Source organism: Neomonachus schauinslandi, chromosome 5, assembly GCF_002201575.2.
Source record: "Neomonachus schauinslandi chromosome 5, ASM220157v2, whole genome shotgun sequence".
Taxonomy (NCBI): Eukaryota; Metazoa; Chordata; class Mammalia; order Carnivora; family Phocidae; genus Neomonachus; species Neomonachus schauinslandi.
The window spans coordinates 121,712,843-121,857,021 of record NC_058407.1 but is presented as its reverse complement, the minus strand read 5'-3'; the positions used below and the strand labels follow the sequence as shown (position 1 = coordinate 121,857,021).

Here is a 144,179-nt window from a genome sequence, read left to right as displayed (position 1 = left end):
GAAGACTCTACCTTTCAGGTTGGCAAAAATTGTTTTAAATTCTCAAAAATAAATTCTAGCAAAGTGGTGGGCATGTGAGGTACTCTTAGATGCTTTTAGTCAGAAGTTTAATTAATAAAACCTACTTGGAAATAGATTTAGCAATATTCATTAGAATTTTTAAAATATATACCTTTGGACTAACAATTCCACTTCTTAAAACAGTTTCTGCAGTGATAAAAATGGCAGTATCTACAGATGTAGGTAAGCAGATGTCTACTGCGGAGTTGTTTAATGGGGGGGAAAAAACCACAAACCTCTCAGTGATCACTAGGGCATAACTGAATCCTTACAACTCATCTACGCCACTGATATGAAAAGCTATTTTTAATGACATGCACACACACATATTAAAAAATTTCCCCATAGGGCGCCTGGGTGGCTCAGTTGGTTAAGCGACTGCCTTCGGCTCAGGTCATGATCCTGGAGCCCCGGGATCGAGTCCCGCATCGGGCTCCCTGCTCGGCGGGGAGTCTGCTTCTCCCTCTGGCCCTCCCCCGTCTCATGCTCTCTCTCTCTATCTCATTCTCTCTCTCAAATAAATAAATAAAATATTTAAAAAAAAAATTTCCCCATATACACTTTAACTAATAATATAAATTTTAGAATAATATGCAGAGTATGATCCCAATTTGGGGAAGAAATCTTTTTAAACCTGCATATGTGTCTACGTGTTTGTATGAGTGAAGGAAAATGAAGAAGAGGAGAGAAAACAATTGTTAACAGTAGTCTCATTAGGAGGATAAGACTGAAGGTGAAGAAAGAGGGACTTTTCCTCTAGATATTTCTGTTTAAATCAATTGTTACAGTGAGTTTTATTACTCTTATAATTCAAATGACTAAAATTATGATAAGAATGTTAACCTTCTAAATTTTTAAAAATATTTCTTTTATTTGATCTAAGTAGAGTCCCTTCTAAAATTCTACCTATGGAAATAACATATTGTGGGTGAAGAATGCGCAGAAGAGAGCTGGAAGGAAATATGCCCCAATGTCAATGGTGGTCCTCCGAGTGATAAGACTATGGGCATTTTTTGCCATCTTATTTTCATATTTTTATTGTTTCTTTATATTTTATAAGCAGCATGTATTTATTTTGACATGCAGGAAAAAAATAACGTGATTAACAGGAAAACAAAAAGTTTTGTTTCTCTTTTTTTCTCCAACGATAAATAAAAGAATCCTATAGTTCAAAATCATTTATTTTTCTGATTTCTAGTTTTTAAAGACTGTCACTGGCAAATTGCCTTCAAGAATGTGGTTGTTTTCCAATTTTATTTGCCCCTGAGAACTAAGAGGGAAAAACTTTTTACATGTTTTTTTCAATTTCTTCCTAGTTATACAAGATCTAAGCAGGTAACATGAAGAAAGTCACTAAACCAAAAGTCACAGGAAGCAATAGGTGTGTGGGTTCCTTGATTAGACGATCAATGAAGTATTCAGCAGCCCAACTCAAATCCACAGTCAGGCAGACCTAGGTTTGACTCCTGACTGCTTATAAGCTATGTGATCTTGGGCAAGTTATTTACCTTCTCCAAGCCTCATGGTCTTATATTTTAAAGTGGGAATAAAACTAATTCCTAACATTTCTTGATTTTGTCATAGTTGCAAGAATTAAAAATTGCCCCAGCACAGTGTCTCAATGAAGTTTCATAAAATAATTATATTCTTATATGCTGTACCTTCTAACAACACACAAGGAGTGCCAAGGGGCCTTGTAGACTCTCTGAGGTCTGGTTAATTGCTCCCCAGTGCACCCAGCAAAGTGCTTTGCTCATAGTGGGAGCTCTACAAATATGCGTTGATTGGATGATGATGGTCTCATCTAGTGAGCGATGAAGCACAGACTCAAACCCAGGCAGCCTCTGAGCCCAGAATCTATGTTTTCCATGACTCAGCATGTGACCTGACCTGGAGATACGGTCTCTCTGGGTCTGAGATGAAGCCAGGTATCCCTATTTACAGCAAGACCACAAGGTCTCCCAGTGACACACCCAGGTGAGGACTACTGGACTCCAGCGGTGACACAAAGAGGTGAAATCATCTGCCCAAGTTTGCAAACATCTGGCTAGTAAGGGAGGTGGGGCTGGAACAAATCCGAGTCAGCTGCCGGCCACAGCAAGCAGGTGCTTGACCCTGCCCCCCCGCATTTGGCTCAGGCCCTCTGATTTCTGCTGCTGAATTATTACAGCAGAAAGATGGCCCTGCAGTGGGAAATAGTGAAATAGGCCATGCAATGGGATTGGAAGGCTTCCTGAGAATGGTCTTCTTAGCTTTCGGCAGTGGAAGGAAATCCATTCTGGCACCTTGCCCAGCTGGGCGTGGACGAGCCCCTGTACCTGTTGGGCAGGCCCCGCAGTAGAAGGAGCCTGGTGTGTTGAAGCACTGCGCGAGTGTTGAGCACGGTGAGTGCTGGAGGCTGCACTCATCTATGTCCAGCACACAGGCCGGGCCGTTCAGCGGGGACGTCCACCCCGCGTCGCAGATGCAGCTGTACCTGGGCTGGCAGAACAACAAGAGTGTGATTCAAGGCAATCAAGAAAATGAGCAAGAAAAGCCTTTGAAAATCTCACCAAGCCCCCAACTGTTGATCCTCTAGCGTTTGTTTCCATAAGGCCAATTGAGTGGCTTCTCTTCTTCCCATATGATTAAGCATTTAGACCAGACCACACAAAAAGAGAAACATCTTTATTTTGGAGTAAGGCAAACCTATAATTTGTCCCAAAGATGCCAGGGAAAGAGCAACCACAATCAAGAACTGTAAGTCAATATAATTAAAGTCAATGCACTCAGCCTGCTGTGTTTTTAGAGGGAAAAACACCCATAGAGGCACAGACCTTGGAAAATCCATTCTGTTTGTTTCCTTTTTGAAAGTCTCTCCTTCCCCTCCCACCCACTCTCTCCTCCCACCATCACTGGAAGGGAACCATTTTCCATCACAAGGGTAGAAAAAAAAAAAAAAGAACTAAAAATAAAGACCCGAGGGCGCCTGGGTGGTTCAGTTGGTTGGGCGACTGCCTTCGGCTCAGGTCATGATCCTGGAGTCCCGGGATCGAGTCCCGCATCGGGCTCCCTGCTCGGCAGGGAGTCTGCTTCTCCCTCTGACCCTCTTCCCTCTCATGCTCTCTCTATCTCATTCTCTCTCTCTCAAATAAATAAATAAAATCTTAAAAAATAAAAATAAAAATAAATAAAAATAAAAAAAAATAAATAAATAAAAATAATAATAAATAAATAAATAAATAAAAATAAAGACCCGAAGGTCTCATACAAGGCCAAGTGGGCCGGGTCTGGGTGATCTTGAAGGTCAGGAGTCAAGGTTGTCAGGATCCAGAGCACAGGGGCCACTCAGGGAGGTGGCTCAGAGTCTGCAGGGCCAGAAACAATCCAGACTCCCTAGAAGGGCATGTTGCCAGCAAGAGTGGGCCTTTGGTGTTTCCATGTCTCGTCACTGTTCCAACTCATGAGGCCACGAGAAGGTCATGTCTCAGAGACAGGTGGACGAAGGAATAATAAAAATGGTAGTAATTTCTATAATGATATCACCTCTGGGTCCAGTTTTCTGTTTTTTTATGGACAACTCTCATCTTTTTCCTCACCTGCACCCCACTTCAGAGCAGGAAGTGACTTCCTCTCTGTAGCGCTGCCAAAGCCGTGCTCATATGCAGATGTGCCACATTCCGTGGGGGACTCACCTGGTCAGCCTGCACGCGGACTAGATCCTCGCAGATGCCGTGGACACAGAGCTCCTTGGAGCCCCCTTCGCAGTCGTCGTATCTGGATGCACACTGGGGGCCATGTGTCTCAGGTGAGCAGAGACAACTGTGGGTTACACAAGAGCACAACATCAGGACAAGTGCCTGTTTCTCAGCATCAATTAAGAAAATAATAATTCCAACTGTAAGTCATTGACATTCACGTGGAATCCTAAACCAGAAAACCAGATTTACTGGCCGGAGTCTTGAAAGAAAATCACTCAAGCGGTAGATTGAGTACGCATGTTATCTCTCAAATACAGTCTGAGAGGGGCACAATGTACTATCTGGGCACAACTACCACCATAAATTCTTCTCGTATCAGGTCATCAAACAGCACTTTCAAAGGTCAGACATCCATAAACTAAGGGGGATGGAGTTCATTCAGGATGGAAAAGGGAGAGATCAAGTCCATTCATTGTCCCTCCAACTGGACCCACCAGTAAGCACAGGTGACCTTGACAGAGCTGATACATTCCCAAATGTTCTCTGGAATTGTATAACCCCACAGGCATGGTATAGCCACATCTCAGGGAATACAGTAATTATTATCATATTACAAAGGGCACTACTTCTATCCATAAGAGATGCAGTTAACATAGTAACATTTCTTTCATAGCCATATTTTAACTCACAAATGCAATTTTACGTAATACCCAAGTTCGCGGGCGGTGGGTGTTCTGTTATGAGAAAATTTCAGCTCGATAATAATCAGATGAGCAAAGTTGTTTTAAACTATTGCAATCCTTAAAGTTGCTGCATTAGCTTTCTATCTGTGCTCAGCTTCAGAGGGAATGTGGAAGATGTGAGAATGGCAAGCTGGGGCAGGGAAGCAGGTGAAGGGGTCACAGAGCTTAAGCTTCTTTATTTTCACATGTTTGAGCACTTCTGCTGGAGTGGAGAGCCAGGCCCAGAGGTCACCATTTGCCTGCCCTTGAGCAGCGCTGGCCCTCACAGAAGCCGCTGACCATGGGGGTCAAGGGTCAGAGACAAGGAACAGGGAGGACCTGCTTGACCAGGAACTACTTTCTGAGTGTTATGGAAAGGGGCCATTCTATAAGGTGAAGAAGCTCTTTTAACAATCCTTGTTGATGAGGCACAAGGAGCTCAGCTGATGTTGGAAGAGGAATACAAATGTGTGATTGATGTGTGGGGGAGGAGAGTCTAGAGAGCAAGAGCCACGCTCTGGGCACAGAACAGGGTGTACCCACAGAAGGCCCCAGAAACATCTGTTGGGGGGGGCACCTTTCTGTGGGTTCTAAGGAAGAAGAGATCACTGAGCGTGGCCAGAGATGGAGAGGAAGACTACTGTGAGTATCATTCAGGCACTTACACGTAGAACGGCCAGACTTGGCAAATAAAGACACAGGATACCCAATTACGCTGGAATTTCAGATAAACGAATACTTTTTTTGGTATAATTATGTCCCAGTGCAATTTTTAACACCAATATATATTGTGTAAAATCTGCTCGTTAATAAATTACATATATGATCATTCCAAGGTTGCCTTTCTCATTAAGACAAGGTCATAGACTAATAGCAATAGATGATTAAACTTTAAAAAATTTAATTATTCATTCTCTACCCATAACTATTTAACTTCTCATCTCTCTCTTTCCATACTCTCCCTCTCATATCCTCGTCCCTTTCCTCTTTACTCTCCCATCCTTACACAGAATACTCTTTTAGGATATTTCATTAGACTCTTGATTATAGAACTTTACACTATTTCACATACATACTTGAGCATTGGACCCAGGTGGCTTCCATGCTAGAAGTATATTTTACCACCACTTCCACCCATCAAAAAGAATTTTTTCGAATCTTTAAACCAACTTCCCTAGGTTTCTGAGCTTATCCTGTATAAGAGGTCTGAGTATTCTTGACCCTACGGGACAAGACTGCCTGGGTTTAAATCCTGATACTACCTAGTAACTGTTCACCTTAGACAATGTAATAACTCCCTCTGCCCCTGTTTCTTGTAACACACTAGTGCCAATCCATGAACACTAGTTTCACCTTGGGGGGTCTCAAGACATTTTCCCATAGGAAGCGCTCAGGAAATTGTGTTTATCTTATCACTAAGTGCTTTGCTATAGGAAAATGACTTAAGATTTGAGAGGAGATTCTGGTTCGTGGACCTGCAGTTAAATCCCCTCTCTTCTCTCCTCCTTCTTACTTGGAGATGAGTGAATTTTCATCCTACACTTTTCTCTAAAGAACTACAAAGTATACTTCTTTCATTTAAATGTAGCTTCATGTGAGGAACAGAGGGAGGAGGGCAGCCAAGTATACCACTAGCTTCCTTGCTATGATCCTCAAAGACAAGTATTAATCCCATTTTACTGGCTAGGTTCACATTGCCCAAGGCCACAGGATTAGGAATTGGCAGAAGATGAATTAAAACCTAGGTCTGTGTTACTCTTGCACCCATGCTCTTCTACGTCACACCCCCATATTCTGAAAGGTAGTTAGTTGAAGACTTTTCTTTTCTTTTCTTTTCTTTTAAATTTATTTAAGTAATCTCTACACCCAACGAGGGGCTCAAGGTCACCACCCCAAGATGAAGAGCCACATGCTCTTCCGACTGAGCCAACCAGGTGCCCCGAAGACTTTTCATTTTTATGTGTCTTTTTAACCTAACAGTGTTTGCATGCAAAATATATTCTTAAGGTATCTGGATATGTCCTTTAAAGAAAAAGAGTGATAAATTATATACGTCCCAGCAGAAGTCACCATTGTAAGGACTTTCTATTGCTGGTTTGGTTCTGGCAGAACAAAACTGGGCTTTTCAGTGTTCAAGAACACTGCAAGTGCATTTGGCAATTGAAAAGAGGTCAAATACACTTTCATAGTCATAGTTTAACTTATATATTAGAGTCCATGTTTCAATATTAACATAACTGATTAACTGAAATAGGTAACAAGCTTAATTCCTAACTACCACTGACCTAAAACCAGATTATCTTCATCGTTCAACCTCTGCATGTTTTAAAAACCCACCAGTGATGACAGTGGAAAGAAATAAAATAAAATATGCGAACCGTCATTGTGCTCTTGGAGAAAAAAAAAACAAACTCAACTTTTTTTTCTAGAAAGCCTTCTAGATCTGAGCCCAAATTATATGATATACACCATCCATACATGGCAAATTTGCATCCCAAGGTCTGTCTTAATCCAAAGTAAGGAGGAGAACAATATGCATCAATTCTTCAGAATAAAGAGTCATTAACAGCATCAGAGTGGCAAAATATTATCTGCTGGCTGTGTGAAGCAGTTAGGGGCAAGACCTCCAGCCACAGGAATCAGTGGAAATAGACAATGGTCTCCTTGCTCTAGTTTCATTACTCGAAAAAAAGTTTTTACCAGAAAGTTTCCTATGAAACAGGGCTTCCAATTAATTAGTATCTGCACAGTGCTTTATCTTTCAGAGGTCTTTATAATTAGGAATTATTAATCCCCTTAAATAAAGACTCCTTTGTCTTCCCAAGTAAACGGGTTCCAAGAGTTAAAGGCTGAACGAGGCCCCAAACCCAGAGCAAACCCTTTGTTGTGATCACATTTCTCCAGGTCCAAATTATTCAACAGTGGCTCATTTTCCTTTAGCAAATGTCCGTAGAAGTTTCCCGAAGAGGTTTTGAGCTTCAGGGAAGCTACTGATTAACGGGCATTTAATCTCACATAATTAATAGAACACAAGAAAGTATCTAAATGTTCTCTGTTTCATTACACAGATTCCACAAAGCAAGCATTTAGTCTTATGGTCATGCACCTTTTTCTATTTTCTGTTCTTCCTCCCAAAAGTCTCCATCAAATGAATTAGAGTGTTTAGTTCATAGCTATCAATTGGAATTCATGGGGCTTCATAAACTATCCTCATATCAAGAGAAAAAAAAAAAACTGACTTAAATGTTCATTCTTAACTGTCCTCCAGCATATCTATGAAGGACACAGACTAGAAACCAAAACCATTTCCAGAGTCACCACAATGAGTCGTTGGGTTGTTTGGTTTTTTTTGGGGGGGGGGGTTGTTTTTTGTTTGTTTGTTTGTTTGTTTATAGGAAGGTACAAAAGAGAATGCAAAATTGCTCATATAAAGTTGAATCTGTCATTTAGGCAGCTCCCAATAAATAAAAATGGTTCTCTCTTCCTCTTTCTCTCTCGTGATTATACCTGGAAAAAAGAACTCTAATCTCTGACATGCAGCAAATAGTTACATTAATTTTTTTTCTTTTCCATTTTGCAGGAGTAAAAGTAATGTGCTGGGGGGAGACAAAAATCAATTTTGCCTGGATCTTTGGGTCCTATCCCACCTGCTGCACATCTTTGTTAGTGGCCTGCAAGACCCCAGAGGACAGTGATGATAAAAGAAGACCAGGAGTGAGATCTAATCTCCAGGACATTCCTGGATATCAGGAAGGCAGGAAAGTGTTTGCACTAGGAGTCATTTTCCTCCAGTATCTCTGAGCAGCAATTCTTATTAATAAGTGCCTATGAACAGAGATCAGGAGATAATGCTTTCAGGGGAATGAAAGATTAGACCTGCATTTTGGATCTAGCCCAAGCTTGAATGCTCATAAAAGCAGGCAGGGATCAGGGAGTTCATTAAAATGAGAAACCAAGTCCTGAAAGCAGAAGTCTCTTCAATAACATAATACTTAAGTCAGAGGTGATTGATTTGGGTTTCGCACAATGATGAAGCTCATGAAAATATCTATCAGAAGTTTGAATGAATTCACTTTGTGACTTGGAATGAGCAAAAATTTTTAAGATCAGATCAAAAGAACAAAAGGATCAATTATACGAAAAAGAGAAGGATTGTGATTGCTTTTTGAGAAAACAGTGTTAACAGATGACAAGGAAATGACAAAATTATTGCTAGAAAGAATAGAATGGATATTGTTACAAGGGAATGGGAGAACAAGATAGCAGAGACATTAGTAAGAAAGCAAATAATTGTTCTTTACTCCAGTGAGATTATACCGCTGTGTATTGAAAAAATTTGTTCATGTTATAACAGAATAAACTTTTTTACCTTTTAATAATCACAGAATATAGAAGACCAACCAAAAAATGGGGAAAGATAATGTCTTTTAGACATTATCTAAAGTCTAGAGTGTTTTTTTTAGTGATTTTAAGGAACTATACAAAAGTAGGTTTGATGTTGATCTGCCATAAATTTCTAGATTTGATTTTTTTTTAAGATTTATTTATTTAAGAGAGAGAGCACAAGTGGATGACGGGGCAAAGGGAGAGAGAGAAGCTCAAGCAGACTCCATGCTGAGCATGGAGCCTGACAAGGAGCTCAATCTCACAACCCTGAGATCATGACCTGAGTCTAAACCAAGAGTCAGAGGCTTAACAGACTGTGCCACCCAAGTGCCCCAGACTTGATTATTTTAAAAGCTGATGTGTCAGCCACTGTAGCTTTAATAACCAATACTCTTATAGTCTGATGGCAACATGGAGGTGTTGGGATGCCTAACTCAACTTAGCAAGGAAAAGGAAGTTTTCTTGGAGAGGGTGATGGCTGAGCTGAGCAGGAGGATGCTGTAGACAAGCCACTTGACAGAGTAAGTTGGAAGAGAAGATAGGAGCTGTGTGATGATTGTGGTAAGGGGCCTCATGGCTAATTGAGGAAAGGCAGTGAGAGTTAACTATGTGGAGAAAACCTCAGTTTAGTCTCTCATCTTGTTATGGTTAACATTTTCCATAGCACTTGAATGAAGACATCCTTACTAAAGCCATCAGCTCACTTCTCTAATGAATGGGTGTGGCATGGGCTCCTGGGTATGGTGGGGCAGCCCTCCTCTGCTTAAGGCTCTTCAACAGCAGCCCCTTCAGTGCTCTGACTCTCACTAACCCATGCTGCCCGTACTCTCTATGGAAGCCACCGGGGCCTTCTGGTTCCTCAGGGACTCCAGAGAAAGACTTTCTTCATGGGGTAAGAGTTGAGGACGCACAAGCTTTTCTTCATCTAAATAAATAGCTACACGTCATTAAATAAGAGCTATATATTGCTCCAGGGAGTACCTATTGCTGTTAATACTGGTAATTAATCATGGATGCTCTTAACTATGCGATGTTTTAGTCCTTCAAAAATATATTTAATGAAAGAAAGAAAGAAGGAAAGAAGAAAGAAAGAAAGAAAGAAAGAAAGAAAGAAAGAAAGAAAGAAAGAAAGAAAAGAAACAAAAGAAAAGAAGGAAAGGAAAGAAAGGAGAAAAAGGAAAGGAAAGAGAAAAGAAAAGAGAAACATTACCTGTAACTCCCTGCTGTATTTTCACATGTGGCTCCATTCTGACATCCCAAGGGTGTTCCTGAGTAAATCGCACATTCATTCACATCAACTGAGCACAGAGGACCCTGCATTCATGTAAAGAACAAAGTCAGGTGCTATGAGTCACAGAAGCATCTGGGGCCAATATTCCTATGATATGTTCAAGGATTTATATGTGCCCAATAAAGAAGTCTTCAGTTAAGCGAGATAAAATCACACTAATACTAATATCCAGTTATCCTTCCTCTTGAACTCAGATTTGGCCTAAGGGAGCCAAAGAGCTCTTGGTAAAATCACACCAATCACACAAGAAGAATCCTTATACTAACTAATCCTCATGTTACTATGAGGCTATGCCTGGGAATAGTCACTTAATTTTTTTTAATGCACATGTTCAGGAACATTTTCACCATTAATAGAAAAGGGCAAGAAAATTTACATGGCTACATCAAGATTCATTTATTACTTTTAGTGCTGAACAATTTAAATTGATGCTAGCCTCAATATCATGCCCTTCCACGTAGTTATGCAGTCAAGTGGGTTGACTCCTTAAGATGGCTCAGTGGGTTATGCAGTCATGCTCGCCATTGTTTGGATTTTGGCGTACATGCTGTAATTCGTCCTGATTTGGGAGACCACAGAATCCTAGAAACTTTGGATGGAGAATTAAATATATCCGAATGATTCCAAAGAAACCACTGATGCTGATTAACTGTCATTTTTAACCAAAGACCAAGTGACTTACCTTCCACTGGGAGGGACAGATACAATAAAAGGAATCATGGAGATTGAGGCAGGTTCCCCCATTTTGGCAGGGATTGCTGCTGCAAACCCTTCTGTCAACTGTCTGAAACAAAGACAGGGCAGTCAGCAAGACCATAGTACTTTCAGCAGGCAGCAAAGAAAGGCATGTTTCAGGGCAGGGGCTTGTGTGAAACTACATTTTACTCCTAGTCAAGGGAGGGTCCTCCTCCAGACTTTAAATCAATTACTGAAAGTTCTTCTTCAAATCAACTCTCTCATGGAAAAAACAAAATGTTTTACATGGTCAGTCCTATGCATTTTCCTTCACCATGGGATGAGGCACAAGGGGAGAGGATACTCTATTCTTTGGAAAAGCATTGTTCACCTGAGAAATAGATGCTGGTGGACAAGAGTAAAGATTTCAGGTTGGGAATAATAATGGGCATTCCTATTGTACTAAGAAAACAAAATGGGAATTCCGGTTCTTTTGTTGCTATTCTTCTCTTCGGTACTTCCAGATAAGCATTTGAAATCTGATCATCTTTTGCTGCTACCCCTCCTCCTGTGGGTTAAGATGACTGAACTATTTTCACTCCAAGTAAGTCCCTTTGTTTGAGATGTGGGCTTAAATACACCCTCTACTCCTGCGCTCACATGACTACTTTCAGACCAGAGTCACGAACAGACCTGCCTTTGTCTACATAACCTGGGGAATCTTACCATATGTCAGCTACTAGTTCCAATCTCATAAGCTTTGTAATGCCTTTGGGGGCAGAAAACTTTAGAGAGGAGGAGTGGTTATGCAAGAAAAGCTATTTTACTAACTTCATCTATTCATAGTCTAATTCTCTGTTTTAAAAATTAAAATAGGGCTAAAAAATAAAATTTTTAAAAATTAAAATTAAAATAGGGGCAAATTATTCATGACATTCTTTTTTTTTTTTAATCCAGTGACTCACAGAGAAAGTCATGTCTGTTCCCTTCATTTTACAGATGAAACAGAGCCAGAGGGTAGCCAACTAATTGACTAAGCACCGTTTATTGCCAAACCCATCTCTCTCCTCCTTTGTCAAAAGGAAGGTGACCACGCATGTGGGGGTCTCTTTCTGGACTCTGTTTTCTTCCATGATCCCATCTATCTTTGTGCCCTGTACCACAAATAGGCCTGTTCATCAGAGGACACAATTATGGAAATTAACCACAAACTCATTAGAAGTTCTCTGGCACACAAAAGCAACGTTGTCTGGCACTTTAAAACTTGAAAGCCTATGGAGGCCCAGCAGGAAATGGAATCAGTAAGCAATTAGGAGGAAGATATTGGGGAATGATGGTGGCTATAGTACCAGAGAGCACTTGCCCTATTGGAATGCATAAAAGGTACTTACATCCAAAAATCATGAAAAAATTCTTCGTAGGGTATGGGGGGAGGGAGAGTCTGGGGTCATCTGACTATGGCCTCCAGGTTTTGACCTTTGGTAGCAGTAATGAAACACTCTAGGAGACTGGAGGCTATAGTACTGTGCCTTGCTCCAGAGGTATGATTCCTTGCTCGTTTTCATTCATTCAACTACTCCCTAAAAAAGATAAAGGCTGAGGAGCAATTTATTATCAAAGTCAGGAAAAGGCATATATACCTGAATTTGCTCACCAAGTTTATAACACCAAAATGGAGGGCCACACTTGAAGCATAATCACAACAGATCCAGAATATGAGGACAGGGATTTTTAGCCTGGAATCTCCTAACTTTTATTCAAAAATTTTAAAAGGGGGCATTCTGTGCATTTCTCTGGGTAAAAGGTTATAGCTTCCATGAAAACCTTAAAAACATCAGCCAACTTCAAAACAGATGAGAAGTCTAAAATTACAAGGACAAGTTTATAAGCATGTACTTATAAAGTTATGGAAGGTTTACTCTAAGAAACTTCTCAAATTTAATTACCAGTAAATGTACTTTTCAGGAATTTTGAAATATTTTGTGGGACACATGGGTGGCTCAGTCAGTTAAGTGTCTGCCTTTAGCTCAGGTCATGATCCCAGGAAAGCGAGATCATGACCTGAGCCAAAATCAAGTCAGCTCTACCGACTGAGCCACCCAGGTGCCCTGATGCATGGCCTTTCAGTACTCAGTCCTAGATGCTGGAATCAGCAAGTTGGGGGGTCACTAGCTGACAGGTTTAGCTCACATGCTTCACAAGCCCAATGACCTGGGGCTGGTTACTTTATCTGAGACTCAGGTTCCTCATCTGTATCTTGGGAAGCATGAACTGTGCTGAGAATTAAATTAAAGGAAAAAGCGAAGTCCTTGATATGGATTATCCATCTACCTTAAGATAAGAATGCCAGCCCCATCAATAATTCTAGTGTATTTTCAGTGAAAGATGTCAGACAAGTAGTAGTTATGGGACCTACCTGCTGTAAGCTTTGAAATTTTCTCTCCATATCCACAAGCTAAGTAGTAGGGAAGAGAAAGCATCAGTTAGCATTCACATGTGATACTGCCCCTTGGCATATTTTCCTAACACCCTCTGCTGGGGACTCACTTTGTCTGTTGATTCCTTTTTTTATTGCTTTTTCTCTCCTCATTCCTCTTCCCTTCAGGCTTCCCTTCCTTCCTACTGCTTTCCATCATATAGATTTTTTTTTTAAAGGCATTGATAAGTTGACTCATTGCTTCTCTGCACACAGCAACTCTGGAATTTTCATAAATGACAGTGGTTCACCCACTTCACCAATAAGAAGATTCTATCAGAACGTGGGCAAGACCTACTTATGCAACAAGCTCTTGTCACAGCATTACAACCTTCAGCCCATCACTACCTCTGCATCCCCTATTAGACTTATATCATCTAACTGAAAAATCCATAATTACAATGCTAAATTTCTAAAGAGGATGAAAAGCTACTATGTCTTCTGAGAGACATTACTTACAAAGTTGAATTAAGAAAACCCATTTGTGCTAAAGATGCGGATGTCAGACTTACCTTAGAATTAAGCTGATGGATTTGACTGGAAATATTTTGAGGCAGACCGACTGCACTCCTTTTTAAATCTATAATATCATCTTTGTTTCTCTGGATCTAATTTCAAAAAGGAAAAGGAGGAGGAGAAGGCTAGTTAAAAAGTCATGTGTCTGTTACAGATACAAAATTTTTTAAAGTCGAGTCCTGTTCTTTTTTAAACACCAAAATCTTGCCCATTATTGTAAAAATCAACACAATGCCATGTATAATAAACATCGGACTAAAATAGCCATGGAATAATTCTCTTCACCCTTTTCAGTAACAACACATCAAGCTGCTTTCCATTTGCATTTTTTCTCATAATGGTTGGGAGTGCTCGTTGAGAGGCCTGGCCTGGAGACAGACGGCTTGGGGTTTAGATCCTGGCTCAGCCATTTCCTGGGGGTCCTTGGGCGAGCCGTTGCACTGCTGCACGTTTCCTTTACCTCCCTTACAAACAGGGTGATAATGAAGCCAAGCTCACAGGACAGTTGTGGGGGTTCGATGGGATAACACACAGCGAGTGTGGAGCACACTGGATAGCCCCTAGGAAGCTCTAAATAATGCTAGCTTCTAACATTACGACTGATACATCAGTGTTATATGGTAACTAAAGGACACTGAAAACACTCAGGAAGGCAGGAGAATAATTGACCAATCCTGTTCTCTGGCACAAGTAAACTGGTCACATTTAACCTTTCTCTGGCCCCTCTCCTTCCTTGCTCCTCTCGTGAAGGAGTCCCAGTATGACCCTGGGGCCCCTCTCTGGATTAGATGGATTAGAGGACATAAGCCCCCACCATGAGCCACTTCCCACTAGGATTCCTCCTTCTGCCCATCATTAACCCTAGGGCGTTGTTCTTTATAGGACTTCCCTCACCTCCAGTTAGGTTCCCCAGGCTAAAGATTTAAGGTACGGATTCATATAGACCTCTTGAATTAAATGACTCTAAATGGAGATACAAAATTACTTTGATATATTTCCATTGTATTACCTGATGTAAACATTCGCCAAGGTCTTCCTCATTTAATTTGATTTTTCCCAGGGATCCAGTTCTGAATTCAATGTTCTGAGCAGTCCCAGCAAGAAACACTAAATTTCCCCTTTCTGCAGCCATCCTAGGCCTATATAAGTCAAACCAGAGGATGCATCAATGATGAGCACATGTAATTTTTTTAAAAGATTTTGTTTATTTATTTGACAGAGACAGAGATAGCGAGAGCAGGAACACAAGCAGCGGGAGAGGGAGCCCGATGTGGTACTCGATCCCAGGACCCTGGGATCACGACCTGAGCCGAAGGCAGATGCTTAACGACTGAGCCACCCAGGCGCCCGAGCACATGTAATTTTTAAACAACAACGTTTCTCACTGAATATCTGTAGACTGCTTACACCTTTGCTCTGTGGTCAACCCAACCAAATTCTCCCTGCTCATCCGCCCTTTCTTCCCTGCAGATTTCTTAGAGATGGCTCCTAGTAATTGCAAACTTGCTTTATTTGCAAAATGGTCAGTGAATAATTTAAGTAGAAGATAATCCCCTACATCAATCTAAATGTTTTTCCCCATTTGTCTTCAACATCATTGTTTTCTTGCAGAAGAATCACACCTTTGTTTCTCTGGCTATTTGTGGAAACTAATGACCACCTGCCCTCGACCCTCAACAGCAATAATCCATGTGTCTACTTACTGTTGGAGCTCAGTACTTCTCTTTTGTCTCTGCAGCTCAAGTTCTCCAGTTCCACCATTTGATTCAGCAAATGTCAACAAAATAACCAAACTCCAAAGAAAAGATGAGGACATGTTCCTCAACAACCCTCCTCCGTTGTCAGGAAGAAGGAAGCCCTCCAGCCGAGTGTGGGATTTGAGAGAAAGCAAATCAGGCAGATGTACTTTGGCCTGTGAAATATCCTGCAACTCTTCAGTTCTCTCTTCTTTGCCCTTGACGGCTACGTTATTTTTCCTTCCCAAGGGGTGTAAATGATCTTAGATCTTCAACTTGTGAGAGGTCAAAATCTACCTTTAAGTGATGCACAACTTAATCATTACCTCTCTGACCTTTGAAATAATAACAGACTGCTTTGGAAACATCCACTAAAGCAATCCTTGCTTAAGAAGTAACCACCTTTCAGCAAATGATATTAGAAAAACTGGATACTCACATGCAAAAAAAAAAAAAAAAAAAAGAATCTGGACCTTACTTTACACCACATACAAAAAGTTAACTCAAAATGAACCAAATATCTAAAAACGGGAGCTAACACTCTTCAGAAGAAAACAAAGGAGGAAAGGCTTGTGACAGTGCACTTGGAAATGATTTTTTGGATATGACACCAAAAGCATAGGCAACAATAACAAAATAATGGATACATTGGACCATTTGAAAATGAAAAACCTTTTGTATACCAAAAAACACCATCAACACAGTGAAAGACAACTCACAGAACGGGAAAAATATTCACTAATCATATATATGATAAGAGGTTAATATCCAGAATACATAAAGAACTCCCATAACTCACCAACAATAAAAAAGAGCCCCTTTCTGACGTGGGCAAAGAAAATAGGCATTTTTCCAAATAACATGTACAAATTGCCAAAAAACACATGAAAAGATGCTCACCTTCACTATTCATTAGGGAAACATAAATCAAAACCACAATAAGATATCACTTCACACCCATTAGGATGGCTACTATCAAAACAAACAAAACCCAGAAAATAACAGGTGTTGGTGAGGATGTGGAGAAACTGGAGCCCTTGTGTACTCTTGGTGAGAAAGTAAAATGGTGCAGCCATTACAAAACAGTATGGCAGTTCCTTAAAAAATTAAACAGAATTACCATGGGATCCAGCAATTGCACATCTGGGTATATACCCAAAAGACCTGAAAAAAAGAGACTCAAATAGGTATTTGTACAACCATGTTCACAGCAGCATTATTCACAATTGCCAAAATATGGAAGCAATCCCAATGTCCATTGACAGATATGAATGGATAAAAAAATATGTTACATGCATACAGTGGAACATTATTCAGCCTTAACATGGAAATTCTGGCACCTGCTACAACATGCATAAACCTTGAAGACATTATGCTGAGTGAAATAAGTCATACACAAAAGGCCAAATACTGTATGCTTCCACTTATATGAAGAACCTAAAGTAGTCAAACTCACAGAGACAGAATGTAGCATTGGTTTCCTGGGCTGGGGAAGGGAGGATAGGGAGTTCTTGTTTAATGAACAAGAGGTTCACTTTGGAAAGATGAAAAAAGTTCCAGAGATGGATGGTGGTGATGGTTACACAACAACAAGAATGTAATCCCACTGACCATTAAAAATGTTTAAAATGAGAGACACCTGCATGGCTCATTAGGTTAAGTGTCAAACTCTTGGTTTCAGCTCAGGTCATGAGCCCCGCATTGGGCTCCACGCTCAGCGTGGAGTTGGCTTAGAATCTCTCTCTCTCTCTCCCTCTGCCCCTCCCCCTGGTCTATAAATAAATAAATAAATAAATAAATAAATACTTTTAAAAAATGACTGAAATTATAAATTTTACGTTAGGTATAGTTAAAAATTTAAAAAAATTGAAACCAGAGTTAGAAAGATGGGATGGGAACTAGTTGCTATGGGAAACCCTTTGAAGAAATAAAAGGATGCTTTGCATGTAGACTCATTGTTTTCAAAGATTTAGAAAACATAGGCTATGAAGAATTTGGAAGTGCCATCAAAAATTTTAGATAGTATCTACATAAAATTACCCCCTTAAATAAAGCAGTACAGTTTGATATGGAGAAATATAACACCATTTTACACATGTTCTATTCAAAAATAGCAACAAAAATAGCTGGCAAGTTGCTGTTTACTTGAGGTGATACTGAGGTTAAGTAATGAGGTTTTTTTGTTATGTTGTTGTCTGTTTTAAGAAAAGGGTATAATGCAATAAATGGTATCTCCAGATGAATATATTTCTTTAAAGTTACAGTTGTCCAAGTTTTGTTTAAAAGCTTAACAACCTGGGGTGGGGATGGGAGAAAAGCTTGACATTGTGAAATATTTGTCAACTTAGAACTGGACAAAATAGGATGGGGTAGAATCTTCCAACACAAAGGACAATTATATCCCTCTGAGCTATGACCATAACTATGTTCATTATTATATTTTCTTAAAGTATATGCACATACTCAGCAAATCTTTTTGTGCAACAGAAAAGGTCTCCAGCGTGATCTCAATAAGAACTTCCTGTTTTATAGGATTTTCCTGTTTTACTAATGTGCTTATTATTAAACAAAGTAGAGATAATTTCTTTGCTCCTAATCTAGGCATACAATTCTTTTTTTTTTAAATGTTTTATTTATTTATTCATGAGAGTCAGAGAGAGAGAGGCAGAGGCAGAGGCAGAGGGAGAAGCAGGCTCCCCGCCTAGCAGGGAGCCCGATGCGGGACTCGATCCCAGGACCCCGGGATCATGACCTGAGCCGAAGGCAGACGCTTAACCATCTGAGCCACCCAGGCGCCCCTAGGCATACAATTCTTAATTGTCCCTCACATTAGAAAAAAAACAAGAAAGAAATATCCTTTCAAGGTCTAACTGACTTTTGGTGAGTTGGGGAATTTTACCTCCAGCTCACCTACTCAACTCTAGCTGAGATCAATAGACAAGTCAGACCGTGTGCTTATGATGACTTGGTGGAAGCAATATAAAAATCAATTGCTGTTTCCATGGCATTATCATGAATTCTGTTTACCTGCCTTATTTGGAATTTCTTCAGCAAAGAGAAATTTAAAAAGTCTTAGAATCCATGACCTTCAGACTTTGAAGGTGAATAATCACCCATCTTCCCTCCCCCAAGGTAAACTTTCTACTGACCTGAAACCCTGTCTTTCATTGACTAGCAAATCTCCCATTTCCTCCCTAATCCAGAATGCATTCCACAAATATCCTGCATGTGCCCTTTACATATGAGCCCTTTACGCTGCAAAATGGCAGGAATACAAATGAAATACAGTGTAGATTTTTCCCTTCGAAGTCATGTCTAGGGGACACCACATGGTTGAAGCGTTATGAACATGGAGTCTGAAGCTCATGCATCCGGGTTCAAACTCCAGCTCCATCACTTCCTAACCCTGTGGCCCTATTTCTTCATCAGCAGAAAGATAATAACAGCACTGAAGCTGTATACAATGTTTAGCACATTTGGTCTCTGGCACATAAGTGCCCACTAAATAGAAACTCTTATTACTGTGTGAATAAATATCATAATACCTCTCCTTCCTCTCCCACCACTTGGGTTTGGGTTCCTTAAAACAAGAAATGATAAAAGAATTCACAGTTCATTTTAAAATCTTGGGTACAAGGAAAATCAGTGGAGTCTCATCTCTTCTCTTTTGGAAGAGGATTCCAGAACATAGACATGTACTGGGGACTTTGAGTGAGCTATATGCAATTAGGGTGGTATCCCTCTCTCCAGATCTGTGTGTCAGTGAGCAGCTAATCAACAACTCATGACTTCTGCTCCCAGTCCTGCCTCATGGTCTCACTTCTCTACCTCTCCCCACGGCTCCACAGCAACGCTCAGAGAAGTCTCAGCTCCCTTTTCTCCTGCCTTTGCCCCTTACGAAACCACCAGACTACAGTTGTAAGAACCAGAACTGTCTTCTCCTTTCTTCCTCCTTTAACTTCTCCAAGATGTCTTTGTAAAACCTCTGCTCCTTCTGTGCCATATCCACTTCACCTCCTTTTTCTATTCTGAATCCTGAGTCCTCACCCTTCTTAATAATTACCAGCACAATGCACAAATGAAAATCCTGTGGCCATCAAAAATGTACATGGGAGGAAATTCCGATAAACCAGAATTTCACATGAGGAAAACTGCTGGTTAAGAAGGGATCACTATAGTCAAAACACTGATAAGGACAAAAGAGAAGAAAATAAAGAAAAAAAGGAAAACACTGATAAGGAATAGAATTAACTCTGCCTCAGAGGAGCAATGCAGGCTTCCCTGGAGAACAGCTGCATCCTACAGAATGAAGACTTCTCCAGGAAAAGTAGAGGGATTGGGAATTCCAGAGAAAATGGCGCACATGTAGCTTTCCAGTTAGAAAAGAAGTCAACATGGCCCAACCAGTGCGCGTTTGTGGGAGATGAAATTCCTAAAATAGACAAGTCAGATCCAGAAGGATCTTGAAATGTGATTGTAATGAGCTTAGGTTTTATTTTAAATAATAGAAAATTATGAGAGTATTGTAGGCAGGAGATTAACATGGTCATGTTTGTGTCTGACAAGCATTCCTGCAGAGCCCAAGCTCAGACCCAGAGTTGGTGAGGAGGCTGGACTACAGTGAAAGGGATGTGAACTGGGACGCCCCTCCCCCTCCCCGTGAAGGCAGTGGCAGAGAGAGCAGGAAACAGGAAATGGTGAGAAATATTCAGGAAACGGGATCTACCAAAGTATTTGGGCAGCTAAGGGGGGATGGGTTGATGTTCAGGTTCCTTGTTTGAGAAACTGGAAGGATAGAAGTGCTGATAATTGAATAAGAGAGAATAATCAGGGGAATGAGGTTTTGGGGAAAAAACCCTGAGTTCAGATTTGGCTCCAGAGATCTGAGGGACACTGGCCACTCACTGCAGCCTCACGGCCTCACTCTCAAGTGGTCTGATCATCAATGATGGGTGTAGGGAAGGTCTGAGATGGCCCAAACTACAGACTTGCTGCTTACTCAAAGTGTGGTCCACAGACCCAGCACAGTGTCACCCAGGAGCTTGTCAGAAATGTAAGAATCGCAGGTTCATTCTCGGACTCACTGAATCTGAATCTGAATCTGCATTTTACAAAGACCCTCCTTCCCTGCCCCAGGTTGGGAGAGCATCTTCACTCAGGAAGAGAGGCATATGGTTGCCATGGGCTGCATCCCTATTTCCATTTCTCTATTTTTCTGAGATTGATCTAATTTTTCACAGCTTTCTTTTCTGTTTTCTACTTCTTTATCTTCTTTGGTTCTACCTTATGAAAAGTTCTTTGTATTTATCTTTTAGATTTTTTATTTAAAAAACTTTTCTATTTTTAAGTTCCAAAACCCTTTCTTGTTCTCATTTCATGGTTGTAACATCCCCTGTTATTAAAAAAATATTAGAATTGCTTTTTGAAGCTTTCTTCTGTTTACTGCATGGTCTCTGGTTTCTCTAAGCTCTTTTTCTCCTATTTGCTTTTTGGTTCTTTCTATTCCGTGTTGGTGGCTTTCCTCAAATACCTATTGATCCTTAGGTGTTCACTTACATTTAAGAAGAAAACATTAAAGACTGGATGACAAGCTCTGTGTGCATGGATGGTTATGAACATAGTAAGTTTTTTTTTTTTTAAAGATTTATTTATTTATTTGAGAGAGCGAGAATGAGAGAGAGAGAGAGTACATGAGAGGGGGGAGGGTTAGAGGGAGAAGCAGGCTCCTCGCTGAGCGGGGAGCCTGATGCGGGACTCGATCCAGGGACTCCAGGATCATGACCTGAGCCGAAGGCAGTCGCTTAACCAACTGAGCCACCCAGGCGCCCAGAACATAGTAAGTTTTATCATGGGGTTACAGAATGGCAACCTGGCAGTTTCACTGGGGAACCCCAAATGTTCATTTTGGAAGGTATTTCTCCCCTGCGGACATTCACTTTCTTCAGAGAATAGGCCTCTAGTTTTCGACCTGGATGAGAAAAATTTGCTGGAAATTTTATTGCTAAGTATATAGACTTTATTTAGGCCCTAGTTTTCCATCTTGCCAACAAATTCTTGGAGAGTGCCTCAATACTACGTTAGTATAAATCTGATAACTGTTACTTTATATACTGAGGCTCATTTCTCATTCCCACTAGCTTCCTCCAAATTCCACTGTTTTATAGTCTTAATAAACATTTATTGCAGATATTATGACATCCTTAACATTGAGGAAAATTCAAAAGAAGTAAAGACCATGACCTTCTGTGGTTTGCAATAAAGTTACATGTACTTCTAGAGAGCTGTAATAGCACAACATTATAAAGATGGATATGACAACATGGGACCAATATGCTGTCAGGAAAATAGCATGTACCAAACTGAAAAAGAGGTCCTCAACCCAGTCTGGGTAGACTTTAGACACAGTGGCTCTGTAAGTCCAGGAGGGTCATTCTGGAGAAAGGTGGTTGGGCCAAGTTGGGGGTGCTGATTTGAGGGCCTTAAGTGGCAGGTTGAAGAATTTTGATTGGACCTGCTCTTATATCTTGAGTGAAATAAATCTGGTGGGGTATTTCTGGTAGGCCAGCTGAACTTACCTGGTGAAGGGACTGGATCAGTGTGGGAGTGAGGAGAGGGTGGAAAAGCAGAGGTGTTTTGGAAGAAGAATGTCAAGATTCTCACACCCTGTATCTAGCTCCCATCTCTTTTTTATAGCTCCCCCAATCTGGCTTTGGTGCTTTCCCTGGTCCCTTTTAATTTTCATATCAGTTTAAAAGAGAACACTCTAGAATTAATCTGCATTTTTAGCTGTTAATGGAAACATTGGTGAATATGATGATCTCTTATAACCTTTATGACACTGAGCTCATTCTCTTTTTCAGGGACATAACATTGCTTAAAAGGTACATTTACATATGCTAGTTTTGTGATTTCCTACAAAATTTCAAGGCAATACAATATTGTTCCAATTGTCTGTTCAATTTTCATGAAGGATTACATAAAATAATTATGGAAATTGGTGTAAGTTTAAAACCATTCATTTGCTCATTTTACGGGAAATGCATTACCTCCTAGGAAATTAGCACATCCACTACTGTGATGAACTGATCTCTGTGAATGCAGTGTGGTCTTGACTCAGGGAACATAATCCAGGCATTTGTTCTCCATGCTCATTACGACAATGATTGCAATTATCCTTGAGCAGAATGGAAAAGAATTATGAGTTAATCATTACCATTTGAATAATTGAGGTTTGGCAGAGATTTTCCTGAGAAGGTAGATTTGTACATTATTGAGAGTTTGGAGGACTTTTCTGGGATTTTTTTTTTCAGATTTTTTAAGTATGATAATCCCTACATAAACAGAGAGAATATAATCAGAAAATTCATATTCAGAGGAAGGACTGTAATACAGGACTAGGGTTTCAGATAAGGAGCACCGGGTTGCTAAGGGCACATGTAGACACACATATACTCATCTACATGTTAAGCTCTTGTCACAGATTCTAGAAAACATAAAATATGGACTGGGGGCTCTTGTGTCATTGTGGGACAGGGACTGGTCCAGGATAGGGCACATACCAGAGGAAACATAAATTGCTAGGCTCCGAAATTAATGGCTTCGCAAGCCAGTGAGGAAACACAGCACAGTTTTCTCTACCTCCAAAAGCTCTTGATACCAGGATTTCAGCACTTCCACTGGATTCATCTGAGCTTAATTTCTATGAAGTTGTGAGGCAGTGAAGTTGAGGTTATCTTTGGGGAGTGCCATGGGTAAACCCTCCTGACATTCCTTTGCAAGGTAACCTAAAAAGAACAAAATAAGTTTTTGACCCGGTGACTCCTGGAATTCCCTGAACAAGGCAATGAAGTGCAAGATTCAGACACGGTGATTCATACCACAGTCAAAGGAAAACACCAGAATGCACTAACACTGAATGTGAGGGGCTGAGAAGTGTACGTGGCAAACAATAGCAACTTGTAGTAGATCCCATCTTTTGAAAAGGGAGAAATGCATTTCTGTAACAATATTTTGTGTATGATAGAGGAAGAGAGCAAGTGAGGTGAGCCTGTCCCCACTGAGCAGGGGAGGGGGGGGGGGCGGCGGGGAAGAGTTTAGGGATATTTGGCACACTACAGAACTCTGCCTCTTGTATTTTTAATTGGGAAACTACAGACAGGAGCAGCACACAGAAGCATCTTTATCTGGCAATGGGAGGCTTTGCTTCATTGATGTGATTTATGATGGGAGGAGTGTTCTCACAAGGCTGATGCCTTACAAAGCACCATCATTCCCAGGGGATTCATTAATTGAAGTGCCACACAGATCTGTGGGAAGATAGAAGGTGTTGTCATCAGGGCAGGAAGAAGGATGAGATGACCTCACCTCTCGGTCTTTTTCAGTGCCCTTATTCCAAGATCTGTAAAAACCGAAGCCTTTGTCCCTTTGTATTTTTTTTATATAGGAGCTTGGGCTATATTATTACAGAAGTCCTGCTAAATCAAGCTTTGTCAAAAACTCCTAGACTATATTTATAGGAGGCATAAACAATCCCTTACGCGTTACACACAATTCTGGTATTAAATACTTTTCCTATAAAACTTAATGTGTTTTTCTTCTTTAAGTTGACCGATAGAATTATGCCAACAATTCCCCAAGTCGTCAAAGACCATAATGATTCTGCTACAAAACTCAGCATGCTCATATTCAAGTCAGATTAACTGGACAATTATTTATTAAGTACCCACCATTTGTCAGCCTCTGAGAGAGGTGCTGAGCAGACAGAACTGGGTAAGATGCAGCCTCTGTCTTGAGGGGAAAATGGGGAGGAGACTGTATTACATGCCATGAGAATGCAAAGGAAGCAGTGACTTCGAAGATTGTTTAAAATGATCAGGCTCCATGGTAGAGACTTAGAATAGAATATTAGTTTTGAATGAAAGAATGTTTTAATGATAAAAGAAATGTAACTATACTATATTCAATTTGCAGAGTGTAAGCAAGAACACTTAGAATTCAATTATTCTAATGTAACCCTTATCTATTATTTTATTCCAATCTACTTACAGATGAATAATTTCAGTTATAATCATAGGATATACATGTATAAAATTATGTCTCCTCCTCTCTTTTTTCACATGAACCTAATTCAATGTCACCACCTAGTCTCCTTGACAATAACTGTATTGTTATATACAATAAAGTTTATATACTCATATATTATTCATATACCAAATTTATATTTTTAATACCATAAATTTCACCCTACTTACGTGTACAATTAAATGCTTTTTAGTATTTTCAGAGTTTACCACCATCACCACTAATCCCAGAACATTCCCATCACCTCAAAAAGAAATTCTGTACCTCTCAATTCCCCTCTTTCCCCTTCCTCTGGAAATCACTAATCAACCTTGCCTATTCTGGACATTTCAGATAAAATGAAATTATGTAATATGTGCTCTTTTGGGTCTGGCTTCTCTCTTAGCATCGTTTCCAAGGTCCATCCATGTTTTAGCATGTGTCAGGACTTCATTCCTTTTTATGGCTGAATCCAGTGTACAGATATATACACTTTGTTTCCTTGTTCGTCAGTTGGTAAACATAATAGTCCTTTCCACTTTTCGGCCATTATGAATAATGCTGCTGTGAACATTCATGTACAAGTCTGTGTGTGGATATATGTTTTCAATTCTCTTGGGCACACACCTAAGAGTAGAATTGCTGGGTCATATGGTAACTCAAGTTTTTGAGGAACTGCCAAACTGTTTTTCAAAGGGGCTGCATCATTGCATAGCATTTTGATTGGTTTCCTAATCACTTATTTCACTATTGTCTCACTGAAGGACATTTAATATGCTTCCAGTTTTTCTATGTTTCATATTTTCATTTCTATAACCTTTTGTCCTTTTGAATTATATCATCATGGTATATTTCCCTTGTGGTTCTTGTTTGTACCATCATGTTTACTTTTTTTTTTTTAAGATTTTATTTATTTGTTTGACAGAGAGACACAGAGCGAGAGAGGGAACACAAGCAGGGGGAATAGGCTCAGGTTTTCCGCTGAGCGGGGACCCCAAAGCAGGGCTCAATCCCAGGACCCTGGGATCATGACCTGAGCCGAAGGCAGACGCTTAATGACTGAGTCACTCAGGCGCCCGCATCATGTTTACTTTCAACCCACCTGCATTATTTAATTTGAAGTTTCTTGTAAATAGCATGTAATTAAATAATGCTTTTCATCCACTCTGCCAATATCTGTATTTTAATTAGTGTATTTTCATCAATTATATTTAAGATAATTATTGATGTGGTAGAGCTTGTGTGTGTACCATTTAGTCGTTTGTTTTCTGCTTGTTTCCTCCACTCCTCAGTCTTGTTCCCCTTTTCTTGCCTTCCAACTTGATTTATTTATAGAGTTTTGAGTGCATTTCTTTGTATAGTTTTTGCAGTGGTTGCTCTGGGTATTACGATATACATTTATGACTTATCACAGTCTCCTGGTATCAGCATTTTACCACTTCACAGGAAACGAAGTCTCACTTCCATTTAGGTCCCTTTACCTTCCCTACTTTTAAATATCATTGTCTTGAGCATCAGATGAAATTACAATTTTGGTCTCAATCATCAAATGGGATTCATGAAAGTCATGAGGACCCTATTTATTGTATGCATCCCTAATTCTATTCTTTCCATTGTTCTTCCTTTCTGATGCTCCAAGATGCCTTTTATTATTTCATTTCTGTTTGAGGAACTTCCATTAGGCATTCTTTTGGGGTAGGTTTGCTAGCAACACATACTTTCAGTTTTGCTTCATTTGAAAATACCACTATTTCTCCTTCAGTCCTGCAGGATAGTTTGGAGGAGTACAGAATTTGCAATTAACAGTTCTTTTCTTTCAGCACTTGAAAATGTTGTGCCATCTCTTTCTGGCCCCCGTGGTTTCTGATGAAAATCTGCTGTCATTCAAATTGTGCTCCCCTCTAAGATTGTGTCATTTTCTCTGGCTGCTTTTGATGTCTTTTTCTTTGTTTTTAGTTTTCATATTTAATTATGATGTATCTTTTGGATTTCTTTAAGTTTATCCTATTTGTGGTTCACTCAGCTTTTTGAACCTGCATGATTGTATCTTTTGCTAAATGTGAGATGTTTCCATCCGTTATTTCTTTGCATATTCTCCCGGCTCTATTCTATTTTTCTCCTTTACTTCTGGGACTTCAAATACATGAATATTGGCACTCTTGTTATTGTCCCACAGATCACTGACGTTCATTTTCCCCCCAATCTTTCTTCTGTTATTGAGATCGCATAAACTCTATTGGTTTATTTTCAAGTTACTGATTTAATCTTCTGTCATTTCCACTGTACCATTCATTAAGTTTATTTTGGTTATTGTATTTTTCAGTTAATTACCATTATTTCTTTTTCTAAAAATTGGGATATAATGCACACACCACAGTGATTTTTTTGTTAACTTTTTAAAACTCTTTGTTACCTATTTCTTTGCTGAGGCTTTCTATTTTTTGTTCCAATAGAATTTGTAATTATTTGCAGAGGCATTTTTACGATGGCTGCTTTAAAATCCTTGTCAGATAATTCCAATCTCTGGTTCATTTTGGTGGCATCATCAGTTGACTATCTTTTCTCATTCAAGTTGTGGTTTTCTTGGTTCTCGGTATGACAAGTAATTTTAGATTGTATCCTGGATGTTAGGAGGCTCTGGGTCTTATTTTAATCTTTTATTTTAGCAAGTAGTCATTCTATGTTTAGCATGCAGACCCTGGCCTGCTTTTTGGTTTGTGATTCCAGTGGCAGTTTAATTTTCAGAGTCTTTTGGTCTGGTTGGTTTACCTGGTACTGCTGGGGTTGCATATGGTCATTGGTGGTGCTGCTTTAGGGGGACCTGGTTTTCCCCTGGCACCTATAGATTGGGATAAGGAGCCTCCTGTCCATGGTGAAGAAGAAGCTTCCTGGATCAGGCCTTTTGTAGTAGGATCCCCTTGCCTCTGCTCTCTGGCTGTCCAATGTTCTGAGCAAGTGAGAGGAGTCTCAGGCCTTGCAGAAGAGTGCTTCCCCTGGACACTTGTCAATGGGGAGCCCTGTATATTGCCCTTGCTGGTGGTATCAGACTCATCCTGTGTGGGTCAGTAGGACTCTAGTTCCATCTGGAATAGGAATGAGCCATGCTGGGCTCCCTTATCTTGTGAGGTTTGGAGTCAGGAAACACCAAACATGGGTCACCTTCTTCTGTTGGGTGGGAGCTTTTAAGACATTCTGCAACCATGTTTCCCTTCATGGTTAATCCCAAGACTAGGTGGTTTGTTTTTCTCTTCCCACCTTTCACAGTCCTCTTTTTGATGTCTTTTGCATTATCTTATAATCATACTTATCCAGAATGGATAATTGTACTTAGAAGGAGCAAAGAGAAATGAGCCTGCCCTCTTGTCCAGGCAAGAAGTCAGAATGCAATATTTTTAAAAATTTCTATCTGCACAACTTCCTTAGCCAAAAGATCAAGCCCTATCCTAGAATTGTTTTTTAAATCATGAGTTCTAAACTTGAGTAAATTTGGCTATTCGAAAGTGGCAGTAACATAAATAGTCCTCAGGAGAGTGACTTAAAGATACTGTTTAAATTCCACAGTATATTTATGGCCTTTAGGCAGCTTCTATATTGATCCAGGATGGAGACTACAGTCACTCATCTAACAAGTATTTACTAAGGGCTCATTATGGACCAGGTACTGTTTTAGTTCCTGGAAAGGTAGCAGTGAAAAAAAAAAAAAATTAAATATCCCTGCCCTCTTGGAAGTTTACATTCTCCAAAATATGGGATGTTTTTCACTTAAAATGAATTCAAATCAACTATCAAGCTCATTGTCTAATCATCCATAGCATTAGCTTTTCAAACAGCAAACTCAACTTAAATCTACTACACAAAGACTATCACATTCCATTAGGTATCTTCAATCATTTCTGTGTGTGAGAGACGTTTAATTGTACTTGTGTAAGGAAATAGCTAAGTGAGTAGAATAAAAACTATCTGAGTAAAAATGATACTCATGCTAGATTAAATTCAGAAGGCTGAAATTTGTTCAATGTCCTTATGTTCAGCCAAGCATACAAATCTGGTTGGAAATGGACATGTATGTCTTGAGGTTTCAAAGTGACATTTTCTGTTTTCCTAACATGAATCATTGCTCAGGGAAGGCTTTCTAGGGAAGGCCATTTTATTAACAGAAGCTTATAAATGGAAATAGAGTGAGAAAGAAGGTGACAATGATCTTGGGTGATGGGGTTTAAACTTGGGAGACTGGGAGAGAAGCAGTATCGTGAAGAGAAATATTGAAGTTAATCGTGAGTGGAACTGATTTTTTAAAAGTAAGTTTTTAAGATTGTATTTATTTATTTATTTGAGAGAGAGAGAGCAGGGGGAGAAGCAGAGGGAGAGGGACAAGCAGACTTCATGCTGAGCGTGGAGCCTGACACGGGGCTCAATTCTACAACCCTGAGATCATGACCTGAGCCAAAACCAAGAGTCTGATGCTTAACTGATGGAGCCACCCAGGTGCCCCAAGAGGGACTGATTTTTAAATGGAGGATGATTTACTTGTTTTCAAATATGCTAAGTTTGATGTGACAGGAAGATACTCAAGTTAAAGATGTCCCAGCATAAACCTTCTAGAATAGGGTTTAGGAAAAATATTGGATCTGGAATTATCTGGGTATCCCAGGCAAACGAAGTTGTAGGAAAGGGTGAGACCTTAGAAAAATGGCTTGGAGAGTAAAGGGTAAAGAGAACTGAGGACTGAATCTTCAGTAATGGAGGAGCTCCACCCCAGACCTCCGCTCTCCACTCTCTCTCTTTAGATTCTTCAGGTGATCTCATCTGATTATAGAGCCAACTTGGCTAAATAAACATGTTCCCTACTTACACTCTTATAATTTAAACCTGCACTGATATGAATAGACATAAAGGTGCAAACAAAATATAGAGCAAATGCTTGAAGTAAACAATGGAACTGTGGTATGTACAAGCAAAGAAATGAGAACATTCCAGAGCTATGATGAAGAGTTCTACAGGAAAATTAACTTCCTATCTTCTAGTTCAGGAAAACTTCTATCTAGATTCCTATTTATAGGAAAAATAAGTTTTTGAAAGCTTTAGGAATCAGGTAGAGTGTACTTGAGGGAGAGCTGTAAGTGTTGGATGTAGCTGAAAATAAGACTCAGAAACCAAATTTGAGTATTTCAGAACCAGAAGCCAAAAAAGTTCTCTGCACATGTTCATATTTATTGAACAAATAAATTTTAAAAGGAATAAACTCACAAGTCAAGACAAAAATAGTGAAATAGTTTGAGTCATGGTTGCAAAAGATTTTAAAGAGCATGAGTATCTTAGTGTAAAATATTCTTAGAAGTCCTAAAGAGAGAAACAGACATAGAGGCTAGGAAAATAGATTTTTAAAAAAAAAAAAAAACAAGTTTTAAAATTTTAGTAGCTAAGTAAGGGAATGACAAGAGAGGAAAAACAGTGCTGAAAGGTTGGCCGATACAAATTAAAGTTGAGGAACACGTCTAGGATTCTTACTGCCTTTAGTAAAATGTACAAAGGGGCATTCCTAAATGAAGTATTATAGGCATATCAAGATATCTTGGTATGATGAATGGGGGAAGAAGTGGCTGGATTGGATGTGGATCAAAAAAATAAATGAATGTCAGGAAATTGATAGGATAGTTGTATGCAGCACACTTTGACATTAGAAGTTGAAAGGAAGAGTTCTAGTACAGGGAGGTTCAAAGGCTGTGTTGAAAAATTACATAATGAGTTCAACTACAGGCTATGAGAAAACTGCTGAGACCATATGACCTTTACTCAAGTTCAAAGTCCAAAGCTATTTGTAAACCAGTTTATAACTTGTGACCTAAAATAGTCATAGTTCCAAGCTGTGGACCAAATAATAAAAAGTTAGCCTTCTTTTCAATAACATAACCACCTGAGGAAAACATGCTTTAACTACTTTGTCTAAATGGGCTTAAAGTTAGATCCTTATTATGTTATCTTGGCTTATTTGGGAACCTCTTGATTCTAAATTCTGATTTTATTTTTTTTAAGATTTTATTTATTCATTTCAGAGAGAGAGAGAGCATGAGCAGGGGGAGAAGCAGAGGGAGAGACAGAAGCAGACTCCCCACCGAGCAGGGAGCCAGACCTGGGGCTCAATCCCAAAACCCAGAGATCATGACCTGAGCCGAAGGCAGATGCATAACTATCTGAGCCCCCCAGGTGCCCCTAAATTCTCATTTTAAACTATAAAATTACCTCCCTTCCCCCCCAAAAAGGCACCTAGAGCCACTTTAGTTTGGATGCATCCGTCAGTATGTGCTTGAGTTTGGGCCGACACGGCAGTTGCTTCTTCATTCTGCACTGCTGTCACTGGAATTAACCAGTTTTATGTGTCCTTAGCTTCATTTCTCCATCCTCAGAAGCCTCCAGTTTAATAACTTCTGACCCGAACCATACTGAGATTGAACCAGAGGACAGACTGGGATTCTTGTTAAGGAATCCTACCCCCAACCCACAATTTTTTAAAAAGTGTTGCATAGTCCTGACTTTCACAATTTCCACTCCTGGTTTTGTCCCTTAAGGCTCTAATCTTGAGAAGGGGAGCAAGTGGGCTGGTAGTCAGAGGTATTTTCTCACTTTTCACGGGCACCGCCCCTGGTGTGGGTCTGATTGAAGAGCCAAAATTAAACATGCAGGGTGATCTGAAGGTCAGCTGATCCCTTAGTTACAGGGTGATTCATGCCCTCCCTCTGGTCACTCGGCTCTCCTGTGTCGTAAGACTGTTGAGCTCCAGATCTTTCTCGTATGATGACTATCCATCCCCTTCTCAAAAAATTTTCCAATATGATTCATCTTGTTTGTATTCATTCATCTGGTTATCTCTTGTTTGTTATTTTTGGATCCAAAAAAAGTTACCAAAAGTATGAGGCAGGGTAATAACTTAAAATTATTTGGCAAGCAATTTGAAAGAGCACCAAAAAGAATGATATAAAAAGGAGGATAAAAGATCAGTTTACTGTTAGAAATGGCAAAGATTTCATTGCATACAGTTCTTTTTAGAAGAGGCTCTAGTTTCCAAAATACTGCATAAATTAACAGTAAGTCCAAACATCAGAAAATAGGATTTTTAGAACAAATGTTAGGCATATTTATTACCAATAACATAGAATAGGCATTCAATAAAATAACATTTTTAAGATTAATTTTCCATGTACATATAAACTAAATAAATCACACTGTTAAATATGTCTTCATTAAGGTGTGAGTTTTATGCTTGCTCCTTTTTTATTTTCAAGGGCAAGAATCATTATGCCCATGAATATATTACAATAATTAAAAAAAAAATTCAAAAAGCAATATTCTGCCTTCTAGTTAGGAAGAAAACACTCTACAGAGCTTTCCTAGGTTTGTAGTTGGTGCACTGGACTCAACATTTATTTTGTGCAACATTGCTCAATGGGGCACAGGACACTATAATTATAGCTTAATCATAGTAAAACTCTGAACCTTTTTATTAGTAAGATTCTTTCAGCAGTGAAGAGAACCTAGTGAAAGTATGCCAAAGTAATTTCAGATTGTTGTATACTAAAATTTATGAGACTTGTAATAATGTTTGTCTTTAAACATCATACACAAAATGTAGATGTGATAACTGATATATATGCATTGGCCTACAGCTTCCCTATATCCATATTTATCTATGAGTTTTTCTGAAAAAACGGTGGTGGGGAATAATTATGTTTTTTGTTAAATTGTGGTAAAATGTATATAACATAAAACTTGTCATTTTAAGGACTGCTAAGTATACAGTTCAGTGGCATTAAGTATTTACACTGCTGTGCAACCATCACCACCATCTATCCCCACAACTTTTTCAACACCCCAAAGAGAAACTCATTAAACCCATTAAACACGAACTCCCATTACCCAGGTGCCCTAAGCCCTGGTAACGCCTAGTCTACTTTCTGCCTCTATGAACTTGATGCTTTCACATACCCCATATAAGTGGAATTATAGAAAATTTGTCCTCTTGTGTCTGGCTTATTTTACTGTTCATAATATCCTCAAGGGTCATCCATGTTGTTGCATGTGTCAATTTCTTTCTGTTCATGGTTGAATAATATTCCACTGGATGTATACACCACATTTTGTTTATCCATTCATCCACTGATGGACACTTCCATCGTTTCCACTTTTTGGCTATTGTGAATAATGCTGCTATGAACATTACTGTACAAATATCTGTTCAAGTCCTTACTTTCAATCCTTTTGGGTAAATACCCAGAAGTGGAATTGCTGGATCATATGGTAATTGTATGTTTAATTTTTCTTAAGGAATAATCATCTATTTTCTGCAGTGGCTGCACCATTTTATATTTCCACCAGCAGTGCACAGGGTTTCAATTTCTCCACATCAAAATGATTCTTTTAAGAATAAAAATATCATTTTTATTTTGTGATACAATTTCTGGTCTTATTTCTTCTCAATTTTCTTCTTTTTGTCACTTGCTTTTATAACTGAAATCAAAATCACAGGATTTATGATACAAGAGTCTGATTAGAAACCCTAATTCCAAGAACTCTACTGAGAGAGAAAGTGAAAGTTTAAAAAGCTAATTCACAGGACAGTCATACGAATTGGGGTCAGAGGGCAGAGATTCCTCCCTAAAATCTGAATGTCATGCTACATCCTTAGAAGGTGATGGAAAATTTAAGTTACAAGAAGTGGAGAAGGAAGACAAAAGCAAGCTCTGATGATAGCAAACTAAAGGAAAGTTATTTACAAATGAAGAAAGGACAGTGAAGTTTCGTGGTTCAGATGGAGATAGAATTAAAGATAATCAGATAATGTGTACCTACATCTTCTGTAGCTTCCAATGGAGAGGTAATCAAGAATTTAGGATTATTTTTCTGACATTTTCTTCAGACTGTTGTATAATGCTGAATGATGACAATTTGTTTTAAAATATTATATGCATTTGTTTAGATGCAATTAAGAAATGTTTAAAGGATTGGAATTAAGTAAAACATTCAATGTTTGCAACAGGCCAGAATTAGAGTCATCATTTTAGAATGAGGAATTAATCATCCACCAAAAAAATGATAGGATTCATAAAGCAATTTGTTTAATTAACATACAAAAACATAATATCTCAGGTTCACTATACTATGCCTGTCATGACACTTCACAAGATACTCATGTAGACAAACTCCAATGTTCCTAAATTTGTATTACTATATTTTATAAAGCAGAAATTATTATTATGCTTTAGGAGAATATATTTTCATATGAAATTGCTAAATATACATGTAAAATATTCTCTTTTTAATATTATGGTATCAACAAATTTAGGAAAAAAACTGGCATTTTTATGATAAATCCAAATTTCTTTTTAAAGAGATAAAGGTAGTTGAGTTGAATTTCATCAAAATCAATTCAAAATAGAATTTCAGAATTACCATCTGGATATGAAGAAATAATGTGACCATCTTTCAGAGTCATTTTTAAATTATTCATATAGGATTTTGATTAGTTTAGCTACTATATGCACATTGAGACTATTTCCAAGTAGACGATAACGCTGTTTCACAGTTATCTTCTCAGGAAATCCTAGAAAAGAGAGAAAATAATTTACAATACAATCATTTAAAATATTAACTTCCAGAGATAAAAGGATGATGTAACCTTTAGTAAGAATAGAGTGGTCATTCACATTAATAAGTCCCTAAGATTTCCATGAAATTCAATTAACAAATGAGAATATGAAGCCAAAAATACAAGATTACATTGCCTACACAATGTGATATTATCATATCACATAACATATTATGTTCAGCGTACACATAAGTGTACCCATAACAACCATGAAACTCATTGAAATCTGTATTTTAAAGCACTTTAGGAAAAGTAGTGGCTACCATTATTTCACAGTTGTTTTCCTTTACTTAATAACAGCTTTATGGAGATAAAGTTCACCCTTTTAAAATGTACAATTCAGTGGTTTTTAGAAGAGTCAGAGTTTTGCATTCATCCCCACTATTTAATTCCAGAACATTTTTATTACCTCAAAAAGAAAGCTGGCCCACATCTAACATCATACTCAAAAATAAAAAGCTAAAAATTTTCCTCTAAGATCAGGAACAAGACAAGGATGCCCACTCTTGCCACTTTTATTCAACATAGTATTGGAAGTCTTACCCAGAGCAATTAGGCAAAGAAAGAGATCACAGGAATCCAAAGTGGAAAGGAAAAAGGAAAACTGTCACAATTTGCTGATGACATGATATTATACATATATAAACCCCCAAAGACTCCACCAAAAAAAACCTGTCAGAACTAATAAATGAATTCAGTGAAGTTTCAGGATACAAAATTAATATATAAAGATCTGTTGTGTTTCTAGACACTGACAACAAACTATCAGAAAGAGAAATTAAGAAAACAATCCCATTTACAACTCCATCAAAAAGAATAAAATACCTAGGAATAAATTTAATCAAGGAGGTAAAAGATCTGTACACTAAAAATTGTAAGGCACTGATAAAAGAAATGAAAGACACAAATGGAAAGACAGTCCGTGCTCATGGGTTGGAAGAATTATTAGTAAAATGTCCACAGTCTACATATTCAAGGCAATACCTATCAACATTCCAATGGCATTTTTGACAGAAGTGTAATACACAATCCTAGAATTCATACGGAATCACAAAGGACCCTAAATAGCCAAAGCAATCTTGTGAAAGAACAAAGCTGGAAGCTCTGCTCTGATACACAAAAATTAACTCAAAATGGATTAAAGACTAGAATGTAAGACCTGAAGCCATCAACCCCTAAAAGAAAACACAGGCAGAGGGATGCTCAGTGGCTCCCTCTGAGCTCAGTTGTTAAGCGTCTGCCTTCGGCTCAGGTCATGATCCCAGGGTCCTGGGATCAAGCCCCGCGTTGGGCTCCCTGCTCAGCGGGAAGCCTGCTTCTCCCTCTCCCACTCCCCCTGCTTGTGTTCCCTCTCTCGCTGTGTCTCTATCAAATAAATAAATAAAATCCTTAAAAAAAAAAAAAGAAAGAAAACACAGGTAGTAAAGTAAGCTCCTTGACATCAGTCTTGGCGAGAATTTTTTGGATCTGACTCCAAAAGCAAAGGCAAAAAAAACTAAAAATAAACAAGTGGGGCTACATCAAACTAAAAAGCTTTTGCATAACAAAGCAAAGAAAATCATCAACAAAATGAAAATGCAATCTACTGAATGGGAGAAAATATTTACAAATCATATATCTAATTAGGAGTTAATATGCAAAATATATTGAGGGAATATACACTGGTGCAGCCACTATGGCAAACAGTATGGTTTCCCAACAAATTAAAAATAGAACTACCATATGATCCAGTAATTTCACTTCTGGGTATTTATGAGGTAAAAATGAAAACACTAATTTGAAAAGATATATGCACCCCATGTTCACTGCAGCATTATTTACAATAGCCAAGATATGAAAACAATCTACACACACACACACACACACACACACACTGGAATACTATTCAGTCATAAAGAAGAATGAAATCTTGCCATCTGCAACAATACAGATGGACCTTGAGGCATTATACTATGTGAAGTAAGTCAGAGAAAAAAGGACAAATCTCACTTATATGTGGAATCTAAGAAGCAAAGCAACATGATGTACCAATACCCCCTCCTCTTTATAACTAAACAGTATTCTATTGCATGGATATACCACATTTTATTTATCTATTTATCTGCTGATAGACATTGGGTTGTTTCTACTTTTTGATTATGAATGACGCTGTTATAAGCATTACATATACATTTTTGTGTGGACATTTTCAGCTCTCTTGGATATATTCCTGGGGGTGAAAATGCTGATTCATACAGTAACTCCACATCTAACATTTGAGGAACTGCAAAACTGTTCTCCAAAGTAGCTGCACCATTTTATACTCGACCAGCAATGTATAAGGGACCTGATTTCTCCACATCTTTGTCAACATTGTTATTGTTTGTCTTTTTGTGAAGTGGTAGCTTCTTGTGGTTTTGATTTACATTTCCCTAATAACTAATGGTGAAGACACCTTTTCATGTGCTTACTGGCCATTTGTCTATCTTCTTTGGGAAATATCTATTCAAATCTTTTGCCCATTTTTAATTGAACTATTTTTCTTTTTATTGTTGAGTTGTGAGAATTCTTTATATATTTTGGATATAAGTTTCTCACAGTTGTTTTTTATTTTCCAAAGCACAAATGTGCTTTCTCATATTGGACTTCCATTTGCTATATTGTTTTTCAAAACAAAATGGCCCACAGATACAAAATTTGCTAGGACAAAGCCTTGCAAGTAGCAACATAAAAGACTGTCCATGAAGTATATACTATAATGTTAGTTACAATTTTCATATTCAGTATCCTTTGACATAGCAATTAAATAAAGGAAAATTTATATAATAAAATGAAGGAAATAATTAAAAAGTATTAAGAAAAGCAAATTACATATTTTGTGAGGAACAGAAGGAAGAATTGATTATGATAAAGTTGCTTCATCAACACTTGACATTATACTTACTGCAATAAAATTAGTGATTACATAATAAAATTATATTTGCAATTGAGCAAGATCATAAAATTGCTATTATAAAGATAATATGTCTTAGGTAAGCACATTAGTCATCTAAAAAATTATTTCATTCAGATTAGAAAGAGATACAAATAGATCACAGACTTTTACAATATTCCAGGGATGACCTTTTGTAATATTACGATTATATCACAGGGTAAGAAAGGTTTGAAAGCAAACAAGTCAGATTTGTAAAAATTATACATATGTGTGGGTGCTTGTGTATTTTATATACAGATATAACTTTTTTAAATTAAAAGGTGACTTTTTAAAAACTTAGGTACATTAAAAATAATAATAATCTTCAAAAACAAAGAAACATAGCATTAACAAGGTCAAGATAGCAGCTTTCATTCTGTAAGTGTAGCTTAGTGGCCTCTTCCAAAGCTTGCTATCTCACAAATGCATGCCACTAGCCACAAAAAGAACCAGCACAAAACATATGAAAGGATCGATGCAAATCCAACATTGACAGTGGACAAGCAGCTCAAACATTCCAGATTCAGAGTCAATAATGCACATATGAAGGACAGTTCTGTCACAGTGCTGCTCAGTGGTGACATCAGTCAAGCCTGATTATACAAATATATCACATATTTTAAAAGAAGGCTAAGCAATTAAAAAGCCTTTCTTGTACATATTATACATATATTTTCAGAGAGCTGTGAAAAATCCTAATTTACCTATGTAAAATTTTTAAATGATGAAAAAAACTACTTATGAAGTAAAGGCTATAAAAGCAAATAAATGTTCATCATTTAAAAATAAAAGCTGGGGCACCTGGGTGGCTTAGTCAGTTAAGTGTCTGCCTTTGGCTCAGGTCATTATCTCAGGGTCCTGGGATTGACCCCTGCATCAGGATCTCTGCTCTGCGAGGAGTCTGCTTCTCCCTCTGCCTCTGCCCCTCCCCTCTATTCATGCTCACTCTCTCTCTCTCTCTCTCCCTATCGTTCTCACTCTCTCTCAAATAAACAAATCTTTCAAAAAATAAAAATAAAAGCTGACATTTAAATTTTATATTGTGTGACAGATAGCGTGTAAACATTTTATATATGTTAACTCACTTAACAGTCACAACGACCCTATGAAGTTGGTGTTGTGATTACCCCCATTCTATAGAGGTGTAAACTAAAGCAGAGGGGTTAAGGTGCTGCTAGGATTCAAACTCACTCAGTCTGACTCTGGGGTCCATGCTAAGTGTCAGTATTTCTGCAGTGACTACCACTACTTAAAGAAATACACACTCAAAATGTAGGAATTAGTTATTAGATAGTAAATCTCTTCTCTAGTGCTATGGAAAGTACCTTTGATTGTTCACCCTAAAAGAGGAAAAAAAATAGTAATAGCCTGGGAATTAAATTCCTGAGTCCAATTCTCAGCTTTTTATTTGTTTTATGATGTTCCCACTCATTTTGTGACATAGACTAAGACAAGGGAAGTTTGTGTTTTTCTTAAATAACACTCGCCAGGATATTTGTGACTGAATGAGATCACCAAGAAAAAGGCAGAGAGTTACAAAATAAACCTGGTTGCTGTGACTACACTCAGAGAACCAAATACCAAGAGGACAGTCAAATTATACAGTCAGTTTACTCCCAATGTACAAAAGGATGTGTTTCAAAACCTCATCTGTAAATCAATTATTTAGAATTTAAAACATGATCTATTTAACCCATTATCTGCTTCAAAAATAGTACTGTATTAATATTACAACAATATTGGATTTAGAAAAATTTGGCTTTTCTGCAAACCCCCGAGTTATCAAAAATACATTTCCTGTTTGCATAGTCCTGGAAGCATGTTAGGGAGGTCTGTCTTTCCCCAATCACCACCAGCCAGGTACTGGCCACACACCTACCCCAGCCCACGAAACTGATGGCATTGGGACCACGGAGAGCACAGGCACTAGGAAGGAGAGATCGGGGATGGGGCAGGGTGCTCTACAAGGCAAAGGCCATGTGTCCAATCTCTTAATGGCAACAATCCCTAGATTTCCCCGACTGCAAAGGAGTTAGGACTGAGTCTTTCTCCCTCTGCAACTGTATCTTCATTTTTGTTCTTGAGATTCCCTGCCTCACACTCAATAATCTTTTGTCCATTCTGGCATCTGTGCTCTGAGTCACCCTCTCTTTCCATTAGGAAAACTTTCCTAGACCACCTCCCCACCTTCTCTTTTCTCCACTTATAGGGAGGACAAAAGATGCATAACTGATAAGTATGTGTCTTTTTTTTTTTTAAAGATTTATTTATTTGAGAGAGCGAGAATGAGAGAGAGAGAGAGAGAGAGAGAGTACATGACGGGGGTAGGGTTAGAGGGAGAAGCAGGGAGCCCGATGCGGGACTTGATCCAGGGACTCCAGGATCATGACCTGAGCCGAAGGCAGTCGCTTAACCAACTGAGCCACCCAGGCGCCCCAGTATGTGTCTTTAAAGAAAATAAATACAAATATGCTCACCACCAAAAAAATAAATTAATTCCTCAACCACCTTGTAATTTCCTCATAAAAAGGACAATTCTGGCATTCTTTCATAAGATCTAGTGTGGGATTTTTAGAATAGGACTTATGGAATCAAGAAAATAAAGCTGGAGACAGACATGCTATTAATAACCATCTGTGGGGGGGAGGTGAGAAATTGTGGGTTTGGCCCTCCTTCCCTGAAAACCGCTCGGGACCATTATTGGAGTAAAGGGAGAGAGCACTGAGGCTGAAGGGAATGGACTTAGGTTATGAACAAAAACAGAAAGAGGAGGAAGGAAAATGTCAAAAATGGCATGATCAGGAAAGGAAGAAGTTTTCTTACATCCATCTTTCTGGTCAAGGGTTTATTCAAAAAAATACATGAGTATGAGTCCCTATTGAACTCTAGGACCTTTAATGAACGAAAGCTGGGGTCTGCGTGTATCCCACATACCGAAATCTGAAGGAAATCCAAGGAGACTTGCTATTTCTTTAGGAGTGAAATATCGAAGTTTAAGCATTAACAATTTTGTTATCTTTTCTTCTTGTGACAAATTGGTAAGGGATTTGTAGATCTCCTCAATCTGTAAGAAAACAGCCAAGGTAACTGATAAAGTAGAGTGCAAGTAGATTTGTTAAGATAAGATCATCTCTTGTGAGACACTTTAAAAAGGATGAACGTATAGTGTGCTATGATACCCGGTAGCAAAATGCACAGGGTAAAATGTCTCTTGCAATGAACTCTATAATAGGCTGATCAATGGCAATATAAACTGTGAAAACGAAATGTCTGAAAATGAGAAGCTTAATGTTGAAAAAATCAGGAAGCTTTGATCCCTCAATTAAATCATAAGAAATAAACAATGGCAATATGACATAAAAGAAATGCAGTGAAAGATATGAAAAAGAAACCTGAATAACCAATGAAATCAATTTCACAATGTGAACAAGTAGATCATGAAAATGTTTACTGTTTGTGATCAATTTCATCAAATTATTTTCTTAAAATGATAAAATACATTTGGTAAATATAAATTCTCAAATCCATTTGCCTCTAATAGGATTTTTACCATGGGTAAATTTTACTAATGGTAAGAGTAATTGTCATTACTCTTACTAATGGTAAGAGTAATGGTAATTTAATTCAGTATAAAAGGAGATAACATGATTTCACTTCAAAATTATTCAAAAGTATAGAATATTTTTGTAGTATATCAAGCTTCTTTTCAACTATGGTGCCATGAAGAGTTTACAATTGAAGTATTAATAAAAAGCCTTGCTAAGATGTAGATATCTTTCCCTAAAAGGCAGTTTTATAGCGTGTGATCCAAAGGAATATTAAGATATTTGTGCATAATTTTAGAGAACATTAACTATTGTATGCTGCATTTCAATTTACTCCTTATGGAATAAAAAGAATACCAAAGGTGAGAATAAGAAAAGAGAAAGTGAAATAGAAAATATTCTTTGTACATAAACTCATCTAGCAACAAGAAACAAAAAGGTTTATTCTATAGTAAAGAATTATTATATATATTACATATAATATATGAGTAATATGTATATCCACTCCCAATTAAACATGTAAGATTATTTTAATATTCTCAAATTTTAAGTATTAAATAGGTTTATTTAAATTAATTTTCAAGTATTTTAGTTCTAAAGTACATACAATACCTGCACATCCTCTGTCGTCTGTAACACAGATCCTGTCCCTTCTATGTAGCTTCCATAACTGAAAGATTAACATGTGTATTATGCAGCATCTAATGTTTTTGTTAATGTGAAATTCCTTAAATATTTCTTGAATGAATTAATCAATCTACATAGTTACATCCTTCTGAAATAGTCTGAAACACATAAATATGTTCTGTTAAGTGAAAAATTACTGGGTGAAAGACATAAGATCATTCTATTTAAACTTCTCAGACACTAAACTTGGCATAGTGTTTTGAATTGTGTAAAAACCACTTTGATCATGCATTATTAATTATCATTTCTTTGTATTAATTGTCAGTTTCTTAATGTTCATCACTAGAAAGCATGTACTTCTTAAGACTTTATATCCAAATGCTATTCAATATTGGCATCCCTGCTACATTAAACCAAATGTTATACAGGTGAAAATAAATTGCTACTATTTTTTATAATGACTGAACCATCACTTCTCCTCATGAACTGAAAATGAAAAGCCCACTCTCCAGTACTGTGACAAACACGGGCCCGCTGAACGTGCGTCTGCCTCCTACCGTGACGCAGTGTTTTCACTCCTCTTCACAAAACAAAGAGGCCATTGTATAAAAAACTGTATTAAAAGTATAAAAAGCTACAGAAATACAAGGTATTAGTAATATTTCTTCCCCTAAGATCACTGCCAAGCTAGCTGTTCAACATATTATCATAATCTTTTTCCCCAAATAGATCAATTTAAAATATAAAGACACACCAGGGAAAAATACTTTTGCAAATCTGTTTTCTCATATGTGTGCGTGTGTGCCTATTTATAGTATCTACACTAAAATAGACTTTTATAGTAAGGCTTCCTTTATACCATCTTTATAATTACAAAAGAATTTCAAGGTTGTTTTTTATTACCAAACTGATAAGTCTTGTCTTATCAGACTTGGAAACAGACAACAGCTGAGTAAAGTCTTTTAAGGCAATGGAAAGCAATAAACCAGTTGCCCTGAAAGTACAAGGGCAGAACATGACAAAATCGGAATAAATCTGGCATGGTTGTATCGGGACATAGCATGCATGAAAACTAGTGGGTGAAAAGAGAAAGCTTGAAGTTTCAAATCATACAGTTACTCATCAAATGAGGTTGAGTGGCATTAACAAAGCAGAGATAGGGATCTTTTACAAAATTTTCTGGAAAGGTCTAATTTTCCCCTTCTTTATAGGTTTAAAAAAACTGATGAAAAACATATTAACATTCAAAAATAACCCAAAAGTAACCAATAAAAGACATTATGATATACCATGAAAATGGAAAAGTTCTTTATGTACTCATATGTAATAATATTCAATTTATATGGTATAATGAAAAAAGTACATAATAACAGATACAGTATATTACCATTTACTTAAAAAGGGGGGTAAAATATACATGTATATTTAAATACACTCTCACACATAATACCTTCGGAAGATTAGACAGTAAATTGAAATCTCTGGTTGCATGTGGGCAGGAAAATTGGATGAGCAAGAGACAGACAGGGAAAGGAGTCTCACAATCTTTGTACCTTTGAATTTTGAACCACAAAAATATATTACTTATTTAAAAAACTGAATAAAATTTAAATATGCTTTAACAGCCACCTGATGATTTAACTTTATTTCTTGATATTAAAATTTAATTTCTTCTTATACATTGATCATGAGAGTGGACATAAATTTTTGAGGTCTGATGTGCCATGAAAAGAAAGGTGCTAAAAAGTAGCAATTCAGTATCTACAGAAACCATGTTCCACCACGGGTAATTAAGCTCTTATGAAGGTCACCAAACAAACGGCATTGTGTTTTGTGAGCACTTTTGTGGGTTGTGCACATAATGTTCTGCCAGAAGGAATTTTCACTTGTGCATTCTATTGAACACGAAAGCAGGCAATTAAGGGCAAAAAAAAAAAAAAAAAGAAATCATTCTAGCAGAAACATTTTGTAAAATCCTCCTTGTTTTGAGAAGAACTGAAAGAAACAATAGTCATAAAAACCTGGCTATTCTGAATATCCCATTCTAAGAGCTTTTTAAAACCTACCCTTTGGTAAAGCATGTGGACCTTCTGCAAGTGGGCTTAACAATGTCTAACAAAAGAGCGTATCGCAGCAATGACTTTGGCGGTAAAAAATACTGATTCACGTCAACATCATCTTCAAGAAAATCTTTTAGCATCTGCACAGAGAGATCACTGTCCTGGTGATGTTTCCGGTCAATTTCTTCTACAGTTTCAAGCTTAAAAAGAATGGCCTCTTTTCCAGAACGTTGTCTGCTCTTATCAAAGCAAATACTAGGTTCAATTTTCTTTCTTTCAATTTTATTTTCTGTATCTACTGTATTTCTTCCTGGATATTCAGATTCAATTTTGGGAAACTCCATCAGTACCTGGCATTAAGTGAAAATACACACCTGTTCAAACCTTTATTAAAAATAAATGACAAATTAATAATGTCTAGGCAACATTATGCAAAAAATGTCTTCAGCCTTATAGAGTTGTCATTAAAAAACAGAGGAATTGTGACTTACTTGTATGTATACAAGTTACTGTAAGTTTTTCACCAATAGCTATAGTGTCATCAGGCTACAACTGATTTATTTCATGGAGTTACTGCCTGCTGTATAGGAAGTATGCTGAATATAGATACATTACTATATTTAAAAAAGAAGTTTAGAAAGCAACATTAGTTATGGAATGAATAAGTCATGGGACTAAAAGGCACAGCATTTAAAAAAAAGAAAGAAAAAGTAACAACATTTCCAGAAAATGTGTATTCGATCAAAGTTTGCCATACCCCTTCATTAAAAAAGAAAAACTGGAACATACCCATGATCTAAAGGAAAACTAGTAATTAAAAAAGGGAAAGCACTTTTTCCCCTGAAAGGTTATTTCTACTCAAGAGTCCCATAGGAAAACCTTTTTCCTGCAAAACATGTAACCATGCATAATGAATGCCCTATGATGTAAAAGAAAAATAGTTCCAGGAATTTTTAATGCTGATGTCTTTGTTAATATAGTTTATATATTGTTTTTGGAATTGACCATCATGGAAGGGGGGGGATGTATTGGTATTGTATGGCAGGGGATCCAAATGACATGACTGACCCCCTATTAGACTTTTCAGTTTTTACCTGTGACTATTAAGGAGAGCTTCACTGAATCACTGAAACTCTATTTTCCACAGCAATTTTGACGGAAAGATGTACAGTTGCTTGCATAATTAGAGATCCTATCTACAGCAATTGAGCATTTTATTCTAGTTTGTACTAATCACTATATTTTAATCAATTAAGGCTAAACAGCACTGACTTCAAAGAAAATGCAACCAATTTGTGTTAAAATACTGTTAAGCAATTGTTAAGAAAGTATAACTGAATTTTATCAAAAATAATCAATGGCTTCTACTGGGGGGAAAATGACAGACACAAAACAGTCAATGGTCAAAAGGGAAATGAGAGGGAGAAAGAAGGATAACAGCACTGATGTTAGTCTTTTTTAACTTTGAACTAATATTTTTTTCTAATAATGAAAGAGAAGTTTTTTTTTGTCTTGTTTAAAACAATAAAAACAGCAACAGGAGAGGAAAAAGCCCTAGGAAATAGACTTAGGTCATGGTCTATATAATAAGCTCAGTAGGAAACATATAAGCTTCCACAAAGTAGTTCTTGAAATAAATTAGCCGACTGAGATATACTTACAATATAATAATAATAATAATAATAACAACAACAACAATAATACCTGACCAGGGACTTGAAAAGGTAATGGTTCTGACTGAAGCTTTGCAATAAGGAAATACCGGAGCCTTGAATTTGGAATGCCAAGCTGGAGTAAAGCAGAGCAGTTAGTTAATATAGGAAGTTAAAGAGATCTATATCAACTGTTGCACCTAACAAAAAACTCATACAGGGATGCATTTAGTTTCTGCCAGAAAAAATTCTGTTATTGATATGTGGAAGACTTTTTTGTAGCAAATTCTTAAACCTTTTAAATTGGTGCTTTGTACCTTTATTTGAATGAACAGAGATTGAATCTGATGAGTCATATGTCTTTGAGTCACTTTCATTTTCTATTTCCCAGATAAGAAGTTATATAGACATTCTCACATTCATTATTAATAATAATCATAAAAAATAAAATTCAAATATAGCTATTGGCTATTTATTGCCTCACTTTATTAAAAAAGGAGGATGCACTAAATTTTGAAAGTCAGAAGGCAATAAATATGAAATAAACTTAATGAGATCAGACATAATGCCAATTTCCATGGCACATATACATCTAATTTTTGAAACAGGTTTTCTTTTAATTTCAGGGCAAATAACTGTATAATAGGCTAAAGATAGTAAGAGGCTAACAAACACAATGATAAAAGAAAAAATAGTGAAACTTGTAATATAAAAGATCTACCAAATATCATAACCACTTACTTCAATTTCATATTCATGAAATAGAAGCAATGTTTGCATTTTATCTTATTTTAATTCCAGTAGAGTTAACATACAGTGTTATGTTAGTTTCAGTTATTTGTTTATTTAGTTATTTGTCACTTACATACAATACCCAGTGCTCATCACAAGGGCACTCCTTAAGCCCCATCCCCTGTTTAACCCATCCCCCACCCCACCCCCCTGTAACTATCAGTTTGTTCTCTATAGTTCTTGATTTGTCTTTTTTTCTCCTTTGCTCATCTGTTTTGTTTCTTAAACTCCACATATGAGTAAAATCATACAATTTTTGTCTTTCTCTGGCTGACCTATTTTGCTTAGCATTATACTCTCTAGCTCCATCCACGTCATTGCAAATAGCAAGATTTCATAGTGTTTGCATTTTTAATGGTATGTCCCAAAAAAAACTAATTAGAAAACTATCATATGTTCATTTTGTTTTCTATTTTGGATGATTTTGAAGCATTACCAAACTACAGAACACCTGATTTGGAAATACCAAAAGTCACAGATTTTCAAAACACATTATCCTTTATTTTCTGTGTGAAAAGAAATTTATATTCTCAGGACCCCTGGGTGGCACAGTCGGTTAAGCATCTACCTTCGACTCAGGTCATGATCCCAGGGTCCCAGCTCCACATCAGGCTCCCTGTTCACTGGGGAGCCTGCTTCTCCCTCTGCCTGCCCTTCCCCCTGCTTGTGCTCTCTCTCTCTGTCAAATAAATAAATAAAATCTTTAAAAAAAAAAAAACCAGAAAGAAATGTATATTCTCTCTTCAAGCTATGTAATATTTCCCACAAAATATGTGTAAATAAATCTATATGCCTGTATAATATTCTTTAGAAAGTAAGACCCATGCCTGAACTAATTTCAAGATTTAAGTATAATATTATTCAAAACAGATCTATTCTTTTTATTGAGTCAAATTCCCTTTAGGAAAATTTATAGGAATGTTGATAATTGTGGTACCTACAGAGGTTGGAGATAATAGAAATTCTTGGTACTGAAAACCGCAATTTTCTAATGTTTGTATTAACAGGTCTCTGAAAAGAAAAATTAAGAGAAAAAAGAAAAACTTTCACCCTACAGTTGGAAATGGGGTTCTTATATAAAAAAATTATACATAAACTTCATTTTATATGAAAACTGTACCTCCACCGAAGTTGTTTAGAAAGTGAATGATCCTAGGTCATAATTATTAAGTCCAGTACTTGAGAAATTGCATTTCTCAAAAAAAGATAGAGATGACTTCTATTATAAATAAATAAATAAAGCTGCCAGATAATTTATCCCAACTGGGGCTATATTCTATCCAGAGTTGGAATCACTAGTCTACTGATGATAAATCTGCTATTGGGATGAACTCTATCTGTAGCAAATCAGATGGGGGAGCACTGATCAGACAGCAGCCAGTTCAAGGACACGGATACTTTCTGGCTGGGCTACCATCTGAAAGGGCTCTGATCCAGGGCTTGCTTCTCCTAACTGCGGGACAGAAAATGCTTATCAAGAGGAACATTTCTTACTGAGAATACTCCTACTTCTAAAGAAATAGGCAACAATGTAAGCAGCTAAAATTGAGGAATACCATTCTCATTAAAATATGTGCTCATTCTGCAAAAATTCAAACATATCAAAATGGGAGAGAGTCAGGTGAACCTAACTTTGTGAAACTTTATATTATTAATTAATCAAAATCAATATTAATGAATAAAATATATAATATATATAAAATGTCAGGATGTATGGGTTTATTTTTAAGATCTTTATTTCCAAATGGCTCTTACAATATACCAAGTCTAAGATGAACACATCTTATATATTTTACCTTGTAGAAGATACTTCAAAGCCTTTAACATTTTCTAAAAGAATATATTTCGGTAATTTTTGTAATCTAAAACAAAACAGAAACAAATGGAATTCTAAGCATGTCATTACTAAGAAGTAAGAAGCAAAGAAAATCCTTACTTGTGGGAGATTTGAGGTAAATAATTTTCCGAACTCTCTTTTTACGAAAGGACTTTATAGAGGATAGAGACAACTTATATTTTATTCATTTTCCCCATAAAAATGGCATAGCTAATGAAGTTAACATTTGAAATGTTAATTTCCATTGAACTTTATCAGGAAACATGGGTTCACACAGAGGCTCTGAACTGCACAACTCAAAGGACTGCCATTTATATAGAATGGCAGCTTCTAGGGTTAGCACAAGTTTCCAGGCCTTGGGCAACAGCATTCACTAACATTAGCATCATGAATACTGTAAGGAGAGGCAGTAGAACTTAGCTATTAGACTGTAATTCCCTGTCACTCACTATAGTGGCAACCGCGGAATGGCAAACATTTGCAGTTATTCTATAAGTCATGGCAGAGGGAGATAAATGACATGCACAGTATCTGAAAGCTGCATGTATAAGCTGCTAATCGCTATAAAATGACAAATATTACATTCTTCCAGATCCAAAGTTTTAAATTTAAGGTAAGCTTGTACAAAAAATCTAAGTTTTTACCTTGGGAGAATATCTAGAACATATAAGAGGCTATTTGTCCTTGGATCAGTCACATCACCTTGCAGGCCAATTCTAAAGGATAAAAAAGGTACAAATAAAATTCACCAAGAATCTTCCTTACAGAAAGATACCAAATCACTTTTAAAACATCAAAACTGAGAGAAGTGAAATTAGTTGGTCTTCACAAAAAATATGATCATCTTTGTTGCTATAGAGAACAAAATGCATTTATTCACTTAATAAAAATGAAAAAAGCCTTGCCTATCTAATAAATACGCTTATTATAAAACAATATGCCAAATGACTTACATGAGGCAAAGAAGAGAACAAAGAAGAACAAATAGTCAGTAGAGACTAAAATCAATTACTCTCTTAAAATCACTTTGTTTAGGAAAGACACACAAACACACATACACACGATTGGTTGATGATACCTTTTGCTCTGTCCCAGATGAGACAACAAAAGTTCAGATGAATGAGCTGGTTGGGTAGGGTGGCAACACAGAGTAATGCACTGATAACTAATCACCATCTAAGCAGACCATAGTAGGTAAGACTAAGACAATTTTGTCCAATGTAAATAGTAGAGACTTAACCTGAATGCTTGATTCTACAAGCAGGAGTTACAACTTGGTTAGACTAACTAGGTCAGAACAGGACATGTAAACAGGCAGTATTTCAGTATTTGGACTAGCAATTAGATCTTACAAGTAAGATTCAATGTGATCAAGAATCAAGCAGAAATGAAGACTTGGATTGGGTCTGGGTAGCAGGAACAGAGGACCAGGGTTTAAGACTTGGGTACTTACTAGCTTCATTGCCTCAGATGAGTTACTTGACATCACTTGTCAGTTCCCTCATACCTTCCAGCAGGGCCAGAACCATCTGTGGATCTGAGGCTCAGATAGACACTTAGAGTGGACTTGAAGAGATACCTCAGAAATCTTGGGTTCTTCTCACTGTGTCACTTTCCTCTCGGCGTTGCAATGATGACAGTATTACAGAATCAGTTACTGCTGCCATCAGCAGCTGGAGTTGGGCTGCTGGTAGTAGGGAAGACACAGCATGCCCCGCGCAGTACTGGATGAGGCTACACGGTGCTGGGGCTGCATTCTGTTCTGTACGTCCTACTTACTGTAGTTAAACAGGCCGTATGCTTGCATATGTTTGGAGGCATCTTCACGTGGAATGCTCTCTGCTTTCAGACACAGTTCAGATACTGCCTCTCAAAGAACTCCTGTGTCCTGGCATGCAGCAAGCCACTTTCTCCTCTGTGCTCTCATGGCACTTCCAGCATTCATTTATTATATAGCTTATATCACATTATATGATAATTACTTGTCAGTCATTCCCTTAAACTATAAGCTCCTTGAGGATGGGAACTACAGTATCAAAAGCAATGCCTGGCTTATAAGTGCACAATAAATCCTTGGGGAATTAATTTCCTAGAGAGTTGTTTAAATAAAGCAAAACTTAGATGGAAATTAAGCATGAGAATATTCATTTAAATTAGAATATTTATTACATGTGATATCCCACTTAAAATCATCTTATACATTTAAGTAGGAATGTATAAAATAATTGATAAATCCTGGTTCTGACATTTTCTAATTGTATGGCCTTTAAAAAGTTACTTAATCTTTCTATGCCTCAGATTCTCACCTATAAAATGTGATAATATTAACACCTATCCCATAGGCTTGTTAAATTAAATGGCATACTCCATGTAAGACAGAGGATTGTTACGATTATTTAAAATAATTAAAAATATCTAAATGAAGATGGATTAGTCAAGATTTCACCTAAGATATAATTCCCTGAAACACACAGCCAAATAAATACTACATAATGAAAAAAATGAATTGCAAAATAGCTATAAAAAGTCAGAATTACTCGATGTACATATGAATTCTGAGAAACATAAAATTCACAAACACATTCTTGATTAGCTTTTAAATTTTACAGTTAAGTAATTTAGGAATTGAATATTATGAAAATTTACTAATCAGTTAAAAAGATATTTCTGAATACTCATTAGTTTAATTAATCTAAGGTAACTTAGGTCAGAAATAAATATTGTATCTTAGGTAGGTATAAAAGAGGTCCCATACAGTCTCTGCATATCTTTTATTGAACCAAACTGCTTTGCTCATTTGGTAGTAACTGCTATTTCCTTTATGATTAAAGCTGAATTTAAATAAAGGGATAAAGGGAATTATTTATGAAAATTGTCAAAATTATGAAAATGCAGCTAATAGTCTTCAAAGTGTCCATTCTTGAAACTATGGTATAATTCCCTCGAAAGTACTCTTCCTCAACAGAGAAATATTTATTATACATACCTGGTGAATGGTTGACAGGGAGGGCTCATTAAAATCATATTGAAAGACAATTTGTCAAACTCTTCTAGCGTAATGCCCTAAGGAATGAACATTTGGGGAAAAAAATATAAAAAGATGCATAGAATAGGGAAGAAGGAAAAATGCTAATTGTAACTGAATATATCAGAAATTATAACCCTTAATAGTTTCATTCATAATACTCAAAACTTTATATAACACTTAACAAATTAACTTCAGTTAAACTAACTTTCCAAAGCAATCTTACGAAGGAAGTTGGATAAGTAAATCAAAGCTATGAACAACTAAGTGACTTGCCCCAAGACTCAGAGCTGGCCAAAGCAGAGCTGGAATGCTAATTTCCTGAATCCTAAGTGTTTCACGCCTCTGTGACACCTCAAGTCTAACACCACTATGTTTTCTGGAGTCAAACATAGAGAACTTCATTTTATAATTAATGAATTTTTAGCATGGGGCCTAAGAAAATTTTTTAACACCTCTCTATCAATAATATTTTTTATTTAGGAAATGTGATATACTGACCAGTCACCATCCCTTCCATGTAGGTCTCTGTTAAAATATCACCAAATGAAAAAAGGTCCTGTTTTCAGATATCCACAATAATTATACTGTTTTACAGTTGTGTGTAGTCAAAAAACTTCCAAAGGTAACAGATAAGATTAATCAATATAATTCCTATTGGGCTAAGTAGTTGAAAAATGTGCTATTTTGCTTCTATTTTATATATCAGAAGATAAATTCAGTACAGTGGTCCCTCCCTTATCTGTGGTTTCACTTTCCGGTTTCAGTCAACCCAGCCAATCAGGGTCCAGAAACAAAAGATCCTCCTTCTGACTTATGGTCAGATCATTAGTAGTCTAACCCTAACGTCACAATGCTTACGTCATTCACCTCACCTCGTCTCATCATGTAGGCATCTTGTCATCTTACATTACCACAATAAGAAGGGTGAGTACAATATATTTTGAGAGAGAGAGAGAGACTGCAATCACAAAACTTTTACTAAAGTATATTGTTATAATTGTTCTATTTTATCGTGATTGTTAATCTCTTACTGTGCCTAATTTATAAATTACCTTTACCATAGGTATGTATGTATAGGAATAAACATGGTATATATACAGAATTCGGTACTGAGGGCTCAGGCATCCACTGGGGGCCCTGGAATGTAGTCCCACGTGATAAGGGAGTCTGCTGTACAGAGAAACAAGTCATGGGTTTTCCAAATTCTCATTAAGCACTCTTAGTATAAATGCTTAGCCAGAAACAAGCAACCAGACTAGAATCACAACTTTCCCAATTATGACACATTTTTAAGAAGTTCAATGACATGAATAAGGCAGGACAAGCTTTATTCTGAGTTCTGTAAAGAGTGAATTAACCTGGGGAACACATCAGTTGTCTCTGTTGTATTAAAAGTTTGAATGTATGTGTCTATCATTTTTAAATCACAGGCTTTGAAGTAGTTTAAGGTGTATATGTAACATAAAAACAAAATTAAATATTGAAAAGTTCCTACAGCACCTCTGAATCCCTGGGTTCTCAGGAAAACAATGTGAAAATCATGCACTGACCAGTCTGTCAGAAAACATGGGGCAAAGCAGTACAACCAGACAGCACTTCATACCAAGTTAGAGAGCCTGTCAGCACAGGGCTACTGTGATAAGCAACTTATGTATGTCCTAACTGAATATGGATTGATTAAAGCTACATTTCTAAAACTAAAGTAAAAACAAAACAATGATCTTTTACATCAGGAGCATCCTATGTCTAGAATCTGGAGGAAGTAAACAGAGTTACTGCCTCCAGTACAGGTTGGCATAAAAAATTACAATTTTAAAGGATTCTTCAAAATAGTGATTTTTTAAAAAATCAAATGATAGGGCAGTTATGCAAGAAATAATTAGTCAAACCATTCACAACTTTATTTAACCTGGCATTGGAAGGCATTAAAATGTGTTGAAATTCAAGAAAGTAGTTATGGAGATACACAAATTATCTTTAATAAGTTGATATTTGCAACCTAACAGAAATCTATTCTTTTGCTTTCAGAGAACATTAGGTCAGCTCAGTGTGGTAGCACTGTTTATTACATGTTGATGAGCAGTTTTATTGGTATTCTTACTAGCTTTATTACTTGTTTTTGCAGAAAGTCTCCTGGCTATGCTTATACTTAATTGTCATTTAAACTTTAGGAAAAACTTGGTAGGTTAGAAAACAACTTTTGACAATTTTAGTAAATTTTAGTTAATCTAAAGAGAACTGACATTTGTACAATACTCGGTCATACTTCCAATTTTCAAGTATCTTTTATTCCACTTAGGTCATGCAGATTTCTTGTTACTTATTTCTCAGTGTTTGTAAGTTTCTTGTTACTACTATACATAGAAACTTTCTTCTATTATATTTTCTAACATGTCTTTGTTTGCATATATAGTAAGCTACCGGTTATCATATTTTTGTAAACAGCCTCCTTAAATGCAGTAATTGTTCCTCATACTATTTTTAGGACAGTACGCTGTTTGTTTTCCAGGCCTACACAATTATTCTTTAGAATCCTCCTTAATATTTATATGCTATTTCTCCTGCATGAGTACATTACCTAACAGTCCACAACAACATTAAATAACAGTGCCAAAGGTAGACATCCTTGTTTTATTCATTATTTTAGTGAGAATGCTTTTAAAGTTTTACCATGTAGCATGCTACTGGAGTGGGAGATATATGTGCATGTTTGTGTTTAAACAGAAATATAAACACACATACACACAAAGCCAGTAAATGACATATACATCTCTAGTAGAATGCATTTGTCCTAATTTTATTGAGAGATTAAACTTATTGGAAAACCCTGCAATTTGTCAAATATTTTCTAATACATAGTTTTGCTCTTTCCAATTATTTTTTTTTTAAAGATTTTATTTATTTATTTGAGAGAGAGAATGAGATAGAGAGAGCGTGAGAAGGGGGAGGGTCAGAGGGAGAAGCAGACTCCCCGCCTAGCAGGGAGCCCGATGCGGGACTTGATCCCGGGACTCCAGGATCATGACCTGAGCCGAAGGCAGTGGCTTAACCAACTGAGCCACCCAGGCGCCCCTTGCTCTTTCCAATTATTAACATGTTGAATAATAGTAATAGAATTCCTAAGTACTAAATTACTATTATACTTTCCAAAACAAAATCCATTTTAGTTATGCTACATTATTCTTTTGATGTGCTTTTGATTATTTGGTCATATTTTACTTAGAATTACTGAGTTTATATTCATAAGATAATGATTTTCCTATTTTGTGGCTTATAGTAAGTATCCAATAAAAACTGAGTGGATATTTCCTACCATTTCCTGCTCTATGAACTCTGATGTTATCTTGTGCATAAATATGACAATCAGATCTTTATTGAGGACTATATTAATCATCATTATAAAGTACCTTTCTATGATTCTTAAATGTTCTTGCCTTGAAATCCATTCTAACTAATATCTATTCTGAAACTGTTATCATTTGTGACCATTTGCCTGGTATCTGTCCACTTTTTAGCTACAATATGTTGTCATTCAACATTCAGAAAGTGATCCACCAACATTGTTGTCTGTGACAACAATGAACCAAGAAACAAGGTTTCTGCTCACGTGGTTTATATAGTAGTGACTAGTAATTCCTCATTTTCTACCTAGATGAATTACAGACTTTAGTTTTATTTTACTAGCTATTTTATACCTGAGGAGTTCTGCTCCTGGTTATAACCCTCTCTGTGATTTTTCAGGTCTGACTGTGGGTAGTTACATAGGCTTCATCCCACAGGCCTTGAGGGAAAGCTGCCCTTCCCACTCCAGAACTGGAACATGGTCAGCACATCAAGTCTCTGCAGGCCATTAGGGTCAAGGATTCAGGCGCCCTGGCCAGCACATTCTTCATATATTTGCATGTCTAGTTCTCTTTATCTGTGGCCTTGGGCAGAGGTCCACTGCACGCAGCTCTGCCAAGACCTCCTTATGGGAGAAGGTGGTGGAAATCTGGAAGACACTTCTCCCTACTCTGGCTGGTACTCAGCACTTTCCCTTCCTAGCCCTCCTCCCTTACAATTCCCCCTAAGGCCGGAACTCCCCCACATCTGTGCTGACACACCCGCTCTCCCCCAGTGTGCTGTGGCATGTGGAAATGGAGCAGGGGGCCCTGGCGTTTTCTCTTATTTTACATATGTGCTTGTATCACCACAGTCAGTGATAAAGGCTTTACTCTTTTATTTTTGTCTTGCTGCTTTAGTTAGCTACTCTGTCCTTCCCAGCTCAGCTAAGCTCCTAGTAACATTAAATAATGTCCTAAAAATCCATAGCTTCATTTATCTTTCAAATACACATATTTTTTAAGTCTCACTTTCTTCTCCTACGTCAATCATGTTATTATTTCTACACTGCAAAGATTCACAACATTTTTACCCAGTTTTCTAACCATAATTTCTTTCCTGACATGGTAGCTTTATTCCTGGGCTCTCTTCTTGGATTCATCTCTTGCTTAGTTAGATTAAGTGAATGAGTCATTTTTTCAATAAGGGCCCACGAGTACTACAGTTCATGAATTGTTGTAGGTTTTATTTTAGGAATTTCTTCCCTCTATTTCTGTTAATATTTTTGTTCCATTTATTTTATTGTCTTCCCCAGAGATACTAATTATTTTTATTGTAGATCATTTTTGTCTTCATTAGTTATCATTTATTCTGCAACATTTGATCTGTATTTTTTTTCCGTTTTATTTTGCTTTCTTTTTCTCAAGCTCTGTTCTTCATGATTGTTTGCAGCACTGTCCACTTTACTTTTTGCTACGCTGACCTTTCATTTCTATAATGGTTTTATTTTTCTCCTCTTTCTTTTTTCCCTGACCACTGATATTTTTCCAGTCCAATCACTGTCTTATCATTGCTTTTTGAGCTGGTGTATATATTTATTTGAGTTCTTGTTTTGAAGATACCATGTTTTATTTAATGCCTGAAGCTCATGGAGGCATGTATGTTTGAAATTTTCTTCGGCTTCTTAATATAATTTTCTGTTGTATATTCTGTGTTTTGTTTACATTTCATACCTTATTTTTAAAGTACAATATTAGTATAGCCTCAAACTGGTTCCTTTCTCATTATTATTCATTTCTTAATGGAGGCCACTTGAATCAAGGAGTTTGCTGAAAGATGAGATGAAATAGGTACTTTGTGGCCACACTGTTTCTGGGAAGGACCTGCACTAGCTTTAACCTAAGAGCACGCCTCTGTCCCTAACCCATGATCTTGCATTCAGGGCGAGCAGGAAGTCTGTTGCAGTTGCAATGGCACTTTCAGCTCAGGGATCTGGATTTTTCAAATCTCTCTTCTCCTGACTTAGAACAAACAACCGCCAGGTGTATTTGGTCTTCTCCCTTGCCATTTTCTCCTTCTTGATTCTGCACAAAATATGTAGAGGTTTGCCCGTGATTTTGCCATCCTCATTCAGTTCTGTCCCATTTCCACTGCATTGGACACTATTCTTCATAATTTTCTTTCTTGTTTTGGCTTATCTCTAAATCCTATTTTTATTAATGATGGTTTTCCTATCCCTTTTCCTAATAGAAATAAGAAGGGAAAAGGGGATGGAAAAGGGATAGAGTTTTGGAATAGAAGTATCTTTTTTTATGCCACATTCGATCAGAAATCCCAAAGAAAACTGTTTACAAGCATATTGTAAACCCTAGAGTAGCCACTAAGAAAATAAAACAAATATAAATAAGGTATGCCTAATAAGCCATTAGTAGAGAATAATAAAATATTTATATATCAAAAGGCAGAAAAAGAGGGATAAACAAAAAACAGATTGGAAAAATAGAAAACAAGTAACAAGGGAGTAGAATTAAATCCAAAAATATTAATAACAAGATTAAATGTAAATGGTAAAACACTCCAGTTAAAAGGTAGACACTGTCAGCCTGAATAAAAAAGCAATACCCAACTATACACTGTCTACTACAAATCTAATTTAAATACAAAGATAAAAATAGGATAAAATTTAAAGGATGGAAAAACATAAACATGTAAACATTAATCATAAGAAAGCAGACTAGCCATATTAATATCAGGAAAAGTAGAGTTCAGAACAAAAAATACTTCCTGGGGTTAAAAAGGGACATTTCAAGGAGCATTATCAACAATAGCCAAACTATGGAAAGAGCCCAAGTGCCCATCAACTGATGAATGGATAAAGACGATCACACACACACACACACACACACACACACACACACACACAATGGTATATCACTCAGTCATTGAGAAGAATGAAATGTTGCCATTTGTAACGATGTGGCTAGAACCAGAGTGTATTATACTAAGCGAAATAAGTCAGAGAAAGACAAATTTCACTCATATGTGGAATTTAAGAAACAAAACAGAAGAACGAGTGTATTATACTAAGCAAAATAAGTCAGTCAGAGAAAGACAAATAATTTAATTTACAGCATTAAATAACATATGATTTCACTCATATGTGGAATTTAAGAAACAAAACAGAAGAACATATGGGAGGTGGGAAAAGAGAGAGAGGACAACAAACCATAAGAGACTCTTAACAATAGAGAACAAACCAAGGGTTGATGGAGGGAGGTGGGCAGGAAATGGGCTAGATAGGTGATGTGTATTAAGGTGGGCACTTATGATGAGCACTGGGTGTTGTGATGAACCACTGAATTCTACTCCAGAAACCAGTATTACACTGTATGTTAACTAACTAGAATTTAAATAAAATCTGGGGAAAAAGGACATTATAAAGTGTAAATACTTAATAACAGAGCTTTAAGATAAAATGGAGCAAAAACTGACAACACTGAAGGAAGACACATTCACGACTGTGGTTGGAAATTACAGCACCCTTCTCTCAGCAACTGATAGAAAAAATCAGTAAGGATACAGAAAAATTGAACAACATTATCAACCAACTTGACCTGACTGACATTTACAGAGCATTCCACCCCATAAAAAAAGAATATATTCTTTTCAATACCATATAGAACATTCACTAGACAAACTGAATTATGGGCCATAACACAAGTCTCAACAATTTAAAATAACTGAAATTATACACAGTATGACCAAATAAAACAGAAATGAGAAATCAGTAACAGAAAGCTATCTGGAAAATATTATATTTGGAAATTTAAACCCATACTTATAAATAACACATGGGCCAAAAAGAAATCAGAAGGGAAACTGGAAAATATTTCTAACTATATGAAATCAACACAACATATGAAAATTTGTGGAATGTAGCCAAAACTTAGGAAAATCTACAGCATTAAATGTTTATATGAAAAAAAGGAAAACAATCTCAAGTAACTCATCTAAAGTCCCACTGCAAAAACTATTAAAAAACATAAATTAAATGCAAAGTAGAAAGAAATAATAAAGATGAGCAGAAATTAGTGAAATAGTAAACAAATGGACAATAGATAATATCAATTGCATCCAAAGCTATTTACTTGAAAAGACCAATAAAATTGGTAAGCTTCCAGCTTCACTAGCATTTTACAAATTACTAACAACAGGAATGACCTACAGTACATCACTATAGAGTTCACATATAGAAAAAGGATATAAGGAAATATGAAAAAATCAAGCAAATACATTTGACAAATTAGATAAAATGGATAATTCCTTCAAAGATCACAAATTTCTAAAACTAAATAAAAAATAAATAGGAAGCTTCACTAGTCTTTTAGCAATTAAATAAATTAAATTCATAGTTTAAAACCTTCCCACAAAGAAAACTTCAGGCCCAGATGGCCTCATTAACTAAATTCTATCAAACATTTATAGAGGAACTAATACTTGGTTTTCAAACTCTTCCAAAAAATATAAGGTTAATATAATTCTAATACTGAAACCATACTAAAACACTGAGGAGAAATAACAAATCACCTATGAAGCTAAATGTAAAATACTTAACAAAATATTAGCAAATTGAAACCAGCATTACATAAAATAGGTAATAGATCATGACCAACTAGGATTTATCCTAGGAATACAATATTGACCGAACATTCAAAAACAGAAATTGATATAATCACCATATTAAAAGAATAAAAGGGGAATGATATAATCATGTCAAAGATGCAAGAAAGATAGCATTTGATAAAATTCAAAACCCATTCATTATAAAAATTCTCAAAAAATGTAATAAAAGGAAATTTCCTCAACTTGATAAAATACATCTATAAAAAATCTACAACTAATATCATCCCAAATGGTAAATGACCGAATGTTTTGCCTCTAAGAACTGGAAGAACGCAAGGATATCCAATGTAATCCTATTTAACTGACACTGTATAGAAGGTCCTAGACAATGCAATAAGACAAGAAAATAAGTCACACTGATTGGAAGGGAAAAGTAAAACTCTGACAATATGATTGTGTATGTAGAAAAAATCCTAAAAAAATCAAAGCTATCAGAATAAGTCAATATAACAAAGCCACAAGATAGAAGGTCAAGGTCGATAAACAAAAATATGTGTATTCCTATATGCTAGCAATAGGAAATAGTGGTAAAATAGTGGTTTTTTAAAATACCACTTACAATAGCATCAAAACCCACAAATATTTAGGGATAAATTAATTAACATATGTGCAAGATTTGTACAACAAATATTACAAAATATTACTGATATAAATTAAATACTACCTAAATAGATGAAGAGAGATACCATGTTCATGGCCTGGAAGACTCAATTTTATTAAGATACCAATTCTTTTAAAACCAATCAGAATTCCAATCAAAATATCTTTTTGTAGAAATTGGCAAGGTTATTCAGAAATTTACACAGAAATGTAAAGTACAGTGTAGCCAAAATAATCTTGAAAGAAAAAACAACAGCAATTTGAGAACTTATGCTACCCAAATTCAATACATATTATAAAGCTATAACAATCAAAAGAGTGTGCTACTGGTGTAAGGAAAAACATACAGATACTACTGAAGAGAGAGTCCAGAAATAGACACACATTTATGACCTATTTTTTTTTTTATGAAAGTGTCAAGGAAATTGAGGAAAGGATAGTCATTTCAGAAAATGGTAAAAGAAAGAAAGAAAGGAAATGGTGCCAGGACAATGCTATATGCACTTGAAAAAAAAAAATAAATGACTGCTACTTCAAACTACACCAAAAAGTAACTTTAAATGGGTCATCAACCTAAATGGAAAAGCCAAAACTATAAAATTTCCAGAAGAGAGGAAAATGGGGTAAACAAAAATTTTTTAGAACACACAGAAATGTGATCAAAAAACAAAGAAAGATAAATAACTTCTGCATTTTGATGAACACAGTTAAGGAAATGAAAAGACAAATTACTGAACTGGAGAAAATATTTGTTATATACATTTCTGACAGACAACTTGAATCCAGAAAACTTAAACAACTCTTACAATGAAATGATGATATTACAAACACACCAAATAATAAAAATTGGCAAAAAATTTCATTACAGAAGAAGACGCAGAAATGCACAACATTTTTAGCCATCAGGGAAATGCAAATTAGAATCACCACACACAAAAGAATCACAACAGCACAACAGGCTCACTAGAATGGCTAAAATTTAAAAAATTAACAATATCAAGTGCTGGTAAGGATGTGAAACAACTGAAACACTTAAACATTGATTATGGGAGTGTGAAATGGTATAAACACTCTGGAAAACAGGATTTTCTCATAAAATTAAAGAAACCTACTATATGACCCAGCAATTCCAATTCTAGGTATTCATCTACAAGAAATGAAAACAAAGGTCCACACAAAAACCCTTACATGAATGTTCACAGCAACAGTTCTGTATAGTCAAAAACTGGAATGTCTAACATCATGTGACTGGATATATACATTATAGTACATAATATTTCACTGTATAGAATATTACCCAGCAATAATAACAAAGAACAGACTACTGATACGCACAACGACATGGGTGAATTCAAAAAACATCGTGCTAAATGAGCAAGTTACATTCATGATTTTATTTGTGATATACTGGAAATGGAAAATTTAATCTGTAATGACAGAAAGCAGATCAGTCGTTGCCTGGGCATGGGACACTAAGGAACACTAGAGGGTATAGATGTTCTAAGTCTCGATTGTGGTGGTTACACACTTGTAGTCAAAACTCAAACTACACACAAATGAGTGCAGTTTATTGTAAATAAATTATAGCTTCATGAGAAATTTGTTGTAAAATGTTTCACAAGAAAATGGAGAAAAACACAATCTCATATTATTTAAAAAATAACAATGTACATCAGTGTTAAATACTTCTGCAGAGTTCATCAATGTACTTTTAACCTGTAATTTTGACAGGCTTGCTAAAATAAGAAGCATTCAATAAGTAATAGCCAGTGACTGCCTCTCTTGCTTTTACTCCTGTTATATATATATTGTGCATGACTATTGCTTGAAAGTAAAGAATTAAACAAAGTTTAATATCATTACAGAACCATGCATTTAGAAGTCAAGCATATTCTTACATTTCAATCTTTTGTCTCAGAGACCAAAATACTGACCTCTCTCATTCTCATTCTCTCAAACTGAAAATTAAAACTAAATAAGGGCCCAAAAGAGCATGCCATCTTCTTATAGATTATAAAATGTTGATTCCCTTCTAAACTTTTTCATTTATATATGATTTATCCTCCAATGAAGACACCAGAAATCAGTATTTTACAGTGTTTTTCAATCACACTTTCCTTGCCATATACTTATTAAAACAATAAGCAACATTACTCACTTCGATTGTCTTGGCCAGTAACTGCGTGTGAGGAAAATTATACTTGTATACTTCATTAGCGACAGTGTTTACATCAATGGCAGCCACCACTTGTGCAGGTATACAGCTTTCTGTAATGATAAGTGGAATACCTTAAAATGTGAAGTCCTTAATATCAACTTGATCACTTTACAGAAAAGTCAAAATCCAGAATTTTGTAGTACACTTCCTCACATCCTCAATTATGTAGCTAGATCTCAGATTTCTAATGGACAACCAGGCCAGGGAGTTAGGCATGAAATGGAATATTTGCATACTTCTGGTTCATCTCTCTAAATAGCATTCTGATGCTAAAAATAAGATTTAAATGTTTTAGTCATTATCTCTTACATTTGCCTTCCTCACTCCATTAAGATGTACACTTATGAGTTAAATAGAAAGTTTTCCTAAGTTAAAACAAACCAAAAATAGAAAAGGGAAGTATATTTTTAAAAACCTATCACTTGGAACTCTATATAAATAAATTAACTACCATTTGCTCCTCACCTTCTAACATTAATACAAAGCTGCTTCCCAATATCACTAAAAATGCTTTTACATAAATTTTGGAAGGTTTTTAACAACAGTTTTATTGAGATATAATTCACATACCACAAAATTCACTTGTTTAAGGTTTAGGTAAGTTTTAACTGAAATGAACAATTAATTGGTGTCCAAATATAAAAACTACATAGACTAAAAATTAAAAATCTTAACAGACCAGGACAGAAAGGAGTAAGGGAAATAATTTCAAGAGCATGCCTTCACTGCCCTTCTCTCTTGCTGCTAAAAAAAAAATAATTCTGGGGGCACCTGGGTGGCTCAGTCATTAAGCATCTGCCTTCAGTTCAGGTCATGATCCCAGAGTTCTGGGATCGAGTTCCCACATTGGGCTCTCTGTTCAGCGGGTAACCTGCTTCTTCCTCTGCCTGTGCTCTCTCTCTCTCTCTCACTGTCAAATAAATAAATAAAAGCTTAAAAAAAGAAAAAGAATTTAGATGTAAGGAGCTAGGGCTCATGTAGCAGGCACCAGAACCAAAACTCAGATCTCAGAAGATGGGGTAAAGAGGAAGGCTCACACACACACTCAGAAAATAATCACAACCATACACTGAGGCCTAAAAGAGATGATGTCCAAGACAAAACAAGGGCATAAATATCTCTAAGTAAATATTTGCTGAATGTCTACCAGGCTCAAGACACTCAGCTAGAACCAATTATCTCCCAGGTACCCTGCTGCCTTGTATGTAGGTCACTGGAAACTCTGAGGTCCAGTTAGTAATATCATAGGTAGCTGCCTCCAACTGAGTTTAGAATCAGTAACCAGTTATTTGCCTTAGTATAAAGTTATAAATAATACCTTTGTCAAAGGTATCAGAGAAATCTTGAAACATAAATCAAGAAGGCTTTTAAACAAATAAAAAAATTAGTATATAAGGATTATTTTGCAAAATCACAAACCTGTTATAATTCAGATCAAGAACTAAGTTACTACTAAGCATTGTATGAGAGCTCAGAATTACATAAATTTCATTGAATTATTTCACTGTTTTGTTAAATAAGGTATCTTGTCATTAGCATGATGAAGCCTGCTTGCATTTCCACTATATATGCAGCAATCTGGGACTGCCTGGAGTTGGTTAATATGACTTTTCTCTTTTTTCAGGCTGACTGACAATACACAGTGATGTGCCGAATCTGTACCACAATCAATAATTAATTTTATGTTCTTGTATTATATGCCTGAAAGACATAAAAACTTACATAAAGCAACTGCCAAGTAAATGTTTTATGTGGCTATCCAAGAACCAATGAACCAAAAATTCTTTCTCGGAAAACAATAGATTTTAAAAGTCAGTAAGCAAAAGCACTGTTGTTTATTGCATTATTTTAGAGTGTTATAAAATTAGGATCCAGTGCATGGCCTAAAAAGTTATTTCTGTGATGAGAAATGAATGTACTAAGATATTACTGACAATAATTCAACTTGCCTTTTCAAAACAGAATTGTTCTGGTGTACGGATGTGTTTCTAAGGAAAAAGTTAGATTTATAAATGACCATTTTAAAAAAGCAAATCTGGTTGTATGTAAGTGATGAGTCACTGAATTCTACTTCAGAAACCAGTATTGTACTGTATGTTAACTGACGAAAATTTAAATAAAATGAATAAATAAGTAAATAAGCAAAACTGTCAATTCTGTCGAAATCTGAAATTGAGATCCAAAGACAAGTTGTCTTGATATTTTCTACTGTATACTTCAAATCTATAGCCTCCAAAAATCTTTGTCAAGCCATGTACACATATTTCGAAAATGTTTACCTAAAAATACCAAAGTGAATATAACTCAATAGAATTTTGCATAAATGAGCTCTACTACTTAAATCATGTAGGAGAGGTAATTCTTGCAGGGGAGAGGGAACCCATCAGGATCTTTTAGTACCATGGAGGGTAGGGATGTGTTTTCAGCACTGTGATCTACTGCTCTACCTGGATGTTATTCATGATATTTCAGTTATTACTCTGATTGCATATTTATCAACAGGAAGCATGGGTATAAAAGGTACGACACTCTAGTTAGAGAAATGCATATAAATGATGTTAAAAGACTGTCAGATTGGATCTACAAGGAAAAGACAAGGGGTATCATGCTCCTGTTTAACCAACTGAGCCACCCAGGCGCCCCATATTCCTGTTTACATGAGGACTGAATTTAAAAAGGCAGAGTTAGTGGGCGCCTGGGTGGCTCAGTTGATTAAGCGACTGCCTTCCGCTCAGGTCATGATCCAGGAGTCCCAGGATCGAGTCCCGCATCGGGCTCCCTGCTCGGCAGGGAGTCTGCTTCGTCCTCTGACCCTATCCCCTCTCATGTGTTCTCTCTCTCTCATTCTCTCTCTCAAATAAATAAATAAAATCTTAAAAAAAAAAAAAAGGCAGAGTTAGTTATACCAAGAGAGACCTTCTAGGGAGATGCAAGAAATGTCACCAACAATACATGCGTAATTCCTGCTCTCACGTATGTCTCTTATTGAAGTAGGCAAGAATCAAACACACACACACATACCATATTTGAATAGCAATAATTTTCCTTCTTTTTCTGATCACTCTTTCTGGAAAAGTTGTAGGGAAAAACTGGTTGGTAGTAGTGAAAGGGTACAAGTTTACACTCTTATCTGCCTTTCCTAACCAAATAAATCAGAAAGTTTAATTGTGCATAGTTATTAAGGTGGGGAAAAATTCAATTTTTAAAAATGTAAATATAAAATTAACCAACCCATTTTGAAATAAGGAAAGTAGCTTATTTTTTTCCTTCTTTTTCTTCTTTATCATTTATTTTCTGATTTGTATCTCAGATAGGTGAGTAATTACTTGAATGAGCTCATTATGACCATACCTGAGATACCTAATCAGGTATGTTAACACTGACATCTAGTTGTGAAATGGAAGATCAGTGGAACATATCCCATGTCTATTTTCCTTCATTCAAAATGACAGCTTAAGAATAAAAGTACTAAGCAAAAGCAGATCAGAAAGGATTCTGAATTTAAAATGATTGCTAAATGTTTTATCCCTATTGGCAAAGTAAATTTCTTTTTTTAAAGATTCTTGCTTTTCAAAACTTGCAAATAAATTATTTCTCTGAATTAAATAAAATTTAAAATAAGTTTCAAAACTCATCCAATTTCCTTAGAAAATCTCCTTAGAAGTTTAGCTAACAGTAAACAACATAAAAACTTACTTTGGGTCAAGACATACACTAGATCGTCCTTTCTAAGATCTAACTAAATACAAGGGCCCATCAACCAGAGAGTGGACAGGAACTGCTTGAGATATGTGTACAGACCAGAGCTGGGAAGTGGCACCAGAGAAAAAGGTACCAAATTAATGTTTAAAAAGGAGCACACTGAATTTACATGGAAAGGAAAATAAAGATCCTATGCTAGATAATACAATGCAATTTGGAGAAGAGGAGGATTGCCTCCTCCATTTTGAGGAGGACATTGAGAAAGAACAAAGGTATAAGAAAGAAGAAGAACATGATAGTTTGCGCTTTCTGGCCTTTTTACTATTGGTTTGTTTCTACTATTGAAAAAGAAACGTAATGGCTGGCACTCTAATTACCATGTTAATCCATGAAGAGAAGGGCCACTTTACAGAGCTAGCGAAGCAAAGAACTGGAAGGAGTTGAGGTCCTGAAGGATTTCATGGAGTCACCATAGCAGCCCTAGATTACTATGTCTAGACTCACTTTTTTTTTTTTTAAGATTTATTTATTTTAGAGAGAGAGTGAGAGAGGGAGAGAATCTCAAGCAGACTCACCACTGAGCACACAGCCCTACACGGGGCTCTATCTCACGACCCTGAGATCACGACCTGAGCTGAAATCAGAGCCACCAAGCGCTCCTAGACTTACTTTATGTGAGAAAGAAACAAACTTCTACCTTCTTTAGTCACTATTATTTTGGATGTCTCTATTATTGACATTTGACATTGGATGTCTCTATTATTGACATTTGAACCTAATGCTAACAGATGCATGAACCTAATCCTAACAGTTCCTCAGTTGTTTAGATGGCTGTGTGTGTGTGTGTGTGTGTGTGTCTGTGTGTGTCTGAGCATGTGGTGAGAAGAGAATTTCAGGTTCAATTTCTGTTTAGACCGGATCAATATAACTCAAAAAACATTTATTGAGTGATGTGTACCAAGCATTTTGCTAGACCCACAGGGATGGATATATAAAGTTTATATTTAGGGAGGTCAGGGGAGTTTTAAAATTAAAGCAACATTGTTTTTCTCTAAGGTACAAGAATTCCTCCTTTAATATAAAAGATGAAAAAAAATATAAAAGGTGATTTCCCCCCAAATTTTCCTTACGAAGTGAATTTCTACCAAGCAAATACTTTCTTCATTATTTTTTAATTTTTATTATTGAAGTATAGTTGACATACAATATTAGCTTCAGGTGTATACATAGTGATTCAACAATTCTATACATTACTCAGTGCTCACCACAATGTGTCGTCACCATTTGTCATCATATAATGTTATTTCTTCGTTATTTTTTAAAAGTCACATCTATGTTACCCTGAGGAGAAAAACTCTGGAGGCTTGATTTAAGAGAATATAAAAATTTTGGAAAACTAAGTAAAATCATATATTCAACAAACAACTCAAAAATCTAATATGAATAATATTAATAGGAATACCAGCACTAATAACACCACCATGGTACACTCAGAATCTCAAAAGCAAAACCGCTGAAACTCTGGAACAGTGATAATCAGCCTCACGTATTTCCTAACCCCAGTAATCTCTTGTTAAATATTTTTGCACGGCGAGACTCCCTCAGATGATTTATCATAATACTGATTAGAAGGTGACATGAAGCTACCACTAAGGAAGCTCTGGTTTCCCTTTGGAATGATGGCTGAAGTGTTACCCAACAGCCTCTGTGGTTCTTGACATAAAACAAAGGTCAAACTATAAATATTGATAATGATAACTTAAGAGAGGACAAAACCTTAACTTCTCAGGCTTTCATGCAACAGATCTTCTAATGATTACTAAGTGTTCATAAGCCCTTTTTATAAAAGGTGCTTGGTGTTTTAAAATGATTTATTGTCCTAAGATAAAGAAATGTCTCCTTCCATCAAGTTTTGATAAGTTTTAAGACTTGGAAAGCAGGGCGCTTGGGTGGCTCAGTTGGTTGAGTGACTGCCTTCGGCTCAGGTCATGATCCTGGAGTCCCTGGATCGAGTCCCGCATCGGGCTCCCTGCTCGGCGAGGAGCCTGCTTCTCCCTCTAACCCTCCCCCCTCTCATGTACTCTCTCTCTCTCTCATTCTCGCTCTCTCAAATAAATAAATCTTTAAAAAAAAAAAGAAGACTTGGAAAGCAGTATTAGATGGCTTATTTTTAAATTCTATTTTGTTTGAAAGAAAGATAAACCTTCATTTGTTTTTGTTCCTTATAGAAAAGTCTGTATTTGGGCGCCTGGGTGGCTCAGTTGGTTAAGCAACTGCCTTCGGCTCAGGTCATGATCCTGGAGTCCCGGGATCGAGTCCTGCATCGGGCTCCCTGCTCGGCGGGGAGCCTGCTTCTCCCTCTGACCCTCCCCCCTCTCATGTGCTCTCTCTCTCTCATTCTCTCTGTCTCAAATAAATAAATAAAATCTTTAAAAAAAAAAAGAAAAGTCTGTATTTTAGAAACCTTATCAAGAGAGATGGTCAGTGTTCCATGGACATGTTTATTTATAAGCTACACATATCAATATATGTAACAATGTCAATTTTTTTAAAAAGCATGATAGCATCAAATGCTCTTTTTTTCCTGAACTCATATCAGTAAATTTGCACTTACGGGGTTTCCCAGGATTCTTCCCAGACTGTAATGAAATCATTCTATAGCTTCTAAGTCATCTGGTAGTTCACCACTGTCTTCCCAATAAAATCCAAACTTCTTAGCATGATGTGGACCCTGCATACCTGTCTAGCCTCCTCTTTTGACACTGTCCCTCGATTCCAATTCACTCTTCCAATTCACAGTCACTACACTCATACACATACGCTTTTTTCCCCAGGTAATACCCAACTACTTATCATGCCCCAGATGGGCCATAATTTCTCAATCCTAGTACCTCTGTATATAGTTAAAAAGCCTATCCTACCCTGTCCAACCTCTGACACCATCTCTCTTGTCCTAGATCATTCTCGTTGGTCCCTCAGGACTCCCTCAGCTTAGGCGTGACTCCTCCAGGCAGCTTTCACTGAGCCTGCTGGAGTGAAATGGGGGCCGGTCCCTCGGTCATGGTGCTGGGTAGTTCACACTATGGTCACATTTGTCCCAGGACACTGCCTCTCTCACTAGACTACACGATCTGATAGAGCCCAGGCAGTGGCTTGTACATCAGAGTACTCACAGCACCCAGACATTGCCAGAACTGGCACCCACTTGGCCTCCAATAAACATCTCCTGACCGAATAGTATGAAAATGAGTGAATTTGATCCCTAAAACCAACTCCTTATAATTGTTCATTTCCTTCTTCAATGTTCTGTTCCTCAGAACAGGATTAGCTTAAAAAGTCTTTAATAATCCTGTACTTCTGTGTTCATCAAAGCCTGAAAGACCAATGTTAGGTAGATTGTCTGACATTTAGGTCAAATGTTTACCTTGGCAACACAATGAAGTTTCCAGAATGGCCTACAGAATTCTATTTATCTTACAAATATGTTAAATAATAGCACCAACAGTGCTACTGTCGGGCAATTATAAATACTTATTAGAGTACCTATCATGTACTGGGCATTCTGCTGGGTACTGAGAATACAAGATGAGATGAGTGGACATCTGTGTTGTGCTTTACCAGCATCTAGTATGCTTCTCTAGCAATAGTCCCAGAGTTTCTTTTGGGGATCTTACCACACTCACTTTCTGTCAAATGGTTCAGACGCCCTCAACCCCCTACCCCTGGTTTCACTTAAAGCATGTGTCAAGCCTGAGCCAAGACTTGCAGAGTGGTTTCGGAGAGGGCAAACAACTCAAAGTAAGCCAATGAGGCACAATAAGAGGGAACACCTGACTTTTTCCTGGGCAACTAGAAAGAGATGCTTGATTTTCTAACTGAGTTTAACCATGGAGGGATCTAAGTTAGCGGCTACTACAGCCTTCTTGATGCAGTAAGGGGAGAGTGTATATTAAAATGCACCCATGGGGGATGCCTGGGTAGCTCAGTCAGTTAAGCGTCTGCCTTCAGCTCAGGTCATGACCCCAGGGTCCTGGGATCGAGTCCCACATTGGGCTTCTTGCTCCACAGGGAGCCTGCTTCTCCCTCTGCCTCTGCCTGCCACTCCCCCTGCTTGTGCTCTATCTCTCTCTCTGACAAATATCTCTCTCTCTGACAAAATCTTTAAAAAAATAAAATAAAATAAAATTCATCCATGGGGCGCCTGGGTGACTCAGTTGGTCAAGCCTCTGCCTTCGGCTCAGGTCATGATCGTGGAGTCTCAGGATCAAGCCTCATGTCAGGCCCTCTGCTCAGTGGGGAATCGGTTTCTCCCTTTCCCTCTGCCCCTCTCCCCTGCTCGTGCTTGCTCTCTCTCAAATAAATAAATAAAATCTTCTTTAAAAAATGCACCCAATCCAGAAAGAACAAAACTGAGACAGATACAGAGAGAAAGAAAACTGGTTCCTGGTAACACAATTTGAGCCGCTTTAAGCTGTACCCCAAACCAAGCCTATATTTGATCTTAGTCATTACATGAGTATTTACAACTTTTATGTAAACCAGTTTGGATTGTTTTCTGTAACTTGGAAATAACAGTTCTAATAGGCATTTAAGAGAACACACACTTAAATATCACTTGTCACTAAGAGGAAATGCATTTCAAATTCCAACTTGGCAAGCAAAACAACATGAACATCAAAAGCCTTGTGAATAAGAAATTAATTCACTACATAGCTACAAAACAGAAACACTTCTCTTGATCAAACACTCCCCAAGTGTCCTAAATTGAGGCAATATTTGCAGGGGTCCCAACTTGGGAGGCAAGGACTTCGTTACAGGTCTACCTAATTACTTTATCCTATACATGTATTCTAAATACAACAAACATGCAGACAGCCTTCTGTAAGCTGTATTCCCAATGTCTTTTAAGGAGCATATAGTATTTTCAGTTGAACGGTCTTATTAATTTTTTAAAAATTCAAGTTCTAAAAGTAAAAATGGTCAAAATAGAAATTTCAATGACAGGCAATTCAAAATAAAGAATTTCATATGATCAATTAACATAAAATGATGCTGCACCTCACCAATAATGACAGAAATCTACATTAATCAGTTTTACTTATCAGACTAGGAAAGCTTTTATAAGATGAACACTGTCTAGTACGAGCAAGGGTTTGAAAAAATATGCCCTTCTTCATGTTGGCTGTAGTGTACACAGATTCAACTCCTCTATCATTCATCCTTGCTATTCCGCTTGTGACAATTTATGCTAAGGAGATATTTGGACAATATAAGTGTAAGACTGTCATATTAAAAATGATACCCATATATACTGATGTGGAGTGATACAGATTTTTTAAGCACACACACAAAAAAAGTCACTAACTATCTTGTTCGGTAATAATCCAAGTTTTGTATAGTGTATGTGTATGTACCCATATTAAGGAAAAAAAAAAACACAGCAAATTTGACGGGCTATCTCTTGGTGGTAGAGGGAATTTAGAAGTAATTTTTTTTCTTTCTTTAAACTTTTTTGATTACTTGGTCTTTTTCTTAACAATAAGAATGGAATGCCTTTTTTTTTTTTTTTAAGATTTTATTTATTTATTTATTTTTGGCAGAGAGAGACACAGTGAGAGAGGGAACACAAGCAGGGGCAGAGGGAGAGGGAGAAGCAGGCTTCCCGCCGAGCAGGGAGCCCGATGCGGGGCTCGATCCCAGAACCCTGGGATCATGACCTGAGCCGAAGGCAGATGCTTAATGACTGAGCCACCCAGGCGCCCCAAGAATGGAATGCTTTTAAAATCAGTGAAAAGCAAACACACATAAAATCATTTTTATCTTGGAACAAAAGAATTCAATATTTCTCTTGGTTGTGACCCTGAGAAATCACAAAGGGAAAGTATCAAGGACAGATAAGAAAGGTTTGGATACATTCTCAAAACATGCTCATTAAACTGTAAAACCACACACACACACACATACACACACCAGTAAACAGTTATAACTCAATGCGTATTTTATCCCACCAACTCAATAACAGTCAAGAGAATAAAAAACAAGAATTAAATTGCTATAGTTCTTCAGAGATCAACAAATATGGCCTATGGCCAAAAATGTAATGAGTTGAAAGCTACCTATTTACATACTTAGAATTCAAAGGATATAAATCTGTCTTCTCCATTTTTCCCATGACATTTAAGACCTTCCTCTTAATCTCTTAAAGGCACTACCAGTGATTAAAAACATTTATTAAAATGGTTTAAGAAATAAGCAATATAGGGCGCCTGGGTGGCTCAGATGGTTAAGCGTCTGCCTTCGGCTCAGGTCATGATCCCAGGGTCCTGGGATCGAGTCCCACATCGGGCTCCCGGCTCAGCGGGGAGCCTGCTTCTCCCTCTGACCCTCTCCCCTCTCATGCTGTTTCTCTCTCGCTCGCTCTCTAAAAAATAAATAAAATCTTTAAAAAAAAAAAAAGAAATAAGCAATATAAACACATGTGATCCAGCCTATTACAGGTTTAAGCAGCAAAGACTTTGTTTTACGTAAATTTGCTTTGAATGAACGAACATCTATGAATGGTTCATCACTATAAATATATCAAAACATTCTTTGTTGATATTTTCTTATAATTTAAAAGATGATCATTTTTTTAAAGACGATCATTTCTGATATACTCATGGAAGTCAATGAAGAAATGATATAAGCATTAGTACTATGTATCTAATCACTATGAATGAAAAAAGCCTTGTAAAAATAGAATTATGTTATCAAACATAAAGATCCCAAAAATTAAACTAAAAACTCCTCTCTAAATTTGTCCTGCCATTCTGAGTCCCTCTTTGCTTTATATATAGTAAACCTTCCTTAAAGCTTATTATTTTCATCATTATTGACTTCATAAAGTTTTAAACCCTATCCTGAATTTCTGCTACAGGCACCTCTAAAAGAATTAAGTTTAGGGCGCCTGGGTGGCTCAGTTGGTTAAGCGACTGCCTTCGGCTCAGGTCATGATCCTGGAGTCCCGGGATCGAGTCCCGCATCGGGCTCCCTGCTCGGCAGGGAGTCTGCTTCTCCCTCTGACCCTCCTCCCTCTCATGCTCTCTGTCTCTCATTCTCTCTCTCTCAAATAAATAAAATCTTTAAAAAAAAAAAAAAAAGAATTAAGTTTAGGGGCACCTGGGTGGCTCAGTCAGTTAAATGTCTGCCTCCCTGTGGCTCAGGTCATAATCCCGGGGTTGGGCCCCACATCAGGCTCCCTGCTCAGCTGGGAGTCTGCTTCTCCTTCCCCCTCTGCCCCTCCCCCTGCTCATGCTCTCTCTCTCTCTCTCACTCTCTCTTTCAAATAAATAAAATATTTTAAAAAAATAAAAAAGAATTAAGTTTACAATTTTGAACTGAACCAGAAAGTAAAATCTGTCCTAAGACCTTAGAGGAAAAAGCACTTCAATTATTTCATTCCTCATTTTCTTTTTCTGAGTCTCCTCCCGATTATATATTTCTCTGCAAACCTTCTTCCATTAAGCCACATGGTATTCAACACATACTAGCTATCACTGTTTTTCTTTTTTTTTTTTTTTTTTTTTTTAAAGATTTTATTTATTTGTTTGACAGAGAGAATGAGAGAGAGAGCACATGAGAGGGGGGAGGGTCAGAGGGAGAAGCAGACTCCCTGCCGAGCAGGGAGCCCGATGCGGGACTCGATCCAGAGACTCCAGGATCATGACCTGAGCCGAAGGCAGTCGCTTAACCAACTAAGCCACCCAGGCGCCCCTATCACTGTTTTTCTTAATCAAGCCTATCATAGACACACCCTACAGAGATTCTTTATTCAGTATGTGTGTGTGTGTATTCACAGGTCCTCAGAAAGATTTAGGATATGGATATCTAGCTATCTAGCTCTTTCTCTGCCTGTGTTTGAAGTTTCGCTCCACGATTTCCAGCTGTGTGACTTAAGCAAGTCACCTGACTTCATTAAGCCTCAGTGTCTTTATCTGTAAAAGTGAGAGAATAGAGATAATAAAGTACCTATGTCATAAGGTTTTCTGAGGATTAAATAGGCTAATACCTATAAAGTTTACATTTGTGCTGGCCATATACTAATTACTCAATAAATTTTTGCTATGATTATTATCACAAGTCCAAAGACTTTTTAAACTAAGAATAGCAAATGCTAGAAAGGACCGGTGTGACAGGAACCCTCACTGCAGGTGTATCAATGGAGGATTCAGTGTTTGAGAGAGCAGTTTGGCAGTATACATCTAAAGCCTTCAAAACTGCTTGGACTTAGCAATTTTATACTTCGGCACGTATCCTAAGGTGTGGTAGGCAGAACAGTGAGCTCCCCCTGCCCCCACAAAAAATTGTCCCCATCCTAATCCATGAAACCCGCGACATTACCTTACCTGGCAACAGATATGACTAAAGATCTTAAAAAGAGGGGATTATCCTAGGTTATGCAGGTAAGGCCCAGTGTGATCACAAGAAGGATGGAGGAGGGTTAGAGTCAGAGAAGGAGAAGGGATGAAAGAAGCAGAGGTCAGAGAGAAAGACTGGAAGATGCTGCACTTCCAGCTTTGAAGACGGAGGAAGAAGTCACAAGCCAAGAAACGCAGGTGACCTCTAGAAGCTGGAAAAGGCAAAGAAACGCACTGTCCCCTTCAGCTTCCAGAAGGAAATACCTCAGGCAAAACCTTGATTTTAAGACTTCTGATCTCCAGCGTTATAAGATAATAAATTTGTGTTACTTTAAGCCATTAAGTTTGTGGTAATGTGTTATAGCAGCAATAGGAAACCAATATATAAGGCAATAACAGAGATGTGAAGAAAAGATTTATATGAAGGATAAATGCTATTTTATTTATAATAGTGAGAAACCATAAGCAACATAAATATCCTAAAATAGTTGATTGCTTTGAACAAGTGGAACTTCCATAAAATGGAATATCACACAATGATTAAAAACCAAGTTTACAAATATATTTAATAACAAGGCAAACTTCAAAATATTCTCAGTGAAAAAAGAAAGCTATAATTTATTTTAATGTTAATGAACACCTGTCAAATAAAGATTGAAAGATATAATACAAATTCTCAACAGTGTTTATCCCTGCATGAACAGCATGTATAATTTTTATTTTGAAATTTTCTTCTTCATTTGTGTAGCATCAGTATTTCCCAGTAAACTATAATCTCAAGGAAAAGAATATAGCTGTCTTGTTACTGCTGTATCCCCACTGTGCAGCAAAGTAACTGACACAGAAACCATGCAAAAATTATGTGCTGAATGAATAACCGAGTATGTTTTCAGTATTTCCTAATGTTTTCCACCCTTGGGACTTCTGGGATTCCAGCAGAGTTATGGTTCCCAAGTCCAAATGGTCCCCTTTCTTAATGCAGTGAAAGATAAATCTTGACAAATTCACTATAAATGTCTTGATGATTAATGTGCGCAATCATGCTGTTGGATTGGATGGACGGGGGACAGCTTAAAATTGCAACATTACTCTATTAATCAGGTGAGATGACAAAGCATTTCCTAATTTTTAAACAAATATATAGTTACAAATAAAAAGAATAAGTGTAAAAATATTTTTAAATATTCAGCTTCACTAGTAATAAAATTAAAATAACAATTTCACATGGTTAACTATATAGTTTTAAATATTATATTGGTATATTTATGGTCACACAAACATTACTGGATATAAATTGGTATATCCTTTTAAAAAGTAACTTGAGGGGTGCCTGGGTGGTGCCGTCAGTTAAGAATCCAACTCTTGATTTTGGCTCAGGTCATGATCTCAGGGTTGTGAAATCAAGCCCCCCATCAGGCTCTACACTCGGTGTGGAATCTGCTTGAGATTCTCTCTCCCTCTGCCTCTGCCCCTCCACCTTGTGTTCTCTCTCACTCTCTCAAGTAAATAAATCTTTAAAGAAATAAAAATAAAAAGTAACTTCACAATATCATCAGTCTTTAAAATGTTCATGCTCTAGAACTTATTCACTCATTCAACAAATACTGAGCATCTACGATGCAACAAGTACCATTCTAGGTGCCAAGGGTATAACAGTGAACAAACCAGAATGAAACAAACAAACAAAAATATCCCTACCCTCATGGAGCTTACATTTTAGAAGGGGAGGCAGTCATTTTAAAACATAAACAAGCGGCGTCTGGGTGGCTCATTCGGTTAAGTGGCAGACTCTTGATTTCAGCTCAGGTCATGATCTCAGGGTCGTGAGATCAAGCCCCACATCAGGCTCCATGGGGAGTCGGCTTGAGGAATCTCTCCTTCTCCTTCTGCCCCTGCCCCCGCTCACTTTCTCCCTCTCTCTAAAATAACTAAATCTTAAAAAAAAACATAAACAAGTAAAATATTTAGTATGGTAGGCAGTAATAAGTGCTGAGGGGAAGAATAAATCAGGAAGGAGGATAGGAAGGCAGAGTAGAAACAGTAATTTTTGATAGTGGCCAGGGAAGCCCTGAGAAGGTGACATTTGAATAAAGACAAGGGACTAGTCTTGTGTCTATATGGGGGACAGCATTCCAGACAGAGGAAACAGCAAATGCAATGGCACTGAAGCAGGAATGTTCTTGATGTGTTTAAGGATAGCAAGGAGCTCGCTATCCCTACTCCTTCTGCAGGAGCTAACACTGATAACAGGACAATGTGCATCCTTGCTGGCCTTTTCCTATGTCCAAACTCATATATGTTATACACAACACACACACATTCTGTATATATACAATGTATATATAAATATACATTGTATATTTGACAAATATAAGACAACTAGAATGAAAATTAATACCCATTCTCTGCAGGAGAATATCCAAAATTAGATGTATGGTCATTTTCATTATATAGATGATGAAAAGGTATAGCTGAAATATTTAAATGTATATTATATACTTTCTTAACTTAGTTATACAAATATATTTTAAATAGCACTATCTTACTATGTCCATCTAGAAATACCGCTTTTTCCACTCAAATTTCATGGTATAACTTTATCCGACTTTCTCACATGCATCTTTGAAATCAGAGTTTTTATCATCAATAGTCACCTTTTAAGTCATCTAACACAGTTTTCAAGATCCCATCAACTTCCCTTCAGTCAAAGTTACTTTAGCACTTTTTGAGTTTGCGAATGATGGTATCACTGGAAACATTATACCAACCACAAATGCCCATTAACTATTTGTGATCTCCACAAAGTAACCCCCTTCAGTATTACTCTGTAATTTCCAGAAGGTTTGTTTACAATGATATCTAACCCCTGTAACTGCAAGGTCATCCCTCTAAAAATTATTTCTAAATTTTTAAATTGATCTGTTACGATTTTTCATCAATTCCATCAAGTGACCTTAATAAGCACCCAACACGATTACCTTCTTTCAGGCTAACATAACTTATCTAAGCAACATTTTACTACTTTGCTGTTCAAAATATAGTAAATTGAGGACTATGAAGATCCTTCATGAAAATTAAAATATAGGCTATAGTCTCTTTTCGAAGTATAACTTGTTTGGGAAAAACGAATATATTGTATTGAAGAATGTATGACAAATATGTCTATAAGGCATATGTATATATATTTGGGCTTTGTTTTTGATTTTCTTTTAAATAATGGAATCAAAAGCCCTTTGATTTTTACAATCACAGGAGAAATGTAAAAGACAATCTCTTCACAGAAGCAGAACTCTAGATTTTATGTATGTTTCCCTTGCCAAATCCTAAAAGTGCCAACCCACAAAACAATCTAGAAAAATGATAGATTCACATCTTTCCCCCCAAGCCATGGTCACCAACATTCTGACATTTCAAAATTAACTGAGAGAAACCTCACTGGATGGAGAGCAAGGTACAGATAAATGGTCAGTATTACGTCAACTCAATAAAGACTGCCATTAAGTCTAAACAGTCAAAGAATATAATTTAAACAATTGACCCAGCAACAATAACCACAAGAGTAAACTGAAGCCACAGAAATAAAATGCCTTCTGAAGAAGCAGAGAAATTACTCTGGTACTTTATTATCATGTAAATCTCAGGGTTTTCAGGAAAAATGTAAGCAAGGCAAAACTACTTACTTAGTATCTCTAATTTGATCTATGAAAGTTCAAAGCCTAACTAGATTGTCCAACTATAAATCCTTCATATTATGGGTTCTTCGTGGACCAAAAGTCTCCTATAATTAAGGAATGTGCCAAAGCCTATAAGGGTCGTGTATATACTAAAAGACTCAGGTACTTGTTTCTTAAATTAAGTCTCACTCATTAAGTACTAAGGGATTATTAAGTTCACTATTGTGTTTGAACAAAAACTAATGGATGCTAAAGAGCTACTATGACTAACTTTCTGATGGAGCTGTTTTACTTTAGTCCAAGGGTTTTTGCTCAGTTTGTGGTGATTTAAAGTCCTAGAATGAAAAGATTTAGTGGATAACAGTAAAAGCAACTATTGGTCCAGGTAAAGTAATGGTATTTATAGTATTTTTTTAAATCTCCACTACATTCTACCTATTTTCCAAAACTGAGATGCATTTTTTTTGCTTTTAGGCAGGGTGAGAGCTGATTGGCACTATTTTTGAAAAGCACTTTTTAGGGAATATTCCTGATAATCTTCCATGGGCAAAGCAAGAGGCTAAAAGAATTCCTAAAAAGGCTCTAGACACCAACAAATACCAAATTCTACATGCAACCTTCATCTCCCTATTTTATGATAATAATCCTTCTGTAATTACTTAACAGATTCGCTATCATGTATCAACCTCTTTTCAATTTTCCACACAAAGAGGTAATATTTCTTGAGAGGAATAAAAGAGTAAAAAATAAAACACTTGAACTTCATTATTTTCACCATAGCCCATTTTAACATATGATTAAAATTCTACAGAGTTAAAACCAACTTATTCCCAATACACTTTCACATTTTATCATGTAGTACAAAAAAAAATCTGTTATCTATTAAAATGTCACATATAATCACACATACAAAAACCTTTCATGATTCTACTTATTTAGCCACTCTCCAACACACATACACACACGGACATGGACACATACATGCACATACATACATGTTTATCTCTTACATGATACCTATTAACATCCTTCAAAACACTACCAATGGACCACACTTCGGGAAACGCTGACTTAGCTCATCCCCCCAAAGAAAAATGATCTTTGTGATTCAGACTTAATAACTAAGTTAAACTTATCACAGTACAATGGTATCTACTTCAAGCTATACATATTTCATAGCAAAAATGACTCTAGTTCATTTATCCAACAAGTATGTATAAGCAATGTTCTAGACAAAGTCTATCTTATTATGGAACTTATATCCTAGTGGGGTGGGGCAGGGGGGAGAGAAACGATAAATAAGTACATATTATGTCTAACGAGGAAAAGTATTGTGAGAAAAAACCAAAACAGAGTAAGCCAGATAGTGTAGGAGAAGGGACTGGTTCTATTTTTGTATAGGTTGTTTAGAGAATGTCTCAGTAGCAAAAACCTGAAGGAAATGAAGGAGCAGGCAGGTATCTGGAAGAACTTTCTAGAACAGAAGGAAAAGACACTGCAAAGGCCCAGAGATGGGAGCAAGTTTATTTTGTAGGAGGAACAACAAGGAGACTGGTATTATAGACTGAATGTGCCCCCCAAAATTCTTATGTTGAAATTCTACCTCCCAATGCACTGGGAGATGGGGCCTTTGGGAGGTAACTGGGATTAGAATCAGATGAAGTCATGAAGATGGAGTCCTGATGAATAGGATGAGTGCCCTTCTAAGAGTCATGAGAGAGCTTACCTCCTCTCTCTGCTCTCAGCTATGTGAAGACAAAGGCGAAGTCAGCACTCTGAAACCTGGAACAGGGCCCTCACCAGAATTCAACCACACTGCCATCGTGATCTCGAACTTCCCAGCCTCCAGAACTGTGAGAAATAAATGTCTGTGGTTTATAAGCCCCCCAGTCTATGGTACTCTGTTACAGCAGCACAAACTTACTAAGACAGCCAGCAAGCCTGGAATGAAGAAAGTAAGAAGACAGCACAAGAAATGTGCTCGGAGAGGGAAAGGGGCTGGCTCTGGCCCAATGAGGACTGGGGCTGGAAGACTTAAGCTTTCACTGAGTGATATGAGAAACCTCTCAGAAGTTTTAATCAGAGGAAGGACTTACCTAATACATTTCTAAAGCATCACGCTGACACCAGAGGAGTCAAAATAAACTAGAGGAGACAGAGCAGAAGCAAGGAGACCAGTAAAAAGGCTGCTGCAATAATCCTTTGCCCAGGTCTTCTAAGAAAGAACCCAAGGCAAAGCTTAGCTGCAGATTCTCTTTCTGGGAGGCAAAACCCCAAAGCAGCAAGAATAAGGGGCAGTGAGGCAAAGAGGAGGGAAAGCAAACAAAAGGCAGTGTATTACTAACCTGGACACAGCTTCACAAGAAAACCCAGCTAACTGCTGTCATGGATGGACCACACTCCTCACAGTGGCAGGAGGGGGGATGTATCGAAGGTGACAGAAGCCCTGCAGTAATGACACTATTTGATCTAAGGCAACACTCCCCACATCCCCATATGCACTTGAGCAGGGAACACTGGTAGGGGGAGGAAGAGAGAGGATATGTCTGCTTACTCCTTCCTCATCATGTTTCTCCCTGATCAGAAGTCATCCCATAAGACATGTGTAGGAAAACACTCCTGTGGTTCTCTTTTACTCACACACCACTACATACTCACAACACTTCTGACACCAGATGGATGTCCACAGTTCACGTTAATTCTGATGCTAACTAGAGTTGGCCAAAACCCCTTAAGAGCTCAGACCCATAACACTGCCCCAAGTCTGACACCAGTTGCAAGTTAATACCTACATGTTCCAGGTTACCTACAACTTCTGTCCGACCGGGCTACAAATCAAAGGTTCCCACAACCCCCTCCTTGGGTTCCATCATTTGCTAGATCAGCTCACAGAACTCATAGCAACACTTATGTTTGACAGTTTATTATATAGTAAAGGATACATACGAACAGCCAGATGAAGAGATACATAGGGCAATGTCTGGAAGAGTCCTGAGCACAGAAGCTGAGCTGGGGTGCACCATCCTTATGGCATGTGGATGTGTTTACCAACCCAGTTGTTCTCTGAATCCTAGACTTTTAGGATTTTTATGGAGGTTTTATCACATAAGCATGATCAATCATCAACTTAATCACCAGCCCCCCTCCTTCCCAGAGGATAGGGGGTGGGGCTGAAAGTTCCAAGCTTCTAATTACCCTCAGTCTGTCTAGTGACCAGCCCCATCCAGAAGCAATTCAGGAGCAGATCAAGAGTTGCCTCATTAGAACAAAAGACACTCCTGCCACCTAGAAAATTCCAAGGGATTTAGGAGCTCTGTGTCAGGAAGCAGGGTCAAAGACCACATCTGAGAACAAAAGAGGCCTCCACTGCTCTTATCACTTAGGAAATTATAAGGGTTTTAGGAGCTCTGTGCCAGGAACTGGGGGCAGAGATCAATATATGTGTATTTTCTATTATTGCACAGGCATGACTCTTCCTCTCCTCTCCACCTAGGGTTGTGTTAGCCAACCCCTCCAGACAGCCTCTGCGGCCACGTTTCAGTCCGGACACTGGCGGTGGCCAGAGCATGTTACGAGGCATGGACTGGCGGTGTTATGGAATAAGGCAACAATAGCAGAGTTGGGGGTGCCTGGGTGGCTCAGATGGTTAAGCGTCTGCCTTCGGCTCGGGTCATGATCCCAGGGTCCTGGGATCGAGAGTCCCACATCGGGCTCCTGGCTCGGCGGGGAGCCTGCTTCTCTCTCTGACCCTCTCCCCTCTCATGCTGTTTCTCTCTCGCTCGCTCTCTAAAAAATAAATAAAATCTTTAAAAAAAAAAAAAATAGCACAGTTGGGGGACTACAGAGAACAAGCAGCTCAGGGCCCGGGAGGCAGGCGGAGACAAGTGAATCTGGGGTGGCACATAAATTAAGTCTGACAAAACAGGAGCGAGATTATGGATGAGGTGGTAAAGGGGAGGAGAGAGAGGAATGATAGAATTATAAAGAGAGTTTGAAGGGCGATCCCATGGAATTTTCTGGAGTAAGAGAAGAAACATCGATGACTCGAGACTTGGGGGTGGGTCCCCGGAAGAATGGAGACACCTGTTGCTGGGAGGAGGCAGGCTGCAAGAACATTAAGTTTTGAAGGGGTAAGGAGAACCAGGAGTTCAGTTTTGAACACCTCTAGAGAAAAACGGAGATAAGGAGAACATGAACAAATCTGGCCTTATAGACAAACTACCGAGAAGCTTACTTTGGAGCTGGTCAGCGCTGTCAGCATCATTAGAGGTGATGCACACTGGTCCATGTGCGGAGCCCTGGCACTCGCTCTCACTCGCCCACTCACTGGTCCTGGCACTTCTCTCACAGGTCCCTCAGCGCTCTCCTGTTGCCCAGCAGGCATTTCCCAACACATGCTCTAAGGAACATTATTTTACAGGATGCTAATAAGTGTAATCCCCTTCCCCACTCAAAAAAAGCATACTCATTGCTCAAATACATGTGGGAAGTGCGGATTTAAACCACACAGCACCCTTTTTGCAGGGCTTCTCACCACTTTTGGTATGTTAATGTGTCCTGAGACTCTCGTGGGACAATATCATATGAAGAGTTTCCGAAACTTACTTGACCATCAAGGCCAACTTATTAATACCCCTGAGAAGACTATTACGTAGGATACCAGCCAGGAAATGGCAACTAAATCAAGAATGCATTTTAGTCCTTAGTTCACTTGGTTTGTAATATCAGATCACTCCTTGAAATCCTCTCCTCCCTTTATCTTCATGGCACAGTGTTCTTTTGGTTCTCCTTGCTCTCTAATTTTTCCTGCTCAATTTCCCTCTGTAAATACTATTTCTCTACCCAGCCCCACAGTGTCGCTGTTCCTCGGTATTCCCTACTGTTGGTCCTCTTTTCTACACTCAGCACATATACAGAAACAAAAGTTTGCCTCTAATCCCATCGATCCCCCAGACCAAAATACACAAGCAGCTGCCTATTTGGCATTCTACAGGTCATACAGACAACTCAAACTCTGTGACTCTAAAATGGAACCTATTATTTCTCCCCTACCTTGATTTAGGACTATCCCATTGGATAAATGACCCACGTCAGAAATCTAGGTAACTAACACCCAAATGACTACCAGGTTTTGCTGATTTTTAGATCCTGTATATAACCCGAGTCACCTCCTCCATTCATTGGCTCTGCCTAAATTCATTATCGCTGAACAATAATCTTCTGTCCACCATGTCTCTATACCACTACCACCTTTTGGTCACACGGTACAATTTCTAGAACCTAATTGATAGGTTCTTTAACTTTCATTTGCTAACTAGACCTAGGAGATAAAAATCCAAGCACGTTATCAGATTGTATGGCATTTCATGATTTGGTACCTCATAAACATCTACTTCTTTGTAGCACTTATATTGCAATAATATTTTAATACTTGTAGCTCTCCATGCTTGTACAGACCATGCTATTTCATGTCTGTGTGTATACAGGAAGTTCCTTTCTGTCTGGTATAATCTTTCCCTTCTTAACTATCTGAAAAACTCTATCATCTTCCAAAATCCTGCATGGAAAAAAAATATCGTAACAAAACTGAACAGCAAATCACCAATTATAAAAAAGAATATACCAATGACAACATGAACAAATCACAAAATAAATACAAATAAATATATGAAAATGTTCAAATTCTTAAGTAACATCAGCAGTATTACTTATATACTATATACTAGGAACTACAACAGCTCTATGTATAGAGCTCCTACCAAGCCTGTTAGGTTAGTAGTATTATCCTGATTTTATCAATAAGGACATCCCATACAATTAAGTGAGGAAAGCTAGTTACAAAACAACATGGAGAAAAAGAAAAGGAGCTAAGATTTACCAAGTACCTACACTATATTTCATACATCAACTGTTTCAGTTAACATTCACAACACCCTATGAGAAGTTTATTACAGTATCCATCTCAGAGATAGGGTATCCGGGCTCAGAAAGTCAAATAGCTTTCTAGTACTCACACAGCTAATATTTGCCAGTTCTGCCTTACTCCTAAATAATGGTATTAATTTTATCACTCAGAGAAATAGACGGAGTAATTCCAAAATCATTGAATAGGAGGCCAGGGAAATGAACACAAAGTAGATCCAGGTTAGGAAATTTACTCCCTCGTGGATAAGTGAGCTTTCTAGAGAATCATGAGGGCAAAACAGAATTTTCTATTCTCTTCATTGCCCTTCTCTTTTACCTCTTCATACATATTCATTCCCTATCATCTTCTGTGGTTATAAATAATTCTTTCCTTCACTGATCTATTCCTGCATAATTCAAATCTAGTCTGAAAGCTCTTTGACAACTTCAAATATTTAATTATCAGTTTCTTCTAAAGCCATTTTTAAACAACATGTAATAACTTTCTATAACTTTAAGATTTTTGATAATAGCTGCCCATATTTACTGAGCACTTACCACATTCCAAGCACTACTGACATGCTTTATTTTTATTTATTTATAATTTTCACACTTCCCCTTCGAGGTAAGTACTATTATAGAAAAGGAAACTGAGGCACAGGAAGTTTAGTTTTTGCCCAAGGTCACAAAGCTAGGAAGTACCAAGGCCTTCTGATAATAAAACTGTGCTCTTAACTGGGAGATGAAATGACCTCTCCCTGAAACTGTCCTATAAACACTGTCTGCTATTACTATCTCATAGTGCTACAAACAATGATTTAAGACCAACCTACTATGAAAACAAACCATCGTATTTCAAATTATTCGGCAGTACCAAATGATTGTCAGAGGCAGTTTAAGTATCAAATATGAAAAGAATGAGATAGCATTTGCAAAATCGAAAAACGGTGACATCTGAAAGATTCCTAAAAGCATTTGGCATGTGAGTGTATGTGTTCCCCCTACTGATGTTTTTTCCAAGTGAGTGGTTTCTATTCATTTAAACTCCTCACACAGCCTTTTTACTTCTTCCGTGGAAGGCAGAGTGACTTCTCTAATCGGCTAATTTGTGAAAAATAAACTGGGCATGCCTGCTCAGCTCCACCAGTCCTCCTCTTGGGAATAAGCTACCCACAGGCAACATGCGTTCTGCTTGCGTCTCCAGCTGTGCCTAAAAGGTAGCTGCCTAATTGTCTGGTTGAATGTTAGCTGACCCATCGGGTCCTCTCAGTAAGCTACATCCTCCAACTCAGCCTTTACTAGTAATAAAAATCATACAAATTTGCATTTCCTATTTGCCTTACTCTTCTGTTTTCTTTCTCTCTTTGTTCAGAATTATGAAGAGGGGTACTATCTATTGAGCCCCCAAAAGCCCCAATACATAGGTCATAATACAAATTAAACTGGTCACCTAGACATTAGGACAGGGTAAGTAATCTGATCTATGGAAAATAGTAATACTCTGCAGTGAGGTAAGCATTTCCATCACAGAAAAAATAGGTAATTCTATCATCCAATGGAAAGTAAGCATTCTCCTTTGCTGAATATACAAAATTCATCCTACTTACTTCATCTTTGTATTTCAAGTTTGGAAAAAATAATCTAATAACTCCTGTGGCTAACAGAGAACACAGAATACATATTTTCAAACGGGACAAATTTTTACCTCACTTCACTTTAAATCTGGCAACAAGTCATATAAGAATAACTATGGGAAAAGAGGCATAAAGAGGACATTTTTACAATACCAAAGAAAATTTAAGAAAAAAAAAATTAAGCAGTTCAAATTCTAGCTCCTTACAACTGATGTTCCAAAAACATCCCCAGGTGACATTCAGATCTATATTTAATCATAATATACTTGCCTGATTCAGCTATAAGCACACCTAATTACAAAGTGGTTCAGTAGGGTCTCAAGTTGGCATATAAGTCATTGAGAAATAAAGATAAAAGAAATTCAGAAAATAATGAGTGACAAATTGCTTGACATTTTAACTGAAAATATTAAGGCTGAGTAATTCCTACTAAATATGATTGTTATGTGACTAAAACTCAAAATCAACACCTTAAAAGACCTTTAGAAATTATTTGGTAGGGCAGGTCTTTTTACTTTCAAGGAAGTCTCAATAGTTGACCATATATATGATAATAATCAGCTAGAGCTTTCTTTATTCACTACCTTACATCACATTTTAGTCTTTCTGTGATATTATACTTTATGAGAAAAACAAAATCTTATTTGCTACCCATTAAATTTGCAGGTGCCTTGCAGGCCCCACCAATATATAACTCATGAAACTACTTCTACTACTTTCTGAAAGGAGATATTTTCACCTGGAAGATTCTCATTAGCCAAGACTTTATAGACTGTGCAGGCATAAATAGTATCAAAGAAGTAGTAAGTGCTTCCTATACAATGGAACATGTATTAAATAATGTGAAAGGTATTTGTTATACTTGTGGCCATTTAGAATCTTTGCCCGTGTTTTCTATATTTGAAAATTTTGCCATATTTTGAGTCCCTTCTTTCCAAAAGAGGAGCCAGAACTCACTTTCCCAGCTTCCTTTGCTGGCAGTGGGATCCAAAGTCCACCAATTAACTGCATCCATATACTACTTTCATTCAGAAGTAGCAACATGAGGTAGCAAATGAAAAACCCATCATTTTCGCGACAGAGATGGGAGAAGCATCCACCCTTCAGAGGAAAACAGGGATGGCACTTCTCACACCTGGCCCTCAGCATCACTGGTGAAAGCTGTGAAGTCAGTATGAAGCTTTGTGGGGGCAGGGCCCAGAGTGTGGTTTGAGCAGTGTTCCTGTTCACCTAACCTGTTTGTTGGGTGTCCTATAGATTCTGTGAGCTTCCAAAAGTCCTTTTCTCTCTCTCTCTCTCTCTCTCTCTATATCTCTATATATATATATATATTTTTTTTCCTGCTTAGGTTCGCTAGAGAATAGATTATTGGTTTGCAACTAAGAGTTTTGTATTATACAAAAATTGGAGCTGAGCAAACTATGCTTTTATCAACATAATGGTAGAATGACTACCAATCAGCAGTCATCTACAGACTGCCTGTCACAAGTGCGGTACTGTGCTAGAAGCTGTACAGGAACAAAAAGGAAGGGAAGGGAAGGCAGCAGAGGCCAGATCTCCCAGGCAGAGTAAGAAGATGGGACTGTGACTCGAACCTCAAAGAGAAGTCACTTAAGCAGGGAAGTGAGTGACATGATCCAGTTTACTGTGCAAAAGATCATTCTCTTCCTATGTGGAGAAAGGGTGGAGCAGGAAAGCAAAGTAGAAACAGGGGAGCAATTGGGAAACTATTTTAATAAAGTTCAGATTCAGGATGTAGCAGTGGCAACAGAAATATATGTGCACAAATTCAGGTTGCATTGGCTGATAGGAGAGAAGATACTTAACTGTTTCATTAACCAAAAAAATGCAAGTTAAAATTACACAATTACCCCAATCAAATCAGCAAAGGTTAAAAATGGCTAATACAAATCCTGATGAATATGCAGTTGAGGGAGGTACTCATAAACCTCTGAAAAGCAATCTGCTATATTATCTATCAAGTCTTAAAAAATTATCCTAATTTTTTACTTAATAACTAGCACATAGTCTCAGATTGTTAAATGAATTAACTCAACTTTTAGAAAACACCAGTTAAAGAGAAAATTAGGATTTATGTTCAAGGCTGTAATTGTAGCACATTTATACTTGCAAAAAAACTGGGGTATAATCTAATGTTCTTATCTATCCCCTTAAGGAGTGGTTGAATTATAGCTTATGATAAAGTACTAAGCAAACTTTAAAATCATGTTCATTAAGGGGTTTCAAGATACGGGAAAATATGCTGACATTATAAAATCTTACAAAATTAACAAAGAACAAAGAGTACTAGAATTTTTTTTTTTTAAAGATTTTATTTATTTTTTTGACAGAGAGAGACATAGCGAGAGAGGGAACACAAGCAGGGGGAGTGGGAGAGGGAGAAGCAGGCTTCCCGCAGAGCAGGGAGCCCGATGTGGGACTCGATCCCAGGACCCTGGGATCATGACCTGAGCCGAAGGCAGACGCTTAACGACTGAGCCACCCAGGCGCCCTAGAATTTTTTTTTTTAAGTTTAATTTATTTACTTAAGTAATCTCTACACCCAACATGGGGCTGGAACCCATGACCCTGAAATCAAGAATCCCTTGCTCTTCCGACTGAGCCAGCCAGGCAGGCGCCCCTAGAATTTTCTTTTGTTTTCTTGCTGGTTAAGTTTTGATAAGAGAACTGAATGTAGAGAGCCAGCAAATAATTGGTAATAAAACTATAATAATCACTACCCTAGTCTACAATCAAAACTGAATACATATGCTCAGAAAACTTATGTTCAATTCATTATATATTATTTGTATCTTACACTATTCGTTTTTTGTTGCCCTTGGTACTAAAAAAAGGAAGCAGGCAAGTTTCAGTGTTGTGGTTGTCATAGTAATTTAAGAATAAACACGCATGTTCAAAGTCTATTTGTCACTCTGTATCTCCAGCACCTAGACAGTACCTGGAACAGAATAGGAGTTCAAGAAATATTTTTGAGAGAACCATCACCGAAAATAAACCTTTCAGTTCCAGCTTATCACCTCAAAATGAAAGAGGTACATAAAATAGTAATAGTCATAATTTATAATGTTTTGAGTGGCTACAATGTACGAGGCACTATTAAACATTTTACCCGCCTTATCTTTGATCCTCATAACAATCCTCCTCTGAAAAATTCACTTTTCCCATTTTAAAACCTGGAAACGGGTTCAAAGATGTTAAGGAACTAGCCCAAGGTCACAACTAAGTTTCATCTCAGCTCTTCTGGCGCCTAAATGTATCTAGACAAGACACGCTGTTTCTTTTCAATGATCAGAAAGGAACAGATTTTTCCTCAATGTTTTCTCTCCACAGTTCATTCAGGCTTCGCTAACTTCTTCTACCTTGCCCTGCAACTATCCCTGTGAAGATCCAATCCTCACCGGCCAAGCCCCCCAGGAACCTCCCCTCCTCGCCGCGACTTCCTCGAGGGTAAAGAAACAGGTGTCCACGCCTCTAGGTGGCAGCCACAGTTGGAACTGGGGACCGGCCCCCGCCAGGAGCTCGCCCATCCCCCTTCGCCGGTACCATCTTAGTTTGACTTTCCAGCCTCGCCTCGCGGATCAGGACTCAAACTGAGTCCACACAGACTCCGCGTCCGCCCTTCGGACAAGCCTCGGGGCTGGAGGAAGGGCGTCTCCGCCCGGACCCGCCGGGCGGGGACTGCGCGCTAGGGCGGTTTCCACGACAACCGAGCGCCCCCCCCCCCCCCCCCCCCACACACATCCTGCGCTCCCGTTTCCGCCCCCGGCGCCTCGCCGCTTCGCCCCTCCCCCGAGCCCAAGCTGGGACCAGCCCCTCGGTGCGAATGGAGAGAGAGATGGGGTGTGCTCTCTCACCTCTCAGCGCCTGGTGCATGCCTCCAATGCCGCTGTACAGCTCCAGGACGCGCAGGGCCTCCATGCCCACGCCGCCGCCGCCGCCGCCGCCGCCTCCTCGGAGCTAGGCCTGCCGGTTCCCTTCTCATCTTCCTCCGCCCGCCCTGCTCCCTCGCCTCTGGTTCCGCCGCTTTTCGGTTCCCCCTCGCCGGCCGCTCAGGCTCCGAGAGCTGCTAGCAGCGCGAGGCCCCCGGGGACTAGCAGGGGTCAGCGGGGGGACAATGGGCACAAAACAATACGGCCTCCCAAGTGAATAGCAGCCGGATTTACGCTCCATCTACCTTCTAGAGTGCATTCAGGGACCGTGGAGTCCGAAGCTAAGGAGACGAAATCCACCTTTGCCCCAAAGTGAATTCACGTGGGTTAGACGCCAGAAAAAGTCGTTTCCCAGGCATACTGCTTTTCCGCCACTTGGAGCCTTAAGTGTCCAAACCTTACTAGCGTTAGTAACGTACCACGTGCCAGGTGTTGTGTCTGTGCTGGGGTTACCGAGATCAGTCAGCCTTCTCCTGCGAGCAGGTCCCGGAATTACAAGTACAGAAACCGGCGCCCCTGCAGCCGAGCCCCTGTGCCGGCCAGTTCGGGGTCGCGGGCTGTCATCGCTAGTGGGCTTCACTGTATTTTAGCTTGGAAAATAGCCCCAACACAGGATCTACTGTTACTATAATGTGGAAGTACTTAGGCCCCTCCAAGTGCTAGGGCCTTGCTTCTCCAAGATGCTCCAGTGACCAAGTTTGTTAGAGGCTGGATCACAAAGTAAAAAATGACCATAGGCACGAGAGGAAATGATCTCATTGTGCGGCTTCCTATTGTTCCCATTAGTTAACTTGTGTTAGGAAAAATTGGAGAGTACCACTTGTAATAAGTTAATAACTGGTTTGTTAGAAACTTTCCACCTGTGCTAATGCAATACTATAAACAAAAGTAGGACTACCCTATCTGGATTATGGAAGGGATCCATTTTTCATCAGTTTCCTATGAAATTTTTTCCTTGTAAATGTGTATTGGTCCCTAAATATTTTTTTTTTTTTAAGATTTTATTTATTTATTTGACAGAGAGAGACACAGTGAGAGAGGAGCACAGGCAGGGGGAGTGGAGGGGGGAGAGGCAGGCTTCACGCCGAGCGGGGAGCCCGATGCGGGGCTCGATCCCAGGACCCTGGGATCATGACCTGAGCCCAAGGCAGGCGCTTAACGACTGAGCCACCCAGGCGCCCCTAAATATTTTGTTTTTATTGGTCACTTACTTCAGATAAGAAGGGTGGCAGAAAGATAACAGAGAACAGAATCTTAGCCCTGGCATTGCCAGTGACTTTGCACTGAGCCTGGTTTCCCCTGTCAAATAAAAGGGAAGGAAGCAGGAGAAATGATTGCTGAGGGCCCGACAGCTCTAAGATTCTATAGCTGAATTCCCTTCTGCAAAAGTGAGTCCTGATTTGGCCAGATGTTAGTTACCTGCTCAACTTGAAATTGTCGAGGGGCGCCTGGGTGGCTCATTGTTAAGCATCTGCCTTCAGCTCAGGTCATGATCCCAGTGTCCTGGGATCGAGCCCTACATCAGGCCCCCTGCTCAGCAGGGAGTCTGCTTCTCCCTCTCCCACGCCCCCTGCTTGTGTTCCCTCTCTCACTGTGTCTCTCTCTGTCAAATAAATAAACAAAATCTTTAAAAAAAAAGAAAGAAATTGTCTAAAATTTGCTTTAAGCAAATGTACTCTTAAACCAACTCCATTTCTAGAAATCACATACACACTAACATCACATATATAATGCATGAAACAAACTTTTCTAGTATTTATTACATATTAGTACAATAAATACATCAGTACATATAAAGGGGGCTATATAGTCACAGTGATTTATATGCAGTCAACAACCAATAAATATATATATATATATATGTATAACACACCTAGACTCTGTTTAGCATTAACTATAAATCAAAATAAATATGATCAAGGATCTTACCCTGTATGGGAGAGACAGGCCAAAAATATGTGGAAGAGTTCATGGAAAATACCAATCTCCTGAGGGGAAGGGAGATAGATCCCCATCCCCACACAGGCTGATTACAAACTGTTCATGCTGATACTTAAGGGTCTTCACAATATAGCGCCAGACTTACTTTTCTTTGTGAATTCTGTTTCCTCCCATTCTTCAACTCTGCTGCAAACTGAAATGGTCGGCGTTCCCCTCCTTCATGCCTCAGTTTCCCTGCTTATGTTCCTTGTTCATGTTCTTTACGTTGCCCAGAAATCCTAGCCTTCTTCTAGACCCACCTAGTGCAACCTTCCTTCTAGAAATCCCAACTTGTCTGATTCCCCGATCCACGCCCTGCCAGTGTTCTGAAATACAGATTCCACCTGTTCCTATCACGAAACCCTTTCAGTTCTTCCCAGCCCAGTTTTTGCCTTATACACATCATCTCTTTGCCTAGTATTTCCTCTGTAAGGCTTATCCCATGTGATAATCATTTCTAGAATGAAAATCCATAATCATAATGTATGACCATCTCCATGGGAGCATCTATAGATGTCAGGCCCCCTCGAATGAGGTACATTCGCTTGCAAACCCTGGCGCAAGTTGCCAGAGCTGGGAATGCCAGTAGTTGATACTACTCATCCTCGGTAGGATGAGCACATACAGAGAACGTGAAGATATGTATTGATTACTCTTTCCCAAAGTGAATCCCGTATGTTCTTACAGAAGAAAAGAACAGCTTTCTAATCTTATAGTTTCCCATAAAGTTATCCTCAATGGCATTTCCAACAGAGTTATATTCTAATCACAGACACTCAACACTCTTTTCGAAAATATGATATTTCGATAGGTTAGGATATTCAGTGTATTTTCCCTCCAAACACAGAAAATGCACTTGCGAAGAAACCCAAAATGCTAGTTAACACCTGGCACATACAACGCATATCAGAAATAATTACGGAGCACAATGTAACACTAAAGGTATATTAGAATAATAAAAGCATATCTCAATGATTTAAGAGCTCATTGTATAGCTTGAAATCTAATGATATTGTATTCTTCCTTTCCTGGCTGTCATGTCACTGATCATTAATATCTAACAGAACTAAACAAAGTCTGCCAAATGTTTAAAATACTTTTGGCAATCACCTTTTAGTTTCCATGATCTAGGCCATTCTTTATTCCCCAGTAAAACGTGATGTGGATTCTTATACAGGCTTGCTGAAGGGAGAGAATACCCTGTTTATGCAAATTTGAGTGATGAATAAATTACATCCTGGTTTCACACAGAAAAAGAAGGGTCTTTATGAATTGCATGGAAAATAAAAAAGTAGTCATATGGGAATAAATTGGCAGTAAATGTCCTCAAGAGAGGAAATTATATTCAGAAGAAATTTGAATCAGAAAGGCCCTGAGAGTTCATCTATCACTCGTGAGCTCCCACTTATCCAAGAAGGCCTTTTACCACCGTCCTGATGCACCGGCATGAGGCCTCAGCTATGAGCTGCTCCGGGGCACTGCGTGCTTCACAGGGCCAGGTGTTTGTGGTGCAGAGCGTGAATTAGTAGAAAATCCTTCTCTGTAGTCCCCCAAACTCCAGTTCCTTTTAGATTTGCCCTCTGCACTGATTTGGAAGAACTGTCCCTCTTGAATAAGGAATTTCATTGTGGTTAAAACTGTGAGCCTGAGAGCCAGAGAGTGTAAACAGGAATGGTATATTTGCAGCCTCCTAGCCGTGTGACTTTGGGAAAGTCACTTACCCTCTCTGAGCCTACGCACACATCTAAAATGTGTCAAAATAGGACATGTGGTTGCTACAAGGATTAAGTGAGAATTTAAAGCACTTAGCCCCATGCCTGGCACAACATAAAAGCATGTTTAATAAACAGTATTCATCTAATGACATTCTCTAAGTGATGCATTCTCAGTCCCTTCAACTGTGTCCAATGGCATGATTCTGACCCCTGGCATTGCTCATGCTCCAGGTTGGTGATGCTGGTGTTAGGAGCCATAATGAACACTGGGCCCTAAATGAGGTCAGGTCAGCATGCTACAGAGTGGGGCTTATAGCCATAGACCTCTAAGGGCCCTAGGGGAGTTTGTGGGAGGTGTCCAGGAGTAGCCTGGGCTGGGAGCAGAAAGGCTGGACGTCTGCAAGCCAGAGGCATGACTGAGGGGCTGCTGAGCCTAGAAGCACTGGCAGTAAGAAAAAAGACAGCAGCATGCATAGACAGCACCTCACTCAGAACTCCCACAGAGACCAGGGTAGCTTGAAAGGTGAGTCTACGGGTCTGGCAATCTTACAGGAAACTTGTGAGGGACCTCACCCAGGATGCACCGGATGCCTGAGTTGCTGTGACTAGGGGTGGAGTAAGGGAAAACCTATTAAAACCATCCCATCACTCATTGACTCCTTTATGTGCCAAGCACTGAAGAAATGCTTAATTTAAAATGGTTTTATATGTAAAAATCTGTAACCTAAGCCATTCAAGTGCCAATAACAAAGAAGAACTCAATGCCTTCATCCCCTGAACGTAAGATGATTTTACCAATTCTATTGATTCTCCAGAGCTACACTGTCCAATAGGGTCACCACCAGCCACATCTGCCGATCTAAATCAGCTTACTTACCACTAAAAACTCGGTTCATTAGTCATGCTAGGCACATTTCAAGTGGCTGGTGGCTACAGTACTGCTCAGCAGAGAGGACATTTCCATCATCAGAGAATGTTCTATTGGACAGAGCTGCTTGAAAGTCAGCCTCTTGAAGTCATGACCTTAATGGGTAGCCCATCAATAAATGAACAGTGTTGAAGTGTGCAGTAAGTGCTTAATTATTGTACTTGGAACATTGATTTTAAATAAGCGCCCCAAAGATTTAGAGTAAAAGGAACTCCCACAAAAGCAAACCTTGTAGCCCAACACTTCTGTTCTTCCTCTGGTGTCCGGTCACCTTGTTCACAGACTGTCACAAAAGAAAAGATGCAGGAAAACAGCAGGTGTGTTCTATTAATGGCATAACAAGCTTCCAAGAGAAAAAGAACAGATGGAAAATGATGAACTTCACGATGTCTTGAAGGAATGGTACTTCTCTTTTGTGAAGTATATTCTAGTGACTTCTGATTGTAAATATTATCTTACACTTACCTCAGAAGAGGTAAGAAAAAAGAAAAAAGAGGATTTTTCTGCAGAAAAGCATAGAAACCATGCAGTTTGCCTTATAGCTTGCCCTCTCAAAGTACTCAGTCACAGATTTTGACTTTGATTTTTCTCTTTCAGATTTTTTTCTAAAATTTCTAATTTAAAAATGCTTGGCAGTAAATGTTAAAGATTAGATTTTAGTTAAATTAAAGATAGTGGGATTGTCTATCTTTAAAACGGCTCTCCTACGCCCATGGAGATTTAGAGCTCAAAGAAATCTTAAGGACTATTTCCCAGTGTTTTTCCAACTATTTTTAGATATAGAACCTTTTCTTCAAACAAAATCTCATCGAGAATCAGGGCAGAGGGTGAGGTAGAGTGTGTGCGTGTGTGCACACAGATGTTCTGTTGCTGAAGCATGGATAGTAGGGGGCCCAGAAGAACACCAGATCATCTACCCTGCCCTCACCCATCCCTGTAGCTGCCGCTAAGTGACCCCAGGTGACACTGATTTCACCCAATCTTAGTTTGACAGGTGAAGACCCTGAGATTCAGAAAGTTGAGGTAACTTGCCCCAGCCCACAACCAGGTGGAGAACGGGGAATTTTTACTCAGGGGTCCTCCAAAGGTCTTTATAGTGCTGGCTATACCATAACTTAGTACAGAAGATACTTGGCAGATTGAGCTGTCCCATGCCTGCTGGGCCTCTACACCCGGAGGGAAAGCTGAGGGTCCAAACTAGAGCAGCCCTGGTTGCTAGAATATATTGCTTCCCGAGAACAGGTTGGCCTGAGGAATGAAGGTAACTTTTGAGCTCAAAGAAGGTAACATGAACTGCTCTGACAATGTGTTTTGTAAAGGCTAGACAAAAAGGTTAATTCTGCTTCACAAAAGGGAGACAACTTCAAAGACTCACAAATAAAACTTACAGTTGATTGTCAGCCCAGTTACTCCTACAAAGACACCTTGATGCTGTTCAAGGAACATATAGTTCTTAGAATAAACAAGGCAATATGAATCCTGCTTCTAATACTTTCTTCATCTATGAAACAAGGGTAATATTTGCTAGCAAGGTAACTGTCTGCATTTAATCAATAATTAATTGATATATAAGGAGAGAGAAAGAGACAGAGAGAGAGAAACTCGGTGGTGTGCCTAAAATAATAAATAACTGGTTTCCTTCCCTATCTCAACAACTTCCCTATCTGAACAACTCATAATGGAAGATATGATCCATTCTTTTCTAACAATCACATACAGAGAATTATTTTCCTGGTATGCTTTCAAAGAGGGTATATAACCAAAAGACTAATTTGCATATTCTCTAATAAGATGTCTTTCCTTATTGTTTTCTATTACAGCCTTCATTATTTCAGGTGGGAAAACAAGACCTATGATGGGAATAGAGGAGATAAAAATGAAAGAGAGCTGTTATTACTTTGCTCCTGTTCTCTGCTAATTCACCAAACATTCAGAACCGTTTGAGGTGACTAAATCCCCCTAACCAGATCCAGCAAGGCCAGGAAGAGGGAAACACACGTGCATGCACACACATTCACACACACCCTACAGACACCACACACGAACACACACGCTCCATAAAACCCCTCATTCTTCTTCATAACCTTTTTTTTTTTAATTGCTACAGTTGTCAGTACCAACAAACTAAAATGCAGAGAAAAATCAAATAAAAGGATTTTTTCACCCTACCCTTGCTAGTCAGGTACTAGTCTGGATACCAAATATCACTTAGACATTCTCATAGGATCCAATAGTGATAAAAATAACCAAAATGTAGTAACATCATTACTAAGTCTACTCACTCCATAAGAAAATAATGCAACTTCGTGTTTACTTGAAATTGTTGAAATTGGCCTTACGATCTTTCAAAGTCACTCCAGTAAACATTATAGAACATAAGTACCACTGATCCCCCAAACGTTCTATTTACACTGGGAATGCCCCAGAGGCCATTAACCCTATTACAGAGTTACCCTGATTCCTGAAGATCAAGACTGAGTCTTTCATTCCCATCTAAGGTAATCACTGCGGAGTTAAAATATAGTACAAGTCTCAAAGGGATTTGTTCTATGTTTAGTCATTCACAGAATACGGAATGACCAAAATAGACTATATTTCAGTGGATGGCAAAGTATGTTTTAGTAATAGGACAGTATCAATCATAAATGATAATGTAGGCCTGTAAGTTTCAAAGAGCTTTATGAATGTTTAAAATGCTCATAAACCCATTTAGGCCCCATCAGTTTTTTTCTTTTTTAATATTCAGGTTTTGTTTTTTTTTTTACAAAGAATCAAAAGGGGAAAATTTCATGTTATGAGCTGTCACATAAATCAATATTCTCCAGGTGAACAGATTTATTTACAAGTCATAGAAGCACTTTTTTAAAAGAAATCAGGAGAGAGCACCAATTTAAAAATATCTGGAAGGTATCAAAGAATAAATGAAAGAAGAGAGCTGGTATCTATTTTGAGGGGTAAAAATCACATTAGGAGTTAAAAATCATTCTGGTTAGGAAAGAATGTCAGGAATCTGCATGGCCTATCCTTTTTTACTCCTTTTACTGTAGGGCTCACTCCAAGAATAGGGTGGGAAAAGAATGCAACCCAGAGTAGTATTTACATCTCCTTGCAGAGTTCACGGTTTGCAAACCCAAAAACTTCAGACTGCAGTTCCATCATATTACTTGTTCCCTATAGAGGTGAGACATTATTATTTGAAAAACAATTTTTTTATTATCACCAAAAGTGAAAGAGACCTGATAAAAGTAACATCAGAAATGCCCAGAGTATTGAAAACCCAATCCAACTGTAAGAGGACCATTCTTTCTCTTTTTGCACAACTAATAAAATATTTATGCCCATCACACATAATCTGGAAAATAGGAAAATATATTTTAAAAGAAAATCTTAAAAACCCAAAGAGATAACCATAGCTAATATTTTAGTATCTCTCTCTAGTCTTTGCACTAACTATATTTTACCAAAATCATAATCTTATTGCATTTATGTTTTATACTCTGGTTTTTTTCCCATCTGACATTTTATCATGACCAGTTCTGCATTTCTATCAAAGGGATATATCACTTTTCACGTGTCATCTTCACCTTTTTCTGAATTTTCTAAGTAATGCATGCTAATTTGGAGGGGTAAAGCAAATTACAAAAGCAAAAAAAAAAAAAAAAAGATACAGCTTCCAAAAAAACCTTGATTCCACCCTCATCCTTAAAAATCATCCATATTCAATGGTTCGCTGGATATCTTTCCTGCCTTAGTAGTTTCTGTAGTGCATAAACAACCATAATTTCTTTTTCTAGTCTCTCAGTATTGAACATTTAAGAGGATTCAGTTTTTTTGCCACATGAACAGTGCAATGAAATTCTTGCATATAAATATTCAAATGCTCTGATGTTCTCATCAGCTAGATAGAATCTAGAAGTGGGTATTACTAGGTGAAAGACATAATTGTCACCTAAGTTCTCGATGCATTTCCAAAACGATTATGAGCCCATCAGCAGTTGCTGAGAATGCTCACCTGCTGTATCCTCATGAACAAGTGTTGTCACTTGAAACTTTTGTCTATCTTATAGGCCAAAAAATTAGTGTGCTATTTTTATTTTCCCTTTTTTTAATTAACATCAAGGGTGAATTATCACATGTTTATGGGACATCTGTAATTCTTTCTTTTGTTAGTTATTTGTCATATTTGTCCTTTTGCTACTGGGATAATATGAGTTTCTGACTGCATTACCGCAATTTTATTTTTGTTGCTATAAAGCTGTCAACCATGTGTGTTGTAAAAATGCCTCCCGATTCATCAGTTTCCACTGGATTTGGTTTATAATATTTCATGACACAAACGTATTTAATTTTCTGCAGTCAAATATACACAGTTTTCCTTTGTGATTTATCCGATGCCTTTTTAAGCCTAGGAAGTCCCATACTTAGAAAAAAATGAGCTAAACTCACCTGTATGTTCTCTTCCTTTACATTTCATTTTTTAAATCTATTTTGATATGGTATGCAAGGTGAGGTTTTAAACCCAACTTTTCCGTAAATACCTAGACTCCCCTTCCACGGTGGAAGGGAATACGTCCTCGTTCACACAATATACCCTAAGGTAGCATCGTCCCCATGGCGGCTAGCCCTTCTTGGGGTATGCCTGCTATTCCTGCTGGCGAACCACACAGGCAAATACTGGAACTTTGTAATACATTTTCACACCTACTAGGAACCTCCAGAATTCCTCTTCTTTTGCAAACATTTCTTGGCTATTCCTTCCGGTTCTAAGCTCATTTGGATATTTGCCCCAGATTTGGTACCAGTTACCCTCCCACCTTCTTTTATTGGAAGAGTAACAGAACATTAGATATTCCACAGAACTAACTTTAGAGAGAGTGATATACCAGGGGCAGTCTAGACTCTTTCAGCTTTAGAAGGGAGCTTTTAAAGTTCAAGTTCATCTTGATGCTTCCATTTTTTTTTTTTTTTGCTTCCAATTTATTTTTACGTTATTTTTTAAAATAAGCTCTATGCCCAAGGTGGGGCTTGAACCCAAGATCAAGAGTTGCAAGCTCTTCTGATGGAGCCAGCCAGGTGCCCCTTGATGTCTCAAACTGAATAAAGCTTTTTTAAACCTTGATAACACACACACACACACACACACACACTCTTTGCTTTGTCTAAAGTAGAGCTCATTGTTCATTTCCCTCCTTTCCAGACCTCCTTCCAGTTTACCATCTTTGCATCCACTTTGATACACCATGCAGCCTGTTGCCACACTAAATCCTGTTTAAATTACAGTGTTGCACAAAATTTAGAAGTCTCTTTCTTTCTTTCCTTTAACTGGGTCAAAGTTGACAGGTTCAGGTCATCTTCCCAAATATCATCATCTCTTCTGAGCACATCCCCAGCTATCTGGAAAGAAAAAGAAAGAAAGAGATAAGGAGAACAGGGAAGACAAAATGAGAGGAGGAGGAAAGAAAAGAACACTAAGGTATAATAGGCACCTGGCCTTGCCAATATTGTTCCCATAAACTTATTTAAAAAGTCATCAAATAGAAAGTATTTCAAGAGTAAAAAATAAAATAGTGCTCTCATTTTTCACAATTAGGAACCAAAACACAGACTTTGCTTTAAAAAAAAAAAAATTCAGATTAGTGCCAATGTTTTATTATGACGATGATTTATTTTTAACCATGGGCAATTGTAATACAAAATTCTAATATTTTAGAAGCCCCCCCCCTTGGGTGGATGGATGCATAGATGGGCATTTAGTCATTATCTCAAGGTTTCACTATCCTAACTCCACCATGCCAATCAGGCATACTTGAAAAAAATAACCAAATTGATATTAAGAGTTATTAGACAAATATACCTAACATACCCAATTTTCAAACTCCCAGCAATTTTTCAGAGGTCCATATAATTTTCACAATAGCACCTAGTATCTACAAAAACACCAAAAAAGGAGGCTTACATGACATTTCAAGTCCAAGTCCATATTCGTCGTGTACTTAGATACCTACCTCCCGAACTACCACAAGGCAGTCGCAGACATTTTGGGCCTGAGTTCAGAGCTGCATCTTCTTGTACACATGCAGCCACATGTGAGCTTTCACATTAGAAAATGTTATGCCTGAAATGCAAATACGATAACAATAATAATAATTTAAAAAATTTAAACACAATACATAACATATTTAATTTGTCTCAAGACAAGTTTATTTAAATACAAGTGGGAGTTTAGGATCGGATTACAACTGGTAAAAGTTAACAGTTCTCCAACTTCATCTGAACACCATTTTTAAACACATTTTAGCTCCCAAAACAATAACATAAGTCAGCCCCAAGATTGATAATGTAAGTCACGAATAATGTAAGTCACTTTAAAAAACAAAAGCTGCCTATGAGGAAATAATTAAATATGAACATCTGAAAAAACACTCGCTCACACTGAAAGCTTTACTTTGTGATTTGGGCACTCATGAGGGTCAAACCATTGACTCTCATGCATGGACAAACCATTTTCTCCTTGGCAGCAACAACAACTTGAGGGTGATGGTCTGAGAAGTCAGGGCATCCCCAACTTAGGGCATCCCCAGTATGATCCTTTCCTCTTTCCTTTAATAGGAGTTAAAGTACAAGTTTCAACTCATGCAGCACACAGTAGAAACCACATTCTGAAGTGAAATACAACACTATAATGCAAAGTTTTCAAAGGAAGGGCATCAGAAAGAGTGACATAACTTTTACAACCATCTATCTATCCATGTTAAAGGTATAAATGAGTTAGAGATTATTGAAGAGGAAAGTTGTTTTTTGTTTTTTGTTTTTTTAAAGATTTTATTTATTTATTTGACAGAGAGAGAGACACAGCGAGAGAGAGAACACAAGCAGGGGGAGTGGGAGAGGGAGAAGCAGGCTTCCCGCGGAGCAGGGAGCCCAATGTGGGGCTCAATCCCAGGACCCTGGGATCATGACCTGAGCCGAAGGCAGACGCTTAATGACTGAGCCACCCAGGCGCCCGAAAGTTGTTTTTTTTTAAGATTTATTTTATTTTAGGGTGGGAAAGAAACAGAACATACATGCACGAGCATGGGGTGGGGGATAAGGGAGAGAGGAAGCAGACTCCCCACTGAGCGGGGGAGCCCAATGTAGGGCTTGATCTCATGACCCTAAGATCATGACCTGAGCAGAAACCAAGAGTTGGACGCTTAACCAACTGAGCCACCCATGCACCCAGAAGACGAAAGTTTTTGGAGAAAGTTGTCAGCATGCTGTGTGGATTGACCTTTTCCCCAGAAGGTCTATGGAGCTGTTTGCTATTCACCTCAGGCCCAACACAAAGAGCTTACAACTGTACCCATCCTCTAGCCTCTGAGTTCTAGAAAGTAAAGTCCCTTTGACCAGATCTGAACCATACAAGGGAGAGCTCGCTGTTTTTAGATCCTGTAGGGAGGATGAGCCCCTGGAAAGAAATTACCACAGCAAAAAAGAAGCAAAGAGTATGGGGCTCCTGGGTGGCTCAGTCATTAAGCGTCTGCCTTCGGCTCAGGTCATGATCCCAGGGTCCTGGGATCAAGCCCCGCATTGGGGTCCCTGCTCCGCGGGAAGCCTGCTTCTCCCTCTCCCTCTCCCCCTGCTGTGTTCCCTCTCTGACTGTGTCTCTCTCTCTCAAATAAATAAAAAAAGTATATATAAAAAAAGAAGCAAAGAGTATACTTCTGAGTGACTTCTAGGGACTGTGGAAGACTAAATATGAATGCACCTCTGCATGTTAAGGACGCTTTGAGAGAGCCATCCCAATGATGAGAAGTCCCCAAAGAAGCACCTGCTAGAAAAAGGGCCAGTTTTAGACACACGCCAAATGGAGACAGGTAAACTCTAAATCACCAACAGTACTTGTCAAGAAAGAATTTTCTTATCTCCCTCACCTCTTCTCAATGAGATCTAACCCTGAAGAAGCAAGAGACCTTAGTTAGCAAGATGGGAAAGGAGGAGGAGAAGCACTTAGTAAAGAGAAATCTAGTACTCCCATTCCCTTGCATCCAGCACTCTCAAGCCTGGAGAGGGAAGACATGTAACTTTAAAGCAAGATTGAAATTTTGATTATTAGGTAGACATGCAGATTATAAATCACTATGATTAATTTTCTCTATTATAAACAGAATTGTTTAATTTAGTAAGAGTCACCAGGAAAGTCATGGGACCTGCTTGAATTTTCATTGCAAAATTTCATTTGCAAAGACAGCCATTTCATAAGCTGTCCCCTTGTCTTCTTATTTTCTCCTGCCCTTGACTTTTCAGACACATTGCCCCGCTTCATGCTGTAGTTTAATAACAACCCACATTACTGGGTGCTTACCCTGTGCCCCTCTACTACGTATTTTTTATATACATTTCTCACTTCATCTTCATACAGCTCTGTATTATTAACACCTCCTTTTTATATACAAGGAAACTGAGGCTTATGCAGAACTTGGGAATTTACCCAGGTAGCCTGACTCCCCAATCTGTCATCTTTCCCCGAAAGAATGAGTGAAATGTAGTCTCTTGGTTCAAAGGATAAAAAATATCAGGCTTGCTTTCTTTAATAAAACATATGTGGATCTCCCTCATTTCACGAGAAAATGAAAACATTCCACTGGAGGAGAATTAGTAGAAAAGCAAACATAGCTATTTTTTGTAATCATAAAATCTGCTGATGTACACATTTATTCCAAAATCCTGGATGTCATTATGTCAACAATCACAAAGCTTCCTCAACCCAGACATAAAATAACAACAATCCTAACAACAATATCTAAAATGTGTAATGTTTGACCTTTACAAGCTGCATTTTTATATTTTAATCTAATTTTTTTTCTCACAACAATCCTCTGAGTAGGTATCATCGATGCTATATTTTTGTTGAGGAAACTAAGGTGAAAAGCTTTGAAAAACTGTGATTTACTTAACATCAAAAACTAATACACGACAGAGCCAGGACTAAAGGCAGTATGCGTCCAAGGGAAGTTGAAATAGCCACCCATTTTTGTATCACCTTCTAAGCCCCTCTTTACTGTCAATATTGATATTAATTATTCTTCCTCCTTACGCTTCACATTTTTCAGTAATCAAATCACTTCACAAATCCTCTTACATATCCTGAATCTCTGACTTCATTCTGATGAGACCATTTGTGGCAAGTAACAATGCAGATGGTTTTCAGATGCAGAAACAGGGGCCTCAAGATGCAAATGAGTTGGTGAAGCCAATGGAACATGAGAGTCTTAAAGGATTTTACAAACCTGAGTTGAATGTATGTCCTCATACAGAAAGACATGCCTTTTCTCACAAGAGATTATTCGAGAATTTCAGAACCATGCCAATATAGTTCACAGTACCCCACTCATCTGGATTGCCCTTCTCTGGGTTCTTGCAAGCAATCAATCCTCCTCATTAAGTTCCAGACTTTTTATTTTTTGAATTCTAAAGTTAAAACATTCTTTTCTATCTATTCTTCATTTCCTCATCAACAGACTCATAAACGTCCCCACTCTCCAACCACTATATTTTTCATACTCTTCATGGCCACAAATACTAATAATTTGTGGTTCTCAGACTTCAGCACTCCTTGGAATCATCTGGAAGTCTTATTAAAAACCAGATTGGTGGGTTCTGACTCAGTCAGTCTAAGGTTAGTGTCGCCAACAAACACCAGGTTATGCTGATGTTGCTGGTCAGGGTACCACACTTTGAGAACCACTGGACTAGCCCCTTCTCCCATGTTCCCTTAAAGGCGGCCCACAGAAAAGGGCTTGGCTGCTAAGGCTCATGAATCACACAAATGGTGCTCCGTGCCCTGGCCTCACACTGAAGGCTTCTATCTGGAAGAAAAAGAAATGGTTGTCATGACTCATTGCCTTTTTCAAGCTTTTCCAGCCACAAAATTAAAAACAGAAAAGGGCTAAATTAAAAGCAAAATGAAAACAGCTACATTTTTGAGACTTACGGCATCATTTCTGGAGTTAGAACAAAAGATATAAAGACGATCCAGGTGAACCCTCTGCTGGCCGCACTAAACACTGGTATCGAGAAGGTTACCAGGCGAACCCAGAGCCTCTGTAACCAACCCCAAGAGCCCAATCACTTGGGCTTGGCGCCCAGTTTTCTTTGTCAATAGTAAGTTCTTCCATAATTCTCCAAACACATTATCGGCCTATCACTCTTTGAGTTAGCTCACTTCTTCTACAACTTCTCTACTATTTTTTAACACAGAAGAATATCAGTTGTCAGTAAATACTATTAGAACATCAAGCAGGTAGACAGATAATCTGAAGAGAGAAGCCGCAGAGGAGTTCCCTTCTGGTTCCTTTATTTTTGTAATTATCACCTCCAGACAGGTCTCCACGGACAATTTTAATTCCAATTTTCATCTCCTTGGGGGAAAACTAAGGCATTTTAGGTTATGGTATAAAGTCCTTTAATGTGACCAGTATTTTCAATAGCAGTATCGTTACATCAAATAATAAAAAGTAACTGAGAAGAAACGTTGTTAATATAAGACATAACATTTCTGCTTAAAAAATAATCTTAGTTCTACATTTAATATAGCAATGCAGGGCAAGAACTACTGACCTTTTACTCTGATCACCACGAGTCCATTAAATTTCAAAACAGGGCCAGCCAGTGACTAATATGCTAAGTAATAAACCCATGCCATCCAAATGCAGCTTTTTTCTGTCCCAGTCCAAAGAAAAAGGAAAACAGAAGCCTAATGGTAAAGTCACCAAATACACAGATTTTGAAAGAAGTCATTCTGGATGAGCATGAGTCACCAAAACTACTTCCTTAGTGATAAAAGTTGCCTAAGTAACCCAGATGCCTTTCTATGCTAAGAAGTACATGGGCCGTGTGTTGAGTTTCAAACCCACTGGTCATTTCCTTTACTTAATTGCTAACTGCTCTTCCTGGCTACATTTGGGGCCTGTGTTTTATGCAGTAACCCAGCAACTAGTTATTATGCTATATTTTATCAGGGAGAGCAAAACAGTAAACTTCACATTTCCATGGATTTCAGAGTAAAAGTCACCAAGGCACTGTGACTTTAGCCAGGGAGAGAAGGGGGCATTATGAAACTACTGAACTAGATCTCAATGTGGCAGCAGGATCATGCAAGATTCAGAGACAAAAAGATTTAGCAGAGAAGAGGGAAGTAGATTAGGTGCCCTCTGAGTGCAAGGAAGGTGCTTATTCATTTCTGCGTTCTTAGGACACCACCGGGAGCCTGGCGCACACTACAACTCAAAATACATTGACTAAAGAGGGTCCCTGGTTCACTCCCGAATAATCCAATCTACTAAGGAACTGGGCCACTACTAATTTAGGATTTCATCAGGCTTTTTAACACTTTTGTGCCTTCTTTCCCCCCTCAGATCTATAATGGGACTGTAATATTTGTTGTCTTGCCCTTGTATACGTGTGAAGTGCTTTAAGGAGGCTCTGTTTTAAAACAGGCTGGTGCTGATGAGCATTACTTGGAAAAATCTGATACACAAAAGCAATGAGATGATTAGTGCACAAGAAATTTTTTAACTGGGTAGTAAACTTGTATGTATTCTCAGTAACATTGTTTAGTTTGGCCTTGAGAATCCTGGCTGTCATGTGATTCACTGTATCTCTCATATCACAGAACGCTCCCATTAGTTTTGGCCCATGCACTGTTAGTACCCTAAACATTAATGAATCTCTCTAAAATTCAAACTAATATAGAACGAGTAGAAGGTGTTCTTATTTACAGAGGCTATGTGTTCCAAAAATGTTAGTTTCTTTCTTTTCCACCAGCAAATGTGGTTGAGGATTTTCATTCAAGTAATTGGTGTAAGTCATACACCATCACTATCAAATCATTCTGGTGGGTTGAGTCAGAATTCAGAAATGAGATGGAAGAAAGAAAGAAAGAAAGAAAGAAAGGAAGGAAGGAAGGAAGGAAGGAAGGAAGGAAGGAAGGAAGGAAGGAAGGAAGGAAGAAAGAAAGAAAGAAAGAAAGAAAGAAAGAAAGAAAGAAAGAAAGAAAGGAAGGAAGGAAGGAAGAAAGAAAGGAAGAAGGAAGGAAGGAAAGAAAGAAAGAAGGAAGGAAAGAAAGAAAGAAAGAAAGAAAGAAAGAAAGAAAGAAAGAAAGAAAGAAAGAAAGAAAGAAGGAAGGAAAGAAAGAAAAGGAAAGAAATGAGATCTCTACAGAAAACCCCTGAAATTGTCATGGACATCTTGATGATTCACTAAGGGCACCATATTCTCTGAATCAAAAAAGGGTCCTGTTGCTGCATCAGAACAGCGAGAAGAAAAAAAAAAAGTCCAAAGAGATAGACAGATACCATGATAAGAATGCCAAAGAGACTTGGGGATGTCACCAACAGTGGTACAAAAATACCACAACATGTGAGATATTACTGTACAGTGAAGTTTCGAGTGTGGAGCCAGAAGTCCTGGATTCAAATCCCAGGTCTGCCACGTCCTGACTGTGTGAGCTTGAGTAAGTTACTTAACTTCTGTGTCTCAGTTTCTTCATATGTATAATAGGGCTGTTGTGAGGATTAAATAAGTTAATTCGTGGCAAATAGGTTCATACTTGGCATACAGTAGGCACTCAATACATGCAAGGTCTCATTATGCTTACCATTAGCTTTCCCATCTGGGCCAGAGTCCAGTTTTAGTCATGATATCATGGTATGCCTGGTTACCATTATCCTTGTTTAGAGCTCACAAATCACGGACTGTGAAAACCAACCCAGAGTCAGCAAAATGAAAACCCTGATCCTGACATGCAAGTCACACATGTCTAAACTCCTAAAGTTCTGGAGATCCCAGATGAATGCATTACAGCACTGTATCAGAACAATTTTTCACAATTTATGATACAGAGAAAACATATTTCATCTATATTAAGCTCAAGTTCCACAATATTTTTGTAGTTACTCCATATATCCATATGAGTCACATTAGAGGGCATATTTCTAGGACTTAGCTAATGAGAAATACAAAACCTTACTCGGTATTTTAGAAATCACTGCAGGAAAACTATGGAGAGTGCTGCCAATCCCTTTATTCTGCTACAGTTACCTCAAAATGGTCTTTCCTAGTTATTTCTCATAATTGTAATGAATTTTCTTAATCTTTTGCCTTGCATAGTTTTATCATTATGCCATCTTATATTTCCTTCCATTTCCATTTAGGGTCACTTTGACTTATATGCTTATTATTTTTCTGATACTTTGTCTTTTGATTTTCATTTCTAACCTCTACAGATCATAATGATCTTTGTCAGCATACACAAGACCAAAGTTTGATGGGGTATATTTTAAACACTAAGTTTATCAAACATATCCAAAACTAAATGTAATATCCAAGGTTTTGAAGAAAATCATTTTCACTCACTAAATGAACATGTTTAGCCAGAGCTAAAACATCTCCACATTTTTTTTTGAAAGACTGGTTAATTCTCTAATCAGTTTGGAGGTAAGTGGGATAGAGTTCTTTTATGTGTCCCAAATATACAGGAAAGACATTATGGCTATATATATAATCAATATATTTCCATTCCAACTTTACAGGTCACCATAAAGAAAAATCAGAATTTTAAAAAAATTTCTTCAGTTCTTTAAAAGAAAACTGTGCTATTAAACAGTTATTATCAGTAGGCCTATTACCAAAATATCTCCTGAAAAAAACTTCCACCACTCAGGAACTAGGGGACCTCCTCAAGATAGGCAGAGTCAATTTCCAGGATGTCAATGCCCTTGGGCAAATTTTCTTGCAGTGGCATGACCTTCTCTATCCTGAAACATGGTAAAAACATTAGAGGCCACGAGTAAATACCTGCTTGTTTTCATGTGGTAATCTCACTTGGCCAATAACTAAATTCTGACAGTATCATTTAGGTCACTTTCAAATAAGGTCTGGTTTTTATAACTGGGCTGGTTTCGTTTTGTGTTTTGCATCCAGTAAACCAATACTGAAAATCTAGCTTCTCATCTGTCTGACATCAACTTGAAATTTTTTGCACTAGGTTTTTCCCTCCATATGTTGATGAACATCTCCTTTTCCCTCCTACATACTGATCACCTTCTCTTTCCTCTGTCATAGACTGTACATTAGACTTCGATGAAATTATAAATAGTTCTACAGGGAACTATGATCTGCTTTTATTTCCCCCAAAAAGATTCAAAGAGATTTCCAGGAATTCATCTTTAAGCATTTTCTCAACTTTAGAACTTTCTGAACTTTAGAAACTGTTCTAGAAGATACTGCAGAAGTCCCCAGTTTTATACCAACTATGGAAACCAGACCATCACAAGGCTGTTGATACTAACTCATGTGAACATTCTGAAAGTGCCATAAAAGGCAGAACCCCATGATCCAGCTTATACCTCACCCACCTTATGAGGTTTCACTGTATATAGACTACAGAAGGGAAGATACTTCCAGGTAAGAGCATTTGAATGAATCTCTTTCACCCCAAATTAATTTCCCACCTAAAAATTTTTCTTTTGTGTACACCACCTCCATTCTCTCAGTTCCTATCCAGAAAGCTCTGAGCCCTTTGACTTGCTTGTCTTCTAACTTCATGGCCGTAACAATCATCCCTCTGTGCTATCACTGGACCCCCCACCCCTCCATTCACCTGATCTACTGCAAACAGCCCTCAAATCGGTCTCCTCAATTCATCCCCCACAACATGCCAGAACAGTCTTCCTAAGGCACAGCCACAAACATGTCTTTCTCCCAGTCACAAATGACAGTGAATTCCCACTACCCACCACATTAATTATAAACTCCTCTCCCTGGCATTTCGCCCTCCAACGCATGGTCCCATATTAGCATCTGCTTCCCTTTCTCCCCTACCGCTGCTCCACAATCCAGCCATACTGGGATTCCTGCTAGCCCCAAATGCCCCCCAGAACGCTGCCATCTATGCGATTTTTGCTCAGACTCTTCCATCAGTTTCGAACCTTCTTTCTCTACCACGATAAGCTATAAAAAGTGTCCCCAAGCCTCGAGTACCATCTTTTCTAAATATATTTTCTGGTCTCCCCCAAGTGGCTATGGATCATTTTCCATCTAAACGCTCTAGTATTTCATTCATATCTCCGTCGGAGCACTCACCACATTCCACCCTGTAGTACAGCACTTTCTGTGGTTCCTGATCCTTTTCCAAGGCTGGGAGCTCCCGGGAGACATGAACACTTTCTTACTTACCTGAACTAACAAGCATTGCAGGCCGGTGCAGAAAATGAGGATACCTATCTGCTGAACAGAATATGAGAAAAGACCTGAGTGTGGGAAAATACAGATTCTGCATCGAACAGAGAGAAACTTAGGGTCCCCCTGAAATCGTGGTCTGGTGAGGAGCAGCGGGAGGGATGGTGGAGCATGCTTGGCCTGGCTTTCAAAGGCCATGTTTGAGTGTCATGAGCCTCAACCTCTTTTGCAGCAAAACTTCTGTTTCCTTCACCATCTTTATTACAAATTATGATTCCTTTGTTTGTTCCTTTACCAGAGTATTGTCCCTCTGAATCACATATGTGCACACACAACTCAAGTCTACATTCCAAGAGCACATGCCTTGTTCATTCCCCCCCCTCCCCCACAGAGTCTAGCAGAGTGCCTGGCACATGGTAAATATTCAATAAACATATTTTGAGTCAGTGAATGCAACTTGTGGATCAAAATGTCCTGAAGAGATTAAATGCAGTCACCCCTAAAGGGACTAGCACAAGGCTTGCACATAATAGCGCTAGAAGTATTCGCCTCCTCCCTCCCTTCTCTCCTTCCTTCCTTCTTCTATGAATTACTCATGCATCAATCCATACATTCAAGAAATGTGCCAGGCTTCTGTAGGCACATGAGGATAGGATAGTGAACAAAAAAGAAAAAAAAAAATCCCTGCCCTCATGGACCTTAACATTCTTTCTATTTTTATGGAGCTTACATCCTAATGAAGCAATGAGGGATTCACTTTGGATCTTTGGGACATCTTAAGAATGTGGTCATTAAGAAAAAGAGGTTGTGGCTCTGAGGAGTGGACACAGGAGACAACGATCCAGGATGGCCCCTAGATCTGAGTGACCGAAGAGGAAGGAGTGGCCATGGTGATGAAGGTTTGTCATCTTGGTAGTGTGCTGGTTGCCCTGAACAGACAGGGAAGTTGGGAGGGGAATCCCCTGGGGTTGGTGGGTTTTAGGGTGTGAGATGAACTACATCCAATTTTGGAGATGATGCCTCTGAAGAGATGGAAAGAAATCTAGGTGAAAGGTTTAACTCTCCGAGTAACAATTTAGGGAGCAAGTGAAACCAAACCCCTGGGCACCTGGGTGGCTTAGCTGGTTAAGCATCTGCCTTTGGCTCAGGTCATGATCCTGGAGTCCTGGGATGGAGCCCTGCATCCGGCTCCCTGCTCAGTGGGGAAACTGCTTCTCTCTTTCCTTCTGCCCCTCCCCCCCCGCTAGTGTGCTCTCTCTCCATCCAGGCCATCTCTCTCTCTATCTCTCTCTCCCCCAAATAAATAAAATCTTAAAAAAAAAACAAAACAAATCCCCTCCATATCTACTATGAATCACTGTTACATCCTCTGAATAACATAAAACATCATAGTCTAAGCATCTGCCAAACTCCATTCAGAGTCTGCTTCTTCATAACATAATCTGATAATGAACCAGTCTCTTCAGTTCCTGAAACACAGTAGGCCCTAAGTAATATTTGCAAATGGTATTGGTTGAGAGTGAGCAAAATTTCATCATCGAGGAAGGCAAAGAGAAAAGAAAAGTGCATTTGGAGTCAGAAAAGCCTCAACTGAAAATCATGCCCCCTTCCTCCCTCCTCTCCTAGTCATCAGACCATGATGAGTAAATTGTAAGCTGGTGTCTCAGACCCCTTCGCTGTGAAATGGACAATCAAATGCCCCTGCAAGATGCTATGAGAGCATTAGGTAAAATGCATGCAAACTTCCTGTCATCCAATAGGCACAAAAACTAAAGCACTGGTGATATGAGTGATGATTATTCTCTTTATGACATCTTCGAGTGTTGTCATGCTTCTCACATCTCACTTTTATCCACCTTCTCATTTCTCCCATTCCATCCAGGCCGTCCTGCTAGAAGCTGTCCTCTTGGTGTGGCCTCCTGCCAACCAGCTTTCCTAAAGCCCCCACCGGCCGCTAAGCTCCTCTGTACATGGCTGGCTGCTCCGTCAGTTTAAATCACCCCATTCAACTGACATCACCACAGCTTGCAAATTCCCAAATCCCTGTTAGGACTTTAGATTTGGTCATGTTTACGCCTGGCCTACGAGTCGGACCGCCGTGTCCTTATGAGTCACACCCCACACCATGCCGTGTTTGAAACAGCTTCCTGGTCCAGCATTTAAAAATACCTCCGAGGGGTGCCTGGGTGGCTCAGTTGGTTAAGCAACTAACTGCCTTCCGCTCAGGTCATGATCCCAGAGTCCCAGGATCGAGGCCCACATGGGGCTCTCTGCTAGGCGGGGAGTCTGCTTCTCCCTCTGACCCTCCCCCCTCTCGTGCTGCTCTCTCTCAGATGAATAAATAAAATCTTTAAAAAATTAAATAAATAAAATAAAAATACCTCCGAGCTAGGTTTTCACGGCACTCAAAAAAATAAATGGGAAAACCGAGAAAGCTAGGTCTCCATACTGCTGAGTGTCAAAGGTAACTAAGAACATGGGGCACAGATAAAGCAGGATTAATGATCACACTCAAAGATGTTAGTTCAGGCATAATGATTTCCCACGCTGATGACCGCCGCCCATTGGCTGAGGCACTGGGCTAGGCACATGTAGGTCTGAATGAAGTTAATTCTGTACGAAGTCTCACGCATTCTACATGAATGAGTAAGAGTGTTTTTGTAACCTCCAGTTTTCTACGCTGTAGCTACGCTAGCTATGGCCGTTTCTAAGAGGAAGGACACCCTGGATACTGTGTGTGTGTGTGTGTTTGCACTGTATGGCCAGTGCTATGGATGGAAACTTTGTGTCCCACCCCACCCCCCAGTTCCAAATTCATATCTTGGAACCCTAATCTCCAATGTTTCCATACATGGAGATGGAGCCTTTGGGTGGTAATTAGGTTTAGATGAGGTGTTGACGGTAGAGCCCCCATTAGGGGATTCCTGTACTTATAAGAAAAGGAAGAGACTACAGTTAGCTCTGTCTCCGCCATCTGAGGACACAGCGAGAAGGTGGCTGTCTGCACGCCAGAAAGCAGGTCCTTATCTGACATTGAATCTGCCGGCACCTTGATCTTGGACTTCCTGCCTCCAGAACTTTGGGAAATGAATGTCTGTTGGTTAACCCACGCGGTGCACGGTATTTTGTTATAGCATCTGAGCTAAGACAGCAAGTGAACATACCACAGCCCTGCCTGACAATACAGACTGGGGACAAGTTAGAAAGGAGGAGGGATACCCCTGAGATGATGAGGAAGGCCAGAGTCCATCCCAGAGGAAGTCACCATAGCCCTGAGGAATTTGCTGTGGTCACCAACAGGGCACCCTGCCACACCACACCAGAGCCTTGCCCTCACTTTCCGCGGTGAGTTAGTCAGCAAGCGTCCCCTGACAGCACCACTTCATTGCCCTGGGATCAGCACTTTGGGTGGGAGTAGGGTCCATCCTCTCTTCCTCCCTCCCTGTGGGGAGATGACTTTTTTTTTGTCTCATCCTAAAAATTCCAGGCACACTCACAATGGTGGCATTTGCCGGGCAGTGGCTTGAAGAAAGAGCTCTCAGGGAACAAGATGGCAACGTGGAGCACAAACTAGTCTGCCAGGGCATCAAGCCCCAGGAATGCTCCCTGGGAGCACCCCACGGCCCCCCAGCACAGGAGAGAAGAAAGGAAACGCACGGTAGGGGAGCTATGCAGCAAAGGTCCTGCAGCTTGACTTTGGCAATACCTGAAGTGAGGTAAACAAAATATTGCCTAGATGAGGCTTGCACCAAGAAGCTAGGATAAACCCTTCAGTTGGTTCTACACTATTTTTCTTAAATGCCAGGTAACGTCCAGTACCACCCCCACAGCTCCCCCAACTCAAAAAAAAAAAAAAAAAAAGACAGAGGGAAGGATTTTACCTTTTTCTCTTAACTATTCACTCGATATGGTGGTTTTGGAGTTAATCCATCCACTACTCAATAGGTCTTCTAAATACTCAAAACAAACAAACAAACAAAAAACAACCCAGGATTTTTAAATTGCTCCTTAATCACAATAAGGCTGGCTTGCCTTCCTCCCTTCATCTCCCTTTTGGGGGTAGCACTTACTAATGTTGCAACAATAGCCCTTGAGTTGAGTGATTTACCCTAGATGGGTTTTGGTGGTGGAGTCTGAACACTCCCTAATGCTCAAGACCAGAAGTTTTCTCTCTGTTTGTTCTGCGGATAGTTTTATCTCCTTCACTGGAAGACCAATTGCACGAATTCTTCTGGAAATGAGGCCAAAAGGACCTGTGACATTTCCCAGACAAGTCACCAGAATCCTGCAATGGGCCTCGCTGAACCAAAATGAACACATAAATCTATTTCCCCCCCAAACATTCTGTCATTTGCGTTATATAATTGCCTTTCATTAATCAAATCGGGGTTTTAAAGCAACGCCTAATTAATTCTATAATTGGCACAGATTATACCTTTAATGACTTCCACTATAGCAGAAAAAACAGTGATCACTCGATTTGATTTTGAAACTACGGACGCTGGGTTTCCTCTTCCACCCAGAACTTTCAGATCGTGTTAAAAGTCGGGTGTGGTTCCACGGGGGCGGGGGGGGGGGCACTGAGAGGAGCCCAGAGGGAAGGATGGCAGGGAACTTTGCAAGAAAACCCTTCCCCGAGTGCGTTCATGATGCTGGAGACCCGAGTTCGGCAGCTCTCCGGGGTCTGCCGAAGTTTCTTGCTAATAGGAAGTCCTCACATTCGGAGCAAAACCAGGCTTTGGAGAGTCCTTAAGAAGGCAGGGGTGTTCTAGCATCTCCTCAGGCGAACCGCACAGAAGAAAGCTGAGGCCCGACTCGAACTTAGGTAAAACTTAAAACAGTGCGCGCGTGGCCCGGGGAGACTGGAGTCAGTCTCGTCTAACGGTTTCCGAACCGCTAGGAGCCCTCAACCCCGGAGGACAGCAGGGCTCAGTGACTCACTGCCTGTGACTCAGTGACCCCACCCCTCTCCCCCGGGCTTTCCCCGGCCGCCGCCTCGAAGCTCGCGCCGTCCAAAGCCACCGAGCCCGTTAGGTCCCTGAACAGGAACCCCCCAAGACAAGAGGTTGAAAAGATTCGTGGGCCAGAGTGGGCGGTGCGCCAGGCTGCGCGGGGCCCCAGCTCTGCGCCGCGGACCGTGCACGCCCCCACCTCGCGCTCCAACCTCAGGCACTCTTTGTTTCTTTCTTCCGATCCTCTGGATCCCTGACTCCCCCCCTCTTCCTGCTTCTTGCCCGCGGGTCTCCCCACCCACACGCCCCAGACCGACCACAGCCCTGCAGCCGAGCGCCCCCCCCCCCCCCCCCCCCCCCCCCCGGACTCTTCGGCGCGGTGCCCGCGACCCCTCTGGTCCAGGCCTGGGCAGGGTCCCCCACCACCGCGCGACCCCGCCTTTTTTAGCACCCAGTGGGGAGCAGAGCTCAGACCATCATCAGGAAAGCCCCCGAAAGTCCCAGCCCAACCAAAAAGTAACGGGACGGTGCCCAGTCCCGGGCTGCAGAGGAACCGGCAGGAAGGCTCGAGGGCGCCCCCGCTCCCCCCCCCCCCCCACCCCCACCCCCCGGTCTTCTTGTCGGTCCCCATTGGCTGGCGCGGTCTGCGGCTGGGATGGCAGTGGGAGGGGACCCTCTTTCCTAACGCCTTATAAAAACTGCGCCCTCCGAGGGGTCCGGTCCTCTGCCACTCTCGCTCCGGTATCCCCCGCGCCAGAGACGCAGCAGCACTCCCACCGCCCACACCCACCGCGCTCTCCCTCGCCTGTACTCCCCGAGCCGGTCCGTGCCGCCGCAGCCGCCCGGCCCACCGCCACCCTCTGCAGTCATGTCCGCCAGGTCCGTGTCCTCGTCCTCCTACCGCAGGATGTTCGGCGGCCCCGGCACCGGGAGCCGGCCGAGCTCCACACGGGGCTACGTGACCACGTCCACCCGCACCTACACCCTGGGCAGCGCGTTGCGCCCCAGCACCAGCCGCAGCCTCTATGCCTCGTCCCCCGGAGGCGCGTACGCCACGCGCTCCTCCGCCGTGCGCCTGCGAAGCAGTGCGCCCGGCGTGCGCCTGCTGCAGGACTCGGTGGACTTCTCGCTGGCCGACGCCATCAACACCGAGTTCAAGAACACCCGCACCAACGAGAAAGTGGAGCTGCAGGAGCTGAATGACCGCTTCGCCAACTACATCGACAAGGTGCGCTTCCTGGAGCAGCAGAACAAGATCCTGCTGGCCGAGCTCGAGCAGCTCAAGGGCCAGGGCAAGTCACGCCTGGGGGACCTCTACGAGGAGGAGATGCGGGAGCTGCGCCGGCAGGTGGACCAGCTCACCAACGACAAGGCCCGCGTCGAGGTGGAGCGCGACAACCTGGCCGAGGACATCATGCGGCTCCGGGAGAAGTAAGGCGGCGCCCATGCGGGGCTGCGGGAGGGGAGGGAGAGGGGAACAGGGCCCCCGCGAGAAGCTGCCACGCCCTTGATGTGGCTGGGGTGGTGGCTGCCTGGGGGACAGCGGGTGAGCGGGGTTGTGGGTGCGGCGGCGCAGCCCCGCCCTAAACCCAGACCTTGCAGTTAGCATTTCCCCTCCACCCCCACTGGTTGCCCCAAAACACCCCGCTTCAGGTTACAGATTTCTTAAAACTACCGCTCTGTCTGCAGCCGAAGGCCCTTATAAGCGATGAGCGCCATTTCCCCAAACTTTTAGAAAGTTTCCTGGCCGCTTCCGGCGGGCTGCCAGCATGGGGCGGGAGGAGGGAAGAGAGGAGGGAAGTGGCGGAAGCGAGACAAAGGGATTGCGGAGGTTCCTCGGAGGCGGGGTGGCGGCGGTCGCCTTCCAGGTTCCGGTGGCGACCGTGATTGCTTTTGCACGCTGCCGCCGAGGACCCGCTAAAACGTGCGGAGGGCAGCAGTTCTAAAAGCCGCAGTGCTTGGCTGCCCGCGGAGGTGGCGCAGCAGCTTCTGTCGCGAGGCGCAGCGACGTGGTGGTTGGGTGTGGCCGCCCCGCCCCTGGCGGTTTCCCAGTTCCCGTTTGGTTAATGTGCGACTGTTTCAGGTTGCAAGAGGAGATGCTTCAGAGAGAGGAAGCCGAGAGCACCCTGCAGTCTTTCAGACAGGTTTGTAGATTCTGTTCCCGCTCGCAGCCACCGGACCCCACCCGATCGACCCGGAGCAATTCTCAAAGTTACGTAGCCCGTGTCTAAATAGTGCAAAACTTCACGTCTGTGCACAAAGCCCCCTAGTGGCAGAAAGAGCACAGATTGGAGCTTCTCCCAATGAAAACCCTTGAATGAGTGAAGCTGTTCCTTAGGACAGAAAGAAAGTCTTTAACTTTTTACTTTGTTTCGAGATTTTTTTCCAAAGAAATTTTTTTTTCCGTTTTGTTTTTGCAACACATTGACATTCTGATTCTGAACAGTTACAGTTTGATGTAGATTAAGGCTTACTAAAGTCAAGTTGGCTAACTTTTACAAGGCCATGAAAAGCACAGTTATACCCTGTAGTTTGAAATGTAAACGTGTTGGAGGATAAGAAACTTAGTTTAACTGGACTTACGCCAGCAAGTTTCTTTTCTTCCCTGCAAGTTTCATTGTGGCATTAAAGTTATATGGAAGTATCACTAGGCACAACTATTTTGTGATCTAATAAGGGTGAAAAGGAGCCATCTGTCCCCTGGGCTGAAAGTATTAATGGTTTCTACGGGCTTCACGATGGAATGTAGATACAGACATTCTGGCAAGTGTGGTGGCTCTGGACAGAAATAATAGGAGTCTTTGTGTTCCCAGAGAAGCTTTGCAACAGGCTACGTTCTTATTGAATATGTAATGATGTAAGCGCAGTTCTAATTGGACACACGTATTGGCTAACATCCGTTATCTAGTATCTGGTCCAGACTTGTGAAGTATCTGATGGGAAAAGTTCTTAAAGCTACAATCATACCTCACATTTTGAAAGGCCTTTCTTTATTTGGTTTCTTTATTCTCTAGCACTTTCTCCTTAAATGAAGAACAAACCTAGGGCCCAAGAACGGATTTTTTAAGTAAAGGACTTTTTGCTCCAAAGCTAGATAGACTTCAAGGATTTTTAGTTTGAAATTGGAATTCAAAAGCAGGAAGAGCCGCTAGCATAGTTTTATTCTCCTGAACACTTATTGGGATGGCTATCTAAGCTCTCAGATGAATAGTCTAGAATAACATTTTGAAGCAGAAATACATTTACCAAATTAAGTTAAGCACTGCAGTGTGTGGCCCATTTTAGTAACTGAGCATTTGTAATCATCATATCTGTAATGTTTTCTGCAGTGTAGTGAGTTAATATAAAATAAGATTAATATGAATGATCTCCTCTTTAGGGATTCAGTAAAATCCCTCATATTTTCTTCAAGGAAGTAGAAATGTCACAATGTCACGTAATTATCTTCCGCATCTTTTTTTAGGGCTTAACAAGCAAAGTGAATTTTTCCCAAGCCAGGTTTTTTTTTTTTTTAATTATCACTCATTCCTCATTCACATTTCCATGAAGGTGAGAGAGGTCGCTCAACATTTTAAGACTTCAGTGCTATAAAGTGTATTCCACATACAATTGCTGACAAGATAAGAGGTATAAAAATTCTTACAACATTTCCTTGAGGGGAAATAAAATCTTTGGGACATAGCAATTTGCAAGTGATGGAAACACAGGAGAGCCTGAGCAGCAAGGATTCTGCATATAGTTTCATTACATGCATTTTGACCAGTCATTCTGAAACAAGCTAAGTAACTGAATTTACAAAGTGCTAAGTAAAAAGGATGGACACACGTTTGCAGGATGCAATGGGAGTTTTAAGAGAAAATTCTACCAGATTTGGAAGCAAAGAAAATACAGTGCAGAATTACATTTCTTTTCCTTATGTGCCTGAACTGCATCTTTGCCAGTGTACAAATTGAACTGGATTATAAATCTAGCCTTGCAACATCTAGCCTTGCTAGATGACTACATACTTGCTTTGCATTCTAAGGATACATTTGGCTTAGTCAGTTAAGCCTCGGACTCTTGATCTCAGCTCAGGTTTTGATCTCCATCGTGAGTTCAAGTCCCATCATCATGGAGCCCACTTTAAAAAAAAAAAAGATTTCAGCAGAGAATAAAAGAGCTCAGATATACACTGAAACTTTTGAAGCACAAATTTCTGTTTTACGTGTCCTTGAGTATACACAAAATGAAATCTGGTCAACCCTATTACATCATGTTATTTCATGACATTCTAAAAAGATATCTTAAAAATGTGGTGACATTGATTTTTCTAGGTTTAAAAAAATAATAAAATCAAGTCAGGGAAAGACAAATACCATATGATTTCCCTCATGTGGAATTTAAGAAACAAAACAGATGCACAAAGAAAAAGACAAATCAAAAAACAGCTTCTTAGCTACAGAGAACAGGCTGAGGGCCACCAGAGGGGAGGCGGGTGGGGGATGGGTGAAATTGGAGATGGGGATTAAGAGCACAAGCACTGTGATGCGCACTGAGTATTGTACAGGTACAGGGTTGTTGAATCACTGTATCGTATACCCGGAACTAATATGTTTGTATAATATAGTATGTTAGCTATACTGGAATTGAAATTTTAAAAATAATGAGAAACTTCACTAGTGTAATGGAGATTCAGAGTGCAGTTTAACATTTACTTATTTTTAAATTGCTTATTAGCCATCTGAATACAATACAGTGGGTCACAATTCAAATTTACTAATGAAGAGAAGAAAGTATAGTATATTATCGTACTGGGTGATTTATAGACTTATTCAAAGGTCATAAAAGTTCTCAACAACCTTTTCATAGTAAAGAGACTAAGCTCATATGGTTCATTTAAAATGAAGAAAGGAGGTAAGCCATCGACTTCAGCACCCTCCCATCTGCCCTGTCTTTTCTCTTTTCAAACCAGGATGTTGACAATGCTTCTTTGGCACGTCTTGACCTTGAGCGTAAAGTGGAATCCTTGCAAGAAGAGATTGCCTTTTTGAAGAAACTACATGATGAGGCAAGTGGAGCCACGTTTCATGAATGAATGTGGGTGAAGTTGCCCCCATCCTGGGCATGGCTGACCTTCTGTCTGTTCTTTCTGCAGGAAATCCAGGAGCTGCAGGCCCAAATTCAGGACCAGCATGTCCAAATCGATATGGATGTTTCCAAGCCTGACCTCACGGCTGCCCTGCGTGACGTACGCCAGCAGTATGAAAGCGTGGCTGCCAAGAACCTTCAGGAGGCTGAGGAATGGTACAAGTCCAAGGTATGAAAGCAATCAGTGTGGCTAGAACAAGAGAAGAGCATTTTGTTCTGGAAATGCTCGTACCTGCCTGTGATCCCTGCACACCCTTTAAGTCCAGTCAGAAAGTTGGCTTGAACTTCTTGAACTTCTCGTCCCAGTTGTATTTATTGCTATAGCCTCCCTATCACTCATCCCTTCTTTCCACTCCCTTCTGAACCCTACTTCAGAGGCAATCCCAACACCACACCTGTGACCCCCACCCTTCTTGAATGAGGGTAACGTATCGAATTTCTACTTGAAAACATTGTCAGCATTCTGCCACTCTTCCTTCGCTGTTCAGAACAGAAATGTAGACATAGTCTGGAGGACGTGGAGCTTTGCACTTAAGATACAAAATTTGATTTGGATCATGTGCTATTTATTTATTTGTTTGCTTACCATCTTGAAGCTTTCCCCTTTTTCCAGGCAAGGGAGAATCTTAGGGGACCAAGTCACGTGGGTGGTCCACATTTTGTCATTTCTTTCCAACAGTTTGCCGACCTCTCTGAGGCTGCTAACCGGAACAACGATGCTCTGCGCCAGGCGAAGCAGGAGTCGAATGAGTACCGGAGACAGGTGCAGTCCCTCACCTGTGAAGTGGACGCCCTCAAAGGGACTGTGAGTATCCCATCCCACTAAAAAACGGACCATAAGCCGCTTGTGTCATGCACATTGATCAAGCTAATGGTGCTATCCGAACAAAACTTCAAATGAAGACAAATTTATGTTTTAATCCAAAGAAAATGAGCTGTCAGGACAGATTCAAAGAGCACTTCGAGATGTGAAGGTTTTAGCTTATACCTGTATTCTTGCTTCTAATACTTGATGCTTATATCCTTCACCTGAAGTTGGAGTGCTGCTCCCCATTTTTGCCACTAGGGGAACAGATCGCGGGTCTGGGAATAGCTGGGGGTTTCCTGGGAAGTAACAACGGAAGCCTCTCTTACCTCCTGCAGAATGAGTCTCTGGAACGCCAGATGCGTGAAATGGAAGAGAACTTCGCCGTCGAAGCTGCTAACTACCAAGACACTATTGGCCGCCTGCAGGATGAGATTCAGAACATGAAGGAAGAGATGGCCCGTCACCTTCGGGAATACCAGGACCTGCTGAATGTCAAGATGGCTCTCGACATCGAGATTGCCACCTACAGGAAGCTGCTGGAAGGCGAGGAGAGCAGGTGTGGCACAAGGGCTTATGCACGTGTGTTAATAGGTACCCTTTGTTAGGAATTATGCCCCTCACTTTACCTACGTGCGTTACCTCTTCATCTTTAGAACATTTCTTCAACGTAGCTGCTGACCACTTCGTATAGATATGGAACCTTAGGTTTGGGAGATTTAGTAACTAACTTGCTCTAATCAGCATTAATCAGTGGCAAAGCTGGGATTTGAACTCACAACTCTGGGAGCGCCAACGCTTTTCCCACTCTGCAATGCTCAGAGAAAACACTCAAAGGAAAAGATTTTAAATGTACTAATGAGACCGTCCTAGGTAAATACTTCAGAGGCAAATCCCTCACTTAATGAACTACGAAAATACATTCTCTTATGTGATGAAAACAAGAAGTTGAAGAAATTCGTTCCTTATTGTTTGAGTCGTTTTCCAAAAATTTTACTGTTTTTCTTTATCTCTATATAGGATTGCTCTGCCTCTTCCAAACTTTTCTTCCCTGAACCTGAGGGGTAAGCATTTGATCTCCCCTTATGAAAAATTTCAGCAGCTTGTAACCAGTCCGTTTATGATAAAGCACTAATTTGCTGAATGATTTTTTGAAAATGCCATACAAGATAAACTCCTATAAAACATCCATAATTTTTAGACCCAAGTACTGTCTTATAATCTGTGCTGCCAGTTAAATTTCAACTCCCTTGGACTTCTTCCTTTGGAGTATGCACTGAAATAGTCCATCCTGATGCTACTGCGTTACCAGGCCCTAGTAAAGTCTTGAGAATTATTTGCGGAGGAGCACTTTTGATGGTTGTGAACAACGATCATAATTCTTTGGGCAAAATAGTTACTTGTCTTTTTAGAATTTCACTTTTACTAATTTTGGGCGATTTTTCTTTATTCAGAAACCAATCTGGATTCCCTCCCTCTGGTTGACACTCACTCAAAAAGGACACTTCTGATTAAGACGGTTGAGACTAGAGATGGACAGGTTGGTATATTTCAGCCAAAACGCATAATCTCAGGCAGACATCGATAGCCTTGTGAATCAATAAGTCTCTATCTCAGATAACACCTGGCTGATTGGGGAGGTTTTGGTTTCACTCATGACCCCTCAAAAGAGAATAGGCCTTTTTTCCCGGCACGACACACAGCCAACTATTTGGCTCCTGAATATGAAGGTGACATAGCAGTCTTCCTACTGTCCAAAATAAGTGATTGTTTTTCTATGCTCCTTAATTTAAGATCAGCGCACAGCTTCTTCAAGTTACTTCCTAGACTCATTCCATGAGCTACTTCAGTAGACTCCCTTGATATCAGGAATGTTTTGATCCTGGACATACGGGCTTCCCTACTGACTGCCACCTGAATACTCTTAGGCCCTTTGACATAGCACAAGGATATGCCGGATAATCAGTTCGTTTCTCATTACTTCTCTACGCCAGGAAAGAAATGGCCGAAATCTGTTGCGATCTTCATGGAATCTCCCCTTGCACATACACTTAAAATGCACTTGACTGTACAGTTTAGTCCGTCTTCATGGCTTTTAAACTTTGCTGCATAGGATTATCATAGCATCCTTCATACACAGTTTTAAGTTTTTTTTTTTTTAAGTGCTAACATTCCATAGGATACTTCTTTTGCGTGTAGGTGAAGAGCGTCTTACACACGTATCTGTCCCTCCTAGCTGTGACCTTGGCCGTGCACAGCTAACGTAACCTGCCTATTTTCACCATCAATGATACCTACTTAGGAGGGTTTTCCTTTGTCATGCTTATCGGGGTAATTTCATCTTCAACAGGTATTCTATTTGACTCGAATTTTTTTGTTAACAGGTTATCAATGAAACTTCTCAGCATCACGATGACCTTGAGTAAAGAGGGCACAGAGTCAGTGCAGCAATACTACCAGCAAGAATGAAAAAGAAATCCATATCTTAAAGAAACAGCTTTCAAGTGCCTTTCTGCAGTTTTTCAGGAGCGCAAGATAGATTTGGAATAGGAATAATCTCTAGTTCTTAAGAACCAACACTCTTAAAAGATTTAGGAAAAAGTTTACAACATAATCTAGTTTATGAAGAAAACTTGTGCTAGAATACTTTTTAAAAAGTATTTTTGAATACCATTAAAACTGCTTTTTTTCCAACAAATATCTGACCAACTTGTTTCTGCTTCAATAAATCTTTGGAAAATTCTTTTGGTGTGTTACTTATTTGCTTCTATCAAAACAGTTCTCTAAATTTTATGAGAATCTGTGTCAGTGACTTTTTTTGTGGGGGGGGGTTTCTAATCTGGTGAATTTGCCACAAAAATCAAGTTTCGGTTAACTGGATAAATTCAACTTACTTCCGCTTCAGATATTCTTACTTTGGCCATTGTAGGTATAGTTCACTTCTTTTTTTTTTTTTAAAGATTTTTTATTTATTTGACAGAGCACAAGTAGGCAGAGCAGTAGGCAGAGGGAGAGGGAGAAGCAGGCTCCCCGCTGAGCAAGGAGCCTGATGTGGGGCTCGATCCCAGGACCCTGGGATCATGACCTGAGCCGAAGGCAGACGCTTAACCGACTGAGCCACCCAGGTGCCGTGACTTCACTTCTTTTCAATGAAGTTATTTAAATTTACAAATAGCTGACCTAGAATAGAATAACTTGTACAAAAATGCCGATAGGTCTTTTCATAAAATGAGTTCAGCTGGGGCCATGCCCCTGTGTGATTTCGATTCTAACAAATACACTTTCTAAAATTAAAGACTTTGGCTAAAGGGAACTTCTGGGGGCACATGCAGCAGGTGGAGTAGCCCAGAGTCCACTGTGGGAGTTAGAACGTGGGGCAATGGCAGGATAGAGGGGCTGTGGCGTCTTCAATTAGCAAGACACAGAGAAGGGACAAGTCCATCAAGCTTGCAAAACCTGGAGCAGTGAGAATGAGTGATACAGCTCTGAAAACCTTCAGGCCTCTGGAGGATGGATAGAGTTGAGATAAATAGGGGAGAGAGGATATTGCTCAGAGGCCATAGAGTTGTCACGGTTGGTAGTGTGTGTGTTCTGAGGGAAACTCCTTTGGGCAAAACCCTGGACTTCTTGACGTCCCAATTTCCCATATAACTACTACCTCCCTCCTCCAGGATGGAGGTGATAGGCATTTGCCGTCATCTTTAGGTGCTCGCTTCTGCCTCTCTTGAGTTGCTGAGGGGAGTGGTAGGTAGTTAATGGAAAGCCCACCTAAGGGTCAGACATTAAGTGCTAAGTAACACTGGCTGAGATTTTCATCATTTTTGTTCCGGGGGCAATGCAGGAGTAAAGAAAGGACTGGCTGCATTACTTAGTAATAGTACCCCCTTTAGGCTCATAACTGTACTTGTTTGGACAATAGATTATATCTGGTCATCCGACCCTCAGTATAATCTTACAGGAAAGGGTGTTTATCCTGAGAGTCCTTGAGTGTGCCTGCCCCTTCCCCCCCACCAGCCCCCATATTTGAACAACTGGTGTGTTAAATGGTGCAATCAGCATTACCACAGCAAACGTCCAATATTCGGGGCCCTAACAGACATTTTATATTTGATTTTTGGTTTTCTTTTCTGTCTGTCAGCCATTCCTACCACCATCCCCATCAACCCTATTTTTCCTGCCTCCTCTGCCATTTCTATTCCACCTCTGGCTTAGGAGGATTATCCAGGGAAGACAAGAGCTCCATGTTGGTTTTCTTCAAACATGTGACCTTTCATTATTTAAAAAATAAATAAATAAAAATATGGGTTTTTTTTTCCAGGAAGAAAAGAACCAGGATAACAAGGAGTTCTGCCCCCATACTCTGAGACTGGTGGGTTCCCCAGCCTTCAAAGTCCCTTACAGCTCTTTCTAAAATCACCTCCCCAAATTGGCAAAGATGAGCCAGCCTCCCTCATCTGTGACCGTCAGAAATTAGTCCGTCCTGAAAAGCCTCGTAGGGGCTCACCTCACAGGAATTTAAATCTCTTTAAGTCTTTTTTATTTTTATCTTTAATTATACTTCTAGCATTTTCCTTATCTCCGACTTTGAAAAACTAATAAAAAGAAACTATGTTCTCACCACCTATGGTGAAACAAAGATTTACGCTTGGTTCTTTTATATATAACATTAATCCAAGACTAAAGGAGATAAAAAAAAAAAAAAGGAGGTAGAGTGAAGGAAATGATGACATAAAGTGATGGCTGGAAAAAGTTACCACGGGGACTGTGAGCTCCAGAGAAATAATGTGAAAATTGAGTCCAGCTCAATTTTCTCACAGTAGTGACAGATGGAGGAGGGGGCTAGGAATGAGACAAATGTTCAACTTAGTTACAACATACCTGATGGAGGATTCACCTTCCCACCACCAGCCTCTGACAAAGGCACTGGGACAAACGAAATCTTTCTTTCTCGACTGTGAGCGAGGGGTGAATGTTGGGGGAGGGGGATGGAAGGGAAGGGAAGGTGGGAGTACAGCGGCTTCCCCTCCTGTTTTCCTGAAGAAAGCAATGAAAGAGCAAACACTATGCCTGCAAGAAGGCTTTCTCTCCAACCTGCCAGGCTTCAGCTAAATAAAGGGTCTGTATCAGTCTCTTGTGGCGGCCATAACAAAATACCACAGCCTGGGGCTTAAACAACAGAAATGCACTGCCTCATAGTTCTGGAGGCTGGAAGTCCAAGATCAAGGTGTTGGCAAGGCGGGTTTGTTCTGAGGCTCCTCTCCTTAACTAATCTCTTCTTACAAGTAAACAAGTCACACTGAAATAGGGGCCACCCATATGACCTCATTTTATCTTAATTACCTCTTGAAAGACCTTATCTCTAAATACAGTTACATTCTGAGGTATGAGGGGTTAGGACTTCAACATATGACTATGGGGCTGTGGGGGAGGGGACACAATTCAGCCCCTAACAGGGTCACAGTTAAACATTTGGAGAACATTCTTGTCTGTATTCGAAAGAAGTCTGTGGGGCACCTGGGTGGCTCAGTCATTAAGCGTCTGCCTTCGGCTCAGGTCATGATCCCAGGGTCCTGGGATCGAGCCCCACATCAGGCTCCCTGCTCTGCGGGAAGCCTGCTTCTCCCTCTTCCACTCCCCCTGCTTGTGTTCCTGTTCTCGCTATCTCTCTGTCAAATAAATAAATAAAATCTTTAAAAAAAAAAAAAAGAAGTCTGTGATAGAGATTTTCAAAAGGGCATAATTTAGAACAAAAAAAAAGAAAGAAAGGAAGGAAAGTGATATGGTGTTGATGGTATACCCAGTTAAGACTATATAAACGTTTAAAATTTGACAGGCATATGTGGAGATCTACTCCTCTCATGGCCATCAAGACAAGCCTCATATATAAGTTCCCTTGCTTACTAAAACTACCATCTACCAACCTACCAGCCAGCCTCTTTCTTTGGTCTCTCCCCGCTCGCCACATGCAGGTGCTGGTTTCAGATTTCACTCAGGCATCTTGCTAAGCGATGTAAGGAGAGATACCACCATTGTATACCCAAAGCTTTTTCTGAAAGCCTTTTGTGATACGGACCCAGTATTCTCTTTCTGGCCACCTTCTCTCTGACCTTGAAGCAATGTGTACCTCTTTGAGAAAAAGATCATGAGTGATGGTTTTAATGTCCCTTTACATCTTGCCGAAGACAATTCCATACCTAATTGTTCAACATCCATGAACAACATTAATTTGTTGTTCAACTGAACAAATAAATATATAGTCTGACCTTAACTTCAGGAAGCCTATATTACGTTTGACAGTCTCAAAAGCGTTTCTCTTCCTATTCACTCCTATTTCGCCACACCACAACAAAGCCCATCTTTCGATTCCAATTAAATATGGATAATATATGCTACCTCCGTATAATCTCCTAGGTGTAGGGTTATGGGCACAGTCAGACACTTGAATGTTTTCCTCACCACCTCCAGATGAACTCTCTTCCCCTGTCTCCAGGTGGTAGATAGGATGAACTGCTCATGAAACAAGGCAATCAGCTCCAGGCAGAATACATTTCAAAATGTTTCTCCCTATGGGGTTTGACAGAAACAGGCAATTTTTGTTCTCCTTGCCATGCACTTCAGCAAATCATCCTGGCTCTTCTGAGTAGTCACCTTTCAAGCCCATGAGTTACCTATTTGAGTTCTTTTACTTCAAACTGACAGGGCAATGCTAAAGCAGAATGTCATCCGTCAAGTTCCAGGCTGTTCTAGTCGAGAATCAGATACGCTCAGACCTATGCTGGTTTTCATTACCATGGGGTAATGACATTTTTGGCTCGACCAGAACGTCCTCTTGACCATACTGGGTTGAGGAAAATTTTATGGTTTTCACGAAAATCAATAAAGAACAAGTGAGATTTTGTGAGGGAAAGAACTATCTAAAATGTAGGGCGCCTGGGTGGCTCAGTTGGTTAAGCAACTGCCTTCGGCTCAGGTCATGATCCTGGAGTCCCGGGATCGAGTCCCACATCGGGCTCCCTGCTTAGCAGGGAGTCTGCTTCTCCCTCTGACCCTCCCCCATCTTGTCCTCTCTCTCTCTCTCTCTCATTCTCTCTCTCCCAAATAAATAAATAAAATCTTTAAAAAAATAAATAAAATGGTTGATCAGAAAAACTATGAAGTCGGGGTGGCTGGGTGGCTCAGTTGTTGGGCGTCTGCCTTCGGCTCGGTCATGATCCCAGAGTCCTGGGATTGAGCCCCACATCGGGCTCCCTGCTCAGCGGGAAGCCTGCTTCTCCTCTTCCACTCCCCCTGCTTGTGTTCCCTCTCTCGCTGTCTCTCTCTCTGTCAAATAAATAAAATCTTAAAAAAAGAAAAAAGAAAGAAAAAGAAAAACTATGAAGTCGCTATTCCAAAGCAACTCTGCATTCACACGATTTGGCTAAGGGGCCTTCTTTTAAATAGACCTCTGTGGATAAAGTTTGGGTTCATAAAATTGGAGTCTACCTTAATGATGCAAAGTTGAATTTCAAATAAGGCCAAAGCTTGAGAAGATGAAGTATAGCATTCAACCATCTACCCAGAAGAGAGAGAGGCATGCATTTTAAGGATAGAGGATCCCCAAAGCTATCACATGGGCCAGGGGCAGGCAGGCTTTCTTGATATACTAATCAGATTCAGCAATAGCTAGACAGTCTTTGGGAAAGGTACCCATGCAAGTGGGCCCCCGTGTGGCCATCAACCTGCCATTGTGGCGGCTCCGTTCATATGCCCATTGTTCCAGTCCCAGCGTGGTCAGTAACCATGCTGGCCAATGTCAACTGGGCCGAATCATTCTGTCTACTTCATTGTTCGGTGTCTCTTCTGTGTTGAGATGCTTTTTGGTAGGCATTAATGTGTGCTACAAAAATCATCACACCTTCCCAGCCCTCCTTGGGTTTAATTGTCCAGACCTTTTCTTTCTAGGCCTTGGCCAGCCAACTGGGAGATTGGTCTCAGCCTCTAGTTGATGTGTTCTAGGTCTGAACATTGGCTCAGTGTGAGAACTGAGCAAGGCATCACAACTTGATTGGGTGATTGCCTTCTGTTCCTCCATCTTTGCCTCCCTCAGGTTATAAAAATTAAGAGGTACCCTGTTGGCTATTTTGCCTATAAGGAGGCCAAGGTCTATTAACCATTTCCACAACTTCCTGTGGGTCAAGCCATTTTGGTTGCCCTTCCAACTTTGCAGTCATTATGGTAATTGTGACTCCTTGGCTTCTAACGGTTAAGAGACCCCTCGTGGCCCCATCTTTTTTTCAACATCCCATATTAAAGGCCTGTTAACAAAGCCAACTCTGTGTCTGTCTCACCTACCATCAGTCCTAGCCTGCAGAATTCATCTTACCACCTGTTTTCCCTGACTATTTCTGCTTCCAACTGTGTGTGTTCAGGTCTTCCATGAAGTAGAAGCCAAGACAAGATTAGGCTGGTAATAGTCTACTGGCAGCAGTGGTTGAGAAGGAAGACAGAGGTGGGTCCTGAGGTGTGATAGTCTGAGGTACAGAATCAGCAATGTTCCGTAGCAGGTTCTCTCTCTCTCTCTTTTTTTTTTTCATTTTTTAAATCTAAATTCAATTAATTAACATATAATGTATTATTGGTTTCAGAGGTAGAGGTCAGTGATTCATCAATCTTATATAACACCCAGTGTTCATTATATCCCATGCCCTCCTTAATGTCCATCCCCCATTTACCCCATCCCCCTCCCCCCTCCCCTCCAGCAACCCTCAGTTTTTTTCCTATGATTAAGAGTCTCTTATGGTTTTTCTCCTTCTCTGGTCTCATCTTGTTTCATTTTTTTCCTCTCTTCCTCTATGATCCTCTGCCTTGTTTCTTAAATTCCACATATCAGTGAGATCATATGATAATTGTCTTTCTCTGATTGACTTATTTCACTTAGCATAATACCATTTCGTTCCATCCACATCGTTGCAAATGGCAAGATTTCATTTTTTGATGGCTGAATAGTATTCCATTGTATATGTATACCACATCTTCTTTATCCATTCATTTGTCGATGGACATCTGGGCTCTTTCCATAATTTGGCTATTGTGGACATGGCTACATAGCGGGTTCTCTTGAGGGGAGTTCTGAACCTCCATGGTCACCTCACCCAGGACCACACAATAGTTCTTGTCAAAGAAAACATTTCTTTAGATGTAGCAGAATCTGCAGAGATTCTTCTGATCCTCCAAGGAGAGGAAAATATTCCACGATGAACCTGAGTGGTGTCTGCTACTTTTTCATTCTCTTGTTTTCTCAGACTGGGCCCTGACTGTATCTGTGTTTGAGAGAAGAAATCCATTACTTACCTACTCATCTCGTGACGGCCTCTCTTTAGCTACTTGGAAACCCTGCTATAGTCTTGAAATAATCATTTTCCTTTAATATCACCTTCTTGAAGAGACTTCCCATGACTTTTTCCTTTCCTTTCTTTTCCTTTACCTTATTTTTCTCCAACATACTTATTACTGTCTGTATGATGTTATTACATACTTGAGTGTTTGTCTACTTGCTCATTTTTCCGTGTCTCCTCCTAGAATATAAATTCCATGACAGGTGGGACCTCCATTGCCTTGTTCATTGCTCTGTCTTCAGTGTTCAGCACACACATGCCTGACACACACAGTATGTGCTTAATATATGATTACTGAATGAGTACATCAATTATTAGGCAGGCCAGCCTCCCCCACACATAGCTAAAACCAGCCCCTGGAGGAGGGAATGAGGACAGAGAAAAGATGTTTTTCTAGTTCCATTATGGATACCTCAGAAGGATCCTATAAATCAAGCATTACAATGCCCATTTTGCAGATGACTAAACTGAGGTTCGTAGGCATAATATTTATAAAGCCACCCAGGTGGTAAATGATGGAGCTAAGATTTGAATCCAGACCCAAAGTGGATGCTCTCAACCACTACAGGATGCTAATAAGAACAAAAAGAACAACAAAACCCCCAAACCTAGCTTCTAAATTGATGAGTTCTGACAAACAATAAACTAGGTCTGTCTCCAGACTTCCTGAGTGGGATGACTCTCACTATCAATCTACATAATTGCTAAATTACAAAACAGGCATCGTGAATAACCCTAAAGCGCTTCTAAATTTTCCAACCAACAACTGCTTGCATCCTCTCCTGTAAAGTGCAGTAAAACTGTTTGCTAATCAGGCCTCAGGAGGACTTAACTTTCCACACAGAATATCAGAAATCTAGAGAACCATTAAGTCATTACCTAATGCCAAATTGAATGCTACAGCATATTTTTCTGGGATTTTAACCTGTCTAGCATCTAATGACTCGAAAGTGTGTCTCTTATTTAATCCCTCTCAAGATTTGTTTCTCACCAAGAAGCTACTAATGACCTCCCTTGTCAGGGAAGTTAGTCCCTTCAGATACCTGTCAAATAATTTTATGTAGTTATTCTAAAGCAAAGGTAAAAAAAAAAAAAGTAGCTGAATGATTCTGGAAAGCAAATAAGTAAAAGCTCTCAGCTGGGAAGAGTCTAATTGTTATTAGCATCTCCCCTGCTGGTGGGGGCATGAAAAGCCACACAAATCAAACACCAGAGTCTAAAATCAAATGAACGTCAACTTAAATCCTAGTCTTCCATTAACCTGATAAATTATTCAGCCTTCTTACACATTTAATAAAACTCTGAAACAGTCTCCAGAAAATATTTGCATATAAAATATTATTTGAGAAATAAATAAAGCCTTAGGAGAAGGCTATGGTCTTACCCAACCAACTTTGATAAAAGTACCCAAAGCGAGCTGTCTGTCCTGCAGATTTCTGAGTCACTTTCTTCAAAGGGCAATTCTTTTTGGATTGGCGTTTATCAGGGTGGTAGTTGCTTAATTCCTGGTGAGTGGGATCAGCTTGATTTACCAGTCAGAGGTCTTGATGCAATCTGGCTTAAGTATCCTCAAATGTCTTTTCCCAACCTCTGCACAGACAGATCTCCTCGGGAGAAAATCCTTTGTTTGAATCTTTCCCCTAAAAGTGTGTGTGTGTGTGTGTGTGTGTGTGTGTGTGAGAGAGAGAGAGAGAGAGAGAGATTCAGAGAGAAAGAGAGACAGAGAAACAGAGAGAAAAAGATACAGAAGATCACTTTTGGGTCATTAACACCCTTGAAGATACCTGTCCAAGAAGATTCCTCCAAACAAGTGAAATGTAGAAGAAACTTCTGTACATTCTTCAAAGACAATTGACAGCTTGACAAAGAACGAATGGTGAGGCAAAACCTGAGGTCATTGCGGTGTCCGAAGAAATACTGACATCTACCGGTGGGTCTAGAAGTCACAGGACTTTTCCAAGGGCCATATTAAACTGTATGCAACTGGAGGGATTAAAATCCAAGAGACACAATTCAGAACTCTTTTAAGTAAGAAATGATTTTCTTATGACCATGAAGACTATTTTTGAACATTTGTATTATGTATTATAGTCCTTTTACGGCAAGATAGATAACTAATCATTGACTAAATCCCTACATCTGCGACATTTAGCCAGCGAGAAGCACAGTCAAGGCAAGAGTAAAATAAACCAAATTCCTTTCTAACTTTTTTGTGACCCCAAAACATACCTCTTAAAAACAGTGCTTTAAAAAGAAGCGAGAACGACAGGAAGTAGTACTACTTCATGGAAAGATCGACCTGTGTTTCAATCTCAAAACCTCCATGTGGCTTTGTAATTTCTACCAAATTACTTAATCTCTCTAAATCTCAGTCTTTGCAACTGAAAAAGAGGATTAAGAATACATTCCCCCAAATGATGATTTGAGGCAATTAACACCAAATGCTTTGCTCACCTTAAATACTCCATGGAGTTGTTAACATATCTAAAACACAGGAAAGAAAATGGGACCATTTGGTTCATGATGACCGAGCTGTGATTTAGGAGAGTGCCTCCCAAACTTTAATTTGCACACAAATCACCACGGGATTTTTGACAGGAGGGTCAATAGCTCTGAAAATTTCAGTCATTCCAATACATGGACGAAGAGAGCACAAGAAAGCTCTGCGCAAGGATGAATCTGTCGAAAAATGGAAAACCTCCTTCTCGTGCCTTTCCGATTTATGGATTCACCTTCTTCTAAGAGAGACGAGGTATTTGGGTTCTGAATCGAGACGACTCCCATAAGAGGGGTTCAGGGAATTAAAGCCCAGCAGGGAATTTATTCTGTTACAGCTCTAGGCTTTTGGCAGGATCTGGTAACGGGGAGCGATTAAGATGGTGGGCTTCGGAGTCACAGGTGAGTGTGCATCTTGGCTTTGCCACCCACCATCAGCAAGGTCTGGGGCCAGTTCCTTAACTTGTCTAGGCCTTAGATTTCTCCGACTATACTGGGAAAGCTAAGCGAGATAACACAAAGAAGGCCTTAGCCCACATACTGCTCAATAAATGATAGTATTATTATTGTTCTCATGACAAAACAGCCCAGCTCCTGTTTCCCTTGGTGTTTTTGTTTGTGTGTTTGTTTTGAATCTAGTGCTGCCACTTCAGGGATGGGTGTGTTAGAACAGGCAGTGGGACATCAAAGAATCTGGTTTTGGAGGAAGCAAGATTAGGGTTCAAATCCTGGTTCCGCCACTAGCTGGGATCACTCCGGGCAAAGTGCTATAGCATCTCTGGGCTTCCAGGTCCATCTGCACAATAGGGGAATGATAACTTACCCCATGGTGTGAGGATTAGAAATGTTAGTTGTGCTGACACCTACTAAGCCCATGAAATCAGTTGCTATTAATACCAGTGGGAAAAAACCCTGTGTTCTGGATCAGACTTGAGTGGAAGCTCTTCACCCTCCTGACATGTCTACCTCCAGACGGCCCCCTACTTACAATTCGACTGATGATTTTTTGACCTTAGGACGGTGCGAAAGCGATACACATTTAGTAGAAACTGTACTTTGAATTTTGAATTTGGATCTTTTCCTGGACGAGTTGATATGTGGGAGGATCCTCTCTCTGGTGATGCCTGGTGGCACCAGCAAGCCACAGCTCAGAGCCAGCTACCATGAGGGTAAACCCACCGATCCACTTATAACCATTCTGCATCCATACAACCGTTCTGTTTTTCACTTTCAGTACGGTGTTCAATACATTACCCAAGCTAGTCAACCCTTTATTACAAAATAGGCTCTGTGTTAGATGACTTTGCCCAACTGTAGGCTAACGGCCAGTGTTCTGAGCATAGTTCTGATGTTCAGTAGGTTAGGTGTAGTAACTGCTCAACTTAGGCTATCTTCAACTTAGGATGGGTTTATCAGGACATGACCGCATCATAAGTGGAGGAAGATCTGTAGATACACAACATCTTAAGCAAATCAATCAATATCACTGACTAGTGAGCTACAAATGGAGGCAGGAATTGTGGTCCTACCTGTTGGTCACAGGGTAAACCTCAAAATCGGGTTTTTACAACTCATTATTATTGTAACCAATTAATTAATGTAACCAATGAAATTCTATTTTACATTATTTTTAATCATATGCAATTTTTAAAGTATAACAGAATGCTTTATGTATTATCGCAATTATGCTGTACAACAATTCATAAGGTAGGAAAGATGGGTATATTTGCATTTTTTTGCAGATAAAGTAACAGAGGTTCAGAGAGATTAAGCAACTTGTTTAAGACCATGGAGTTGGCAAAAAAAAAAAAAAAAATCCAGGTGTCCTTACTCTCTCAGAAATTGTAATAGAGATTTGTGGAGCTAAATAAAAAATGTTCCATGTTTTCATTACTAAAATTGCAACCTCACATTGAATGACTGTGACTTGATTAGCATGACCAATAGATAAAGGCATTGTTTGTGGGCTTGGAAGACAGGGGTTCAATTCCTGACACTGCTACTTTTTAGGGGTGATGCTGGCTGGGCAAGCCACACTTTCCCAGAATCTCAGTTGAACTATAAAAGGGCAACTGTACACTAGATCATATCCAAGAGTATTCTTTTCTTTTAATTGGGTGTAAGGGTGGTGGTCACTGCCTGAGGAAAAGAGAGAAGATGAAATGTGAGAATATATTATAGTCTCCATTATAGATAAGCTTGTCCTTGAATGTTGGGGGACATATGCCAGGAAGGGGTTGTCCAACATCCAAACTACCCTTTTACTAGCTCCCTTTTAGGAAACCTCTCATACTATGGAAATTTTTCTACTGAAGTCACATACCCAGATCTTTCCTCTCACTACCATGGAACCAAGACTCAGCTTGGACATTAGGTTCCTCAGTGAATGTTAGGAAAGCAGAGGGATGTGGGAGCCCAATAGGCATGATCTCATCATTGATGACTGTGGACCAGACAATAGTGTGACCTCATGTACGGCTCCTGCTGCCTGGTTGTCCCATGCTTCTGGGTTTTGTGGTTATTTTCCAAGGCTGGTCCTCCAGCCCTTCTCGAATTCCTGTAAGTTCCCTTTACATTTAAGATAGCCAGAGCCGGATTCTATTGCTTGCCGCTAAGATCCAGACTAACCACCTAAGAGACTAGCATCTGTTTGCTCTTTCTTCTTTGCTAAAGCTACTGCCAACATTCTGGTGACCAGCTGAGTGAACACAATTCAAACCATAGTTCATAATGGTGTGATGTACATGATGACGAAGAAGGACAGGGTAAGGAATTAAAAAGTAGTTATCCTTCCTTTAAAATGTTTAATTTGAATCTCCCTCCACTCTCCATGAATCAGCCATTAATGTCCCTTTCTAAAAACGTACCGCGTTAATAAATGAAACTCTGCTCCATAAGATATATTTATGTACATGACTGGCACCTTACAATACTATGAGTGTGGCTGAAAAGTGCTATGTTCCTTGTAAATTTAGAACTGCATTTCCTAAATGTCAAGTGTTTATTACCTGGAAAAAAGAAAGGAAAAACAACTCTACATTTTAAAAATGTTCTGCGGCTTCCTTGATGAGACATTTTAAGGACCATTAGCTGTCTCAATAGAAGTTGTATTTTAGAGAGGGGAAGAATGTGAAAGATTGTTCTCTAGTTTAAGATTATACCCTCTACCTTGCAATGAAGCTGTAAACTCAAGCAGGCATTTTGCACCCTGGTTATTCCAAGTCATCTTTCTTTGCTCTTGCCTTTAAACCTCTTTCTTCTTCGCTTGAAAGACAAATGCGTATGAAGCATTCAGCCCAGGGCCAGTCTCAAGTGAGACCTGAAGAAATGGGATTCCCTACCCCTCTTCTTTCACTTAACACGCGGAGTAAATGCTGTGACTATGATCTAAGGGTTAAAAAAAGTTCATCTCTGGGTTTCATGAATGTGACAGATCTTATACATGTCTTATGTGGTTCCTGGAAATGGATTTTGCCAGAGGGGAATGATTAGTTTGAAAAAAAAAATTCTGCTCAAGATTTTCAGAAAGAATAATAAGATAAAAAAATATTGGTTTTTCTATCTCTGGCAAACTAGCAAACTGTTCTTCATCCGATTTCTTTTCCTTTCTTTCTGCTTTAATTTAGAACCCTAGGAAATATAAGCATCTAATTGTCAAGAGTTCAGCTTCAGAGCATCCAGGCATCAGAAAAGTTCAGTTGGTTTTTTGCATGATGGTTTATGCTGATGGATTCTTCAAGAAACTCTTTCGTCAGTTACCTCCATTTTTATTTTGTTTTGCTCTGTGGAATCTGGGGTATAAGTAAGCTCAGAGCTAATATTTCCTAGAAATTAATGTCAAGATGTTAATTCTGTAAGATGTGCTTTCACAAGTAAAAAAAAAACCCAAAACAAAACATCAAGGAGAGTCTCTAATGGACGCATGCTTTGTTGTAAGAACACTCATGGCTAAGTAAACAAATCATCCTTTTGGAAGAAGAGAGCAGTTTGAACGAGCCTCTCTTGACCTGACTTTTGTAGACTGCAGAGTTGATTTCAGAGTGCTCCCTCTAAATCTCTGAAACTTTTCTTAAATTGGTGCTTGCCACGAGGAACTGGAAAGTCTTAGATTAATTGCCACTAGACCATATTTCTTACACATACCATACATGAAAAGCAACAGAAGAGTGTGGGGAACTTGACAACAGTGATGCAGGTTTTCAAAAAATGCAGTTTAACATAGGCAAAGTGTGCTGTATCACAGCTAATGTGAAAGAGATAGATTAGTGGCAGGGGACAGGGTATCTCTTTAATGGGACTATCAAACACAGAAGGGCACAGCATTAGCCAGCTGCATTCCCCAGAGGAAATGGTTCATCCCTGCATTGGGAGAAATGGCAGACTCTTGAAGCAGGAGAATAGAGATTAGTCAACTGGTGAGGGACTCGGTCTCTAATGGTCCACCACTAGAGGCTTAACTAGCTTACCACCTGTGGTAGTTAAAGGTCAGCAAATTGTGCCCTTATCTGTCCCCATCAAGCTAATCTCTCGGGCTTAAAGAATTTAAGATCTTCTGGAGAATCTCTGGTGTGAAGACTTCTAGTTCCCAGACCACACTGGAAGATGAAATAGAACCCTCTTGTATGATATAGCAGTACTCCTTTAGAGCAAATGCTTCTAGAAAGTTGAAGCTTTAGTCTTACAGCTATGGTAATGAACATAGATTATCATTGCTGGCATTTTAAATGGATAGCCATTGTAAATGTAAAAACCCAATATGTGGAATAAAATACCTCTATGAGCCTCAAGGTCAGAAGTCTACACTGGTCTTGGCTCTGCCATTCACCAGCTGTGGGGCTGATGTGGGGGTCACTGAACCTCATTGAGCTCCAGCTTACCCCTCTATAACATGGAGAAGGGCACCCCAGTGGGCTATATGAGGCACTGATATATGTAAAAACCACTATGAAAACAACAACACTCCACCCACCGATCAATGTCTCACTTATTATTGATGACCAATAAATTGGAAAGAACAGACTCTGATATATGATCTACTGAAGAGTGAAAACTCAGAGGGAAATTAATGGGGAATAAAGTTTTAAATAATCAAGGATGGAGAGATTTGCCAGTGCAGGCAAACTTTTATATTCCTTTCAAGTTCAATGTGATTGCAATATATAAAGCACCCCAGAAATGAGATAAAATCCATTTCGCTGAGGTGGTATGTAGGAAGGGCAATATTTCCTATCAAATGCACATGACAAAACTGAGCAGCCTCATTTCCAATCAGAACACACTGCTGCTCTATTAGCTGGATTAATTAAAAAGAATTCTATATCAAGACATTCCTAATACAAAAAAATGAAGCAAGCATGTTTTATTATGATGGTGCAGGGCTAATGGCATGCGTAAAAAAGGACCAATATGAATTCTCCTTTCCTGAGGAATAAAAGAATTTCATTTTAACCTGACCTGAGAAATAAAAACCATGTTACCATATAATCTATAGTTAGCATATCAAGAACTCCATAAAAACATTCAATGTTTTGAAAAAATCTTTAAAGCATACTGCCTAATAAACCTCATTGCCAGAAGATTAAATCCAAATTATAGCATTATTCAGAAACTACCTCAGTCAAAATAGCTATTTCCTGCCTATCCTCCAAACCCTCTAATTGCTCCCTTAACCTTGAGCTCCGTTTGATTTACGATGATTTTTTTTTAAGTTTGTAAAAAATGAATTTTGAAGTTTGAATCAGATGATCTTACAATTCCTTGCAACTCTTCATTTTGCAGAAGGAGAAAGCCCAGTATCTTGATAGGATTCAAATTCCCACTCTATTTTGGAATTTTTTTAAAGATTTTGTTTATTTATTTGAGAGAGAGAGAGAGCATGAGCTGGGGGGGGGGCGGTGGAGACGGGAGGGGCAGAGGGAGAGGGAGAAGCAGATTCCCCATTGAGTGTGGATCCTGAAGCAGGGCTTGATCCCAGGACCCTGAGATCATGACCCGAGCCAAAGACAGACGTTTAACCGAGGTGCCCCAATTCCCACTCTATTTTGATACCCCAAAAAGAGCTGAGTTGGAGATGATCAAATAGAAACAAAGTAAAATGAGTTAACCTTGTTTACTTAGAAATGTAATCATTTTATAACTTTTTTATTCAAGGAAATGAACATTTTTATCCTGTTCTTTAAAATTTATCCTAAAATTCATCCCATTTGTGTCCAATTTAATGTTGAAACTGTATTTTATTCTTATTTTAGTTGACTTCCTAATCTGAGGTCATACCCACTCATTGATCTAAAAATAAGACACAGCGGGGGCGCCTGGGTTAGCTTAGTCAGTTAGGCATCTGACTCTTGATCTCAGCTCAGGTCTTGATCTCAGGGTCATGAGTTCAAGCCCTGTATTGGGCACCATGATGGTCATGGAGCCTACTTAAAAAAATAAATAAAAATAAGACACAACCATCCCATTCTTGTTCCTTCTAGCTATCCTGAGCCGCAAATATAAAGATCTCAGGTTGATAGGTGTCTCAGATTTGGAGGTAAATTAGCACTGCATGTGACTGAAATAATTTTGCTTCTGCATGCTCGGCCATGGTACACATCATTTCTCCAACAGAACCCTAAAATACCTATGACTGTAGTAGATCAAAGTTATGCAGTCCATTTACATTCTTGCATTTACTTCAAATCCATTCAAAACAACTTAAAAAATATGAAAGGTTGCCCTATTTCACTTACCAGACAGGATCACAATACTTCTAATATGCTAACCTCATTATAGGTTCCACTTTTATATACTTATTTCCTATTAGAGAAAAATGAGTCATGGGGAAGATTCCTTGGAAGCTTGAAAAAAGTTACTTTTCAGGACCTCATTCCTGAAACTTCTATAAATGCCCTCAAGGGTGTTACTTACTCTCTTTTTATACCAGATTCTTCCTGTGTAAATTAAGGAATATGTTGTAGTTGTTGTTGCTTATTTTTCCCTAACTAAGCAGTAACTACTCAAACCTCATGGGCTCTCCTGTGAAAATAAACACTGGAAATGGTATCTTTGAACTGATAAAGCAAAATGAATACAAATAAGATGAAACATAATAAAGAAAGGGAAGTAAATGAAAGCTTTATAGAGACATCAGATATATAGAGTCTCCTCCCTTCTTGTTTTATTAGCATCTGAAATTTGATATGCATATTAATATGCAGCAAGGAGTTCTCTGTGGTTGCAGGAAAATATTAGAAAATCAGAATATATGACTCAAAATGTTAAAGTTATAGCAAGAAAATCACAAGAAAACAGAATCCATGACTAAAAATAAAAAAATACTTTATCCCCATCATGTGCCTGACAGTATTTTAAGTGCTAGGGACACACAGTGAGCAAGACAAAGACCCTGCCTGCTACGCTTACATAATATTGCTAATATAGGGGCGCCTGGGTGGCTCAGTTGGTTAAGCGACTGCCTTCGGCTCAGGTCATGATCCTGGAGTCCCTGGATCAAGTCCCGCATCGGGCTCCCTGCTCAGTGAGGAGCCTGCTTCTCCCTCTAACCCTCCCCCCTCTCATCTACTCTCTCTCTCTCTCTCATTCTCACTCTCTCAAATAAATAAATCTTTAAAAAATATATTGCTAATATAAACTCAAAAAAATATTTTATTCTTACTTTTTCCTTTCTTAGACTACAGGCTTAAGGGAAAATTTGGAAAAATACATTTATGGACGTGGACAGAAAAAAATATTCCAGTTCTCACAAATGAAGTACTAATCTCCTTCCTCTCTGGTATTGAAATCTTTTCTCTATATTAACCACCTGCACCGGCATTACTCACTTTGGTTAAATGCTCATCTGTGAGGCTTCTGTGATTAATTGCAATTAACCAGTTCATCGAGTGCCATACGAAAGATGCCGTCAGATGTTAAAGCAGATGCATTCAACATGAGACAGGACAGAATTCCCAGTTTTTAAGGCACTTGGAATTTACATGTATGAAAAACAAACAAGTCTAGAGCAGATCAAGATATAAACCCCGAGTATCTTTCAGAATCATGTGAAGCAGATGGTCTGCTTTGTGGATGAAGGATATATTTTGACTTAAAGTTTCTGTTTGCCTGGTCCAGTTGAAGGTAAACATGCCACGCTTCATAAAATTATGTCTCCAAAACTTCCCTCCCTGGACCCCATCTCTGTCTTTAGCCCCTTCCTATTTCTGCCTTGAGAAAACTCTGTGACGTTCTACTTTTCAGGCACCCAGAATGCTGTTGTTTTTTTCATTCCCTCCCCACTACCCAAATGGGGAAGGTTTCAACTCAAAGTAGAGACTCAGGCAGAGAGCAATTCATTCTAAGATGTTCGCTCAACCCAATACTGCATTTTTCTTTAATTTTCTCATCTCCTATGTCTCCCCCAACCCATATCTCCCTTCCATTCTCCCCACCCCAAACTTCCAACAAAAAAGATAGAACATTTTAAGGAGCTAAGGGACTCCTGAAATCACATCAAGGCCTTTTCAGGGGGTCTCTAGAAAAACCTGATGTCAGCTTTTTGACCAATTCTCAGAAGAAGAGAGAGCCCAACGGGCAACCTCAGGATGTGTCCCCATCAGAGCTGAAGGAGGCTAGCTTGTGTTGCTAAAAGAGAAAGGTGCTGGGTCTCTTCATCACTGACACCTTTAAAACACTAAAAAAAAAAAAAAAAAAAAATTCCCCAAACCCTTAGCACAGCCTTCTCTAGGTAAGCAGTTTTCAAATTTGTCTTTTCAACTGATCCTCATGATGGAGATGAGCTGTATCCGTAACCCACCTCACTCTCAGGGTTACTTGGGAAACACAAATTCTGCTTGATAGCTGTAACCATCTCTTTCCCCAAGAAAGCATGCCAGACCTCTTCCTGGGAATGGTCTTGAATCCACTCCATTTTATTTTTGAGAAAGTAAATCATTTGTGAACTTGGGCAATTTAACTGGTATGAGTTACAACTGAATCAGAATGTACCTCACAGCTAATCTCAATATTTCTATTGAGAGCTGCTACCTCTAATCAAGGGTTCAGCAAACTTCTGTAAAGGGCTAGATTGTAAATACTTTCACCTTTGTGGATCATACAGTTTTGGGGGCAACTATTCAACTCTGCCATTGAAGCATAAAATGCCCATAGATGATACCTAAATGAATGAGCGTGCAGTGTTCGAGTAAGACTTTATTTACAATAACAAGCAGGCTGGACTGGGCCCGGGGGCCAGAGTTTGCTGGCCCTGCCCTATCCAGCCCTGCCCCCAGTACAGGCCCCAACAGGACCCTGCCCCAGAGTCTTGGCCCATCTCTGGTGACCTTTATGTGATACATTATCCTCTCCCCTCCCAACAAGACTTCTCAATACATATTTTATTCTTTCTTGAACAATTGATGTGATTTTACTTACATTTCTTAAACAGCTGTGTTCCTTCCATCTGATATCCTGAAACATATTCCCATGCTTTCTATTTTATTTCTGCCCAGCTAATACATAGTTTTGACAGGGAGGTACATTTCTTTCATTAAATGAAAGTGCATTTCCTCCATTAAAAAAAAAATGAGCACTACTGCATTTATAAATTTTCCAGTCGGCAATAATTATTGCCAAAGTGAGCAAGGCTTCTAATTAACAAACAAATTCCAAATTCTAAATGGTGTGTCAGATTACTCAATTTTATCTGTTGCCTTTTGATGCCCTCACTGGAAGTCTCAGGCTTGGCTTTATCCCCATCGTCACTTCTTGTCTTTAGCCTAATCTCGGTTGTACTCTAGGTCATGTTAATCACCTCCGATAATTTGTGTGTTTACCTCAGGTAGAGGACCTCATAGCGCATGGAGTTCAGGAAATGTCAGAATTTCTGTGACCCACAGTTCTACAGTGTTACCTCCCAGGCAACAAGCAACACCTGACTATGGCTTCGTTTGTTTTTCTGGTTTCATTCTTTTCCCTCTCCCTCTCTCTCTGCCTGCAATCTCTACATTTATAACCCAATAGAACACTAAAATTCAAACACAGAAGAATAGTAAGTACCACAGTATTATTAGAGAATGAAGTCCAGACAGAAGGTGAAGGTATTGTGCTAGAGAATAGTAGGTACAAGGTTGAAAAGTGATGAGTTTAGCAAGATGGTGCCTTGAGTGCCTTCCTGATGTCCTCACCTCTTGACTCCATCTTCCAGCTGTTTCTGCACAGCCTGGCACTGTTAGCTTTGAGCAGACCTGGAAGACATGTGCAAAGTCTCTGTGCAGGCCAATAAGAGAAAGCTTAAGTAGGACTTTTCTTTTCTGGATGCCAGATCAACTGTATTAGTTTCTTGTTATTGCTGTAACAAATTATCACAAACTTAGTGATTATAGCAGCATAAATGTATTATCTTACAATTCCAGAAGTCAGAAGTCCCAAATGGGTGTCACTGGGCAAAAATCAAGTGGTCAACAGAGCTGAATTCCTTTGGGAGGCTTTAGGGGAGAATGTGTTTCCAGGTCTTCTCCAGCTTCTAGAGCCCACCAGCATTCTTTGGCTCGTGGCCCCTTCCTCCATTTTCAGAACATCACAATAGCATCTTTAATCTTTATCTGACTCTGACCTTCTTGCCTCCCTCTTTCACATATGAGAACCTTTGTGATAACACTGGGCCCACTCAGATAATCCCGAATAATCTCCCCATCTCAAGGTAAATTGATTAGTAGCCTTAATTCCATCCACAGTCTAATCCTCCCTTTGTGTAATAGCATAACATATTCATAGGTTTGAGGGATTAAGACATCTTTGACAGTTCAGTGTTCTGCTTGAACGCATTAGCGGAGTCTGGAGTTCAACAAATGAGAATTCTGGATGCATCCCTGTGTGTATCCTGTCAAATTTTCTGAATCTAAAACTAAAAATAAATTTTGACAAGATTTCAGACAGAAAATATAGTAATTTACATACACACCCCTATCAGACTGGCATTAAGTTCATCTGTTGAGTGAACATGGGAGATGATGGACATCTGCAGACTTCTGGGGTAAAGAACACCCATGCAATCCCAGAAACATGTATCAATCTAACATATCATTCACTCCTCCAGGAAGGTAAAGATATTTGTTTATGAATATGCAAGGATTCCAAAAATATATTCCACGAGCCTCACCCAAGGACAATATTATTCAAAGCAAAAACTTTTAGCCAAACAACAAAATACTCACAACAGAGCTCAGAAGATAAAGATGGAAAGAGAAAACAGTGGTCAGTAAGGAGCCCTGAAATTTACAAATCATTAAATCTAAATGAAGAATGGTCATATCTGAAGATTAGAAATCAGAGGCTTGAGGTGTCTAGGTGGTGTAGTTGATTAAGGATCTGCCTTCGGCTCAGGTCATGATACTGGGGTCCTGGGATTGAACCTCACATCAGTCTCCTTGCTCAAAAGGGAGTCTGCTTGACCCTCTTCCTCTCCCTCTGCCCTTCCCCTGTTTGTTATTTTTCTCTCTCTCAAATAAATAAATAAGTAAAGTCTTTAAAAAAAGAAATTAAAGGCTTAATATATTTGACTGGCCTTAGTGACAAAAATATAATTTACAGTTTTAATTGATGAGAAGCCTTGAGAGAAAAACTAGTCTTGATGACATAGGTCTTCAAGGGTTGTGTTGATATTGCTTTTCTTAGCAAGACAAGAAAGAAAAATATTTCCATCCTGGTGACTACTACAGTACCCTAAACAAACAAACAAATAAACAAACAGTGCTGGAAACTACCTACAAGGGTCCACAGTATTTGAGATTTGAGATTAAACTAACTCAGACATACTGTCCTTAAATTTACTGATAGTTTTAAGAAAAAGCAAGACTTGTTGAGAAATATAAGTATTTGACAATCAGGCCTGTAAATATAATGGTTTAACCACAAAGCTTGAAAACATTGTTATGGGAAATTGATTTTGTTCACTTCAGCTGTAAATTAACTCATCAGACTTGTGATAAATAACCTACCACTCAGAATGTGAACTTTCTGGTCTTGTGAAAATGAATCCACCACACTGCACACTCTATTTTCTTTTTAACCAGTTCTCTTCCCAACAGCTATTCAATAGAAGAGAACTAATTCAAGCTGCCTCTGGTAGATCTGATCAGGCATTCACAAAAAAATCACACTGTTAGCCTAAAGTATCTGATTAAGCTGGTAACACATGGCCCAAGGCCTCAGGCATGCAAAAAGACTCTGATCAGGCAGAATACTCTAAGGGCTGAAAGCTCATGTCCCAGGAGTCAGCAGAGGGCCAATCCTAAAGACAGGTCTTCCCTGGCAATGAGTAGCTTGAGCAGCCAGACCTGCTGAGTTAGCACTTTCCTGCACATACACCATCATGATTATAGAAAACAAAATTGAAAAATGTCATGCTAGTTTTAAGAAATTAGAAACAAAATTAAAAAGACAAAATAGCAGAAAAAGGAACTAAAATAGCAAAAAGAAATAGAAAAAAAAACCCTACAAAAATAGATGGGATGTATCCCAAAGCCAATTTCTTCCAACAGACTAATAAAACAGACAAATTCTCATTAGCACATTCAAGAAAGAGAACATACATTATAACTGATGTCACAAAAATAAAAAGGATCATGGGACTATCGTGAACAATTATATGCCAACAAATTGGATAACATAGAAGAAATGGATAAATTCCTAGAAACATACAACCTATACCAAAACTGAATCATGAAGAAATAGAAAACTAACAGACCAATAATCAGTAAGGAGACTGAATCAGTAATAAAAAACAAC

The 144,179-nt window shown here is 39.2% G+C and overlaps 3 protein-coding genes across 5 annotated transcripts in view; 1 reads left to right on the top strand and 2 right to left on the bottom strand.

Moving 5' to 3' along the window:
• CUBN (cubilin) overlaps positions 1–15,688 on the bottom strand; it is a 267,642-nt gene extending 251,954 nt beyond the window's left edge. Inside the window, exons 1-8 of the mRNA XM_021696706.1 lie at positions 15,510–15,688; positions 14,816–14,945; positions 13,803–13,898; positions 13,231–13,269; positions 10,822–10,923; positions 10,059–10,162; positions 3,735–3,861; positions 2,379–2,541 (exon numbers count right to left, since the gene is read on the bottom strand). Of these exons, the coding sequence (XP_021552381.1) occupies positions 2,379–2,541; positions 3,735–3,861; positions 10,059–10,162; positions 10,822–10,923; positions 13,231–13,269; positions 13,803–13,898; positions 14,816–14,945; positions 15,510–15,622 (874 nt within the window). The 5' untranslated portion in view covers positions 15,623–15,688. The remainder of the gene's footprint in view (positions 1–2,378; positions 2,542–3,734; positions 3,862–10,058; positions 10,163–10,821; positions 10,924–13,230; positions 13,270–13,802; positions 13,899–14,815; positions 14,946–15,509) is intronic.
• An 18,241-nt stretch (positions 15,689–33,929) lies between these two features.
• TRDMT1 (tRNA aspartic acid methyltransferase 1) lies at positions 33,930–88,825 on the bottom strand. 3 transcript variants are annotated; one of them, XM_021696716.2, is made up of 11 exons: positions 88,744–88,825; positions 61,499–61,608; positions 50,695–50,771; positions 48,353–48,424; positions 47,668–47,733; positions 46,813–46,882; positions 45,132–45,215; positions 43,434–43,777; positions 41,353–41,410; positions 40,130–40,259; positions 33,930–34,197 (listed from the first exon to the last, which is right to left on the bottom strand). In XM_021696716.2, exons 1-11 carry the CDS (start codon positions 88,805–88,807, stop codon positions 34,097–34,099), a joined length of 1,176 nt encoding a protein of 391 aa, XP_021552391.1. In that variant the 5' UTR covers positions 88,808–88,825; the 3' UTR covers positions 33,930–34,096. The 3 variants fall into 3 exon arrangements, with proteins under 3 accessions (XP_021552391.1, XP_044770929.1, XP_044770930.1); XM_044914994.1 differs by lacking the exon at positions 48,353–48,424 and having other exon boundaries at positions 34,000–34,197; positions 88,744–88,801; XM_044914995.1 differs by lacking the exons at positions 47,668–47,733; positions 48,353–48,424 and having other exon boundaries at positions 34,000–34,197; positions 43,455–43,777; positions 88,744–88,807.
• A 25,451-nt stretch (positions 88,826–114,276) lies between these two features.
• On the top strand, positions 114,277–122,287 carry VIM (vimentin). Its single transcript, XM_021696765.1, has 9 exons — positions 114,277–115,043; positions 115,696–115,756; positions 118,564–118,659; positions 118,747–118,908; positions 119,419–119,544; positions 119,883–120,103; positions 120,565–120,608; positions 120,999–121,084; positions 121,929–122,287. The coding sequence occupies exons 1-9, from the start codon at positions 114,481–114,483 to the stop codon at positions 121,968–121,970; spliced, it is 1,401 nt and encodes a 466-aa protein (XP_021552440.1). The 5' UTR covers positions 114,277–114,480; the 3' UTR covers positions 121,971–122,287.
• The last annotated feature ends 21,892 nt before the right edge of the window (positions 122,288–144,179 follow it).

Bases quoted from the DNA above. Each gene is read 5' to 3' on its own strand.
- TRDMT1 (XM_021696716.2), bottom strand. From the start codon at position 88,807: ATGGAGGCCCTGCGCGTCCTGGAGCTGTACAGCGGCATTGGAGGCATG. The intron at 61,609-88,743 runs GTGAGAGAGCAC...TTATCATTACAG, and splicing joins CATGCACCAGGCGCTGAGAG to AAAGCTGTATACCTGCACAA. The intron at 48,425-50,694 runs GTATGTATAATA...TTTATCCTTTAG, and splicing joins CCCTGTCAACCATTCACCAG to AATTGGCCTGCAAGGTGATG.
- VIM (XM_021696765.1), top strand. From the start codon at position 114,481: ATGTCCGCCAGGTCCGTGTCCTCGTCCTCCTACCGCAGGATGTTCGGC. The intron at 118,909-119,418 runs GTATGAAAGCAA...TCTTTCCAACAG, and splicing joins AGGAATGGTACAAGTCCAAG to TTTGCCGACCTCTCTGAGGC. The intron at 119,545-119,882 runs GTGAGTATCCCA...TACCTCCTGCAG, and splicing joins TGGACGCCCTCAAAGGGACT to AATGAGTCTCTGGAACGCCA.